The 122,271-nt window shown below is 43.9% G+C and overlaps 2 protein-coding genes and 1 non-coding gene across 6 annotated transcripts; 1 reads left to right on the top strand and 2 right to left on the bottom strand.

The window, feature by feature from the left end:
• Positions 1 to 34,829: 34,829 nt before the first annotated feature.
• Positions 34,830 to 94,187, bottom strand: SEPTIN7 (septin 7). 4 transcript variants are annotated; one of them, XM_059655846.1, is made up of 14 exons: positions 94,137 to 94,187; positions 75,537 to 75,635; positions 69,461 to 69,567; positions 58,993 to 59,093; positions 58,035 to 58,169; positions 52,675 to 52,792; positions 49,919 to 50,011; positions 48,779 to 48,875; positions 46,964 to 47,015; positions 45,191 to 45,316; positions 40,955 to 40,975; positions 37,893 to 38,028; positions 36,873 to 37,012; positions 34,830 to 35,888 (listed from the first exon to the last, which is right to left on the bottom strand). In XM_059655846.1, exons 2-14 carry the CDS (start codon positions 75,544 to 75,546, stop codon positions 35,849 to 35,851), a joined length of 1,176 nt encoding a protein of 391 aa, XP_059511829.1. In that variant the 5' UTR covers positions 75,547 to 75,635; positions 94,137 to 94,187; the 3' UTR covers positions 34,830 to 35,848. The 4 variants fall into 4 exon arrangements, with proteins under 4 accessions (XP_059511829.1, XP_059511830.1, XP_059511827.1 ...); XM_059655847.1 differs by lacking the exon at positions 94,137 to 94,187 and adding an exon at positions 94,017 to 94,034 and having other exon boundaries at positions 75,537 to 75,639; XM_059655844.1 differs by lacking the exon at positions 94,137 to 94,187 and adding an exon at positions 76,376 to 76,713 and having other exon boundaries at positions 75,537 to 75,639.
• On the bottom strand, positions 47,156 to 47,283 carry LOC132211608 (small nucleolar RNA SNORA30/SNORA37 family). The gene has a single exon (XR_009447514.1). It is a non-coding gene; the product is annotated as a small nucleolar RNA SNORA30/SNORA37 family (small nucleolar RNA).
• Positions 94,188 to 98,163: 3,976 nt separating the features above from the next.
• On the top strand, positions 98,164 to 99,671 carry LOC132211180 (ATP-dependent RNA helicase DDX39A-like). The gene has a single exon (XM_059655848.1). It carries the CDS (start codon positions 98,240 to 98,242, stop codon positions 99,521 to 99,523), a length of 1,284 nt encoding a protein of 427 aa, XP_059511831.1. The 5' UTR covers positions 98,164 to 98,239; the 3' UTR covers positions 99,524 to 99,671.
• Positions 99,672 to 122,271: the final 22,600 nt, after the last annotated feature.

Here is a 122,271-nt window from a genome sequence, read left to right as displayed (position 1 = left end):
GAGACACCTGCCAGGGGTGCAGGGGGAAATGGGGGGCTGCCTCGGGCTGAGATGCTGCGCACTGAGCTGAGGTCCAAGAAGATGGGGTGATGGTGGGTCTCTTCCTCTGTGTTTTCTCCTGGTGCCTAAGGTTGGGGGGCCACCTCCCAGCCCACACCACAGGGAGCCTCTGTCCAGGCAGAGACAGATCTGCCTGAGGCACAGTGTCCAGAACCCCTGCTTCCCCGCCCTTCCCCATGCTTTCCCAGCAGGCCTTCTGGAACGTAAGCTCTGGAGGGCAGTGATGGTCCCATTTGGGTCCCTCACCCGTTTCCAGCACCTGCTGAGAGCCTAGCACAAAAGCCACACTTCACTCAAATGACATTTGATAAATCATTAACACACACACACACACACACACACACACACACACACACACACACACATATATATATATATATACAGTGGGGCCTTGACTTATGAGTTTAATTCATTCCATGACAGAGCTCGTAACTCAAATTACTCATATGTCAAATCAAAAAGTGAACGAGTGAGACACTGATGCTGGGCTGATGCTGTGGCGTTCACTGTGACGTTCGCTGCGCCAACTAGCGGTGGGGTATCTGAAGCTGGCTCGTAACCAGAATTTTAGCTTGCAACTCAAAGCAAAAAATCAGCTGAGAGACGGCTCGTATCTCGAAAAACTCGTTAGTCGGGACACTCGTAAGTCAAGGCCCCACTGTGTGTGTGTGTGTATGTGTGTGTGTGTGTGTATATATATATATATATGATTGATTGATTTCAGATATATATATAATTGATTTCAGAGAGGAAGGGAGAGAGAGAGAGAGATAGAAACATCAATGGTGAGAGAGAATCATTGATTGGCTGACTCCTACACACTCCTACTGGGGATCAAGCCCACAACCCGGGCATGTACCCTGACCTGGAATCGAACTACAACCTCGTGGTTCATCAGTAGAAGCTCAGCCACTGAGCCACAGAGGTCAGGCATCATTAACACTTCAAAGTTAGTTCAATCACTAAGTTCTTTTTTCTTAGTTTTATTTTTTTTTTCATCACCCAAAGTCCACAGTTTACATTAGGGTTCACTCTTCTATGCATTTTGACAAATGTATAATGACATGTATCAGCCATTATCTACCTTTTCTAATAATAGACAAACATGGTAATTGACCATAACTTCACTATGCCTCCCATTGGCTAATCAGCCCAATATGAAAATTAACCGCCAACAAAGATGGCAGCTAATTTGCATACTGCAGGCAGAGCGGGACAGCGCCATCCCGCCTGCCCTGCCGCCATCCAAGCCTGCTATCTGCGACCCGGGGTGGTGGGCATCCATGTGTGACCTGACCAGGGGCAGCCAGGCGGTGCAGCAGCGATCAGGCAGCCCACCCCGCCTCCATCCAGGCATCCCGTGTGCAACCCGACCCGGGGTGGCGCCCCAACCCCCGGATCAGCCCTGCTGTGTGTGCGACTGGGGAGGCGGGGCAGGCACCGAGGGATCAGGCCTGCCATCTGCCACCCAGGGAGCAGGCCTAAGCCAGCAGGTGGTTATCTCCTGAGGGGTCCCAGACTGTGAGAGGGCACAAGTGGGGCTGAGGGACACCCCCCCCAACCCCCCTTCCCCTGCCAGTGCACAAATTTTTGTGCACTGGGCCTCTAGTCTATATATAAAAGACTAATATGCAAAGTTTCTGTGGGAGTTTGACGGGAAGACCAGAGTTCTATCACTTGCTATGATGTGCACTGACCACCAGGGGGTGGCACAGAACGAAGGGAGGCTCCTTATCACTGGCCAGGCCTAGGGACCCTACCCGTGCACGAATTTCGGGGACCGGGCCTCTAGTAGTATCATAAGAGTTTCACTGCCCGAGGGCTCCTCTGTGCTCTGACTATTCACTCCTCCCTCCCCCAACCCCCACTCCTGACAACCTCTGAGCTTTCCCTGTCTCCGTGGTTTTGTCTTTTCCAGGTCATCTAGTTGGACCCAGGCAGTATGTAGCCTTTCAAATGGCCTTCGTCCACTTAGTCAGATGCATTTAAGGGTCCTCCATGTCTTTTCATGGCTTGAGAGCTCATTTCTTTTTGGCACCGAATACTATTTCATTTTCTGGATGGACCACAGCTTATCCATGCACCTACTGAAGGACACGTGGTTGCTTCCAAGTTTGGGCGATGATGAAAAAAGCTGCCAGAAACACCTGTGTGCAGGTTTTTGTCTGGACTTAAGTTTCCAACACCTTAGAGTAAACGCCAAGGAATGTGACTGCTGGATCGTGTGGTCAGAGTGTGTTTGCCTCCGGAAGAAACTGCCAGCCTGTCTTCCAACGTGGCTGCACCATTTTGCGTTCGCACAGCAATGAGTGAGTTCCTGTTGCTCCCGTCCTCACTGGACCTGGTGCTGTCCTGGGTTTTGGCTGCTCTCATAGGTGTGAGTGGTATCTTGTTGTTTTTATTTCCAGTGTCCTAATGGCCTATGATATTGAGCATCTTCTCATATGTATATTTGCCATCTGTATATATCCTCTTCGGTGAAGTGTCTGTTCAGACCTTTGCTCATTTTGGTTGTTTTAAGAATTCTTTGTATGTTTTGGATAATAGCCCATTATCAGCAATGTGTTTTGCAACTAATTTCTCCCCATCTGTGCTTTGTCTTCTGATTCTCTTGACACTCTCCCCCACTTCGTGTGAAAACAGCAACAACAAAAAGGCCCTACTATGTGGAGAATGTTATTCAATGGAGGGTTTTGAAAATTTTTCTAGGTTTGGGTCCCAGCTCTGAGATTCCTGTTCTGTAGGTTTGAAGTGAGACTCAGAAATTTACGCCTTTATTTTTATTTTTTTGTTAATCCTCGCCCAAGTATATTTTTCCACTGACTTTTAGAGAGAAAGGAAGGGAAGGGGAGAGACAGAGAGAGAGACACACATCTTTGTGAGAGAGACACATCCACTGGTTGCCTTCTGCACGTGCCCTGACCAGGGCTGGGGATCCAGCCTGCAACCAAGGTACGTGCCCTTGACCAGAATCGAACCTGGGACCCTTCCATCCACAGGCTGATGCCAAACCTGCCAGGGCCAAAAATATATGCCTTTAAAAAGCCTCCCTAGTGATGATGATGAGCAGCTCCATCAAGAACCATGACATTAAAGATGGCATTTCAGTCACGCTCACAGGTGGGAGGTGGCCCTGCCATGACACCTTGCAGGAACTGCCATTTAGCCCTTCCGCCGCCCTGTCCCACAGCCCCATCTGAAGCCCAGGGAGACCCAGACCTCTGTCATTCACTGTGAATTGGACATCTCCGTCTGGCATCTGAAACTTGGCCTCTCCCAAGCCAAGCCCGTAATTATCCCTATCCCCACCCAGAAACCAGCTCTACCTCTGATCTTCCGACCGTGGAAGGTGGCAATTCCAATCTCCCAGCTGCTCAGGCCACAACTCTTGAAGTCAACCTTGAATTTCCCTCTCAGACACATCGAATCTGTCAGCAATGCCTGAGGGCTTGACCTTTCAAATAAATCCAGGGTCTGACTCCCCTCACCCCCTCCACTGCCATCGCCATACCAGGTCTCCCTGCTCTGCCCTTGCCCCTTCCAGTCTGCTCTCAACCCTAAGCCAGAGTCAGCCAATGACAACGAAGGTCAGATCATGTCTTCTGCTCACAACCCTCCGCTGACTCCCATCTCACGCGGAGTAAAAGCCCAAGTCCTAACCACGGCCTACAAGGTCCCATACAATCCTTGCTCCCCTACTTTACCCCACAGCTCTCATCTCACCTACCATTGCCCCCCCCCCCCAACCCCCGGGTCCTTCCAGCACACAGGCCCTTTGAAGTTGCTGGAACATGCTTCCCCAGGGCCTTTGCATTGCTGTTCACTCCTCCTGGAATGCTCTTCCACCAGAGAGCTACTGGACCACTTCCCTCACCCTGTAGATCTCCACTGGCCACCTGCCTAGAATGTCATGCCCTCACCCCGTCTGCCAGTACTGCTATCTTTCTTTTCCTCCTGAGGACTTAGCCCTGGTTTTCTGCCTGCTGACTTGCTTGTCCTTTTCTGTCTGGCTCTACTCACTAGATGCCAGAGCCACGAGGCGGGGCAGGCTGTCTGCTCTGCGTGCTGTGGAGCCGGGAGCCTAGAACAGGGCCTGGTGCACAGTGGTTCCCATCCTTGCAGCCCCGCTCTCTCAGCCTGTCACATCCTATCGTCTCCCCGACCCTGAGCCATCTTCCATTTCACCCTCTTTCATCCCCACCCCCTGCACTTGGTCTCCACTCCCAGGAGCCATTGCTGACAGCCAGGCCGCCTCCCCTCTGGCGTGTCTTCCCAGCTTCCCAAGGCTTCCTGCGAAGAGGCAGGTCTGCAGCAATCCTGAGCGACCCCCTTCACTTCCAGGAGACTGTGCAAACTCCCTGGCTTCAAACACAAGGTCCCTGTCCACAGGGCCCCTGCCTCCCTCCGCAGCCACCCCTGTGGGCCCCGCCCACCCCCCAGCACCTTCCCTCTGCAGGCTGTGTCTTCTCCCTTGCCTTTGCAGGTGCTGTTTCTTCGGCCCGGCCTGCCACGCTCCTCCCTGAATGCTGAGCCCTGCTCTCCACCCAGCAAGCCCGGATCTGGCCTTCTAAGAACCCCGGTCTATCCAAGCCCCTCCCATGGCCCCCTGACCCTCTACAGGTTACTTGTTAGTCTGTCTCCATCAAGAGCCCAGTCCTCTGTGCGCCTGGCTCCTCACACGCACGGGGCCTGGGGCTGACGAGGGGCTCTGCACACGTTTCCTGGGTAAGTACTAGGAAGTCTCCAGAAATGTGCAAACGTGGGCCAGACCTGCAGTAAAGCTTCCAATGCCGGTGGCACTTTGCCAGCCAATGAACTCACTGTTCAACAGGCCATGAATGTTCTAGAAGGCATCACTGCAAGTGTGCCTGAAAGCCGGGGCAGAGGAGAGAGCCCACTTTCAAGGATACCTGTGCAGCTAGCTCAAACTGGTCGGAGTTTCTCCCCTATTTTTACCATCCCTGTGCATGTGTCTATGCAAGTATAGGCAAATATGTGTGTGTATACATGTATGCATTTACATATAAACATGTCACATCTGCACGTCTCTGTGTGTGATTGACGATGCTGTAAATAGTCTTTGGGGCATGGCTGGCTGGCTGCTCTGACGCTTCTCACGTCGGGTTGACCTTCATGCGGGCAGGTGAAGGGATAAACCATCAGAATGAGTGGTCACTCCCAGCATCTCTAGAACGAAAGTCTGTACTCAGATGTACGGTTCTAATTTGTGGGACTTTGCTACAAAATGTCTTCCATGTTGACCTGAGTCTGCTTTCTGCTGCCATCCTAGAAGACCCCTGACCACTGTTCTCATGCACAGGTCCTGGCGTGCTGCAGACGGTCCCCGTGTCGATCACGGCGGCCCTCTGACCCTTTTCCGAGCCGTCCCCTGACGATCACTCCAACACGTAGGAGCCTGTCGTTCCTTCATTCATCTTCATCGGAGGCTCTGCTGGTCACATGACATGTCCTCACCAGGCGTCTGCTGGGTGGGGAAACGCAGGACGCCCACGTGAACACGCGTGGAGGAAACCGTGCCAGCGAGACCGTGTGCCGGGGCGAGGGGCCACCGCGGATGAAACGGACAGGAGCTCCCCTACGAGAGGTGACATATGACATCAATGGTGATGGCAGAGGAGCCAGCCACACGGGGATGGGAGGGAGGAGGCGGGGACAACGCAGTGGGAGCACCCAGCGGGACTGGGTCCTGGCCAACCCGAAGGAGGCAGCCCCCCTCACCCCGGCCCCTCCTCCTTCTCGGGAGGCCCTCCCCTCAGTCACTTGCTTGTGCAGCTGACCCCGTGTCACCCACCACTCAGCTCCTTGGACCAGGCCCAGGTGTGGCCACCCTTCCACCCGTGTATCTCTTCCCAGTGTTTGGCAAACAGGCGGAGGTCAGTAAATGCTTGTGACCTTGTCAAACAGCAATGACTCGACCGCAAAGCAGATAGTGGCGCATGGAGCCGTGATGGAGAAAGAGTTCCCGGAACCAGGCCGAGGGTGCCCTTTAATGTTTAGATAATGTGTAAACGATTCCCGGGGGTGGGGGAGGATACACAGGAACGATCAGGGAACGTTTGGGCTGTAAAACCAGGGGAGGGACAGGTGGGAGCGATTTGGAGCTTCGCTGACAATGGAGCTTTAGGTCTGTGCTGTGGATTCCGTCCGTCCCAGGGCCAAAGCCATTCCTGCCCACACCGAGGGGCTCCACGGGCTGAGCAGGGGGAGGCTCCAGGCCCGTCCATGCTGCTAAGTCCTGTGGCCAGAGCCCATCATGACGCTCCTGCTGGCAGATGAGACGGGACTGCAGTGTGACTCAGCGGTGGAGCCTGGTGTGCCCACAGCTCTGGCCTGTGTCCAGGGAGCATTCACACCCCGGCGGGCCTGTGAACACTGACCAGAGGTGGGCGTTGCCCCTGATGCCCAGGCACCAGAAAGACACTGGAAATGCAGTCCAGAAAACGCTAGAAATATGATCCAATAACTTTCTGACCCAAAACCCCACAATGTGACTCATCTAGGGAATTGTTCTGTGTCAATAGCAAACAACCGGGTGGTTTTTCTGAGGCTTGGCCTCCCAGGGTGTGAGTCAGACCTGCTATCGAAAGCCTTTGGGTAAAAGTGATAACAGGTCCCATTTGCAGGGCGTGGACTGTGGTCCGAGCGCGGGGCCAGAGCCTTATCTCCGTTCGTTCGCTCTCAGCAACCTCAGCAAGCGGTGTCCTCATTAACCTCACATTCCAGAACAGCCAAAGTGGTTCAGTGAGGGGTGCGGGCGGGGCCTGTCCTGCGGCCAGGAAGCGGTCATCTCCACAGCCAGGGCCCACTTCCCCACACCCTGGTCAATACCCGCCAAGCTGCGCCAGGCACTTTGGACGTGTCACCTTGAGGCCGTCTGGGCGGTGGTTCAGGGTGTGGACTCTGGGTTCAGGTCCTGGCTCCACCCTTTTACTAGCTGTGTGACCTTGGTCGACTTCCCTAGCCACTCTGTGCCCGGGCTTTCTCATCTGTGAGATGGAATCATGAGAGTCCCGCCCTCTTGGGGTGATTGTGCATCGACCACAGCGCCTGTCCCACGGTCACCACTCCATCAAGGTTGGTTCTCGGTTATTCCGCGTGACACCCGGAGGCCTTCCCAGCCCTCTCCAGGGCGTCCCTGGGAAGCCCGACCCATAACCAGGGCCCTATGGATAGGGTGCCAGGTGGGGCATATGTCTGTGCTAGATGCCCTGGAAGGGGGACTCCCACGCCTGAGGGGTGAATCAGGTGTGAGAAGAGGGGTGGGTAGGTGGTAGGTTTCTTATCTCAAAGTGCCTCCCAAGAAGAACGGGCCCCAAGGGATTCTGTGGCCCCTGCTGGCAGCTGCCTCTGGCGTCTCTTCTCACGCCTTTCCCAGCTCCCGCCGCACCCGCGCGGGGCCCTGATGGCTTGGGAAGAGCCAGGGGTTATTAGAGGACAGCGGGCGCAGGGGAAGGTCTGAAATATTCAGAACAATGTGGAGAAGTGCAATCGCAAGATGACAACGGGCTCTTAAGCACATGAAAGTCCAATCAATACTTCTTTTCAGAAACGATTGTCTCCTACCCCCGTTTAGCTGTGTCTTATGATCTGGGCCAGAACAGGTCTCCCGTCCGGAAACCAAGTGTCGCTGTGAATCACGCCGCCTCAAGAAGGAAAGTTTGTGCTCATGGCAACTGAGGTGCCGGGAAATAGAAACACGATCCGCTATTAAAAGTGCATTAGACCAGCAGCAGCCCTGATGGCAGCTATTAAAGGAAACCAGTCCTGCCGTTTTTAGGGCCAAACAACACATCGATGTTTCCCTTCTTTAGAGTCACGACCAACCAAAATAGAAGTGGCTTCTGTGGGGGGACACGCAGGACAGGAGTCACCACGTTCAGGGGCGGAGACCTGGGCGTGTCCCTCGGGCCTCAGGGCCGCCTGTCTCCCTGTGACGGGCAGTTCTCACGTGACCGATTCCGGCTCCACTGGTGGGGATTCCACACGTCACTTGGGCCCAGCCAGTGTGGCTCTTGACCTTTGAACCAGGAGGTCCCCGTTCGATTCCCAGTCAGGGCACATGCCCAGGGAGCAGGCTCGATCCCCCGTGTGGGGTGTGCAGGAGGCAGCCGATCAATGATTCTCTCTCATTGTTGATGTTTCTATACCTCTCTCTCCCTTCCTCTCTGAAATCAATAAAAATATATTTAAAAAATAAAAGCATCTTGGCCCCCGGAGGAGACCTGCCTAATGTTCTCTCCAAAGGTCCTCTCAACTCTCTCTCTCCTTCACGGCCCGTGGCCCCGACACCCACCAGCCTCCGCTTTCGCTGATCCACCAGGGGGGGCTGGCTGCTGACCCCCCCAGATCCCAGCAGGAAGACAGAGGCCTCAGCCCACCCAGCCCCAAACTCAGCCCCGAAAAGCTGATCCCTGCCTCTCCCGGCTCTTTCTCTTCAACCCGAAAATGGAACTGCCCAGGCAGGTAACAGTTCTTTTCAATATTTTAACCGTGAAATAAAATCGAGTCTGGAGACCAGGCGGTCTGCCTCTCTCAGTGACAGGAGAGAAGCCTGCCGCCAGGTGGGTAACACAGCCCGCCTCCCGGGCCTGTGCCCTGACCAGGAATGGAACCATGACCTCCTGGTTCATAGGTCGACGCTCAACCACTGAGCCACACTGGCCGGGCAGGAACCGGCATTTCCGACATCACTAACCCCATGTTCTCGGTGAGGAAACCAAGGTTCAGCATAATGTCCCCAAACTCTTCTTGGAGGCAGAAGACGGCACAACTTTCCTGCTCCCAAAGCCGGCTTGCCCTCCCTCCCCCACCACGTGGTCACTCACCTCAAAGGAAGAATTCTGTCCCTGCCACTTGCCTGCGTCAGAAACATGGAACAGTTTTTCTTCATGGGTCTTGGGCTAAAAGCTAAGATCTCCAGGGGCCTGGATGTGAAGGGCAGCGTTTGGTGCTGGACGCGAGGCAGCGTTTGTTGTGTTGGCGGCAGGAGGGTGGACCAGAGAGCTGACCCTCCGAGACCCCAGAGGCTCAGCACGTCTCTCCACTGTGAGATGCTCGACTGGGGGAGGGGGGGTGCAGGATTCTTAAGGGAAACGGTGATGGATGGGCGGCTGGCAGGGCGTGTGGACGGAGAACGAAGAAGAAACCCCAAGAGATCGGGGGGGGGGGGCAGCTCACACACAGCCCAGCGTTAATTCTCTCCCAGATCAAATTTTCCCAGGAGCAGAGGTGGGGGTGGGCCACCGCCTGACACCCGATCGCCCTGGGCTGAGGCTGGCGACCCCAATGAAAAGGGTCACTGAGGCCAAGGACACCTCACACCTGCCTCCTGGCCAGGCTCCCCCCGTGGGGTGGGGGGAGGAAATTTTGTCTCTTGTTCAGTGAGTTACAGCCTCATGGCTGAGGGTCTCGCGTGAACACACACACACACACACACACACACACACACACACACACACCACCAAGCACCCCCGAGGGGCCCGTCCACTGAGTTCCCGGCGGCAGCAGGGTTTTCGCAGGACGGCACAGTGTGTTAGCCCTAAATCTGTTCAAAGCACCGCACCCTGCTCTGACTCGGTATTTGTGGGGTGACAGGCAGGGATGAATACACTTGGTGGCTGCTGAGGTGGGGCTCCCTGTCTGGTGGGACCGAGACCCAAGGGCAACCTTCAGTCCAACAGAGAGAAGGCACCAGTATGGGGGAGCTAATGTGCTTGGGGGCGTCAGGGGGGTTCCCCAGAGGCCGTGAGGTGCTAAGGACAGGAATCATCACCAGGAGCCGCCACCGAAGGGCAGGAAGTATCCAGGTGGGAAAGTGGAGAGCTGGGTTTAAATGGAGATGTAACCTACAGGCCAGAATCAATGACAGAAACAGGAAGACAAGCAGCCTGGCCAGAGAGAGACAGAACCGGTCCTCAGATGACGGGCGAGGGCGTCTGCCTCCCACCCTCCCACCCCGCACACATTTCATTCCTGTGGCTTCACCGCTCCCTCCTGTAACGGCCGCACCCCCCACTCCCCACGCAGCCACCTGGCAAGCCCCGGTCTCGGATCTAATTTTACCCGAGAAATGAGGACTCAGGAGACACTGTGCCGGAGCCTCGCTTGCCAGGAGGAGGCTGGAAGGACGCAGTTTCTCGGCCCCAGAGAGACCCGCGGTGAGAGTGTTCCAGGAAGCTGTGGGGTGTCCATACCCCAGTGTGTGTGTGTGAGAGAGAGAGATATGCCCCAGTGTGTGTGCGCATGTGTGTGCATGTGTGTGCAGAGAGCTATGTGAATAGGAAGGCATGACAGGGATGCGATGACTCAGGCCTGAGGGCGGTGGAGGAGGAGGCGCACATGTTAATGTCAGAATCAGCCCTGCCCCCCGGGCAGCAGCCTGCCAGCCTTCGCCACTCCCTCCCGATGCCAGGCCGGCCCTCCGCGGGTTTCACGCTGTGTGTGTGTCCCGAGGCTTCTGCTCAGTCACCTGTTGCCAACACCCGCGCACCTGCAGCTCAGTGCAGGCCCAGCAGAACCCCATAGAGCGCCTCTGCTCTGCGAAACACACTGACTACGTGGAGACAGGCCACAGGCTGCGAGACTGTTTGCCAGAGACGTTCTGATAAGAGCCCGCCACCCAAATGTGCAAGGAACTCTCCAGGTCAGCAAGGCCAAAGCAGACCCCCAGCAAAAGACTGACCAAGGACCTGGGCAGACACCTCACCAAAGACAATAGATACGTGGCAATTTGCACACAAGAGGATGCTAAACGTAACGTGCAAATCAAAGGACCATCAGCAAAACTTGTGAAGTACGAGAGAGTTGTACACACACACACACACACACACACACACACACACACACTCACTCAACACGCTAAGTAATATCAAGAGGTTGTGGAGGAAAGGGAACCCTCATCCACTGCTGGTGGGAATGTAGACTGACACAGCCAGTATGGAAAACAGTCTGATGATTCCTCAGAAAATTAAGAATTGAGCTACCATACGACCCAGCAATCCCTCTCCGGGGACACACCTGAAAACCTCGAAAGCATGTTTGCAAAGACAGATGCACCCCTATGCTTATGGCAGCCTTATTCTGGGTGGCCAAGACATGGGGACAGTCAAGGAGCCTGTGATCGAGGGTCAGACAGGAAGAGGTGGCACATGTACACAGCGGCCTGCCACTCGCCAGAGGAAGGATGACATACTGCCATTCGCCACAGCACGATGGACCTTGAGAACGTCATGCTAAGTCAGGCAGGAAAGGCTCAGAACCACATGATTTCACCCACATGCGGGATATAACACCGAAACTCGTGGGCGCAAAAAACAGCAGTGGGTGGCTGCCAGAGGGAAGGGGGCGGGGTGGGGTGGAGAATATATATGGCGACAGAAGATGATGAGACCTTGGTGGTGGGCACACTGCCATGCACAGATCTTGGAGCATAGAAACCTTACACCTGAAGCTTATATGCTCCTATTCCCCAAGGTCACCCCACTAGATTTAACCTAGAAAAAAGGAGAGAATAAAACGGAGTGTTAAGGAAGAAATGTGAACAAGTTTTAAATGTACAACATAAAGAATGAAAATATAGATCAAACTGTGGTAAAATAAATAAATAAATAAATAAATAAATAAATAAAGTGGAAGACTGCGCCTCTGAGTCTCCAGGGAACACGGGAGGCCTGGGCCTTGCTCCCCAGGGATCCCTCCGCCCCCACCCCCCCACCCCACCACGCCAGACTCAGCTCCCCGGCCTGCAGAGGGGCTCCTGCGTTCATCAAGGCAAATGGAAGTCTCTGGATGCAGCGGACGTTACCAACAAAGGCAGCTACCCTCCGGCTTCCTGGGAACACCCAGGTTCCTCCACGGGAGGGGCCTGTGGATCTGGCGGGGAGGGGGGGGCATCCAGCCCACACCACCCCTCACCCAGCCTCCCCGGGCAGCTCCCGGGACTGAGCAGAGATGGCAGGGACCTGAGCCAGCGGTGGTGTGGGTTGGACTTCAGTGGGTGAATGTTCCTAATCCTTCCCCCTTCCCTCTCCACTCCAAGAAGTACTGCCTCCTCCAGGCTACATCCAAATGGCCAGAAAGCCTCCCCCAGGCAGCCCTTACCTGCCCGAGAACCCTCCATCGCTCCTGTGTCCTCTTCCTTCGGCTCTGCCTGCTCTAAAAACCTTCTCTTGATCACTAAGGGCCTCCAGGTGAGGCTCCAGGTGAGGCTGCACCCTCAGGCAGCCCTCCACCTTCCACGTGAGGGTGAAGACACGCCCATCAGGACGGTTCATGTATCAGGGGTTGGTAACAAAGGCCCGTGAAATCATCTGGTCGGGCCCTGCCGAGGCATTAGGGGTGCGTTAATTAAATGTTTGACCAACTATAGCTAATTTCTAAGTTGATAACTTTGCGTGGCCCACGAATGATGTTATAAACCTCCCAATGGCCCTTGGTAGAAAAAGGTTCCCCGCCCCTGACTTAACCGAACCCTTATGAGGTCTCTTTGTGGGGCCCACTTAGGTCTGGGCATGGGACAGTCAGGCAGTGACATCCACAGGGCAGGCTTGACGTCAACATACAGGAAGCAGCACAAGATCGAGGATTTCTTCCCCAAAGGGCCCCTTTCAGGTTGTACTCAGCCTGGAGGTTTTTAGCAACACAACTTGAAAGATCAGAAAGTACCTCCTAGAACAGTGATGGCAAACCTATGACACGCGTGTCAGAGGTGACACGTGAACTCATTTTTTGGGTTGATTTTTCTTTGTTAAATGGCATTTAAATATATAAAATAAATATCAAAAATATAAGTCTTTGTTTTACTCTGGTTGCAAAGATCAAAAAATTTCTATATGTGACACAGCACCAGAGTTAAGTTAGGGTTTTTCAAAATGCTGACACGCTGAGCTCAAAAGGTTCGCCATCACTGCCCTAGAGCCACAGCACAACTCCAACAGATGGAGAGGTCACGGGTAGGCATCGTGGGGCGGGGGGTGGGGGGGAGGGGGCGGGGAGGGGGCGGGAGGGAGGGGACGGGAGGTAGGGAAGGTGCCACCTCAGGGTCTGGGGCAGCTGACCTCACCGAGCCCACATCTCAGCCTCTGCCCCGCACGGCCTGTGCAGCAGCATGTAGCAACCAGGAGAGCTAGGGCTCCTGAACGCAGCGGGAAAGCCTGGCTGGGAGCCACTGGAGACAGAGAGAAAGCCCCTCTTACTGGAGGAGAAGCCCTGGCGGAAGGCTGGACCCATCCAGGGCAGACTGGAGGGCAGCGAGGAAGAGTGTGGGCGCAGAGGATCAATGCGGAAGGAGAGAAGTCACAGTCACGGGGAAGGGACTGTGACATTTCCCACAGTCCCCTCTGGCTAAGGTTTCACCATCAGCGGGCTGTGGGCTTGGGAGTAAATGCAGGAGACACACCCCGTTTGCCCTCGGTGCACTCGTGCTGAAGTTAATGATTTAATCGTTTGTTCTGTAGCAGGGGATTAGCCACCAGGATGCAATTCAATCAGGACGGCTCTGCCAATGGATTTGCCTAATTTGAACACCCACTCCTCCCCCTCTTCCTCAGGCCCTACCGGGTGTTATGTAAGACGTGACACATGCATTCCAATTCCTTTATAAAACCTGAAAATATCTGAATTTTAATTTCTGATGTAAAAATATATCTGGTCCCAGAATTTCGGGTTAGAAATTGGGGTCCTCTTCTAACTCCAGGCCTGACCTCCAGCTGGGAAGGATTAGACGTGGGGTGACTAATGGTAACCCAGTCTCTGACCTCCAGGGGGCGGGGGTGTGTGAAGATGTTTAATTCTTGAAAAAAGGTTTAATTAGAATGTAAGGGAGCACGGAGGTGGAAAAGTGAATTTTTCAAGTCAGAGAGACCTGGGTGCAAATCCAAGTTGAAAGGTCCCTGCTTCTGATGCAGCTGAGCACCAACATCTGGAAAACATCTGTGAAATGGGCGCAGGGTCCCCCTCCCCCCGGGGCAGGATGTGCAGATGTGAGTGTAAAGGAGCAGCTAAGCAGCTACCGGAGAAGCCCGAAGCCAGGGAACTCCATAAACAGGACCCGCCCTTCCTCCACACACTGACTCCCCAGCGAAAGGCCTTCCCGCAGCCCAGCCGGCCAAACTGCGGATTCTCGGGGGAGAGGGAAACCCCTGCCAAAGCCCAGCAAAGGTGTCTGGTACCTGGCACCGGGAGGTTATTGGGACGCTCACAATCATGCTTGGCACTTGCCAAGCGCCTCCCAGGGCGTCAGGCCCTGCCAGCCGGGGCCAGTGCCAGCTGCGTGCTCACCCAAGGGCAGCGAAGGCCACCGCACGGCTTGCCCCTCGCTGCTCACTCTCCTTCGCCACGGACGTTTTCAAATGTCCTCTCCCTGCCTGTACGTCCCAGGGGACTTCTGTAGGGCATGGGGCAGGGAGTGTGGGAACGAGAGACGCAGCAGTGCTGGCCGGAGTCCTGTGCGCTGAAGGGTCGCTGGTCTGATTCCCATTCAGGGCACACCTGGGTTTTGGGTTCACTCCCTGGTTGGGCACATGCAGAGGGCAGTCAGCTGATCTCTCTCTCTCTCTCTCTCTCTCTCCCTTTCACCCTCTCAGAATGTCCTCGGGCGAGGAGATTTGTGGGTGAGGTTTCCTAACAGCCACCCTCCTCCTCCCCCCTCCCCCCAGCCCAGAGACAGGGCCCAGGAGGGTGCTGGAGCAAGCAGACCCGCAGGTTATCTGCCCTGGCCAGTTTGGCTCAGTGGATAGAGCATCGGCCTGAGGACCAAAGGGTCCTGGTTGGGGCTCGCGCAGAAGGCAACCAATCGATGCATTTCTCTCTGCCTTTCCCTCTCTCTTTTACTCTCTGTAAAAATCAATGGAAAAATATCCTCAGGTGAGGATTAAAGAAAAACAATAATAATAGAATGCATGTTATCTTTTGTTCAGCCAGTTTCCCCTTATTTTACTTGAAAATGTAGGGTCTCTTCCTTGATTCATAGTTTTGTCATTAAACCAATGGCCTTCTCTAGCTTATCAACCAAAAGCACTTGTGCAAGGGCTGGCGGGAGGCGCGCGTGACGGAGCACCCAGGCCCCAAACCCCGGCTGCCTGGTGACCCGCTGGCCCTCCCACTTCCCACGGGATTTCTGAGCCCGACCTCTGGGAGAGGGCAGATTACATTAGATTTATTTCACCCCGAGGGTGTCTGCTGCCTACAAGTCTCGCCGTAATTTGGGGGCCAGGACAGACTACTCCGCTGTCTCCCCACCGACGGGACTTGCGCAGCGTGGAGTCCCTCCCAGGCGAGGCTGGCACGTGGCGGTGACGCCGGGAAATGGGGCAGCGCCCTTGACCATGAGGGAGAAGCTGCACTTTGAGCCCAGGGGCCTGGGGCGCGGACGGCACTGACCCAGCCCCGCAGCCTGAAACCCCCACCCAGACAGTTACACAAGAGAGGCTCCTGACTCACGTGGGACAGGGCGTTGGGTCGGGGTCTCTCTATAACAGCAGCCACCCGGATCTGCAGTGGCAGGGACACGGCAGGGGAGAACTCCGAAAGGGCTCCTAAGTCAGCCGGCCCAGCCCCGACGTGAGGAAAGGCTGCACTGGGCGCTGGCTTCTCCCCTCCCTCTCCTGTTCGTCTCTCTCTCTGCACACAAAAGGGATGAACGTAGGAAGGCGCATTACAGAGAGAAAACTGAGAAACGACAGCTGGAGGGCGAAGGTAGCTTTAAGGCGCCACTCAATGGAAGTAAGGTGAGAGCAGGCAGGGGTGAGCGGACCAGCTCGAAAACGTTTACAAGTCTTTTTTTTAAATGTATTTTTATTGATTTCAGAGAGGAGGGGAGAGGGAGTGAGAGACAGAAACATCAATGATGAGAGAGGATCACTGATCGGCTGCCACCTGCACCTCCCCCCTGCTGTTGGGATTCGAGCCCACAGCTCCTGGTTCATAGGTCGACGCTCAACCACTGAGCCACACCGGCCGGGCTGTTTACAAGTCTTGATTGGAGCTTCTCCATGGCCCCTGTGCCTACTCCCCACTGAGGACAGACGGGAAGGGGTGTCACCTGCCTCCCCCAGTGCCCGTCTCTGAAGCAACAGCAACGAGACACTATTGCCGATGCTGCAACACTTCGCAATTTCGTACAAAAGTCAGGCAGGGACCGCGGCAGCTGTTCCTGAGGTGGAAGCGGGGAGACTGGCTTATGAGCAGGGAGTTGACACAATTACTTGGGCCTCCACCTGGGGTTTCCTGGGTCCCTGCCGCTGCCAGGGGCCAGCTATGGTCCTTGGGGTGAAGCGCAGACTACGGACACTTCTTCCTTATGAGGGCCTGAGGCAGAAGCAAGAAGGCGTCCAGTGAGGCAGAGACCACGGCTTTCTGGCCAGTCCTGTCCTCCAGGGCCAAGTTCACTGCTGGGCGTGGGTCTGGATGCTTCTTTGTGGGGAAGGGGAGGAAATCGCCCCTCAAGCTCCTGGTACCCCATCTCATGGCCTCGTCCGACAAAACTGGACCACAGACCAGGCAGCCTGGGAGGCTGAGGACCCAGCGTCACACGGCTCATCAGGGAGGTGGCTTCTCCCGGGAAGGGCTCTTCCCGAGAAGGACCGCTGGGTCAGCAGGCAACTGTTTCGGCCACAAAATAATGGCCCCTGCCACATGCCCTGCTCTCAGGGGGCAGCATTTCCCTGGGAGGCCTCTCGGCTCTCCATCGCTCATGGTCCTTATCCCACTCAGAGGGCTGGCCCACTCCACACGCCAGCGGGAGCGAGGGCTGGAGTGGTGGGTTCACGTCCAATGCTCGTTCTCCCGGACACACCTGCTGCGAGGGAGAGACGCCCCCCCCGCCCCCCCTCCCGCCCCCCAGGACAGGACTGCCTACCCGTGCGGACGGCCCTTTGCTGGCAGGAAGCCTATGCAAGACAAAAGTTCATATATATATATATATATATATATATATATATATATATATATATTATTATTATTATTATTATTTTCCCCAGAGGAAGGGAGAGAGAGATAGAAACATCAATGACGAGAGAGAATCACTGATCGGCTGCCTCCTGCACACCCCACACTGGGGATGGAGCCCACAACCCAGCCATGTGCCCCGACTGGGCATCGAACCGTGACCTCCTGGTTCATAGGTCGACACTCAGCCACTGAGCCCTGTTGGCGGGGCAGCAGAGGCGACTCAGACCTCCAAGATGACCCACAGCATTCGCCACATTGTGACAGGGCCCATAACCTATTTTGCTGAAGAAAAAAGTAAAATAAAACAAGTGTAATCTCCAGCAGCCCTCCCTTCTGACACGATTTTCTTGTCCATGAACACACAGGCCGCCAGGATTGATCCTGGTGAGAGGTGCCCGCCCGCCAGGCCCGGGGCGCCAGGTCGCAGCCCTGCTGGGTTTCCTGGAGGCCCGTCTCGCACCCTCCGCACCCTCCGTGTGGCTCTCTGTCCTGTTGCCTGGAGGCCAGCACAGCCTTCCGGGCCATTCAGGACCGGCCTGATGAGAAATCAGCCCTCGCTCCCCTGCTGGGGCCTTCAGAGGCTCCTGTTTGTTTTCAGAAATTGCTGCCTGATAGCTTTTTCACGGACAATGGGGAGCAATTTGGCATCGTACGTAATCCTGGATTACTGACTCGGTTAATATTTCATGATGTCGATGAGTCATTTGCATTTATAAAAACATGGGTCATGAAAAATTAAAGCTTTAATTGCTTCAGGTTTCTTTGTTTTTCTTTCTCTTTTTTTTTAATGGTTGAGAATTTGTCTCTTAGCCGAGCCGTTTTCCAAGTCTTGGGCCCAGAGTTCCTCAGACGAACCAGGGAGTTAGTTTGGAAGCAGAACTTGAGGACTGACTGATGGGCCACAGGACGAGGAGGCGGGGCTCGGGGAGGAAGGAATGGCCTGACGTATTGCTATTCTTCTTCAGCCTTTCACCAGGAAACAAAGGTCGAATCCATAATTGCAGAATTTCAGGCCGAGGACAGCCCAACACGAGAGATTGTGACGAGCGGCACTCGGGAGGCCGGGCCGGGCCCTGGTCTCCGTGAAAATGCCCCTGGGCTCCTCTGCATTAACTAGGCCCCTCAGGTACGTGTAGGCCCCGGGACGCACACAGCAGACGTGGCCACTGCCCGGGGCCGTGCAGGGCTCCCCCGGAGTCCTCCCCTCCAGGCCGGTGCTTGTCCTGCCCGGGGTTCTCTCGGAAGATGGGGAAATGCCCCCGGAACCTGCGCAGGTTCCCTCGGAGGCGTATTTACTGTGTCTCTGTGGTACGAACGGCACGGCAACCCTAGCATCTGCCGAAACAGAGCGCAAACAGGCCGCCTGCTCTCCGCGAGTCCGCTCGGACCTGTGTCCTGTGGCTCCAGAGCAAAGCCTTCTGCATGAGGGACCGGGCAGCGGGTTACACAGGAGGGTCAGCGCCTCGTCCTCAAGGGCTTTAGCAGCTACAGACCAAGAAGGGACAGCACTGGGCTCCCACCGCTTTTCAGTTCCCAGGGAACGAATAGATGCAGACAATGTCAATCGTGGGGGAGAGAGAGAGAGAGAGAGAGAGAGAGAGAGAGAGAGAGAGAGAGAGAGAGAAAAGAAGGAGGAGGAGGGGGAGTGGGAGGAAGAGAAAACCAGACATGTGTCTCCTGACGAAAGAACACACCACCACCTACAGTCTTGCCAAGAGCATTGGGAGTGAGACTGATGAAACCTCTGACTTCAGCTGCCAACTTTCAGGAAATCGGAGCACAGAGCAATGAGTGTGCAATCAGCCAAAGCCAGGCTGGGGAAGCACCGGCTCAGCAGCCCTCTGTCTTAGAGGGACGGAGGGGAACCTGTGAATCTAATGAGACGGAGAAGACGTAACAGGGTGGGGAGGCAGGAGAGGGTGAAGCGGGATGCTGGTGCTGGAAGAAGACGCCGTGGGTGGTGAACACCATGGAGAGTACAGAGGATGTGCTGCAGAGCCGTACACCTGAGACCTATGTCATTTTATTAACCAATGTCACCGCGACAAATTTAATTTAAATAAAAGACAGAACACACGTTTTCAGAAGGCAAGCTGAGACTGTAGAGACTAGGAATGTGAGCAGGTGGTAGGATTATGAAGCACAAGGAAGGGACAGCCCTACAAGCCAGGAGAGTGTCTTCGTTTAGGCCAGGAGCCTTTCTTCCGCCCAGGGCCATGGGGGTGTCTGTGACACCATTCGGGGCCGTACATGATCAACTTACAAGCCAGCTGCTAAAGTTGGTCAAACATTTAATTAACTCACCCCTAATGCCTTGGCAGGGCCAGACCAAATGATTTCACAGGCCTTACCCGGCCCCCCGGCCAGACGTCCCCCACCCCTGCTCTAGGGGAAGGGGAGGAGCTGAGAGGACGTGGAGGGGCTTCTGAGGTGGCGTGAAAGTCAACCCCATGAGGTGAGCAGTGATGAAGGGACGGTCACCTGTAACTTGTGGAGCTATACATTCATTTGATGTGGTTTCTATAGGTCTTTTGTCCTATACTTTTTAAGGGGGGCGGAGGAGAAAGCACTATATAGCTTCCCATTCACGGCAACGACGGTCACAGGCATTTGGGGGTCCTGAATGGTACCTGGCGTCTTCTAAGAGCCTGTTGCTGCCCCCAGGATGCCTGTCCCAGGGGATGGGCACTACAGAGCAGAGACCCAAGTAGGTGGGTTACAGAGGACATGGCCTTCGAGGTCCTGCCTCCACGGACGGTGCTGCCTGGCAGCCGGGTGGGGAGCGAAGGGGGGGAAGGCAGGTCCTGAGAAGCCAACACTTGTTCTGGGCACTCTCTGTCCTCCCCATGCCCAGATCCCAGGAGCTGTTTGCTAACGGGGTACGTGACAAAAGGTCATGGCTAGAAAGGACCTCAGAACCCCCTGCGCCCACCCACACCGGGCTCTCTGGGCTCATGTAGAAGGCAGACCTGGAGGGGCTGAGCTCAACTTCACACAAGCTCCCTGCGCCAGGCTGACACCTCCTGCAGTTGCCACCCGGGTCTAATCCAGCCCCTCCTGTATCCTCGGGGAGAGTAGCCCCTCCGGGGGAGTAGCTGGAGAAATTGTTGTGCAGCAAATTGGTACAGACAGGACTAGAACCCCATTCTCCTCCTCCTGCTCCTCCACCCGCCCCAGCCCATTCCCCTGTCCCCCCCCCCCCCCACGGGTGGAAGGCCCAGCAGGTTCCATTGTGAGTGAAGCAGACCTCATCCAGCCTTTCTGGTGCTTCCCACCAACAGAGGACATTGGAGCTGAGCTGTGTGGAGCTGAGAGGTGGGTGGGGAGTCTCCCAGGCAGAGGGGAAAGCTCCAGGTTCAGAGGGAGTTCTGCTCCGAGGAGGAGCCAGCGATGCCCAAGGCAGCTGGAGGTCAGCTGGCCCGAGATGAGACGGGAGGGACAAGGAGGTGGCACCTCCGAGCGCCCCTGGACCCAGCCTGTCCCTCTGCACCTCAGACTGGGCTGTGCATCGTAATCCTCCTGGGGACTTACAACTGCCCCTGCCCCTGCCCGGCCCAGGAGTCAGCAGGCCTGGGGGAAAGCCCAGGAATCTGTATTTTTAAAAAGTGTCTCCATTTACTCTGATGGGCAACACGGTTTGGGAATTGTGGCCTAGGAGATCTGGGGAAAATGAAAACAGCGAAGGGTAAGCGATGTGCAAGCTCTGAATCCCCTCGCAGGCCCTCAGCGAGCTCACCGGTCCCGCGGGAGGAGAGACACCAGCTTCATGGGGTTGGGTTGGGGGCGGGGGTGGGGGGTGTGTGTGGCATCACATAATATCCGCGAAGAAGCGGTTTGGGCCCTGGGACCTCGGGACCTGCTCGGTGCTTAGGGACTGTAATTAGATCCAGGCCTCTGGTTTATAGGAGGGCTATTTTTATTTTGTTTGTTTGTTTGTTTCTCTTTTTTGGGGGGAGGGGCTGCTATTTTTAGAAAGAAGGGTTATTTTTATCACTCTGCAAAACAGTCGAGGGTTTTTGGGAAACGCTGCATTGCACTCCTCTCAAACCCAGAATAATTCCTGTCCCTCCAACCACCTCCCGCCCCCACTGAGAGCAGGGGATTGAGGGCCAGGGCTGTTTTAAATCTCTGCCCACCCCCAGCGACGCTGTATTCCCAGCTGGCCTTACGGGTGAGTCATCTTTTCCCTAAAAATAGACAGCGGACACAGGCTCCGTCCAGATTGGATTTCACCTCTTGTTTGTAAGGTTGGCGGCCTGGCAACCAGTGCTGAGGCTAAACTATCTGCTTGCAAATCTTAAATGGTGAAAGGAAGGCCTCGGGGTACGAATTCTTGGCGTTGGAGCAGTTATGTGGCAAAATCTCCAGATCCGAAAAGTTGGGCAAGAGATTTATTTGCACCACAACTATTCTTGCAAAATCAGCAACGACTCTTGGGCTATTTCAGCGGGAAGGCAGCCCCAGGACCAGGCAGCACAGCGAGTGAAGAGAGGGGGAGAAGTGGGGGCCCGGTTTGCTCCTACGTGCTGCCAAAGTCGCTTTCAGGTATAACGTCCATCGCTTTTGCTCTTAAAGGAGGGAACAAAACAGAGTATACATGAACAGGGAGACAGGAGATGCTGACGGGGCGAGGGAGTGGCAGCAGAAAGGGGAAACGGGCATGTCTGTGGTTGAGGTTCGCTGGCCATTCCTTCTTTTGACCACCGCTCCGGGTTCTCCCTGACCATCGAGGCTACTCCATAGATGAGCCAGCTTCTCCATGCTGAGCCCCTCTTCCAGGCCAGCATCACCCCTAAATACAGGTCTTCCTTTATCTTCTCAACAGAGCTGACACAAGTGCTCAGCAAACGTACCTGGAGCTTTAGAAGGACGTAAAATTACAAAGCAGAACAGGAAAAGCTAACACCTGAGTATCAGATGCCACCTGGTGTTTGGCCCATCAGCCTTGTCCAGCCAGAAGGGCAACCCTACCGGCTACTTCTCTTCTTGGCACGATCCTGCCACCATACTGCATTCCTTCCACCCCAGGAGCGTGTTCCCCTCAAACACTACAGTTTCCCACGCCCAGCCTCAAGACGATGCTACTGATATTTAAATTTTTTAAAATTGATTTCAGAGTGGAAGGGAGAGGAAGAGAAAGATAGAAACTTCAATGATGAGAGAGAATCATTGATCGGCTGCCTCTTGCACGACCCACACTGGGGATCTAGCCCGTCATGTAGGCATGTGCTCTGACTGGGAATGGAACCATGGCCTCTTTGTTCATAATAGGTGCTCAACCACTGAAACACGCCGGCTGGGCAATGCCACTGATATTTAAATAAGTACAAGCTGCCCATTCTCACATGCCTGGAGTGGCGTCTTGCTTCTCTTCCTGCCCTTGGAAATCACCTGTGGGTTTCTGTTCTTTCTGCATCCACAGAACTCAGGGTAGTCACATCTGGTCTGTGAAGGCCCTCGCCTCCTTCCCTCTGCCCCAGGCCCTGGGCACAAGCAGGGCTGACTTTCTGTAGGAGGCATTGGCATTGGCCTCCAGGTTATGATTAGAGACTCAGCAGGGAGACTGCTCACCACAGAACAGCCTGCTCCAGGTGCCGGTGGAGACTGGCGTTAAACACAAGTCTCTCTTTTCAGCGGCCCATGCCCTACGTGCTGGAGGGATTTGAGGGAAATGGGAAAGGTCCAAAGAGAAGGTTAATGGTGCTCCTGGACTGTGACTTGTCCCTTCATTGCCACTCAGGTACCATTCCTTCCATGAACTGCAGAGCCAGCACAGGGATTTAAGCATGAAAAATGATTAGAAAAAAAAAAAAGTAATCAGTAAAAGAGAACATAAATGTTTGTACTAAATAAATAATCCTATATAATAAAAGGCTAATATGCAAATGGACCGAACAGCAGAACGACCAGTCGCTATGACGTGCACTGACCACCAGGAGGCAGATGCTCAACACAGGAGCTGCCCCCTGGTGGTCAGTGCGCTCCCACAGGGGGAGCATCGCTCAGCCAGAAGCCCTGAGGGCTCCCAGACTGTGAGAGGGCACAGTCCAGGCTGAGGGACCCCCACCCCCGAGTGCATGAATTTTGTGCACCGGGCCTCTAGTACTTTATAAAATATATATGCATATGCCAGGCAATATTGAATAAAAAAACAAAAAAAGAGAAAACAGCTAGGTACTGTCTGAACACTACAATGACAACTTTTTTTTGTTGTTGGTTTGTTTGTTAATCTTCAACTGAGGACAATTTTTCCATTGCTTTTGAGAAAAGTGGGGGGGTGGGGAGGGAGAAAGGAGGAGAGAGAGAGGAAGAAAGAGAAACATCAATATGAGAAAGCGACACACACACACACACACACACACACACACATCAACTGGTTGCCTCCTGCACTTGCCTGACCAGGAGTGGTGAACAAACCTGAAACCCAAATACATGCCCCTGACCAGAAATTGAACCCATAACCCTTCAGTGCATAGGCCAATGGTCTAACCATCGGGGAATACTGGCCAGTGCAAACCCCCCACCCCACTCACACACACTGTTTTACAAGAGCCTAATCTAAATTCTTCTACTCATATCAATGCCCCTATATGTGAATATCCTGTTAACGCTAATAGAACAATGCTCTATGGATTATACAGTATACAGGATTCTGAGTTCCTCCACCAACATTTTGGGTCTTGGAGCTGTGTTTCCTCATTTCTGTATTTATTTTCTCATTACCAATCAGGACTCAGGTCTGGCTGTTATCTCTAGCAGACATCTACCCACTTCCCTATCCCCCCAACACCCCTTCTTAGAACTTGCTTCTTCCAAGTCCTAGCAGCTTAAGAAAGAATGTCCCTTCCTTTTAGGGTTACAGAGGGTGACTTCAAGACCAGTGAGTTGACACATGTTCCCGAAGTTGAGATGTGATAAGCAGGCTTCATAAAAAAGTGGGCCTGAAGTGGACTCGGGGCTTCAGAATAGCGGGGTGGCCTCAGTGTGTCCCCAGCACAGAGAAGGCAAGGACAACATTTGAGTATGAGAAAATAAGATGGCACAAGCAGTGTTTTAAGAAGAATTGAGCGCAGTTGGATACCAATAATTTGGGAAGTTATAAAGAATCCTCTTGTGCAATAAACACTTCTGTTTAAGTAAACTTTTAAGTAGTTTGTTTATAAATTCATAGTTAATCAATTTGTTTGTTTTAGGCACAGTAGGTCGATATCAGCTAATTTAATTATGCAATGAGTTACTCATAGTTTGAGATTCTTCAAACTTTCCAAAAAGTTATCATTCCTTAAGAACACTGAAGACTTCCCACACATTATCATACTGAACTAATCAAGTAGAGGCGGTAATGGACATCATCCTCATTTTCAGCTGAGAACATTAATGTAGGTACAAAGTGGTCAAGTCACTCGCCGAGGCCCAGGCAACCAGAACGTAGCCACGCTGGGGCTCTGTACTGTCATGGGCTGACTCTGGTATCTGGGGTTAGGCTGTGGCTCCCTGGAAAGGCACCCATAGGGTGAACCTGCTGTTGGTGCGGCGGGAAGGCGTGGCCAATGAATGTTCAATAGGGGCTTTGAGGCCCTCAGGAGAGGAGAAAGTGAGTATGTAGACCTCACTGAATTAAACATTCCAGCCCCAGTTCAAACCCAAAGAGCCGCTTCTGTATGGCTTTGGGGTGAGACGGAAGCTTGCTTTATTATTGTTTTTTAAAATCTTTATTGTTGAAAGTCTTATGTTTCCCCTTCCACCCCCCCATTGACCTCTTCCAGCCAGCCCCACCCTGTTGTCTGTGTCCATGGGTTATGCATATTTGCATACAGGTTCTTTGGTTGATCTCTTCCACTCACCCACCCACCCACCCTCTCCTCTTCCCTCTGAGATTCATCAGTCTGTTCCATGCTTCTATGTCTCTGGATCTATTTTGTTCATTCATTTATTTTATCCATTAGATTCCACATATGAGTGAGATCATGTGATTCTTGTCTTTCTCTAACTGGCTTATTTCACTTAGCAGGATATTCTCCAGGTCCCTCCATGCTGTTGCAGATGGTAAGAGAGCCTTCTTTTTTACAGCTGCCTAGTATCCCATGGTGAAAATGTGCCACAGCGTTTTATCCACTCATCTGCTGATGGGCACTTGGGCTGTTTCCGGATCTTAGCTATGGTAAATTGCGCTGCTAGGAACATAGGGTGCACACATCCTTCCTGACTGGTGTTTCCGATTTCCTGGGATCTATGGAAGCTTGCCTTCAATGCACCTGGAAGCTGAGGCGTGGACTCAGCGCAGAGGCGGCTCTGACCTGCCCGCGGCCCTGGGAAGGTGCGCGTTCCACCTGGTGACGGTGGGTGAGACTCTCACAGGCACCGCACGGCTCCGGGTGGCTCAGCCGAGTCCACTGCTGGGCGGTGGGTGATGTGGGGCGTCAGCACCCCTGGCCCGGCCCTTGCTGCCCACGCACAGCCTGGGCCGTGGAACCAGCGCCCGCCCCCTCCCGCCCTGCCGTCCGCGGTGACCTGGGAGGGAGGCCGCCACAGCCAGCTTCTGGGCCCTGGTTCTCCGCGGAAGGAGGCCGTTCCTCCCTCCCGCAGATCCTAAGAAACGATTACCACCCGTTGCCAAGACAGCCATCCTTCCAAGAGGGTCAGACGGAGAAGCCGCTCAGTCAGCAGTGATGTCGCTTGGAACCCGGGGGCCATCTGGCACCGAGTCAGGAGGCGCAGCCAAAAGTCCACGCACACTTTCTCCTGCGCCTGCAGCTTTCCTCCCGCCGGGCCTGGGAAACTGGCCGGCGCCCTGGCCCCGCAGCCGGAGCAGCGGCGTTTGTCACGGCGCCTGGGCGAGAGAAGGGGCCCTTTGTGCGCAGCTCGCAGGCTCCCCGCCAAGCTGCCTCTCCCAGCCCGTCAGTGCTCCCTGGGGGGGGGGGGGGGCAGCCTGGCAGCTCTTCTCAGGGCTGAGAAAGCCCGCCCTGCCGCCTTGGCTGGGCCCGGGGACTAGGTCACTGGTCTTGGCCGAGGATTCACAGAGTGGAGCCAGGAGGGGTGGGAAATGTCAGACCTCTCCCCCATGGGGACTCCGGGCCTCAGGGCGGGCAGAAACCCCCACGGCCAGCCGGCTCCCTGCGGGGATGAGAAATGCTGCCCAGCGAGAGTCACACAGCTTCATGCCCGGGGTCAGGCGCCCGGAGCCAGGTCTGAGCCAAGCGGCATCCCGCCCGCCCCCGGCACCTGTTTGCTGGCGGCCCTGCCTCAGCCCCCCTCTGTCGCCGGCTCCTCAGAGCACTGATGCTCCTGACTGCCGTGCCCCCAGTAACAGATTCATTTCCAAAAGGGTGATTCAGCCCTGGCCGGTTTGGCTCAGTGGAGAGAGCATCGGCTGGGACTGAAGGGTCCCAGGTTCGATTCCGGTCAAGGACGCATACCCGGGTTGCGGGCTCGATCCCCAGTGGGGGGCGTGTGGGAGGCAGCCGATCAATGATTCTCTCTCATCATTGATGTTTCAGTCTCTCTCCCTCTCCCGCTCTGAAATCAATAATAATAATAAAAAAGATCCGCTCCCCAACTCCTCGTCCACCCCACCCAGCGGCCAGTGGCCCTGGCAGGCGAGCAGACACGGAAGGAGGAACGTGGGGTCCGGGAGAAGCGAGGCCCCGCGTGGGAGCGGCTCAGCGCCAAGTGCGGGAACCCAGGCGGCCGGCACAGCGGCAGCCGCGTGTCCGATGCTCTGTGGCCTCAGGCTCCGCAGGGACCCACCTCGTCCCTTAAGAGAGAAAGAGACGCCGTCTCTCGGAGTCTGCGAAACAGTTCATTCTTGTATTATTCTTGATTAATTTTTGTGTTATTTTCCATAGGAACAACTGTACACCTACGTTTGCCCCGCCCTGTGTGGGGTTGATTCAAGGACAAAATAGGTTATGACACGACTCCTTTCGCACGCGCCTGGTGTGGGTTAGGACTCCACAATATCCATCGAATACCCACGTACTGTGATGTGTGTGCTACATCCTATCACAAGAACGACAAATAATCTTACCAAATGCAAGCAGGGCGGTGTGCCAGGAATGAGGGATTCTCACCTCATTACAATACACGAGTTACTAAATGCCTCCTCGAGTTTTTAAAAACTCACATCAGTCAGCATCTGTGAGTGTGTTCACCGGCCCGCCGACCAGCAGCCTCGGCCACAGGGGCATTAAACACATGGGCAGAGACGCGGACCTGAGCCCACCCCCCCCCTCACTCACTCACCCCCTGTCGGGGCCCAGCCACCACGGCTCTGTGGCTCCTGCGGTTTGGGCACGGGGTCCTCTGGAAGCAGGTCCGAGGGCCCCTGGGGCAGACAGAGTATTTATAACCACCGTCGGGGGTTGTAAAGCAACCGGTTAGGATTCGTGATGGGGCCATGGAAATCCCCGTGCTTTCTGCCAACCTTCTAAGAATAGAGTAGATCAGAGACTTCCCAGAACTAAAAAAAAAAAAAGGAAGGAAGGAAGGAAGGGAGGAAGGAAGGAAGGAAGGAAGGAAGGAAGGAAGGGAGAAACTGCACATGTTCAGGCTGCTGAGCTCGCAGCAGATTCAAGCTCCACTGCGCAGAGGACGTGTCATTTCTGTTACTCGGCGATGGGACACTCTGGAGAGTGGAAAGGGCCCCGTGAATACTCAGGCCTCGCCAGGAGCTTAGTGCCTGGGCAGCCACTGAAGCCAGTGGAAGGAGCCTGATGCCGGGGCAGTGCTGCCCCCTGGTGCCCACTGGGAGTTGTGCTCCCAGCACTCGCAAGGGAAGTGGGGGTTCCAAGGCAGCACTTGTCTCCTCCCTTCTTCTAAGACCTGGGCAGGGCACAAGGTGGGGGCAGGCAGGCCTCCAGCCACATGCCATTCCCACAGCCAGGCCACCTGCCAGGCAATGCCAGCAGGTTTTCCCAGCGGCCAAAATAACCGGCGAGGGCCCGCTGTGCGGTCGCACCTCCAGGGGGAGCACCTGAATATCTGTCCAACCTCTTCCAGATGGTCCCCCATCCACCCAGAACATGGTGAGGTCACAGCACCCTCACCCCAGTGCCCACGACTACCCGTCAGCCTGATGCTCTAGGACAGCAGTTCTCTCACAGGGATCACCTAAGGCCATCGGAGAACACATATATAATTACATATTGTTTTTGTGATTAATCACTATGCTTTAATTATGTTCAATTTGTAACAATGAAAATACATCCTGCATATCAGATATTTACATTACAATTCATAACAGTAGTAAAATTACGGTTATGAAGTAGCAATGAAAATAATGTTATGGTTGGGGGTCACCACCACATGAGGAACTGTATTAAAGGGTCGCGGCATTAGGAAGGTTGAGGACCACTGCTCTAGGAGCTGGTGCCTCCCTCCCCAGCCACCAGGGGGCGATGCCCTATTGCTCTTGATCTTTGCCCCAAATGGGCACCAATAGGGTGATCCCTTCCCTGTGCTCAGACCCTAGCTTCTCCCCCACCCAGTCCTGGCCTCCTGAACATGTCCACTGGGCCCGGGCTGGCTCAGTCCCGCCCACAGGGCGCACACTCCCCTGGTGGAGCCTGCGGTGCCCTCCACGCCTGTCCCTCTCCTCCCCGGCCCAGCCTGGCCTCCCTGTGCTGTTCAGGGGCCTGGAGAGTAGTGAGGGTCTGGGGGGAGCCCCCCCACCAGGCAGGCTGGGTAGCACCAGGTCAAGATTCCGAGGGGCTGAAAACCCTTAAAGCCTAGCACCCCACCATCCATCCATCCAATTCAAAAGAAAATAAATTTTAAACTAAACAGGGGCAACAAAACCCCAGATTCCAACAAAATCCTCTTTCCCATGATATGTAACGTGAGGTCTTTTTAAAATGCAGGTTCCTGTGCCGCCACTGGTTTTAGGAAAGACCTACAGAAGCACCTGTTCGCCTCATGGGAAGAAACCCCAAGGGGCTGTGCTTGTACCAACAGGGACATGTGAACACATCAGTGTGTGTCGCAGCAGGGGGCACGGGCTGGCAAGGGCCTGCCACTCCCTCCGCGGAGCCACACCCAGCCTCTCGGTCCAGCTGCCAGAGCTCTGAGCTATGTCTGCGAGCACCCAGCTTTTTCTCCCTTATCGGGGTGTCCGTTAGCAAGATGTGCCCTAAGGGAACGCCTTGGCTTCCCCTGATTTGGCTTCAGGGGGGTTTCCTAGGAGCCCTCGACTTCCGGAGAGCGGGCACCTGTGAAAGCTTCCCGCTTTGGCCCGCCCCACTTTTGGGTGACATGAGCAGAAGTGTGAGGAGCCTGTGGGGCAGTGCTGATGGGGCTGGGGGTGGGGGCCAGAGTGCTGGAACCAGGGCCTGCAGCCTCTGAGAGAGGGACAGGAATAGGGAGAGGGAGAGGGGGCTCTCAGAGGGGCAGAGGTGGGGAGGGAGAGGTCCCTGGAGGTGAGAGAGGGGCCCTGGGAGCCGGCAGTGCCTCCCTCCTGCAGCGCTGACCTGGGCTCTAGAACAGTCGCTGTCACGCCCTGTCCTGGGGGAGCTGCGGGCCGGCCTACTAAAGCCAGACCAGCCCAGGCCCGGGTCTGAGCCCACAGGACAGCGAATGGAGGATCACGGAGAGGGTGTGACTCACCAAATGGTGCTCCAGGGAGAGCGAGGGTAGGGCCCTCCCTGGCCCTGGCTGCAGAGGGAGCTGCCTCGAGCTCCTGGTGCGTCCGCCTTCCCTCCAGCCCTGCCCTTCCAGCTGTCACGCCACTGCCCGGCCGCGGGGAGGTGGGTAGAGAGGGGAACTCAATGTTATTTTCTATTTAAAGATATTAAGGTGAAATCTATGCAACACTGAAGTTGCCATTTTAACCGTTAAGAGTACAGTTCAGTGACATTGACATTCACATTGTTGTACAGCCATCACCACCATCTCTTTAAAAAAACTGTCAACACCCCAACAGAAACTCTACCCCTTAGGCAGCAGCTGCCCGCTCCCCTCCCTCAAGGAGTAATCGTGTCTAGCCCTTCCTGTCCCTACACGTTTGCCTTCCCCGGCTTTCCCATAAGAGGGCTGTTTCCACCCACCTGGCTCTTGTGAGTGATGCTGCTATGCAGGCCACTGTGCGAACATGGACGCTCAAGGCCCTGCTTTGGCTTCTTTGGGTCATGACAGGCCCGTAGGATGGGTGGCCCAGACGTGAGTGACTGGGTCACATGGTAATTCTGTTTAACTTCGAGAGAAACCGCCCAACTGTTAATGTTTGCTGTGTTCGATTATGATGTTGTTTTAAGTCTAAGTTACGTTTGCAACATTCATAAAACTGTTCTCTAAGTAAAAATAATAGGAGGCCCTGACGTATTTCTGAAACTAAATAAAATCTAACTCCCGAGTGGGCAGATGGTGCTCACTAAGCCCCCAGGAAAGCCACCTCCCTGCCTAGGGTCGCAGTCTGCATGGGGATGCCGTCCCCTTCTCCCCCAAGGGCCACCGGCCACCCGCCAGGCAATGACGCTGGAAGGGCACCCCGTGGGAGGCAGGGATGCCCCATGGATCCGTCTCCACTGCACCCCAGGAGGTGGGAGGGGGCTGGGCAGCCGCCAGGGGGCGCAGGGGAGCCGCCTCCACCAGCCCAGGGGCCAGGCCTGGCCACCACCCTGGGCCTGTTCATCCCTGAACAGGTGGCTGCGGATTCCCAGGTGCATGCGGCAATGGCTAATGAACAGAAAAGTGATACAACCACCCGGTGTTGACTGTAGTCTGCTTGTTCCCCAAAACCAATGCGTTAAAATGGCGTCAGTGGGAGCCCCTGGGCACACAGCAGGTACCCACGGATGCTTGTGGCTGCACGTTCCTGACTTCTGTTCCCTTCCCTCCGATTTCCAAGTGAGCGCTCTCTCCCTTGATGACCAGGTATTCCTGCCAGTTTGGATCCTGCTGAAATGTTCGCATTTGGCAGGACGCGTCCACCAGGCCTCCCAGTACAAGCTGGAGAGAAAGCCCGTCTCCTCAGGATGCGATCTGTAACTGGGCCAGCCCCACCCGGGGGAGGTCAGTGTGAGGGGGCCCAGCGGCCTCGCCCCATTCCCAAGCGCCTGGCTGGGAGGGGTGGGGTCTGATTAGGCTCAAATGAGGTGGGGGTTCGAGAAAAGGCCAACCTCAGTTCCGAGAGCAGTGTACCCAGCGGCGTGCAGGCCGAAGGATTTTATTTTGGTGCCTGAGTGACAGAACTGTGTTCCTGAGGTGTTCGTTTCAACTGTTCTGAGAGTAAACCACACAGAGCCACAGATTTGTGTAATCACGTGGGGTGTGTCCCTAGGACAAATATCCACGGCTCCCCGACTACCCTCCCATCTGTATCCCTGGATTTATGCAGAGTAAGGGGGAGAGCTCCCACTCCCAGCGCAGTAAGCCAGGGCACCCAGCACTTGCCAAGTTGCTTAAATTGCTGGCTTATCCAAGACACAGGAAACTTTTCTGGGCCTGTAATCCAGTGGAGCATGTGTTTAAATATGAAAGAGACCACTGAAGTTCAAAGACAACGGGGAAATGGGGCCCCACTAGACCAGGTTAGCTCGGCCGTCCACCCTGGGCGAGCCAGCCCTTCGCCCACAGGATTCTGTGGTTTGATTGTTTCCTGGTAAATATCCAGGTGAACTGCTCCTTGCAACACACTTAGATGCCAGGAAGCTAAGCAGCCCCCACTCCCTTGGGAGAGAGAAAACAGACATTTCTGGGCAGTCTCCCCCCCCCCCCACCCCCCACCCCGTCAGTCCCCATCTTACACCACATCTTCACAGACGTCCGTTCTCATGTCAGCTGCTCCCCTTCCCCATCCCAGAGGCTTTCCGAAGGCCCGAGTGGCATTAGATTTCGGCAGGTCCACAAACACTGCATCCCAAATAGTGGTTGTGTGTGGCCAAGGGGTTCAGGCCACCCAGTGGGAGCCTGGCCCAGAACAAGGTCTCCTTTCACTTGACCCTCCTTTGCTAGTACAAGGCGGTTTGGCAGGGCCCAGCACCCCATGGGGCAAAGGCTCAGGCCAAGAATAGTCTTCATTCTTCCCAGGAAGCTTTGAAAGGCTCCTAAAGAATGCAGGAAATTGCCGGCCGGTCTCTGCTGAAAACAGCTGACACTTCACTTTGAACATCCTGTGGATTGACCCCAAATCATGGGAACCAGATTCGCTTGAAAGGCAGCAATGTTTTCATTGCAGACACTCAGATAAACCACCTCAGCATTATTTGCAAAGAATAGCGTATTTTATAACTCCCACTAGAGGCCCGGTGCACGAATTCGTGCACCAGTGGGGTCCCTCAGCCTGGCCTGCGGGATCGGGCCAAAAACCGGCTCTCCGACATCCCGATGGATCCCAGATTGCGAAAGGGCGCAGGCCAGGCCGAGGGACCCCACCAATGCACAATCGGGGCTGGGAAGGGACTGCAGGAGGGTTCCAGGGCATGTCTGGCCCGTCTTGCTCAGTCCTGATTGGCTGGACCCCAGCAGCAAACTAACCTACTTGTCGGAGCATCTGCCCCCTGGTGGCCAGTGCACATCATAGTGACTGGCCGTCTGACCCCTGGTGGCCAGTGCACATCATAGCGACTGGCCGTCTGACCCCTGGTGGCCAGTGCACATCATAGCGACTGGCCGTCTGACCCCTGGTGGCCAGTGCACATCATAGCGACTGGCCGTCTGCCTCCTGGTGGTCAGTGCATGTCATAGTGAGCGTTTGAGCGGCCTTAGCGTATCATTAGCATATTACACTTTGATTGGTTGAATGGATGACCAGACGATCAGACACTTAGCATATTAGGTTTTTATTATATAGGATTACTAGCACCATAGAAAAGCCCACTTCTCCCCAAAGCTACCTTTTTTCTATGGTGTGCCCTTTTGTTGAAACACACCTCAGTCAGTAACTCCAACCAGCATCTGTGCATACACAGGGGACTCAGCAAGTCGCAGCACCATGCAAACGTCCTGAAAACACACCATCCCCTAAAACTGGGAAAGCAATTCACCTGACCTGCGCTGGCCCCACTGTGCCACCTACACAACATTCAAAGGTAATTTCGAGCCCTGGCCAGTGTTGCTCAGTTAGTGTCGGCCCAGCACCGAAGGGTCACAGGTTCCATTCATGGTCAAGGGCATGCACCTGGACTGCAGATTTGACCCTGGGCCACAGTCAGGGCATGTGTGGAAGGTAACCAATTGATGTTTCTCTCTCTCTCCCCTTTCCATTCTCTCTCTCAAAAAATCAATGGGAAAAATATCCTTGAGAGGAGACACACACACACACACACACACACACACACACACACACACACAAGCGTGCGCGCGCGCATGGTAATTTGGAGTCCAGATACCTCTGCACGTGCAGTCAGAAGTAATCTGCACCCCAAACAGCAAGGGATATGTGGCCGTTTTATAGCTGAAGGAATGAATGTTCTGAAGGGATGTCGGAGGCCCAGTTCCCACAGAGCTGGGGTTGGAACCTGGATGACAGGTGGTCCTTAGCATGTGACAGAGGCACATGGTCCCTGGGTCACCAAGCCCGGTTCAAACAGCAGCTCCACCAGTCACCACCTGTCTCCTGGAGAAGTCACTGAACCTGCTTCCACGCTGAGAGAGGATGGCGCTGGCATCTGGTTCTACTGAGGATTAAGTGAAGAGGATGCACATAAACTAGCTCACTGCCCCCAACAGTGAGCATTCAACAGATGGGCAGTTACTATTATTCCCCAAGGAGCAGGGAAAACAACCTGAATGAAATACATTGACTTTTGTTTACTTTGCCAAGCCTTTTATTAGAGAGGATTTCAATTTACCTGAGTGGCAGGGAGGACACACAGCAGTCCACACAGGGCATCCATGGAGATTTAAGACTATTTACAAATCCACATCAACGGCTTCCCGAGTGGGATGTGCTAATTTGCTGAGCCTTGAGGGAGTGCCAAACTCTCCTCCACTCTTGCTGCCTTACCCACACCTTTCCCTTTCCTCTTCTTTCTCACCTACTATCCCGAGTTCCATATTCTTAGGTCAGTTTCTCCAAGAGGATTTTAAAGGCATGAAAGGTACAGGGAGTCAGAATGTGAAGGTCTGACAAGCTAATGGCCCAAAGGCAGAAGCCCGTGTCTCCTCAGCTCCCAAGATCACACACTGCGCTACACAGAGATAAGCCAGATCTAATTCACTGTCAGCTTCCCCTGCTGCCTGTGAACTTGACAATGAAACAATCAGACCTCATCCCACTGGGTGGCAGTAAAACCCTGCCACGTGCTGCCCTAACTGCACCGGGACTTGCGCTTACTCGGTCAACCCAATAATGAGCAAGGCAGTGGTTCATTAGCTACTTCAACTAGAGAGGATGCTTCTGACCAAGGGGACCAGCGCTGCTGTCTGCTGGCCTTTCCCCATGCTCACCTGAATGTTACAGTATCACAAACAATACAGCAGTTTTCACAAGCCTATGGCAAAAACAGCCCTTCATATGCTTGAAGAGCCTGAAGTCAATCAAAAGGCCCCGGAAAGCTGCATCGCTCCTCCACCAGATTGAAGAACACCTGAGGCATGACATGGATGGAGACCGTGGAAGTTGTCATGGTGGTAGAATAGAGATGCCTTATCACAATACAGACTTTCAAAACGGTAACCATGAGAACCTGTTTCTAGAACAGCAGTACTTCAATAAAAAGAAACGCAACACATATACATTCTAAGTGAAACAAACAGACAAAAGACGCGCTGCAATTGTGGAGCTGACAAATTCAAGTAGAAAAGTTTCTTCCCAAAATATACTCGTCTTGTACATCAACTGCAGAACAGTTCAGACCCACACTCTATTACATCACAACATTGTTTATTATGTGACTTTTTTACAATACAAACAAAAAAATACAGAAATGCAATATATGAATACAGCTAAATGCAGAATGGTGACTTTTTTTTCTTTTCAAGAGGCCATGATTCCCATTTCTAGTAAAATAAAGAGGCTGCACATGGGTAGAAAGAGGTTGGTCGTTAGCTCCACAATTTTGCCTAGAAATGATCTATAAATGCATTTTTCCCCTGCTACTTACCATAAAATGTAAAAAGGGAATTAAAGGAAAGTTTCCTTGTTGGTTCCTACCATATGAAAGATGCTATATTCTATTTTAGCAGGGCCAATATATGGAAAATACCTAAATTAAATGTTATTACAAAAATGAAGCAGTAATGAGACTCTGGCTAAAGAGGGCACTAAATGAGAATAATATATATTTAAAGAATCCAAAATAAACAAACGAACAAAAAAAGGCTGTTATAAAAAAGCTCTAGGTGCATTGTAAGCATATAGGTTTTTTTTTTTCCATGTGTATTTTTAAACAATGGAAGTGTCAAAAAATAGGGTCAACTGTGTTAGACTAAATTACATTATTGTATATGCTGCATTGGATGGAACCTTTGTATTGTAATTATTATAGAGAAGCATAGTTTGCATCATATTATGGCAATTTATCCTCAGTGAAAACCTTTCAGAGTCCTTTTATTTTGGAATATCCTGTAAACAGTCAAACCACCAGAACATGATTGTACAATAGTAAAATGTTTTCTTGCATTAAATTGAAGACATCTGTTTAATAAAAAAAGAAAATGTAGGAAAGGTACTTAGAGCTGTTAGTTTCTAAGTACACAACACCCTAGACAATTCAAGGCATCTGAATCTCCATCAAGAACAAAAAAATAATAATAATTTTTGTCATGCTGTTAAATCCATCATTAAGAATAAAACTGGTGCAAATTGGTCAAACGGATCCAACAAACACTGATGTCCAAGCTGGCATATTGGCAACTAATACGTAACTGGTGGTCAATGGAGGGTTTAAAAGATCTTCCCTTTCTTCTTGTTCTTTTCCAAGGTTCTAAATGATTAAAGAAAATAATCAACATGATTGACTACATTATAAACAACAAATGGTAACAATAACTAGCCCAACTACAACTGTGTTGGATTTTCAAACACTACTTTTTCATTTGAAAAATTAATAGAGTAAACAAGGAGGACAATGCTAGTCCATAATAGTATTTTCTTAGGCAATCAAATATTTGACAAATAAATACAGTAAACATATGATAAAAACCAATTTTCAATATATGAGAACAATTCTCAAAATAGTGCAAATTTTAAAAAATCAACCAATATCTAATAGGGTATCCTTTTCTCCTATAGCCATTTGTATTCTAAAATGCATTTGCTTTCACAAATATATTTTCCTCCTCCTTGGAGAAAAAGTTAATTGAACAAATGTCTCATCTTAAAAACATTTAGCAGTGAGGGTAAATTGTAGAATCATTACAACACTTCAACTTATTCAGTTTTAAATGGGACTAATGAGGCGGGAAGAAAAAGCCAAGGTACAAATATTACTGAATTTTTAATAAAGACTGCAAAACGTGTTAACTGCAATAGGAATTAATGCACCCAAAATTTTATCTTAAGAATTTTACCTAAATAAATAATTTCAACACAATTAAAACATCCCTCTGACTGCATAAAAGATCTTTAGATCAGTGTTTTCTATGCTTACTAAAAACTGAACACAACCATTAGTCCAATAATTGGAGCGAGAAGGTAAGAAACTCATTATGGTGAGTCAACTGGGCAGAATGTCATGAACCTACTAATTTAGTTATGATGACTGTTAAATCATGCAAAATGTTTGTAGTGAAAAAAATTGTCATTATATTAGATTATATTCATCTATATAAAAATATTTGTCCATTAAAATAATTGTGCTTAGGATGCATAAGGGGTGATGTCTTTTAAAATGCTATCCTAATTTTTTTTAATAAATAGGAAAATAATTCTTTAAAACATTACTAGACATTTCTTGGGAGTTAGTTACCTTGAAGAGTTCTGTTGTTCTAAAATACGCTGCTGGGCTTCCCAGTTGGCTTTCTCATCTTCAAACTGACGGCGTTTTTCCTCTAATTCTTTGTGCTGTGCTTCCAAATTCTTTTTCATTTGCTCATGGCGCCGTTGGAGCTAAATCACAGCACGACATATAAAAGTGGTTAAGAACTCAGGAGCAAAAGTGTGTTTCATCCATCCTAATGTTAAGAGTGTGAGCACTGAGTTCTTGTGCTATAAATACAGAGCACCATCTGGAAAGCACTAGGATTCCTCTTCCTATAGGACTTGTGACCTCCCCAAACAGAGGCCCATGAGAATAATCTTGAGAAATGGGGGAAAGTGCTACAAACTTATGGTGTGTAGCACACTTTCTAACAGCAGACACATCCTATCTCATTTTTCATTACTCACAAACATGTAGGAAGCTCATGAGGGAAGACGCCAATGTTCCCTCCCACTGCATAGATAAGCAACAGACTACAAGTTTAAGTCCTATGCCATGGTCATTATCCAGAAAGTGGCAGAAAACCAGGATTTGAACCTGTCTCCTAATTCAAGGTTCAGAAAGCTGACATTAGTGGGGAAAAAGCAGGGAGATATGGCTTACATACAGTATTAGGGGAAATTTGGCCCAGATCTCTTTACAGGTAGGCCCTTTAATACTAAGAAAGGTTTCATCCTTCAAAAGAGTAAGTTAAATTTCTCAAAACTCTGACAATTACTTTTCTTATTCTAAATATATGGAATGGCTTATAATTTCATTTCTCATAACTTACTCATTATAACTACTCTATTATGTCTTTCTACCAAATATACTATGTCCACTTACATAATGAAGTATATATTTTATAGAAACATAGTGCTTGCTTTTATTTCTCCATTTTATTACATTAGAGTATTATATTCAATTTGGAAAAACATTTATAAAAGTTCTATTATCTTTGAATTTTATGAACAATATTATTCTGAAAAGGAAGTGTGTCATAAGAAGTGGAACTATTAGTTTGATTACCTCAGCTTCAGAGTCCTTCAGTTTCTGAACTTTTTCTTTGACCTTCATCTCAAACACCTGCTCCATCTCCATCTCCATCTTCTTCATCTTAGCTACATGCTCCCTTCTTTCTTCTTCCATTTGTGCTAGAGGGCTCCTGTTATGAACATGAAGAATAATCATTACACATCCAGAAATAAAAAGTTAACACAAAACTGAGTGATCAAAACAAATGAGATACTGTATGGCATTACGAAAATCTCTGCTTTCTGTTTCTTGAAAATAAGTTTCAAATGATTTTTCAATTATTCTGACACCATGTAAATAACATTGAACACAGATCTGAAGTTCCATAAATGCATTAAAAATTCTTTATAAATTTTAATATTTATAATCTAGAACTTCCACAAAATTTCTTACCTAAACTTAAATCTCTAGTAAGTAATTATTATGAAAATAGATCTAAAAAACAAAGGCAACTGTTAGTAGGATGTTTCTCTAAACCTAGTGCATATCTAACCTAAAGACAACCTATTAAATAAAGTGTAGAAGGAAAATGAAAAGGAAACATTTCAAAATACATTCACAGAATGGGAAACTAGAAGAAAATTATTTCATTTTGTACTTTCTTTAAACAAGATTAAAACATGAAAAAAGGAACTGAGTTAATAATATATGTAGAATACTTTTAGTTCTACAAATCTCCAAGTATTACAATCTCTAAGATAACTACTGACATCATAATTATACTGTTAACAATAATTCAAACTTATTTTGGTAACTGAAATGATGTGCTGGAAATGACCACCAGTCAATACTACACCACTCTTCATTTAGACATGCAGAGCATTTTTAGTCCACTTTGGTAACTTTGATGCTCTTGAAAATTTATTCCACCTAACACAAATATTTCATTTCTTAATTTTTCAAGATTGATAACAATAGTGATAAAAACAAATACACACACAGAGAGAATCCGAAGCAAATAATTATCTTAATAATTATTTTAGTATGTCAGAAAATAGACACAAGCATAAACAAACGTAGTTTAGTATTCCACTGACATTCAAGTTCACACGCTTAAAATCTCTGCACAATTTTGTTCAAAATTCTTATGTTGAAAAATAACACAAATGAGTTTAATGTAAAGACTAGGATATTTATAGAATCGAAAGAATGCCGAAGTATCGGTAACCTACTACAGCCCCAGCGAGGAGAGCAAAGTGAGCTCTGTGGCTTTGAGGAGCTCTGACCACTATTCAAAAACACTGGGACAACTGAAGAGGCAGGCTCTTCTCTCTATTGCTAAAACATGTTGACTTGGCCTCCACAAAAACAGGCTCTGACCATTGAATTTTACATTTTAAATTGGTGAGTTTTATTTCAAAAAGTGATTTAAAAATTAAATCATGGCTGAAAAAGAGAATCAGGTCTTAAATATCACCCATAACTCTAAGAGTAGTTACTAATCCTGACCTGACACTATGAACATGCTGATTCTCTCCTTAGGAGGCTGCCTATTTCTGACCCTTACAGCACTCTTCTCTATCAAGGAGGACAAGAGAGCTAAACAGAAAATACTGAAAAAGAGCAACAGGACGGAATATAGGTGACTGCTTTTTCTTAGCAAAACAGGAAGGACAAAAATGTGATATACAGCTGTGATCAAGATGAGCTGTTTTTGCAGTTAGTGTCAATTAGAATAAAATGTTATTTGACGAAAGGAGATTTCTTCACTAAAAGAAAACTTACAAATCTGCAGTATAATTTAACAATTAAGCAATGAAACCGAAGTCCTGAAAATGAAACTAAGCCAAACATTAACTTAGAATAAGAACCTGCATTCAGCCGAAACCGGTTTGGCTCAGTGGACAGAGCGTTGGCCTGCGGACTGAAGGGTCCCGGGTTCGATTCCGGTCAAGGGCATGTACCTTGGTTGCGGGCACATCCCCAGTGGGAGATGTGCACGAGGCAGCTGATCGATGTTTCTCTCTCATCGATGTTTCTAACTCTCTATCTCTCTCCCTTCCTCTCTGTAAAAAAATCAATAAAATATATTAAAAAAAAAAAAAAAAAAGAACCTGCATTCAAAAAGTGAGGTCAACAAATAATAAAATTTTAAGTGTAAATGCCATTATTATTTCACTAGAGGCTGATGAGGTCCTTTTTAATAATATGTTTCTTATGTTATGGCATCACATCTCTCGGGCACAGAGCAAATGAATACCCTCAATGACATGGCGGCCTTAGCCGGTCTGGCTCAGTGGATAGAGCATTGGCCCACGGACTGAAGGGTCTCGGATTCGATTCCAGGCAAGGGCACATACCTGGGCTGTAGACTTAATCCTCTCAGCTGGGTGCTTGGGAGAGGCAAACAACTGATGTATCTCTCTGTCTCTACCCCTCCCTTCCACTCTCTCTAAAAATCAATGGAAAAATATCCTCAGGTGAGGACTAACAACAAATTACATGCCAAATGTGTGTTGCACACGCACACGGGGGCATTTTTCTGGTAAGAGGGTCCAAAGCTGCTGTCAGATTTTCAAAAAGGGTGTATATCAATAACCTCACTTCTTCCACCTCCTAAAATCTTTTAGTCTAGAAAAGAAACAATCAAATAACTATTTTTGAAGTGACAGTCTTAATAACTGAATATGTTTAAGCAACTTAGATTATATAATATTGCTGTGATTTGAAAACAAATATTCAAGACTGTAAATATATTTAAAAATTTAAAATTCAGATAGAATTGTGATTTTAAAGTTAAATATATATATATATTCCTACTTATAAAAACCTATCTATAGAATGCTCTTTTTAATTTTATCCCTGGGAGGAAATAGGCAATTCATATAAATTTAAAGAATTCATAGCATAATTTGTATGTAAAAAGACTATCAGTTTACCAAGAGTAAACACTTATATAGATTCTTATTTAATTAACTCTGGGAGAAAATATAACACTTTTATAGCAGAGAAATATGCTATAATGTTTTGAAATTTGCTTTTAAGGTAAAAATTTATATATTAAAAATCCCTACATACTAGACCTGCTGTCTTTGGAAAAACAAATAGCCACTTACATGCCTTCATATGTGTCATATCTAAAAGAACAAAAAATACAGAAACTTAGCATATGTAAAGTGAACCACACCAGAAAGCAGTGATTAAAGGCAAATTCATAGATTTTATAATTAAATAAAGTATGTGCCCAAAAATAAAAGTTTATGGCAAAATTTGTTAATGTGATTTTATTTCTTTTCCAAAATTCTGTTAGTACTTACTATCCCAAATTATAAATATAAATACACTGTGCAATTATCTTCTTATAGCCTGCTCAAATTTCTAAACCTATTTAAATATGCGTACTTTCAAAAGAAATTTGTATTATTTCACATTTGAGATATTTTAAATATTTCACCTTGCAAAAATATGACTCCTGACCAAAATAATTTGATCTTCCAGTATTATATTTACAAAATGGTCACATATATTTAAAAATGGAATTTTTAACACCTCTCACTAGTCAAAATGATCTTTCAAATCTCTTTAATTTTTAAATAAATTGCCACCCTACTTCTGGTCATCTTTACTAAAGTGGTATTTAGAAGTAATACGAAATTATGCTTACTATGTAGAAAACACGGGAAAAAGGATTACTTGTCATAACATTTTTTTCAAATAAAACCTTTTTTATTAGATGGCTAGAAAAAACACACACATTACATTACCTGCCTACTTCTTAATGGGAAACTCTTTTTCACACTCAGATATATTAAAAATTACAAACAAACTTGTCAGAGAAATTTAAAAGAACTCAACCAAAGAAATAAAAAGGCTTGAAGATTTTTTTTTTTAAAGAAAGGCTATGACATAACTTGAATATCACACTAAATCCCCAAAGATATAACTTGGCTTTTTCTAGAGTTCTCTTTAAGGGGCTCTAACTCCTAAAAGCCACCAGATGACTCATCCTTTCACATGTCCAATAAGAGAGTCACAGCAGGAAGCAGCCAAATGATGTTTTGCTCTCACATCGATGTTTCCCTCTCTCTAAAAATCAATTAAAAATCTTAAAAAAACAAAAACACTGTGTAAGTATAAGGTGTACAACATGATATCTAAATTTTGTTTTTAAGTCTGTCCAAAATATAATTGGTCTAGGTACTTTGTGGAAGAGCCACGCTGAAGGGGCCAAAGAGCCACATGTGGCTTGCGAGCTGTGGTTTGCTGGGCCGCAGTTTGCCGACCACTGGCTTGGACCATTAACATAACAGAAAAAGACATTTCAGACATACAAGCCAAATATTTTTATTTTTAATCCAGGTTCCATAAATTCTACAGTCCTCCCAAAACTGTCTCAGAAAATTAAATATAAGATGAATCAATTTAATTTACTACCTAATATCTAACTTTTAAAAAATTAGCTTATTGACTTAAGTCAACTTGAATGTTTTATAAACTGCTAACATTTTCAAGCCAATGGATAAAACTTCCAAGTGACTTCTGTAAGATTCAGTACGTGTTATTCAATAAAGCAGTAAAAACCTAAGTTAACATAGCAGATCAATATCTATTCTAATGTCAGCCATTCTCCAGTTGGAAGAAATACATTTCCAATAGAATTCTACTTTTAATGTTTTCACCTGGGGTATAATTTAACTCAAGTAATCCACACCGGAATCCTGTATATGCAGAAGAATTTTTAACAACACTGTTGTAAGTTTTACTATTTTTCTCTGAATTACACCTTACCTGCAACTAACAAAAAAATATCCCAGTACTACTTTAAAAGCCTTGTATTTGAAATATGGAAACAAACAATTCCTTATTTTTAGGACATGAACAAATGTTTAAAAGAAGAAAATTAAACATTAAGCGCATACATTTAATGAAAAATACGTAGATAGCACATTTCCCTTTAACATATAAAATTATAAGCGGATTTACCTATGTTTTTCTTTAAACAGTTATAAAACATTTAAGCTAGTGAAATGCATTTAAAAGAAATTAGGAGCCCAGCAGGAGTGGCTCAGTGGTTGAGTGTCAACCTATGAACCAGGAGGTCATGGTTCAATTACATGTCAGGCACAGGCCTGAGTTGTGGGCTCGATCCCCACTGTGGGGCATGCAGGAGGTAGCTGATCAATGTTTCTCTCTCATCACTGATGTCTCTCTCTCTCTCTCTCTCTCTCTCTCTCTCTCTCTCTCTCTCTCTCTCTTCTTCTTCTGATTCTCTGAAATCAATAAAAATGTATTAAAAAATAAAATAAAATAGGATTGGATCACTTCATAAGTTACATGATTGTCAAAATTATTATGCTGTATACCTGAAACTAATATAAAATAATGTTGATTGTGAACTGTAATTGAAAAATTCAATAAAACAAAAATATAAATAATTGAATGGCCTTTTAAAGGATATATTAAAATAAAATAAAATGGATAGGATTTTATTAACATTTACTAACAATAATGATTAACAATCCTTACATTTTTTGTGATAAAGTTGATAATTTTGCTAAAATAAATAAAAGTCTTGCCTTTTCTCATGTGTTGAACCTTACCTCAAATATTTTAAGTATTTAAAAATTGTATTTTAAATATTTAAAAATTGTTAAAAATATTAACCAAATCAATTTTTCCTAGAAGTCAATGTTTTGCAAAGCATGAATTACTAATCACCTATATCAGAATCACTCAGGGTGCTTATTTTAAAAACTAATAATAGACAAACATGGTAATTGACCATACCTTCGCTACACCTCCCATCAGCTAACCAGCGAGATATGCAAATTAACTGCCAACCAAAATGGAGGTTAATTTGTATACGTAGGCACGAAGCAGCAGAGCGAAGACTGAAGGCGGCTCTGGCCGGCCAGAGCAGCGAAGGCTTGAGGATGGCTCTGATCCGAGCAGCGAAGGCGGGAAGGCCTGGGTCCCGGGTGCCGGAGGAAAACCGGTGCCGGCAGCCAGGGGAAGGGAAGGCCTATTGCACGAATCTTTTCGTGCAACAGGCCTCTAGTTAAAAATATAAACTCAGGCCCATCCCCCATCTACCGAAACAGAATCACTTGCTAAATGATTGAACCCAGAAATTTACCTTTTTAAAAATCACACTCACAAGATCCTTGAAACCAGAAAACCAAGAAATTGATCACTAAAGTTTCTCAAAGAAGCATGCTAATAACATAAGAAATTCAAAGTTAAATAAGAAATTAGGGACTATGACCCAAATAGCATTAAGAAAATATGGAAGAAAATAAACACAGGTTTTAAAAGAGAACTGCTTTGTGTGCTTTCTTCTGGAATGTAAAGGCCATGTGGAGACATAACTAAAAAAGAAAAAAGGAACATTTTCTTTTTGTTCCATTATGAGGGATGCTGGACACTATAAAACACAGTAATGGCTACTGTGAAAACTTGCCTTTCTCATTATTTATACAGATGGTCCTTCAGATTACCCTTGAATGGTAGATAACACCTGGCTACAAATGTACATACTACAGTTAACATAGTCTTTATAATACTTAGGATCTTCAGTAATTCCAAGTTTAAGGAAAAAAAAGGGCACAGACATTGTTACCAAGAACTACCCAGGTTAACTCACCATGTCTTCACACACCTCTTTCCCCATCCCATCACAAAACCATGCAGCCTGATATCTGCACTAAGTAGGTGAAGCTACACACTGGGTAGTCACTCACACCGCTCCAAGAAATCCAAACCCAGCCAATTTACTCCGTGTAAATACACAACAGGAACAGAGAAAGCAGAGAAGGTAACCACGACCAGAGTCATCTAAGTATTCTTTTAGTTTGGTTCTGTCCCTTGTTTCTACATAATCTGTTAGTGAAAACTCTGCTATCAAAAAGTCTTATTTAAAGAAGACATAATAAAAGGTAGAAGCTCTATGGGAAGTCTTTTTAAAGAGACAATTAGATGCTTATCTTACAAGCATTATGGGTTAAGAGATCTTAATAGTAACTTTTCTCTTTCCTTTTAAAAAAAAAGGAAGTATTTTCTAAAGGAGCTGTTTAATTTCTAATTGTGGATCTATTAACTGTGTGGTACACAGATTATAAAAATGGCAAATGACCAAGAGAATGAAAGGTTCTTTCTCTTAAAAACAAGGTAACAACACTTCCTTCAACAATTGAATAATAAAATATAAAACTGCCAAAACAAAGTTTAACATAAAATTCTGCTGTTGTGCATAAGTAACATCCCAGTTTTCTATTGAGTAGCCAGGAGATACTTGATGAAAATAAAACAATATAATTATATACGACATAATACCTTTTCTGATGTATACTTACTTAGTAAGCTGCCCTTTATTCTTGTTATTATCAACTCCATTATAAGTCACAGCTGCCAATTTTCTGCTTCGGTAGTTCTCATAGTGTACATTATTAGTGACGTCTTTCAAGTCCTGCATATGTGTTCTGTCATAAGTAAGGAACAGATCAAGAGTTTGCTTTTATTAAAAAGCAGAGCAAGATACATGCACTAACTTGACACCAATGGAAATTTAGGTTCCAAATGAGAATTTAAGAGCCATAAATCCCCTCAAAGCACTTACTAAAGATGACATTTCCACATAAGAGTATTTACTTTTACACTACAGTAAGTCCTCCCTTAACATCATTGGTAGGTTCTGCAACTTTCCAGGCTAAACGATATAAACAAGAGTTAAGTTCCTATGGCTTCTCAACATCATAACAAAACAGCATTGAACAAAATGACATTATTCAAGGATCTGCTGTATGTATTTTACTAGAGAAGGGAAAGTAGATTAGCTTCTACGGATGCTCATAAAACCTGAAAGAATTCCTTTTCTTTTAGCAGTATTAACATGAATTTTTACTAAGGTAATAAACTCACAGGGACACTTTAGATCACATATCAAGATGAATTTAAAGTAGGGAATTTAAATTTGTTTATTTCAAACTGCCCGACGAATGTGGTATCTTGGCTAAATGAATGTTTGCTTGTAGCATTTCCATAATATGTAAAATCAATACATGTAAAATAAACTGCACAATACATCACACAATGTCATCATTCCTTAATGATTCGAAATGCTGAAGACACCCTGAGCTGCTGCATGATTTCCTTCCACAAATGCAGTTTCTTGGATGTGTGTGGTGTGGAGGTCTCTGTATCATTCGATCCTCCCTTCCTCACCACTCCACCACTTTACCAAAACTCCCTTCTGGGAGACAGACAAAGGTGTACTCCGTTTTTATTCTTCCCAATATCCATGAAACATTTACTATCACTCCCCCCTTTGTGATTAGAATGTGATGTTAAATTACTGATTTAATTCCTACTGACATTCCTATGCAATTCTCTGAGAGTTTACTGGCCCTGGCTCTAAGTCTGGTTTTCCATGTCTCCTTTCTCTTTATACTCTGCTCTTTGATGACTTTATCCTCTCTCTGGCCACCATAGTTACACCTAAAGCTCTATCCCTCTCCACTTCAGTAAAGCCAGGCAGCTTATTCCAAGCAAAGCCAGTGGTTGAGAATAAATAGCTCATGCTAACTTGTCACTGATTTTCCAAACTTAGAGTTCCATTGCTGTGGGAGCTCTCTTCTCAGCCTTTGAATCAAGGCACTCTATCTCATTACAGTCTCTCCTTGGCTGTCACTCAATTTTTGACACCAGTGTATCTTATAGGTGACACCACATAACCTCTTCAACTATAAGCTCCCTTTTACAAGAAACATGCCTTCAAAACCTAGCCTTCCCTTCCACTTTTCCCAAGCTTTTCGCATTAAAAAAAAAAAAAAGCAAAAGTTTTTTTTTCAACTTTCCATACCTCTTTCAGTGTTAAAACCTCAACTGAAAATACAATGATAGACTTTTTTCCTATACATTCCTAGCCACACAGCTTATTTTGTATTTTTGTGAATGACTTTAAAATCCTGGTGAAATAATCCAAGTTGTCTCCATGCACTACTTACTTTAGTGCTAGAATGAGACACCAGTTTAAACTAGCTACATTTATGGAAGGCAAAACAAATCTGTCCAAGTCTAACTTTATTTAGGGAAAGAAAAAGCCTGTTTTCATCATTACTTACACTTACCTTATCAACATATTTCTTAGAATTGTGAAATCACAATGTTCACCATTTTCAACTATAAAAGAAATAGACCACATGTATTATTTCCATTAACTGCAAGCTTTTCAAAGAAAATCTCACAGAAAAGTGGGGGTAACAACAATAAAAGAATATGCAAAATAGCTTAGATAAATTTTTCACTAAGGATTTGTTTTTCTCTGTGCCATTGAGTGACAGCTACCACTGGCACAGTCCCAGGAAAAAGATGCACTCAAGGGTTTTCTTTCAGCACCAGCTACCAAATCCTGGCCCCACTGCCTGGGCAGGACCTGTGAAAGTGCTATCCTTCAGGGTTAACACGGTAACACAATACTTAACCTAAGGGCATGCCTGGCAAGCACAGTGTAATGCTGCTTTACTGTGGTTTAATCTTCAGTGATCAAATATATACATCTAACAAAATGAGCTCTTCAGAGCAACTTTTGCAAAGTTGAAAGGGAGATCATATCTTTTCCTTTACGGGTAGAGAATACGTTTACTCCATGATAAAATGCATTTTAAAAGTTTAGTGGTGGGAGAGTAAAAGAGGAATGTCTTTAGAAACCCCCTTATAACTTACAGGGACATATTTAGTGGGGAGAAACCACTAAAACTAGAGATATTAAGTAAATTCTTCATCGCAGATTTCAAGGGTTGTACAAGCTCTAAAGCCTCTGCTTAGCAACTGCAGGTCATCTGGGTGAAGGGCTGGGAACGAGTATAGTTCATTGGTGGGGGAAGCCACTGATAAGGACAGTAACTTGGAACAATACCCTAAAAATTACAGAATTTTTCATAGTAGTAACAAGTAGATAAAATAATCATGACTCGCCCTAACCGGTTTGGCTCAGTGGATAGAGCGTCGGCCTGCGGACTGAAAGGTCCCAGGTTCGATTCCAGTCAAGGGCATGTACCTTGGTTGTGGGCACATCCCCAGTAGGGGGTGTGCAGGAGGCAGCTGATCGATGTTTCTCTCTCATCGATGTTTTTAACTCTCTATCCCTCTCTCTTCCTCTCTGTAAAAAAATCAATAAAATATATATTTAAAAAAATAATAATCATGACTCAATCTTTGTTCCAAGTTACTGTAACACAGAAGACTTAAATCTTTCTATTAGGTTAAACTAGTAATAATAAATACAAACTTAGGGAAACGCATCTTTTTGCCAGTGGACTTCTGAGAGTTGATACTATAGCTAAGATTTTATTGATGTTTAAAACTCTTTACAAAATGAGTAGAGGATCTCTTGGTAACGATCCCTGCTGAAGATAAGATGCCTAAAGAGGGAGCTTCTGTCTGAGGAAAGGAGACTGTGAATGCTCTCACTGGGCTTATGAAAGTTGTTCTCACTCATTTTTGAAGATCCTAGACCCAACTGAGACTCAGATAAAAGTGAGAGAGGCCTTTTCCCCAAAACTGTTTTCAATTTCAGAAAGGGTATTAAATTCCTCAGAGGCAACGTTTGGATCCCAGGTAAAGAACCCTGCACTGTTCTCATGTGTTCAAACAACAAAACAGAATAGACCTAATGATGGGGCAGAGGTGGGAGGGTGGCGCACTGACAAGTGACTTCTGAGTATGTGTTAGGGTTTAACACACATCTGCCTGACTTAGGAGGACACAAGATCTGAGAAACTGGAATGTTTGAGAAAATGAGACTAAATAAAACAATTCACAACTAACTCTGACAATCTAAAATATATCAATACAGTGATCATATTATACTACTTACTATAAATACAAATTTTTATCACTTTTTTGAGCTCTTACAGAAAGTCATTCACTAAAGAAAACCTTACCTTCAGCAACACCCCAAGGATACTGCCTTCCTCTGACCCTTTTGCCATTAACTTCAATGATAGTATTACTACCTACCACAGCAAGAGGTAAACGGTCCTATAAAACAAAGTATTCTTGTTCAAATACATCTCTGTAGTCCTCACAGGTCAAGAATAAAAGTTATATTACTCAAGAACAGACTGGTAAAAAAATTACCTTGATAGTTTCTATATTCACTTTCATAGGGCATTTAATTACTATTTAGTAAACTGCCATATCATGGTATTCTTAGCAATGTAAACAATGAATAACATATTTTCTCTAAAAATTTTAGAATACTAAAGCAGGTACTGATAAAATTATTTGTAAAAAAATCATTCCAAAAAGAAGCTGTCCCATATTGAAAAACTAAAAAGGGTAAAAAAAATATATTGGCAAATTGAGGGGAAAAATGAGGCTTGTGACTAGCCCGCCTACCTGATCACAAAGCGACCCTAACAGCCCTGGAAGCAGGAAACATTACACTCGCTAGACTATACATCTGGAAGTCCAAATCTGGGGCCCACATCTGTATTCATCCAGACCAGATCAGAATAGTCTTTCAAATTTCTTGTAGCTCCCAGAGTATATAAGAATATATAAAATATATGGCTATTTTTATAAAAACTCAGAAATTCTTTATTGGTAAAGTATTTCATTATTCCAAGATAATTATGTGCTTACATAATGCCATTTATAAAAACCTTTTTAGGTCCAGGGTACTTAGGAAACCACTATAAATTAAAAATACAAAAAATTATGTTGGTATAGATTTTTGGTTAGTTTTTATAAAAGAACAAAAGCGAACATATTTTGTCTGGCTGTTAAAACAAAGATTGAGCATAGCAGTGTTTAAAAACAAATCCTCTCACTTCTCATTACCTGGTTTTGAGGAGGGAAATCTTATGAAACCAGTTAATTGAAAACCACATGAAGATTGGAATTATATTATTCATCCCTCTATTCCACACAATGCCTTATTACATATAATAGTCACCAAACAGAGTTAATTGCAAAGTTGAAGTCAACAATGAATAATCTCCCAACTGATATTGTTGAGGATATTATAGTGTTTTTTAAGGCCCCAAAACATTTTAATATATGTATGGGAATGAACCTACCTTTATCTTTTTAACAAGCTTATTTTCTTCTTCATCATCTGTCTCTGGAAATTCATATATTTTAATTTTATGTTCTTGGATTTCTTTCATTATCTAAAATGGAAGAGGAAATTAGCAAAAGAGCACCACACATAATGAGTACATTAACTTTATTTTTATTATACTCATCTTAAATTCCTATGAGCCCTCAGCTTTAGGTCCTTGATTGTTTTTCAATAATGTAAAAACTGTCATCTAAAAACAAAGTACTATGCTGGTCTTTACCACTGCTGAAATGCAATTACTTCAGAAGTGTTAAAGTAATGTGGTTATAATTCCAAAAGAGTCTAAACATGAGGTGAGATTCCAGAAAGGGCTTTCTCTAGTTGATTGCTACTATATTGGCTGTAGGTCATTTATTTACAACTAGAGGCCCACTGCATGAAATTCGTGCATGGGTAGGGGCCCTAGGCCTGGCTGGCGATCAAGGCCTATCTGTGGGGAGACCAGTGTGGTGATTGGGGGAGCCCCCACTGGCACCCACCTTGGCTGGCCTGGGGCCTGTGGGCTGGGGCAGCTCCTGCATGAGCATCTGCCCCCTGGTGGTCAGTGCATGTCACAGCAACCAGTCATTCCACCAGTCATTCTGCTGTTCGGCCGATTTGCATATTAGGCTTTTATTATATAGGATGACTGAGATTCTTTCTCTAGATAAAGCTCTCTCCAACTGTTTTATTCAGCTGAATCAACAATGCTTAAACTCACCTAAAATTTTTAGAAGACTTTGGCTAAGGTAAGTAAAACTAAATACAGTACTGGCTTCAGTAGAAAAAATTCTACACCATCAGAACATATCCTTGCATGTAAATGTGCATAAACACAAACCAAGGAAGAACAGATACAAGATTGGGCAAGCACAAGGAGAAAATATGCTCTGGAAATAATGAAGCGAAGGTATTAATGAGGAGAATGCAAAAAAGAGAAAGATAACTTAATAACATCAGAAATAACCCACTTCAAATTAAATTATCTTGTCCAAAATTATTCTAAATTCTAAACAAAATATAGATATCCAAATATTGTTCAACTACTGGCCCTATTCGAATTCACAACAAACCACTAACATACCTAGAACTAGCTAGCTCCCTACCTGTACTGGTATTTCAGTGCTATTCTCACTGCCAAGGGTCCCCAGCAGCAGTAAAAGGATCCTAAACAAAATGTGTTAGATGGTTACTATACTAAGAGGAAATAAAATTGCCACTGGGAAAAAAACAACACACACACAAAAACAGAACCACACGTTTTACAATTGAGGTTATGTATCTACATGGAAAAAAACATGAACTAAATAATAATGTGTCAAATGCATGACTAGAAGAAAAAAAGAAACACTAAAAGCTGGCTCTAAGAGCAGAGGTTGTGTATTTAAAGGACCTGAATAAACATCTTCAAAATACCGAAGCTAAAGCCCCACCTTAATCTACTGAACCAATTGGTAGAGATACAAGCCAATAACTCATTTTGAAAAAGTTCTCCAGATGAGCTTGATAGGCACACTGGGTTAAGAACTATTATTTTTAAGCATATGAAAAAAAAAATTGTACAACCACTACAATGCAACTGATTTGGAAGAAGAGATCATTGCTTGCTCATCTTTTTTAAGTTCTTAGTACTACTGTTCCAAATCAAGATACATTAAAATCAAGACAGAGGGGAAGAAATGTATATGATTAGTATTTGAACTTAGAAATAGCACATTCCAAATCAAGATACATTAAAATCAAGACAAAGGGAAGAAATGCATATGATTAGTATTTTAATTTAGAAATAGCACATTATAAAGTAAAAATGAGAGTGATAGAAATGCCAAATATAGTAAAAATGTATTGAAACAGTCTCAAAATCTAAATAGCTTTAACAAGCAAAATTCAGCAGGTTTTTGTTTTGTAACAGGTTTAAGATATCCTCAAATTTATATTGAAAAAGGTGAAAAAATAAGGTTTCTCGTTACAAAGAGAACTATAAGGAAAATAAGATATAATTAACTCTAAGATCTATTTTAAAATATTATACAAAACAGCTGCAATTTAAAAGACAGAACATTGGCCTAAAATTTAAAAATAGCTACTGGAATAGATGAGTAATTCCAGAAATTGACTCTACATTTCATAAAATATATGTACAAACCAGAAATTGACCCTACATTTCATAAAACATACGTACAAACCAAATACAATGAGGAAAAAATAAACTCCTGACTTAAAAAGTGTTCAACTTTTATAGAAAATTAAAAATTAAAGAAATTATCAGGTACCACTGTATTCCAAAAATTTTTTTCTGAGTAAAATGACAAACAGTGCTATCAAGGCACTGAAATAAATACACCCATTACAGAAGAAATTTGACTGTTTTATTGGGAAAGCACCATGACAAAATGAGGGGGAAAACATAATCATATTCTTTCAAAAAGTAATGTTCTTGGAAATTCATGAAAATAATTCTAAAGTGTGTGGGGATGCTATTGAAAGCTATACAGAAACGTCTAAAATAGCCTTAAGCGACAAAGGATAAAGGCACCACGATAACAGAGAAGAGCTTTCAGGAGAAAACTAAGGCAGAGGATTATTTTCAAGAGTTACTTGTAATACAGCACAAACAACCATATGGAAAAGTAGCAAGAGAAATACACTGTAACACATTAGACTGAAAATGTGAAAAACTACGAATTACATGAATGGTATGAAAAAGCCAGGAGTTAAGCGCATTCAGCCTACCTGTTTTTTAAACTGTTGGCACTCCTCTGGTGTGAGTGTGTCTGCTTTGGCAATAAGTGGGATGATGTTCACTTTTTCATGCAAACGCTTCATAAACTCAATATCCAATGGTTTAAGTCTGAAATACACAATATTTAATATAACTGAATTTTAAGTTTGGAAAAGCAGATTCTTCACACCCCAAATGCTAATTTAAATACATTGGAACTACTTTACTTAGTTGACAGACATACTCTCTAAAGAAGTGCTGGGATACTAGTGGTTATAATAGCAATTATCTACCACTGAACAAAGAAAAAGAAGCAACAATAGCTGAAACAAAAAATTAACGCTGGGGTGAGGTTGGGGGTGGGGAGAGGGCAATGAAAATACATTGCTGGAACAACTCATAATTACTCCAGGAAAAAAGGAAATCCAGGGACTACCCATATAAGACAGGCCCTTATTCATGTATCAGACTGCCTAGAACTTCAGCCTGCAATGAGCAGGGGATTGACAACTCTCTACATAAAATTTAGTGTCATATTCTTTCACTTAATGCATACTAAGGTAGCACATATGAATGGACAAAACTTCGTTCCATTTCCAAAAATAGTTAAGCTGAGAAACTATTCAAAAACACATTTTATACATCAGAAACATACATTTTGAACTCCCATTCCTGTGACAAACAATGAATGGCCCAAAGCCACTACACATCATTTGAATTATATCAAAAAATTTTTGCTTAAAAAAATCTTATTTCCCATGCAATTTTAAGAAGTATATTTCCCCCTGGGAAACAGAAGAAATGTGATTTCATGAGAATTACAAAATCTTGGAGAGAGCCCAAAAGACCTAAAACTGGTTCTCAACCTTCTGGCCCTTTAAATACAGTTCCTCATGTTGTGACCCAACCATGAAATTATTTTCATTGCTACTTCATAACTGTAATGTTGCTACTGTTATGAATCATAATGTAAATATCTGATATGCAGGATGGTCTTAGGCGACCCCCGTGAAAGGGTTGTTCAACCGCCAAAGGGGTCGCGACCCACAGGTTGAGAACCGCTGACCTAAAATAATAAAACTCAATACAAACTGACTAATTTCTATTGATTCAACCTCAGATTAAGATTTTACTCTGTCCGTCTCCAGGGAAAAAAAAAACCAACACATAAAAACCCTTACAAGTTAAACTGGAATGATTAAAAATGTGTAAATTCAGGGAGCAGCTAACAAGAAATCATAAAAGGCCATAGAGTGTGTGTTGTATTTCTGACATTACTTTTTTAAAGAATTGATTTTGGAGAGGGAGGGAGAGGGAGAGACAGAAACATAAATGATGAGAGAGAATCATTGATCGGCTGCCTCCTGCACGCCCCACATTGGGGATCCAGCCCATAACCCAGGCATGCGCCCTGACCAGGAAATGAACTGTGACCTGGTTCATAAGGTTGATGCTCAACCACTGAGCCACATTGGCTAGGCAATGTTACTTTTTTGAGCCTTTTGAGATAATTTTTGTGCTTTCTTCATAGTAGACAAATATTTGAAACTAGGGGCCCGGTGCACGAAATTCGTGCATTGGGTGTGTGTGGGGGAGTGTCCCTAAGCCCAGCCTGCCCCCTCTCACATACTGGGAGCCCTCAGGCGTTGACCCCCATCACCCTCCAATCGCAGGATCGGCCCCTTGCCCAGCCTGACGCCTGGGCCAGAGGCGTCAGGCCTGGGCAGGGGACCCTCATTTCCCCCCATCACTGGTTCTGCCCCCAGCCCAGGCCTGATGCCTCTGGCCCAGGCGTCAGGCCTGGGCAGGGGACCCCCAGACCCCTCCGATTGCTGGCTCTGCCCCTTGCCCAGGCCTGACGCCTCCGCCAGAGGTGTCAGGCTTGGACAGGGGACCCCCATCTCCCCCCGATCACTGGCTCTGGCCCCAGCCCAGGCCTGATGCCTCGGCCAGAGGAGTTGACCCTCATCACCCTCCGATCACCAATCACCGGATCGGCCCCTTGACCAGGCCTGAGGCCTCCAGCAGAGGTGTCAGGCCTGGGCAGGGGACCCCCAGCTCCCCGCGGTTGCAGGCTCCACCCCTGCCCAGGCCTAATGCCTCTGGCCTAGGCGTCCGGCCCGGGCAGCGGGGACCCGCAGCTGCAGCGGCCCCGCGATCGTGGGCTTCGCTTTAGGCCCAGGCAAGGGACCCCTAGCTCCCAGGACTGCCAGCTTCGACCGTGCCCAGCTCCCATCGCTGGCTCCACCCCTACTTCCTGCTATCACTGGCCAGGGCGGCAAAGGCGCCCGATTCTCCGATCATTCTCCGCCTTTGCTCTGCCCCCCAGCTCTTAGCTCCCCCCTGGGTTTCCGATCACTGTCAGTGGCAGGGGGCTTCTTCCTGCTTTCCCTTTCGCCTCCCTGCATTGTGCCTGCATATGCAAATTAACCGCCATCTTGTTGGCAGTTAACTGCCAATCTTAGTTGGCAGTTAATTTGCATATAGCCCTGATTAGCCAATGAAAAGGGTATCGCCATACGCCAATTACCATTTTTCTCTTTTATTAATGTAGATAAAAGAAATATTTGTACCACTACAATCTGACTGCAAAAAATGGTAAACTACATAATTAAGGCTTTATGTAGTAATAAAGCGAAACCAAAACAGTGATAATGGGCAAAGGTGGAGAAAGAAGCAGGAAACAGAAGAGAAAGGTACTCTTATGAAGGAACTGGTGTACACTACTGCAACTTGGGTGTTGGACTATCTAGTCTGATAGTATATAAGAGTCTAGATCCTTTTCGTGGAGAGATGGTGGGGTTCCTAAGATCAAGTGACTGAGTTATGCTGAGTCATTTACCCAGATTAAAAGCAATTACCTACCATTGAATCTTTTACCCAGAAAAAGATTAAAGAGTAATTATAAAAATCTGCAGTTACCAATTACACATATATCTACTCAAAATGGCAGATGAAATAAAAACAACAAAAAAGAGAGTGCAGGCTGGCAAAGAGAACAATCACACCAGCCCTAGCCAGTTTGGCTCAGTAGTTAGAGCATTCGCCTGTGGGTCAAACAGAGGGTTCGGGGTTCAATTTCGGTCAAGGGCATGTACCTTGGTTGCATGCTCCTCCCCAGCCCAGGCCCTGGTCAGGGCTCGTGCAGGAGGCAACCAATCGATGTGCTTCTCTCACATCGATGTTTCTCTCTGTCTTTCCCTCTCTCTTCCACTCTCCCTAAAAATCAATGGAAAAAACATATCCTTGGGTGAGGATTAACCAAGGATTAATCAGAACAACAACAAAAAAAAACCACACACACACAAATAAACAATCAAACCAGATGAATGTCTAGATACTTAGTTCTTAACTCCGTATAAGTAGAAGTTTAGTACTGATGCCATGATACTTAAACAATGTGGCTGTGATGGCTCAGGTGAAATAAGCCAAATAGATTTTGTGACCAAAGAAATGGTACGTGAGGACTTTGGTACTTCTGTCTTTCTGTAACCTTCTCTTTCAGATCTATTTTAAATAACATCTTTGGAGTTTCTTAGAATATAATCTAAGCTAATTGCTATGGTTGTTTCTCCTTATTGGGTGGTTCAATTAGTGGCACAGTAGTAAAAAAGAAAGCAAAATTAGCCACATTGAAATATCTAATCTAATAAAAGAGAAACATGGTAATTGGTGTACGACCGCTACCCTTCCCATTGGCTAATCAGGGAGATACGCAAATTAACTGTCAGCCAAGATGGCGGCCGGCAGCCTGGCAGCTTGAAACTAACATGAGGCTTGCTTGCTTCAGTGACGGAGGATTCCAACGTTCCCTGCCTGCCTTGCCGGGATCTGAGCCTGCAGTTTGAAACATTTTAACAAATATAGAAGCTAAAAAAAACCCCAGAAACCAGCTTTCAGTGAGCTGGGATCTCAGAGCTGGAGTCAGAGCTGGAGTTATACATTGTTTCGATTACCTACTTTCAGCAGCGGAGGCTTAAGAGCTGGAGCCTCAGAGCTAAAGCTGGTCCAGAATTAAAAAGAAGAAAGAAAAAAAGGAGCGGTTGGGAGCTTCCGTCACCCGCCAGCCTGAAAACAGCCCTCAGCCCCTCACCCAGACTGGCCAGGCACCCCAGTGGGGACCCCCACCCTGAAGGGTGTGTGACCAGCTGCAAACAGCCCTCAGCCCCTCACCCAGGCTGGCCAGGCACCCCAGTGGGGACCCCAACCCTGAAGGGTGTGTGACCAGCTGCAAACAGCCCTCAGCCCCTCACCCAGGCTGGCCAGGCACCCCAGTGGGGACCCCCACCCTGATCCAGAACACACTTCAGGGCAAACCAGCCAGCCCCACCCATGCACCAGGCCTCTATCCTATATAGTAAAAGGGTAATATGCCTCCCAGCACTGGGATCAGCAGAACCGAGAGGCCTGCCGGCACCGGGATCAGCATGACAGGGGGCAGCGCCCAAACCCCCTGATCGCCCTGTGGCTCTGTGTGTCAGGGGGTGGGGCCACAACCTCCCTATCCGCCCTGCTCTGTTCCTGACTAGGGAAGGCGCCCCAACCTCCTGATCAGCCCTGCTCTGTGCCTGATACCGGGGAGCTCTCCAACCTCTGATCGCCCTGCGGCTCTGTGTGTGACAGGGTGCGGCGCCCCAACCCCCGCCCCCCCGCCACGGCCCTGCTCTGTGCGATGGGGTAGAGCCATAACCTCCCCATCGGCCCTGCCCTGAGTGTGAGAGTGGTGGCATCCCAACCCCTGGATTGGCCCTGCTCTGTGCGTGACGGGGTGGCACCGCAACCTCCCCATAGACCCTGCCTTGAGTGTGACAGGGGGCGGTGCCCCAACCCCCCAATCGGCCCTACCCTGAGCGTGACTGGGGGTGGCATCACAACCTCCTGATCCGCCCTGCTCTGTGCATGACAGGGGGCAGCGCCCCAACTCCCCAATGGGCCCTGCTCTGAGCCCGACCAGGGGCTGCACCTAGGGATTGGGCCTGCCCTCTGCCACCGGGGAGCAGGCCTAAGCCAGCAGGGCATTATCTCCCGAGGGGTCCCAGACTGCAAGAGGGCACAGGCCAGGCTGAGGGGCCCCCCCTTCCCCCTGAGTGCACAAATTTTTGTGCACCGGGCCTCTAGTATAACTATGATTAAAACACTGTTCCTCTCTATGAAAGCAAGTTAAAAAAAGTATGTATGAGAAACTACAAAGTAAAAATCATTGCTAGCTTATTTAGGACTGAAAAAAAATTGTATAAGCCATTTTTACATGGAATTTGAGACTTTACAACCGGTATAGTGAAATGTACACATACAAAAAATACTAAAATGTGAACCAAAAATTGAGTAATAAACAACAACAAAAGGTTATCAGAAGCATCAAGGTACTGACCCATGTCCTGAAGGAGCAATGAAGTATAAACAACACTGCACCCTGCTATCAGGCATCTGACGTCTGTTCACTCGAGATTCTGCATTTAGGTAGTCCTCAAATTTACTATCAATGTAGTCAATAACAGGCTGCCAGCTACAGAATGAAGATAAAATAATTAAGTGGCAATTCTACATTTAAATATACCAATGATGACTATTAAAGGGCAATAATCTATATTTTTAAATAGGCAAAACCAGTCTAACCAGTATGTCTCAAACTGTTCTACATATAACTGATTTAAATAAAAACAGTGTATAAATTATGTTGACTAAATCTTGATTATTTCTAAATTTTCTGAATAAAAGAATATTTAAGTCAAAACATAACTAAATTATTACCATATTTGTATCGATAAGTATATCAATGCTAAGGCAATTTACAGTATGAAAAATTATATCCAAAGAAATCTGTACATTTATATACAATACAGAAACCTCATGATAAATTTATTTGCGTATTTTTAAAGTTGAGAGAAATTTACTTCAAAAACAAAACAAAAGATGGAACTAAAAAAAATTAAAACCTCCAACTAAAGTGTCATGGATGTTTTCTTCATTTATGATATATGGAAAACTGAAGATCTAAAGTCAGGTTTAAATTAGAATGTGATGAAAAATAATGTATACAAATATATAAAATTATAGTAGAAAATGAAAAGTTTTAAATTTCTTACCAGAATTCTTGTATACATGTTTTAAATTTGTCTTCAAAATAATTCTAGGATAAATATTATATCCATTTTATAGAAAAGAAAGTCAGCTCAAAGAAATTAAGCAACATTAAGTGGCAAGTTGGTGTATGAACAGTTTAGTGGCCTTTGCTAAGATGGGAAATTTTAAAATGTTAAGGAGAAAGAGTTTAAAAATACCCCGAACCCCAAACATAATGGAAAGCAGTGATGACAAACGCTTCTTACCAATTACTATTATCCACTGCATCTCCAAATCCTGGGGTGTCAACTATTGTGAGCAGCAACTGAACCCCACCTTCTTTGATTAAAACTTTGGATTGTTCCACCTGTAAGAGTAATTGGTGCAGATATTAATACCACAACATTACACCTGTGGTTTCCTACAAGGTAAGCTGTAGGAAGATTAGCATTAATCAAAACTAATCAAGAAGCTTTTTGCAAACTAAATCTACCCACCCCCACATTTTCATTATCGTGGACATAAAAAGTCATGGTTACTTGAAAGAAAAGTACAATGTAAATACTGGGTTTATGACTAATAGTTGGTATAAAGAAGGAACTGATAAATGGTAATAATCACTAAAGCCATATAATACTTATATGACCTCAATGTACATCCATTAATACAAATACTGTGTTCGAATGATTCAATAATTAAGAGATCAACTGTGATTAGGCAAACAAGTACATTTAATCTAACACAATAAATGTTCTCCATCTACTTTGGTCCAAACCAATTACCGTTCTTGAGTAAACTTATTACCATTCCCAAATCTTTCTCAGCATGTAATTATTTACACTTGTGTTTATGTTATGGCTAAGATCCAGTTTGCTTTTCTAAAGGGATATTGCATATTTAGGCCAAAGCAATCAACAAAAGTTCCAGCAGTTAAAAAATATATATTCTGGTAAAGTAAAACCCTACTAACTCTAATTGAAATATTCCATTCTCTGTAGAATTTGTAAAAACCTATTGAAAAGAGTATTGGATTTAAACAATCAGAACATATAAATCATTCACTCTGGGCATATGCTGCTGCTAGATAAAGTGAAGAAAAGAATACTAATTCCCCCACTCATTGTACATTTACATCTAGTGCTTATTAAAACTAGAGACTCTAGGTATGCCTAAAGGCTAACATAAGAGGCAAGAATTATATTAAAACTTTGAGTGTTAAGTGCCATTATACAATCCAGATTATGTGCCACCAGACTTAGGGGAAAATGTAATCATGAACAGGTGAAAAGCAACTGCAACTATTTATGTGATTAACAGAGTTTGGAAAGGAAAACTGACTAATTTCTGGTAAAAGAAATTTGGTGCTCCTTTACAGAACCGATAATGTCTTTCCATTCTCCTTAGGCATTTCTTACAGATGCTAGCTGATGCATGAAGGGACTGAGGAGATGAAACTGAGATTACTGAGCAAGAAAGTCTAGAGCAGCACTACCCAAGAAAACTTTTTGAGATAATTGCAATGTTCTATATATTGGCACTGTCCACTACAGTGGCTGCTTGCCCAAGTGGCTACTTAGACCGTACAATGTGTAACTGAGAAACAGAATGTTTAATTTCATTCAATTTGAATTATTTTAAATAGCCACATGTGGCTTAGTGACTATGGAATTGGACAATGCAGGTCTACAGAAATCAAAAGTTATTTTGTTAAAAAGAGTATTATCAAAAAAGAATTCTGTTAAAACTGAAAACAGTTCCTAAATTTGGACATGCAAGTCCATGGAGGAGCTTCTACTATTTTAGACAAGAGGCAAAGGTCTTATCTTTCAGACCAATGGTCTTCAGACAGCTCTGATCCTGATGTAAACTCTCACATCCCAAATATATTTTCAATTCAATTATATATAATTGGCAATCTGAACATTAAATATTAATAAGAATTTTTCTATAGAAAAAAGTAAACATCAAAATATAAGGGTCTTAGCCCAGCCAGTGTGGCTCAGTGGTTGAGCATTGACCTATGAATCAGAAGGTCACCACAGTTAAGATTCCTGGTCAGGACCCATGCCATGATTGTGCGCTCAAACCCCAGTAGGGGGTGTGCAGGAGGCAGTCAATCAATGATTCTCTCTCGTTATTTTTGTTTTTCTCTCTCCCCCCCTCTTCCTCTCTAAAATCAATAAAAATATATCATTCATAAATATATATACATATATTCATTCTAATATTTTTTGGTCATCTCCAGTATCCATTTGGGAGAACACTGTTTCAGGCCACACAGCCTCCACCTCCTTCATAAAAACAGGTCATTCATTAATGGAAACTGTTATTGAAGCAGAAATATCCATAGTACTATGTATTAGAAACTGATGCAAAAATACAATTGTTCTATATGAATCATCTTCCAATTTTACTTCAAACCATTTGATTGCCTTATTACTAAACCTTCAGTAATAAATTGTACATTATTCACACATCCTAATAGAATAAATTTTAAGGTCTTTGTCTCCTTGTCTTTATTTTAAAAAATCAGCACAACAACTTGTTTATTGACATAAGAAAAATAAAGATCTGTATTTTACATACTTTAAAGAATGTTTATAAAGCTTCTTTTCTCCTTTGGCCTATGAAATTCTGTGTATCCATACATGGTCAAATACAGAGTCGACAGCAACATATGGAAGAAATCCAGAAAACATCACTGTAAACGAGTGCCCTTCACAGCATCCAACTGTATCCTATCATCTGATTCTGCAAGTATCCCCATGGGATCCATGGAAAACAAATCAGTGCAAGTCCAGGAATTTCAAACTTTTCTTAACAAATGTATTCCAAATGGCCACTTTCCCATGCACTTTACTTAAGCAGGTCACATCAGCATTTTTTATGGCATCACTCAAGAGTTCTCTAAGATTAAACGCATAATTTAATACTGAAGGAATGAATCAGGGGCATTTTCAACTCTGTTTCTCTCTGGAAAATAAAACTAAAGCCCTTATATTGTTTATGTATAATTAATTTATTGAGGCCTCTTTTGGATTCTTAGATTCCAGAAATCCAAGGCACTGTTTTCTAATATTGTTGTTTTTCAATCTGAAGAAAAAGTCAAACCTTCCATGTTTATATGCTTCATTTCTTTCATTTTCAAAAGACTGTTAAATACACTAAACTTTTCTAACCTAATGTTTAAGAATGATTTGCTATGGTAAATAAAGTGTTACTTAATTAACTGGATTAAATTTTAAGGAAAGGGTTAGAATTTTCTCTTTTTTTAAAAATGTATTTCATTTATGTATTTATTTATTTCGTTAATCCTCACCCAAGGATATTTTTCCATTGATTTTTAGGGAGAGTGGAAGAGAGAGGGAAAGACAGAAACATCGTTGTAAGAGAAACAAACTGATTGGTTGCCTCCTGCACAAGCCCCAAACAGGGCCCAGGCCAGGGAGGAGTGTGCAACCAAGGTACGTGCCCTCAATTGGAATTGAACCTGGGACCGTTTGGTCTGCAGACCGACGCTCTATCCACTAAGCCAAACTGGCTAGAGTGAAATTGCGGTTTATTAAAATTTCACTCCCTATTTAGCTACATTACAGGATTTTTCTTTCCTCCTCCTCCTTTTTGGGACAGTTGAAAGTGTTTCAGAAAGCCATCAGGTCAGGGAAATTGCAGAGTTTGCCTTTTGAAATTCAGGATTGTATGTTTCTTACGGTCTAATATGTCTGGGCTGGGATATAATTCTCTGAGCACTCTCTGCTGAGAGAATTTATGAGCTTCCAAAAGCAGATCATCTGAGAGATTACTGGGCTTGGTGAAGAGCCAGTCAACTGCAAAAGAAAATTACATTCTATTCTCTAACTATGCTGAATGACTTGGCATATGTCATGTTCTTACCCGGGTAAGGGGGAGGAGGGCGGGGGAAGTTTGGATGATCTACAACTTGTGTCAGTATACCAAGGAATACCTCCATGCTATAGTCAGGAAAGAGGACTTCTCTGGGATTCTAAGTCTGGATCAATCCAATTCTCAGAGGCTGTGGGTCTTACTTGTGGGAAAATGGAGGAGACTTAACAGTGGTACACAGGCCTTTTTCTTAAAAATCTTACTAGAGATACTAAAAAATATTCACAATAAAAGATGGCACTTTTTAAAAAAAAGTTTATTGATTGATTTTGAGAGGTGGGAGGGAGAGGGGAAGAAAAGTAGGGAGGGAAAGAAACATTGACTTGTTGTTCTGCTTATTTATGCACCATTGGTTGATTCTTGTACATGCCCTGAACAGGGATCAAACCCAGAACCTTGGCATATAGAGATGATGCTCTAACTAACTGAGCCACCTACCCAGGGCAAAAGAGGGTACTTTTGAAGCGTTATCTTAAAGAAAGGTCAAGTGAGTTTAGAATGGATTATTGGAGATGGGCCAATGCAAAAAGAATTCTAACAAAATAAATTGAGAACTTCTCCTAATGTCTTTAACAGATGCTAGCCTGAGAGAAGTTATCTGTAACTTCTGAAATGTATGGGACTATTATCTAGGTAAGGAACTCCTTCAGATCAAGGAAAGAAAGAATAGTCATATTAAGATGGTCAAAGCACTTTAATGATATCTGAACACTTAATGAGTATAAAAGACATGTTCAATCCTGCAAGAAATAAAATGTAAAAAGTGAAACAATGAAATACATTTACACACACACACACACACACACACAATGTTCACAAGAAAAATGAGTGCCTATGTCCACCAAAAGATATGTGTAAGAATATTCATATTAGTCAAAAACTAAAAATCCAAATGCTCATCTACAATAGAAAGAATATATTCCCACATGATTATAATCCTATCTAATAAAGAGGGAATATGCTAATTGATTTCCCTGCCCTCAAAAATGGTGGTGCCACAGCCAATAAGGGAATATGCTAATTGACTGCCATGCCCTCAAAGATGGCGGCACCCACAGCTACAAGATGGCAGTACCCAGTCCCCTCAGCCCCGCCAGGGTGGCAGGTGCCTGCCTCCGGAGACCCCCAGTCCCCTCAGCCACCCAGGGCTGGCTCTAGGCGCAGGCAAACCTCAGATGGCAGCTGCCTAGTCGCCCAGGGCCAGCCCAAGGCACAGGCAAGCCTCGGATGGCAGCCCCGCAGCCACCTAGGGCCGCCTGAGGCTCAGGTAATCAGGGCTGGCCGAGGCTTGGCAGCAGCAGAGGTGTGATGGGGCGTCGCCTCCCGGCCCTGAGGGCTCCCGGACTGTGAGAGGGGGCAGGCCAGACTGAGGGACCGCGCCCTCCAGTACATGAATTTTCATGCAGCGGGCCTCTAGTAGTCCTATAATGCAGCAGTTCTCAACCTGTGGGTCGCAACCCCTTTGGGGGTCGAATGACCCTTTCACAGGGGTCGCCTAAGACCATTGGAAAACACATATATAATTACATACTGTTTTTGTAATCACTATGATTTAATTATGTTCAATTTGCAACAATGAAATTGGGGGTCACCACAACATGAGGAACTGTATTAAAAGGTCGTGGCATTAGGAAGGTTGAGAACCATTGCTATAAGGGAATATTATATAGCAATGAAAAAACGGCTATGCAACATGAATAAATACCACAGACATAATCTCCAGTGAAAAAAATCAGACACAAAGAGTATATTTAAATGAACAAGAACATCTATAGAGAGAAAAGTAAAAAAGTTGCTATTTAGAGTTCGGTTGTAATACTGAGTGAGAACAGCACAAGGAAGCCTTTTGGGGTGCTAGAAATGTATATATTAATCAGAGTGGTAGTTACCTGGATATAAAAATACACACAAAAATTCATCAAGCTCTATGCTTAAATTTGTGCCCTTTAGTATATAAGGTACACAATAATTAAAAATTAAATTTTTAAAAATGTTGCTTGAGATAAGATGAAAATAATAAAACTAATAAAGATCCTCAAATTTAAAACTATTTCATTTAATCTATAACAAGGATTTACAGGACATCACAGACCAAAAAACAAAAATTAACAAAACTTCAAATATCCTCAAGTTAAAAAATATCCCAATTAAACTTACTCCTATAAATTTCTTAAGTCATTTGTTCAATCACTCAATAAATACTGGATGCTAACATATGACAGACACAGTCTAGGAACTGAGCTTATAACAGTGAAAAAAATGAAGTCCCGACCCTCACAGAGCTAACACATTTGGAGCTGGGGGCAGAGACTAGGAGAATTTTTTAGTATTACAGGCAGAATAAGCCAAAAGTGAAAATAAGTGTAGGAAATAGGTTGAAGGGGGGCTACTGCAATAATCCAGAAAAAGAGAAGATGGAACTGTGGATATGAGTGGTACTAGGGAAGTGGAAAAAGGTGGAAGGGTTCTGGATATGCTGTGGTGGACTGCATGTGGAAGTAGAATGAAGAAAGGAATTAAGGATGGCTCCAAGATTTTTGGTCTGAGCAACTGGGAAGGTAGAGTTGCATGTAGTGAGATGGAAGAATCTGCAGGAAGAGCAGCTGGTTTAGGGTCAACAGTACCGTATGGCTATAGATGTTTTTAATAAAGCTGTTGATTTGTTTGGCAAATTTATTTTTGGCATAAGGAATATTAGAGGAAGGTTTTGTGGAACTGACTTAGTATAAATTTTACCCTGCCCCCAACCCCCACCATAGCTACTTTTTAATCTTTTGGTGCTACTTTTTCCTTTCTGAAAGGTGTTAAAAAAAAAAATGATAAAAGCATGCTTACTGTATAAAATTAAGAAGAGATAATAAAAGGAAAAAATATTCAGTCTCACAATGTGGGAATCACTGATGACAATTGTATATGAATCCTATTTAATATACTTTTTTGCACTATGTGAACCATTACAGAATAAGCACTGTTATAACTACATTACAAACAATCTCTCATTGTTTGAACAAATACTTCATTGCAGAGTATGTAAAACTAGATTTCTGTGTGTTGAATTCCTGAGATTGCATGGGATGATATTCTCACCTGTTTAGACACTAGTAAAAATCACTGCACAGGGAACCAAGAGAGCTAGAGATATTTTTTAAAAACATGGTAAGGCACAAAACTTTCGTGAGTTAACTGGCTTCCATCATCCACCCAGCAGTTTATTGGAATTTCAAGTCCAGTACTTAAGTGAAAGTCAATACCCTCCCGAGTCCATCTTGCAAATTCAAACCTAATAAGCAACAGCAAACACCATGTGTGTACAATGACAAAACCCCACTTCAAGTATCCCTACTAGCTAGCACAGCACCAGAGAGCAGCCTCATGGCCCAGAGAGGCATTTTCATGTTACTTAAACTACTTTCACATATTACAAAACTATGAGGAAGAAATAACTTCACTGATCAAATCATTTAGTCTTCATTTTAAATTGCCTAATTGGGAAAATATCTCCCTATGTCATATTTTTAAAGGAAAAGGTAAAATAAGCCAAAAGAAAACTGATAATTTATTGGACCAAACATTATTTAAAAAGGGGTAGATGTAAAGAAAAGCTAATCCATTTATTAAGAATAAGTTAATTAAACTAGCTCTTTATTATCTACAATAGAGAGATAGCATAGGCTGACAGAATACAGACTAAACCAGACTGCTTCTATTTGTAGCCTAGTTCTGTCACTCTACATGATCTCAGGCATATCAGCACCTCTGTGTCTCAATGTCCACATTTGTGAAATGGAGATCATAATACCACCTACTTCATAAAGTCCTTATAAGAATTAAGTTAATGTATCTAAAGTACTTGGTACACTACTTGTAAGATGCTAATGACTCATTATGTGAGTTTAAGTACTAATGCAGGCCTGGCATTTTGTTAGGTGCTAAAATTACTAAGAGGATTTAGAAAACCTCACTAGCACTAATCACCTTGGTAGGTACAAGAAATTAAGATTTAAGAGATATTTTTTTAAAATATATTTTTATTGATTTCAGAGAGGAAGGGAGAGGGAGAGAGAGACAGAAACATCAATGATGAGAATCATTGTTTGACTGCTTCCTGCACTCCCCCAACTGGGTATCGAGCCCACAACCCAGCCATGTGCCCCTGACCAGAATTGAACCCACAGGCAGATACTCTATCCACTGAACCAAGCCAGCTAGGGCTAACAGATATTTTATACTAAACTAGTGGCCCGGTGCCCAGATTTATGCATGGGTGGGGTCCCTCAGCCTGGCGTGTGCCCTCTGGCAATCCAGGACCCCTCAGGGGATGTCGGATAGCAGGTTTTGGCTGGATACCCACAGGCCCGATCCAGACAGGAGGGAGCCCGATCCTGTGCGCTGAGCATCTGTCCCCTGGTGGTCAGTGCGCATCATAGCAACCAGTCGTTCAGTCCCTTCGGCTTTTATATATATATTGACTAGGGGCCTGGTGCACGAAATTCGTGCACTGGGTGTGTGTGTGCCCCCTCTCACATACTGGGAGCCCTCAGGCGTTGACCCCAGCCCAGGCCTGACGCCTCTGACAGAGGCATCAGGCCTGGACTGGGGGCAGAACCAGTGATGGGGGGAAATGAGGGTCCCCTGCTGGGCGGGAGAGCGGGTTGGGGGCGAGTCGCCCTGCCGGCCCGTGTGATCGGTCCCGGGCGACCACCGGCACTCACGCCCCCAACCCGCTCTCCCGGGTTGAGGGCATGAGTGCAGGCAGATGCCGCAGCCGCCCCGCCGGCTCGCGTCCCGGTTTGCCGGCCGGATCGGGTCCCGGGCGACCGCTGGCACTCACGCCCCCAACCACTCTCGCAGGTTGGCGGCGTGAGTGCGGGCGTGAGTGCGGGCGGACGCTGCAGCCACCCCGCCGGCCCCGCGTGATCGGGTCCCGGGTGACCGCCGCAGCCGCCCCACCAGCTCGCGTCCGGGTTTGCCAGCCAGATCGGGTCCCGGGCAACCACTGGCACTCACACCCCCAACCCACTCTCTGATGGCGCTGTACCATCCTGCCTGCAATATGCAAACTAGCCGCCATCTTTTTTGGTGGTTAACTGCCATCTTAGTTGGCAGTTAATTTGCATATCTCACTGATTAGCCAATGAAAAAGGTATCGGTCGTACGCCAATTACCATTTTTCTCTTTTATTAGTATAGGATATGCCCAAACCTAGGAATCTACACTGGGGTTCCTTTAACATTTCTATGTACTTCATTTACTGATCCTGAATTTAAATACCTACATTAAGAAAGTTAAAAGTTTAACTTTTTGCTTAGGGTTAAAATATCCAATACTGATTACAATAAGCAAGGTAATATCAAGTTTTTAGAACACACTTTTGCAGGTAATTTGAAATCTCAAACTCTATGAGGGATAAAAAAAGATTCCCAGCAGCAAATCTTTAAAAAGAAGAAATAAAACATTTATGTCACAGAATTATGTCTTAGGGATCCAATTTCTACACTGCATCTTGCAGTTTGATATACATGTTCCTGTCCCAAATTTCCAGACTGTCCTTCCATCTTGTGCTCTGAAATAATTTCTGCCAATTCTCCAAATCCAGCTCCTGCACCACTAATGAGTAAAGTCTGCTCCATGCCCCTCCTCTCTGCTTACGGGCTGCATCACTCCACCAACAACTTTTTCAATCAATAGTTTAGAGCAGCAGTCACCAACCGGTGGTCCGTGGACCACTGGTGTCCATGAGATCCGAAAGGTTGTCGACCGCTAGTTTAGAGCACTGCTGCTGAACAATAATGTAATGTAAACTCCAAAAGTAACTTTGAATTTTTCAGTAGCCACTTTAAAAAGTAATAGATTAATGTATTTTATTTAACCCAATATAACCAAAATATTATCATTGCAAAATGCAATCAATACAAGAAAAACTATTAGACATTTTACACTCTCTTTTACATACTAAGTCTCCAAAATAGGAGGTGTGTTTTATACTTGCATAACATCTCAAGTTGGACTACCCATATTTTAAGAACTCAACAGCCACATGTGGCAAATGCTATTGTACTGGACAGTGTAGACAGATCTAGAGTCTATATATGAAATATGGCCTATGGGCCAGTACCACTGCCATCACCTAGGGTTTTGTTAGAAATGCAGAATCTCAGTCCACCTCAGACCTAACAGAACAGAAATTAAATTTTACCAAGTGATCTGAATAGACAAGCCAATTTGAAAAGTACTAAATTAGACCACACATAGCTTGGAAGCCTTAATGAATTGCTACTGCCATTCAACTACTATGTGGTATTATGTTACCAATGAACACAGAACACTGTATTTAAATAACAATGGCTTTTCAGAGTCATGTTTTCTCTACATCACTGTCCAAGAGAACTTTCTGCAATGGTAACATATATATTCACTGCCCAAATAGTAGCCATTGGCCACATATGGCTAGTGAATACTTGAGATGTGACTATTGCAACTGAGAAGTTAAATTTTTAATTTTATTTACTTTAACTCATTCAAACTTAAATAGCCACATAAGGCAAGTAGCTACCTTACTATTCAGCACAACTCTAGGAGTATTAGTTACTCCTATAATTATCACAGTGTAATTTCTATTAGGGTCTTCAGGACAAATTTGGGTTTTAGTCAAGATAATCCCTCTAATTGGCTGCACTTCTTTCTCTCTTAGCAACATGTTTACCACTTTACATTAGCTGAGGCCAACTCTGAAAGCTACCTCTAGGGAAGCATAAGAAAAGTTATAGTACGTGATTTTGTGTGTTAACATTATTCCAGCTTGTCATCAATTAACAAAACTAATACGCATACCTGTACAGTCTTTTTTATTCTATGGGAAGGACCTGGATACTCTGGAGAATACAGATCTGTGAGGAATAATGAGTTGATTAACGTTGACTTTCCCAATCCAGATTCACCTAAAAGAAACAGGGAGGAGGGGGAATTTGTTAAACTCTGCCATGTTATCGACTGTAATATTCAACCAATGCTATAATCAAACTTGCTATATCCAAGTACTTCTTGGTGGGACAAAAATGTGACATTAGAAAATATACTATAAAGACTCCCTATTAGAGTAAATTCTTTGTCCTCATTTTCTTATCAAATTAGACCCATGTTTCCAAGGAATCTTTTTAGTTTTATAATTTTACAAAGTAATGTTCCTGATACCACAGCCTCCATTTAGAAAAAAAATGTTTTTATTGATTTCAGAGAGAGGAAGGGAGAAGGAGAGAGGGATAGAAATATCAATGATGAGAGAGAATCAATATGGGCTAACTCCTGAACGCCCCCTACTGGGGATCGAGCCTGAGACCCAAAAGCCATGCATATTTTATCCCAGTTCTCTGAATGGGAATCAAACCATAACCTCTAGTTCAGGGGTGGGCAAACTTTTTGACTCGAGGGCCACAATGGGTTCTTAAACTGGACCGGAGGGCCGGAACAAAAGCATGGATGGAGTGTTTGTGTAAACTAATATAAATTCAAAGTAAACATCAGTACATAAAAGGGTACGGTCTTTTTTTTTTTTAGTTTTATTCATTTCAAACGGGCCGGATCCGGCCCGCAGGCCGTAGTTTGCCCAAGGCTGCTCTAGTTCATAGGACGCTATCATCACTGAGCCACACCAGCTGGGCAATAGCCTTCATTTTTAACAATAATGTATTCCTAGAGGTCAAAGTTAGGCATAAACAAAACACTGGATTGTATATGGCTGCTTTAGTGAAATAAAACATAAAAGTAAAAAATGCAATAATTAATGAATGACCAAAGCAAGAAATCATACAGCTAGGAAAAGAATCTCCCTACACCCCCCCCCCCCATACATGTACCCATATACACACTGGCTGGGAGAAACCTGTAATATACCATTTAATTTAAACATCGTACAAAGATGATTGCACAAGGCGCTACAAGAGCACATAGTGAAAGACCAACAGGCCTCTCAGATACTGCTAAACCAAGTAGTTAAAAAATGGAAATAACCTGAATAATATGCTTAATTATTAAAAATAAACCTGAATAATATGCTTGATTAAAAATAAATGAAAAAATTCTACCCAAGTAACATTTTTCAGATACCTACTGAATACTTAATATATTGTGGCATCTTTGAGTTTTAGCCCATGAAAGCCATGCATATTTCATCACTGTTCAGAAATATTATACTTCAAGCCTAAGAATAAAACATTCATAAGATGTTTGTTCACGAAGTTTTGAAGTCCCGCCAATAATTATTTATAATAGTTACACCAACATTTAAAGATGGTCAGTTTCAACAATAAAGATTAAAATAATAATAATAAAAGAAAAAAAAATAAAGATGGTTAGTGGAAAGGAACCTAAGCAACCAGATAAATCAAGAGGCGGTATCACAAAAAGTGAGAAGGAATTGCAAAGAAAAGTGGTCAATAATACCAAATAAGAGATTTTTTAAAAAAGTGGCCAAGGGACAATGAGAAGGCCTTTTACTGACCTTTAATAAAAGCAATTTTTTATTAAGAAGTCAAATGGTGAGAGTTAACAGGTGGGAAATTTAAAAATACAGATTTATTCAGTTAAATAAAGAAAAGATATCACCCAGGAGGTAGATAAAAATAAGTTATCCAGGAGGGTGGTATTCTGTTTTGCCTTTTTTTTTTTTTAATTTAATGTTTTTAATATATTTCATAGATTTTTTTAAAAATATATTTTATTGATTTTTTACAGAGAGGAAGGGAGAGGGATAGAGAGAGTCAGAAACATCGATGAGAGAGAAACATCGATCAGCTGCCTCCTGCACACTCCCTACTGGGGATGTGCCTACAACCAAGGTACATGCCCATGACCGGAAATGAACCTGGGACCTTTGAGTCCGCAAGCTGATGCTCTATCCACTGAGCCAAACCGGTTAGGGCTATTTTGCTTTTTGATATGCTTATCTCTGAAGATTTAATCTAACAGCCTAGGTTACATTAGATACTGCTTATTTCCAAGGTATTCTATATATCCTGGAATTTGCAACATACAGATGATGTACAGGCTAATTATAAAATGAAAGCTAAACAGGTTCCCTATGACCTGGTTCTGCAATTATGTAAACAAGGTTTACTTATTCTAATTACAGTAATTGACCACCAGCACGAAGAGCTAAGTAGTAATTCTGCTATGTAGCTAGTAGCAAACATTCCAACCAACCACTCAATAATTACCTCATTCACTGAGTTCAAAAGTTTTCACTTGCTACGCATCAAAAGTTGAGAGGTCTTGAGGATATTTATGATTTATGATATTTCTTGGTATACTAAAATACAAGTACTCTTTTTTATAGCCCAATTCAAGAAGATAACTACTTTTTAAAAAATCCTATTACCAGAAAAATCTAAATGTCTATGTAGAAAATTTTGTTTATGATTATTTTTAAAATGGATTATCACAACCTTGTCTTTAAAATGCACTGTCCTTAGTGAGTATATGTCTGGGGTGGGGCAGGGGCTGGATGGAAGGGGGCAAAGTGGGGGGAAATGAGGGACATCTGTAATAATGTCAAGAATAAAAATAAATAAATGTATTTTTTCCTTTTGGCTAGGGTATGCCATCTTTTGGAGTTTGTAAATCAAGTTTCTGTAAGTTCTGCTAAACTGAAAAAAAAAGCTGAAGTCAACAGATACTGTTTAACAGCTCTTCACACCACGTTCCTCTAAATTCTTCATGTTGTTGCCTAAAATTCTAACTGATCATTCAATAAACATCCCCTCATAAAAATCAAGTATTCTTGGAAATACTGTTAAATCTTTCATACTGGGGTGAGGGATATTACATTTTTTCTCTAATTTCTTTCTAGTAGTGGCCAGCATTCACTATGGAAGTTTTAGTTTGAAAGAAAATAGGATTAGTTTTGAAAAATATGAACCAGACAAAGTAAAGATTTTGTGGAAATAAAGTGGAGGGTTCTATAAAACTAGAGGGCAGCTTAAGGCCAATGATCACACTAGAGAGTAAGAAAAAGGCGAGCTATCAGGAGAAAAAAAAACACACCACAGAGTATAACAAAAAAACCCAAAACATTTTACTTGGATAGAAGAGGGGAAGAAGGGAGTTGATCTATTCTTGAGCAGGGAGCACATTCTACAAACTGATGTTAAGGAGTGCCTTTTAATGCTGAAGGGTTGACTTTGATCTTATGCACTAGATGACTCATAGATTCTTTCAAGTCCTATATATCTCATATACCCAAATTTATACACCAAGGACAAATAGTAGGTTGCATGAAGCAAGCACACTGGTGATTGTGTGAGCCTGTATTTCTTTAAAAAAAACAAAAAACTTGAGTATGCATAGTTATAACATTCACAATAAATAGTTAATGGTGTAAATCCTATATAATAAAGAGTGAATATGCAAATTGACCATCACTCCACCACAAAGACAGTGGCGCCCACTGTGGAGGCAGGGTTTCCGTAACACAAGATGGCTGCACTCACAGTGGAGGCTGAGTTCCGTAATGAGTCTTAACGAGCAATCAGCAGGGACCTAAGGCTCCCCACCTTGCCCTTGGGAATTGACAGGGAACCTCAGGCCGTGCCCCCTGCCGGGTGGGGCTTGACAAGGGTGAGACCGGCCAGGTCTGGATCTAGCCCAATGGGGGAGGGGAAGGAGGGTGGTAGGGTCTGGGTCTCGCGCGATTTTGAGGCGTACATGGGTGGGCAGGGACTTGACTCTGGGTCCTGTGGTGCGCCCCAGTCTCTGACAGGAGAAAGATTTTCACATATATTTTACTAATTTTCTTTAATCTCTGACACTTCTATTATAGAGAAAGGGCAAATAGCAATATTAAAATATTTCCTCTAATCAATCCCCTTTTAATGTGCACGAATTTCATGCACTGGGCCACTAGTATGCTTAATAAAAAGCTAGACAGATTTCATACTTTGCTGAATTAGAGACCTAAATGTTTTATCAATGAAAATATAAAAGCTGTAGTTCACAAAAGGATACATTCAGAGATTACATATTTCCTCTGAAAATCAAGATGATATGACAGTGTGGCTCTGGCCACACAGTGAATGTTGCAGATTCAATCCCCTTTTGGGGTGCATACAGGAGACAACCGAGTGCGTGCGTGCGTGCGTGCGTGCATGTCCCTCCCTCAAATCAATGAAAACATATCCTCAGGTAAGAGTTAACATTTAAAAAATATATATTTATCTAGAAAAATCTCACAGGCATTTAAAACTCAATCTGGCCTGCATATGCCAATATTATTCTACTAAGTATATGTTCAAGAAATTATTCTTTAGTCCAACTGGTGTGGCTCAGTGGCTGAGTGTTGACCCATGCACCAAGAGGTCAGTGGTTAGATTCCTGGTCAGGGCACATGCCACAGGTTGCAGGCTCGATCCCCAGCAGGGTATGTGCAGGAGGTAGCCAATCAATTTGATGTTTCCTCTCATCAGTATTTCTATATCTCTCTCCCTTCCTCTCTTAAAAAAAAAAAAATCAATAAAAACCTATTTTTTAAAAAAGAAGTTATTTTTTTATACTAAAATTTTAATATCAAAACCTTTTTGAAAATCATTGTAATTATCCTAATGGACCCTGGAAGTTTTCTTACAAATTAAAAAAAATGATCTTGTATTTGTCTACAGTTTGACATTTAAGATCACTAAAATTACATATGTAAATGTACTATTTCTTCACATATAATGATCATGTTACCAACTTATGGAAGAAAAGGCATGTTCTATAGAAGTTTTATGCATATAGCTAGACCCACTTCTACTCCATAACAGCAATTTGGAAGCTAGGCATACTATATTTCTACTATACCTGTGACAGGCAAGTTAACTAAAGTATTATGGTCAATTGATAAAAATATTTTTCCCTTCAATGAAGGAGTATTTTATAAATAATTTAATCTAATTCAATACCATGGGTTGACTGTATTAGCAAAAATTAATGCACACAACATAAAGGCCCAGTATCAACTCAATTTTCTTTGTCAAGGACAGTCAATCCATTATCCTGCTTTTAACCTTCTTACAAAGTATAGACAAATACAATAAAGTTGCATCATACTTAGGATCTGTTCTAAAGTCAGCCTAAATGTCGGGGGGATAAAATGGATACATATGTAATACCCTTTGTAATACTTTAAGCAATAAAAAAATAAATAAAAAAAATAAATAAATAAAGTCAGCCTAAATGAGATGAAAATATTATAGTCATTTAAGATTAAGACTGTCATTTAAGTCTACTCAGCTTACATATGGTAATGTGTTCCTTTATAGACAATGATGATGTTACCAACCTACTGTCAAAGTAACCCTTGACAATCTTAAAATTGACTACATGCAGGGTAAGGTATTCAAAGAATAAAGCACAGAAAAATGAGACTGAATTAAAGAATAAGGAGATTCATATTTCACTCACTCCAGAACTTATACTCAATGAATTCCTGGGGTAATAATTTGCATGATTATGATCCTTCCTACCCTAACCTTCCTTTTCAAATTGAGAGCACATATGTTTAAGTTAAATGCTCATGTGCTATGATGCTACTTAGCAATATAAGCCACAGAAAAAAAATTATCATGGAGAAATAGGTAATCACCAGATGCTATTTCATCTTGTAGCATTACTAAGTGAAGAGAACTTCTCCAGTGTTCTATTCCACCTCCACCCCACTGCTTGTGAACTTTTAGTTTTGGAAACTATAAGGAGACAAGGAAACATATAAATCCTATTATACCAAGCTCAATTTTAAAATGTAGTCACATAATAAGAGAAAATATAACACTGGGTCCCTGTAGTTTTTTGGAATATTGTTTTCTTAAATTCATTCAGAGTTGATTAATAGTTTAATATTTAGATCAAAATTCAATTTTAGGGAGAAATCATATCTTACCCACAACCATAAGTGTGAATTCAAACCCTCTCTTCACTGATTTCCTGTATACTTGATTTGGTAGATTTGCAAATCCCACATAGCCTTCAAGGTTCTTCTGTTGCTGAGAAAAGAAAAAAGGGCCAAGTTATTCATTTATCAACAAACTCTTTTGTCACACATTTCAAATTCCCTTCACTAACCTATTTTTGAAAATGATACAAACTATTATTCATGGCAAATAAAACAGGCTTCTAATGGTATCAATAAAAGTATTGCTTAACTGCAGCAATGGACAAAATGAATTAAGCATGAGTTAAATGACAATATAGTGGCCAATTATAAAAATCCAAGGAAATAAAATAAAAATTTCAAAAAACCTGCCTCCAAGGAAAGATTTCACTTTATAGTGAGTTATTCACAATAAGATTCTGACCAATCAACTTAAAAAGAAACAACAAAGGATTATTCACAATATAAAATCCCTTAAAATTATATTAAGAACTCTTCTAATTATCCCATTTGTTCATACTAATTACCACATGTATGAGTTTAAAAAAAAAAAAGTTGAGTTTAAAGCAATTTCTCCACAAATTTTTGAAGGCTCTCATGACCAGTGTTAATCAATAAACAGTATCTTTCATGCTATTATACCAAATCCAATTATGTCACTTCAAGTTTTCACATGATCCTGCTGCCTTCATTATCAGGGAAATCAGATTTATCCTGGTTTTAAATTATAATTCAGTTTTATAATTTTTATGTTTTTTTGATGGCCTCAATATAATAGTTGCATGAGTAATTCAAAGAAACTTACTTCTAAATTGGTGTAGTGAATAAGTCTGATTTTTTTAACTTACCCATTGGTGAGAAAAACTGTCCATAGTTCAGGCCATCTGAGTAGAGTCTTATTAGTTAATTTTACTTAAGAGGTAGGTCTTATTCATCATTAAAATATAATTGCAAAATATTCCGAAGAGGTACTCATTTCTTTTAAAAGTTTTTGTAACATTTAAATTCTCATTTAAAAAACCTCATATGAGATTAAAGCATTAATCTAACACATTTGGATTTAACAACAGTCTGCACTCTTCACTAGTATCACATATGTAGTTAAATATTCCAACCATAACCTTTTACCCTTTTTTCATTCACATAAACTAATTTTTAAGCCAAATGTTGAAACAAAAAAAGCCAATTAAGTTGAAAACCTAATTTTAAATATAATTAGGATAATGATCAGAATATATTATTTTAAAATAAAATATCTGAGAGCCTACATGTGTAGAGCTACAACTATGTATTAAATTAAGGCTTCCTTGGCTTATATTTCATCCAACTGTAAGTTAAATTTAAGTTAATTTAGACTGAAAAAAGTCTGTATAAATTATCAAGTATACTCACAGCTACTTTGTAAAGAACACATTTCCATCATCCAGTGTTCCAGATTCCAACAGAACAGATCCACAGAGGAACAGTAAATGAAGAATTCCAAGAATTGTACATGACACATTTAGTCCAAACAGGAGAGGAAATCCATTGGAACATAGCAAAAGATAGGGAAAAAAATAAAAGTTACTTAAATGTAATTCAACAAATCACAGGTAAATTACAAATAAATTAAAGGCAGACTTTTCTCTACACATGTCAATAAGACTTTTTTTTTTTTGAGGGATACAAGGCCCAGTGAGTTGAGTTCATTTTCAGCAGCTCTCTTGATGAAATACAGAACAAAAAACCTCCTACCTTTTATATACCCTGCACCTGAAGTGTTATGAGAAATGGTGGGAAAGCTGTCAAGCATACAGTTTCTGGAAGCTATATAGGAACCAAGTTTAAATACCAGTAAGAAAAAAATGTCAATTTTGCTTTGTCAGTCACTGGATTAAGACAGCCCAGATCAGATAAAGACAAAGTGTTTTAGGTAAAATATTTACACAGTACTGTGTTTCGGGTTTTATTAATTACCTAAACTAAAATTCAGAATTGGAAGAAATGCAGGCTCATGGATGGATACATGAAAGGGAAGGAAGCTAAAGATGGAAAGCAAATACAAATGGAAAAATGAAGTAAATGTGAGCTGTGAAAACTGAAAGACAACTAATGAAGCACAAAGAAAACAGACTGCCCTTGGACAAAATGTCTGTGAAAAGTGTACATTTTTATTCTATACTGACATGAATCTGTGAGTTATATTACAACCTGAAACAATGATAATAATGCTAACCCTTCACATGTCATCTTCACAGCAAGGCCCACCCTGACCACCTTATCTAAAATTACACTCCCACTCATCACCTCAGAACTTCGCTGTTTTATGATTTTATCTTTAGCCCTTACCACCATCTAACATACATTGTGCTCATCTTGTTTATTGCCATCTCTGCCCCAACCCACCTCCAACTAGACTGTAAGCTCCATCAAGGTAGAGGTTAATGAATTATATAAATTGTGGCATCAAAAATTTAAAAAAGGGCCATCTGGGAGAGTTGAAGAAGTTTCAGAGAAAATATTATAGTTTGCATATTCAAGAAACCCACCAGACAAAAAAAACATAACAAAACCGCCTCAGAGTCTGCCCCCTGTGTCTTATTCCTTGCTTTATCCTCATCTCCTAGAAGTCTTTGGCATATGGTATAATTTGAGGACTAAAGTAAGAAAAGAGAAGTATTCTAGGCAAAGTGGCAGGCCCTAAAAGCGGGGATGAACTTTTACTTCCAGGAACAAAAAGAAGGTACATGAACTGTAATGATGTGAAGTAGTGGACCAGGGGATAAGTGATAGAAAATGAGGTCAGGGAGGCAGTCAGGGGCCAGGTCATGTGGGATCAGACAAAAGAAATGCGGATGCTATTTTAGGTATGATGGGAAGCCACTGGAGGGTTTCACACAGGAGAGTGACCTGACCTGATTTGTGTTTTAAAGATAGCTCTCACTGCTTAGAGAAAGAGTGAAAATAAGGAAACTAGTAAGGAGCCTACTGCAATAGTCCAAGAAAGAAAGGGTACACTAACTTTAGATGGTGTAGATTAAGGTGTAGATTAAGATCAGAAGGATTCAGAATGTTTTGAAGGTAGAACTGTCAGGACATTGCTAATGGACTGGAGTTGACTGGTGAAGGAAAAATAGACCAAAGAAAACTCCTAGGCTTTGAGCTTGAACAACTCCATGGCTAGTGATATCTCTTAGGGAAAGAGGCAACAAAGAGAAGGAAAAGGCTGGAAAGGTGGGAGCCAAAGTTGCCAAAATAGAAAACATCTTTGAACATGCTAAGTTTGAGGTGTCCATTATATATTCAAGGAGAGATGTCCAGCAAGCAATAGAAGAATCTAGAAATTCTAGGGTTAGTTGGTGCTGTAAACATATATTTGGGAATCATAAGCATATAGATAGTATTATGGAAGGATTGAAAAGAGCACTTGTTTTAGAAACTGCTAAATATACTTTTCAGTAACAACAAAATTGATCACAGGGTGTTGTAATAAACTGGAAACCCAACAAAACCAGAATTTGAGGAAAATTGAGATAGATTCCTAGTAGGATCTACTTAAAAATCTTCAACTACTCCCATCTTTACATCTCCAGAACCCTGGAAATTAACAAAAGGCTTGCAGCAATCCAAAGAGTGCTTATTCAATAAAAAGGACTGAATCTCAGCAAAAACAGCAGCTCCTTTTGCATTTTAACTTGTCCATTCTCATCTCCCCTCCCCAGCACCACAGTAGCCTTGAAAACCAACAACATGCAATAATGGCAAAAATCAGCAGCTGTTCACAACTGGAGGAGGCAAAACATGCTCCTTCAAAGCTTCATTCCCAAAGAACTATCATTATTTGACATGTCTGGTGGTTCCCTGAAAGATCCCACAAGATAACAAAACCACTAAGATAATCAGAGACTTCAATGACAACACACATCAAAGAAAACAGACTTTACAGAATTAGTTCCCCAAAAGTTGATAAACAAACAACAAAAAGCAACAATAAACCCTATGGAATGGGAGACAGGAAGATTCTGACCCCAGTTGCCATACTATATTACTTAAAAGTTCAGCATTCAAGAAAAAATTATGAGAAATGCAACAAGACAAAACCAAAAACCCTCTCCATGAATGCACGGCCCATATAGAGGGGGGAAAAGCCATCAATGAAAACTACCCCCAAAAAGCCCAGACATTAGGTAAACTTAAAGGTGTTAAAAAAAGAAAAAAAAAAAGAAAAACTAATGGAAAGCATGAGAACAATGTTTGCCAATACAGAACATCAATAAAGAGAGAGAAATTATTAAAAAGAACCAAACAAAAATTCTCAAGTTGAAAAGAACTATAAGTGAAATGAAGCTTCAGAACTTGACAGATGTAAATCTTACCTTTCAGTGTACTTAGATTAAATGTAACAGGATTAAACATTCCAACCAAAAGGCAAAGACTGGCTGAATGGAGTTTTAAAAACCATGACTCAACTGTATGGTGCCCACAAGAAACACTTTTAGAATCAGACACAATGAGCTTGAAAGAAAAAGTTTAGGAAAAGTAACAAAAAGAGAGTTAAAGTGGCTACAATACTGACTTTAAGACAAAGATTGTTACCATAGACAAAAAATGTTTTATGTTGATTAAAAAGAGTATTTATCAAGAAGGTATAACGGTTATAAACAAATATGCCCCTAACAACAGAGCCCAAAAATACACAAAGCAAAGACTAACAACATGGAAGGTAGAAATAAGACAATTCAACAAGAACTGGACTTCAATATCTCATTTTCAAAAAGGGATAAAGCAACTACACAGAAGATAAGAAAACAAGACCTGTACGCTACCTTTCACTTATAGTTTTTCTGTCTCCTTTCTTACAGTTTTCTTATTTATGTAAAAATCTAGGGAGAAACTAAAAACTAAATCAGAAACTAATGAGATTGATTGTCCATATGGATAGGTGGAACAGTGATAGAAAGGGGGAACCAGAATAGAGTAAAAAGAGATGTAAGGTCTGAGGGACATTTGTGGATATACTGTTTTTATAGAGTTGACTATTAATACCACAGTAATGTTTCACACATTCCAATAAAAAGTAACCTAAGCCAGCCAGGATATGAGAACACAAAATGAACCAGAAAAGAAATAACAAATGAAGCTAACTGTACTTCAAATCAGTAACATTATCACACTTAGAGTGGGGAAGAAAAAAACATAACTTTGAAACAGTACTTTGTATAAGACTAAAGACAAAAAAGTATATACAAATACTATACCCTAGTACAGTGATGGGGAACTTATGACACGTGTGTCACCTCTGACACGCGAACTCATTTTTTTGGTTGATTTTTCTTTGTTAAATGGCATTTAAATATATAAAATAAATATCAAAAATATAAGTCTTTGTTTTACTATGGTGGCAAATATCAAAAAATTTCTGCATGTGACACAGTACCAGAGTTAAGTTAGGGTTTTTCAAAATGCTGACACACCAAGCTCAAAAGGTTCGCCATCACTGCCCTAGTAAGTAAATAATAACACCAATTCTGAAACTACATTTATGTGTATACCAGAATTGAATAAATATGTAAATTGTGATGGACGCCAGGTTTTTTTCACTGTTGGAGAAAGGAGTTACAAATAAGGTAAAGAAAAAGACTAGATTGAACCTTGTGTTAGTGGACTGAAATTGGTGTATTAGTATGAATTAATGACTTTACATTAATAAACATATACATATATAGTGTTTAGACACACTTAGATACATCGAAATTAATATAGGTGTGAATATATAATTATGTAGTTTCCTAGATCTGCTAAAGACACCTAGAAGCAATGACACCCCAAGAGCAATGACCACTTCTAGTGCTCAGACCTTGCATTCTAAATACTATTCTCAAATAAAAGGAACTTAGACTCCTTGGAGAAATGACTGATCCCAGGGCTTAGGAAAGGAAAACACAAGATGAATCAGAAAGTAAAGAAGTACCCCCCCCAAAACTGAAGGAGCATGTTGAAAGAAAGAATAGGAGCCAACTGAAATAGCTCTCAATGGTCAAATCCAGGACAATTTGATAAAATTTATATTCGTTTCCCTATACCAGTATTAACAAGTAACTGAATGAGTGAATGAATGAATGAATAAATACATAAGACAGAACAGCTCTTCCTTACAAAAGAATCCAATTTTTTTTAAGATATATTTTATTGATTTTTTTACAGAGAGGAAGGGAGAGGGATAGAGAGTTAGAAACATCGATGAGAGAGAAACATCGATCAGCTGCTTCTTGCACACCCACTCCTGGGGATGTTCCCACAACCAAGGCGCATGCCCTTGACCGGAATTGAACCCGGGACCCTTCAGTCCACAGGCCGACGCTCTAGCCACTGAGCCAAACCGGTTAGGGCCCAATTTTTTAAATGTAGCATAACAGAAACAGAATTTATATTTTTCCCTTAAGACATATTTTTAGAAGGAAAATTATTCATGAGAAATATAAACAATATAATGCCTTTTTGATAGAAATTGTTTTTAGATGGTGGTTAATTTGCATACGTAGGCACGAAGCAGCGGAACAAAGACTGAAGGTGGCTCTGGCCGGCCGAAGCAGCGAATACTGAAGACGGCTCTGGCCTGAATGAAGGCCTGGGTCCCAGGTGCCGGAGGAAAACCGGTGCCGGCAGCCAGGGGAAGGGAAGGCCTATTGCACGAATCTTTTCATGCAACAGGCTTCTAGTATATATATACTACAGGCCCGATGCATGAAATTCATGCAAGAGTAGGCCTTCCTTTCCCCGGCTGTCAGCACCGGCTTCCCTCTGGCCCTCGGGACTCAGGCTTCCCTCGCAGCCCTGACTTATCTGGAAGGTCATCCAGAAGGATGTCTGGTCTAATTCGCGTATTATGCTTTTATTATTATAGATTTATTGATTTCAGAGAGGAAGGGAGAAACATCAATGATAAGAGAGAATCATTGGATTGGCTGCCGCCTGCACCACCCCCCCCCTACTGGAGATAGAGCCAACAACCCAGGCATGTGCCCTGACTGGAAATCGAACCTGTGACCTCCTGGTTCATAGGTCGATGCTCAACCACTGAGCCACACCAGCTGGGCCACTTACTGCTTTTAAGAGAAGTTTACAAAAAAAAAAAAAAAAAACTGGAAAGAAAATATATTCAAATTTTAACACTGGTTGTATTTTGCTAAGTGGATTTGGGGTAATTCAGTTTTATAATATTTTCTGTTTTCCAGGTTATTATTACGGAATCTGAAGCATTTCTAGTAAAAAAAAAAATCAGAGAAAGAAAATGAAGTCATGTTCACCACAGTATGTTGTTGTTTTTTAATAGACAAATCAGGTGTTCTTTATTTTCCATTTCTGACAAGTTCATCAGACCAGAGGTCACCAACCTTTCGGATATCACAGACCACAAGTGGTCCGCAAACCACAGGTGGCAACCGCTGCATTGGACTGCAAAGGAAAAAAGAGTAATTCTGACAAGATCTCAAGAAAAATTGTAGAAGGTAATTCTGACAAGCAAGGTACAGAAAGACTGAAAAATTATAAAATAAGATTGATCAATAGCTGGTTAGTTGTATGCCAAATTCAACAGAATTATACACCACCAGGATCCATCTTACTTAAATCCAGATAACATCATTCAATACTTTTGATAAAAAACATGAAAGATAGGCCTGTCAAACTGGCAGATGATAAAAACTGAGAAAGGGCCCTAACCGGTTTGGTTCAGTGGATAGAGCGTCGGCCTTCGGACTGAAGGGTCCCAGGTTCGATTCTGGTCAAGGGCATGTACCTTGGTTGTGGGCACATCCCCAGTAGGGAGTGTGCAGGAGGCAGCTGATCAATGTTTCTCTCTCATTGATGTTTCTAACTATCTCTCTCCCATCCTCTCTGTAAAAAATCAATAAAATATATTAAAAAAAAAGAAAGTCTTAAAAAAAAACTGAGAAAGGTAACAAAAACTTTATATGACACACTCAGAATCCAAATTAAGTTTTAACATAGAAATATGTGGATCTAAACCATTACCTTTTTCCCCAACCCAAACCAGAATTTGAAAGACAAACTTTCAGTTAAGATCAGACTACAAAAGAAGGTGAAAGCACATTTTCAGCCATTCAATCAACAAGTTGCTCTAGTTACCACAACAACAAAAAGTGAAGAAGTTAAACCAATAGCAGCATGAAAGGAAAAAGCAGGAACATCTTAGCTAAAGCTATGCTCCATAAATCAATAGCTACCCTAAAAGGTAATTTAACTCTAGATCTCATTAACAGACTTATAGCAAGTAGAACGAGACAAAAGATAGATGTATTCTGATCTGTAATTTTAAGATCACAAGATATGCACTTCTTGGTTTCAGCAGGGATATGTACAAAACAAAGTTCACAGGGAAGTAACGATGGTTAGAAGCATATAACCCACTGCCACAAATATTGTTAAAGGTAATGGAAAGACCAAATCTCTACAAAAGACTCAGAGAGGGATTTTTAAAAACTATCCTATATAATAAAAGGCTAATATGCAAATTGACCAAACAGCAGAACAACCAGTCGCTATGACATGCACTGACCACCAGGGGGCAGACACTCAACGTAGAAGCTGCCCCCTGGTGGTCAGTGCGCTCCCACAGGGGGAGCACCGCTCAGCCAGAAGCCAGGCTCACGGCTGGTGAGCGCAGCTGTGATGGAGGAGCCTCTCTCGACTCTGCAGCAGTACTACCGAGTGACGGCAGCAGGCGCAGCGGGCCAGGATGAGTGCAAGTGGCATGGCGCCTGGCCCCAGTTCTGGCTCCTCCCTTGCCGCCTGCTGCTTGGCACACTGCTACATCCCTCAGGGGATGTCCGGCTTCCGGTTTTGGTGCGATCCCCGCAGGCCAGGTGGACGAATCCAGTAGTATATTTTAATAAGAAATATGAATACCAGTATCTGCTCTAACTCAGAGCTATGCTCTGGTGAGTAAATTACATAACCTTTCTGAGCCTTAGATTGGGATAATGTCTTTATGAGGTTATTGTAAGATATACATATATTTTCACACATATACATATGTATGTATACTAGTATACATAAATGAAATATTTACCACTTCACAAAGAGTGAAGTACAATGTGCAATTATTAAGGTCTCTATTCTTTGCAGATAAGTGATTCCCAATCCTGGTTGTAATCAAAAGTAACTGAGGAGCTTTATAAAAAAGTTACCTGGGCCTCAGCCTAGAAACAGAGTAAAATCTTTTCCTGGTTCATAGGTTGACACTCAACCACTGAGCCACGCAGGCTGGGTGACAAGTAGAATCTTGCTGATAGGGCCGAGAAAACAGTATTTTTAATAAGAATCTTTAGAAGCCTATACTATAAACAGAAAAATATTTAAAGTTCTATAATTGGCCAATTATATTAGTAGTATTTGGGGTACAATAATCTTATAAAGACTTATTAAATGAAGTGGGAAGAGACTGGAAGCAATGAGACCAATGAGGAAACTACTCAATAGGAAAGACAGTCCTTTGTTCATCTTGGTTAGATTCTAATTTGTTAAATGGAATGCACTAATGAGTAGCTAGATATAGAACACTCACCCTTCAAATCATCTAACACAGATTCAAATAAAAGTTTCCATCAAGCATAAAATTCCTCTTATTCCCTTATTCCAGGCCAGTTTATTCCATATAACACTGATTTCATACAACATGGCATATTTGCAAGTTTATGGTATTACTTCTTCATTTCCTCCATGTTGATCAAAATACTTAACTTTCATAAAGATAGGGGTTGCAATTTTTAAGCAAGTCTAAACTAGCTCCAAAATTTAAAAAAAAAAAAAAAAAAGGCCCTCGCTGGGGTGATCAGTGGTTAGAGCGTCCACCTATGGATTAAAGAGTCTCAGATTCAATTCAAGGTCAAGGATGGGGGCACATGTGGAAGGCAACCAATCGATGTGTCTCTTTCACATTGATGTCTCTCTCTCTCTCTCTCTCTCTCTCTCTCTACCCCTTCTCCCTCCCTTCCACTTTCTAGAAATCAATGGAAAAAGTATCCTCCAATGAGGATTAAAAAAGAAAACAAAGAAACAATATCTATATAATTATCTTTCTAACAGCACAGCACCATGGTCAAACACAAACTTAACTACTTTTGGTGAGTCTGCTTGCCAGCTAAGTCATTCTAGTTTTATCTTTATGGCTCACAGCTGAATGAACCCTCCTCTCAAAATGTAACTCCTAGTTGTTCTGTATGAGACCAACTTTTATATTCTATTATAAAATCCAAAACAGAACTGTGTATATTTCTATCTAGGATCACTAGTTCCATCCTTTCTGCCAAGTTCTCAAGTTTCCAAACTTAAGCTAGAGATATGTTAACTACTAGATTCACCCTTTCCAGCAACGAGAAAACTAAAAGACAAGTTCCTGGCTGTGTAGCTCAGTTGGTTAGAGCATCATCCCTGATATGCCAAGGTTGCAGGTTCAATTCCTGGTCAGGGCACATACAAGAACCAACCAATGAATTCATAAATAAGTGGAACAATATGCATAATCCATGGTCACAGACAATAGGGTGCTAAAGGCCTAGATGGGGTGAGGAGGGTTGGAAGGGCTCAACGGGGGAGGGGACATATGTAATACTTTCAACATTAAATAATTATTTTTAAAAAGATGATAAGAAAATAAGTGGAACAACCTATTTCTCTCTCACGATAAATCAATAAATAGCCTATATAATAAAAGTACAATATGCCAGTCAACTGCTCGACCAGTCGCTATAATGTGCACTGACCACCAGGGGGCAGATGCTCCAACTGGTAGGTTAGCTTGCTGCTGGGGTCTGGCTGATCAGGACTGGGTGAGAGGGCTGGACACGCCCTGGAGCCTTCCCACGGTCCCTCTCTGGCCGGCTGGCCCCCATCGGCCCTGATTGAGACTGGGCAAGATGGCCCGATCACCAGCCAGGCCAAGGGACCCCACCCATGAATTCATGCATGAATTTGTGCACTGGGCCTCTAGTAAAAAATAGAAGACTACAATTTGTCCTCTAAGCATGTATGTACTAGCATGGTCTTTGCAAATTATACAATGAGTACATATTTTGGTTTTCTATTTGCACATTATTTTATACTCCATAAAATATTAATCACTTCTACTTTATTTCATTTTCACCCAGCATATCAACTATACAGAATACAACTGGAAAACAGAAATGGATATCTAACTCACTGCTTAACAAGTAGCAGACCTTCAATACAGAAATGAACCAGGAAATAAAAGCTGAGCAAGTAAAACACAAAGATTTGTAACAGCAAACTGTATAGTTACAAACTCCAGGGACAGAAGAAGATAAATATATCCACAGAACAGAAAAAAGTGAAAAGCAATGTACATATAGTTTAAAAAAGCAAAAATGACTATCATATTGCATTATTTAATAGTTCTATACTATATAAGTCACAGCATAAAACAAAATATTCCTGATATTGATTTTAGGAAGTTCAGTATATTCTACTGAAAATATGGAACTAATCAGTTTATACATAACAAATCTCTCTCCTGTAATATAAGAAACAGAAATTAAAACAAGTTTAATGTACTAAACTAGGAAAATAACTAGGGAGAGCAGAAGAGGTTTGCTTGAAGATACTCTTTAAAATAATTCTTAAAATTCTAAAATATTGAAACTACAAATAAAAAATGGCTAGGCAAATTAGGGTATCAACATTGGAACACCATGTATATATTTAATACATATGTTTAATTCATATAAGTTAATACACCAAAAACCACATTAAATATTAAGTGAATAATATCTTGGTTTTGTATAAAATGTAAGAGTTTACAGAGTACTTTTACAAATACCACATAATATGTAATTCATGTCAGAGGTTATCAATCCTGATGGCTCATCATAATTAACTAAAATACTGATATATGCACACTTTTTGAACCCCCACCTCATACCTGTGAATTAATGAGCCTCCAAGCATTAAGCATTAGAAGTGTTTCCAATGCCTGACCAAGGTTAAGAACCACTAACCACTAATATACCTCTAATTACAGCCATGAAAAAATTTTAAGTAATTAAAAAAGAACACAAATTAACTTTTAGCGACTGAAATAACTTAATGGTTTTTATTCCTTCTGGTTAATTTGTTTAAATTAATCATAAAAGGAACTAAATATATATATACATATATATGAAACTTTTTAAAATTAAAAATAGTTTAAAATGTTGGTGGTTGGCAGTATATTAGTTACTGAAAAGTGTTTCCCTGTTTAGAACACCTCACATCCCAGAATGCTAACAAATGAAGTGGTACCCTGGTCATTTAAATAACAGTATAAACAGAAAGCACTAGAATAAAAGTACTATAAAGAGTTTGCCTCCTCTTAACAAATAATGATTTCACTGAAAGTATTTACAGATTCTCTAAAACTGTACCAAAATATTCCTCAAAAAGAAAGAACTTGAATTACAATCTGAATGAACAATTTGAATACATAAGGATACAAAATGTCATTGTGTAAAGAAACACCTGCATGACCCTTAAACAGCTGCTGCTGTGAAATATACCAGCAGAAATTTTAAGTAAACATTTTAGTATTACTCAAGAAAGTGGTGACTTCTGATCTAACTTTGAAGAATGCATGAGTTTCACACAAATCACTGTATTCCAATTTCCTTCAATTCTGCTCACCAAAGCACAAATATTAACCAAAAAAAAAAAAAAATGTACTGACCAAACTACCAGTATAGCTTTTGTTCAATATGTCAGATTCAATTACTAAACATAAAAATTCAAAGCACAAATGAATAAATTTATAATAATCTTAAAATGTTTATTTTCCATCCAAGATTTCTCCTAATCCTGAGACTACCAGACATGCCTACTTAGCTATCTCCCTAGCCTCGCAATTTCATGTGTGTTTTTGTTGTTGTTAGTTTTTGTTCATCTTCATTGGAGGATATTTTTTTCCTTTGATTTTTAGAGAGAATGGGAGGGAGGGAGTTGGGGAGAGAGAAATATTGATGGAGAGAGACAAATCGATACAGTAGCCTCCCACACGCGCCAAATATGCGAATATGCAGGTACACGCCCTTGACCAGAAATCGAACCCATGCATGGGCCAACACTCTAACCACTGAGCACACTGGCCAGGGATCAATTTCATGTTTTAAATCACCTATCTCAAGAATTGATACTCTTTTATTTTTTTAAGTAAATCTCCCATCCACACCCTTCCTCAGCTGGCCAGTTTCATCCAGAAAGCTCCAACATTTCTGGGTTCATTATCTACCACCTACATCTCCTCACACACGACATATCTCACAACATCCCTATACCCCATGTCCTTTGCTAACACCCTACTGATGTCCTTCATCACTTTTTAGTTCTAGGACAGCTGCGTTAACCTTCCTTATTTCATTGGCCACACCTTGTACTCTATCTTCCCTACTGGAATTATCATCATGTTGCTCATCGTTACCCCTCGTCTTTTAAAATCCTTTAATAAAGATTTTTTTAAAATCCTCAACATACCACACAAGATCTCATAACCTACACCACTATGATTTCACAGCTTAGAATAAGTGTGAAAATTTTCCTCTACCTAATAACTTATACCCAACTTTAAGATTCATCTTTTCCATTTTGGAAAAGGTATCCTTCTCCTACTACTCCCACTATATACATACCTTTAAATCATATCACAAATGATTTAGTAAGTAAATATTAAAGTGAACAAAACAGTCCTTGAGAGTTTAAGAAACTTACAATGGAGACAGAAAAGTAGCTAATTGCCAAATAGTCTAATACCCTTTTTAAAGCTAAGATCTGAGTGCTTGTTATAAGCCAGGCTAAGAACTTGCCATGTATTATCTCATTTAATTTTCCAATAACTTTGGAGTCCTACTTTTTTTAAAATATATTTTGATTTTTTACAGAGAAGAAGGGTAAGGGATAGAGAGTTAGAAACATCGATGAGAGAGAAACATTGATCAGCTGCCTCCTGCACACTCCCTACATGTGCCCGCAACCAAGGTACATGCCCTTGACTGGAATCGAACCTGGGACCCTTCAGTCCGCAGGCCGATGCTCTATCCACTGAGCCAAACCAGTCAGGGCCCTACTTTTTTTTTTTACAAAGAAGGAAACAAGAAAAAATTCTGTTATCTTTCCAAGGTTCAGTTAAGTTTTAGGGATGTGAATCCAGGCCTAACTCCAAAATCTAAGCTCTTAATCAATCACCAGGCCTTCTATTTCTGACACAGCATTTAACTCACTTTCCCCGGTGCCTGACACACAGCAGGCACAAGATACAAATTTGTTAAATGAGTGAATGTGAGTGTTGAGATCCTAAGCTAGTTACAATATCATCAACACTACTACTTTAATTATAGTATCTTGTGTCAAAGAGTTCAAAAACTCTGCGAAATAATAATAAAAGAGTTATCTGGGAGTTTGACCAGGGGGTAGGGCCGGCCGGGGGAAGGGAGGGAGTACCAGGCTAGCAGCCAGCAGCAGCTAGGGACCCTACCAGTGCACGAATTTCATGCATTGGGCCTCTAGTTGAGAATAAGTATCTATCAGAAGGGGACATGTTAAACAAATCACAGCCTATCCGTATATAGTTACGTACAACTTAACAATGGGGTATGTTCTGAGAAATGAGGTAAGCAATTCTGCCGTGCACTTATACAAATCTAAATGATATATAGCCTACTACACACCTAGGCTATATGGTTTAGCCCATCTCCTAGGTAATACACCTGTACAGCATGTTACCGTACTGAATACTGTAGGTGATTTTAACACAATAGTATTTGTGTATCTAAACATAGGAAAGTAAGTAAAAATACGATGTTAAAAGAGTAAAAATGGTACACCTATATAGGGCACTTATGTAAGAGGCCCTGACTGACCGACCCTCCTGTGTGAGGTTCATCAATTATACTTTGGAAAATACTGACCTAGTACTATAATGTTGTATGTTCAATAATTACTGACCATGTTTCACAAAGGTCCACTAATTAAGTGATGAATGTACAGACACACAAAAGCTACCTAGGTGATTCTGATTCCCAAGTTTGAAAAATACTAAGTATTAAGTGGCTGGAGTTCTAGGAAGAAGAATTATGGACTAGATCCGTGTTCGGCAAACCGCGGCTCACGAGCCACATGCGGCTCTTCGGCCCCTTGAGTGTGGCTCTTCCACAAAATACCACGTGGGGGCGCGCACGTACAGTGCGATTGAAACTTCGTGGCCCATTCGCAGAAGTCGGTATTTTGTGGAAGAGTCGGTATTTTGTGGAACAGCCACACTCAAGAGGCCAAAGAGCCAAATGTGTCTCGCGAGCCGCAGTTTGCCGAGCCGCAGTTTGCCGACCATTGGCAAACTGTGTCTAGTCTAGTCACTAGATGGTTAAGAAAGACCTCTCTTCTCCACTTCCTACAATGCTGCAGTGGCTACCACCCAACTCCATCTGGCTTTGAGATGAGCTCCTCTCAAGCAGTAGCCTCAGCTCTCTCTATCCACACACAAACGAATCTGGGTAAGAAAAAGCCACATGGACTTAATATCATTTAAAGCTTTCCTCCTCACACCAAGACTTCCAACCCCTTGCACATACTGCACATCCAACTATATATCCCCCAGAGTGTTTTTACAAATTTTTACCATAATTCTTAATAAAAAAAGAAATATCACAAACAATACTTATATAACAGAATTTAATTCTCCCGAAATTTATACTAATGTACTGCTATTTTCTATTTCTTTCTTACCTTTTTGTTGTTAATCCTCACCCGAGGATATTTTTCCCACTGATTTTTAGAAAGAGTGGAAGAGCGGGAAAGACAGAAAGAAATATCAATGTGAGATCAACACATCGATTGGTTGCCTCCTGCAAGAGCCCCAACCAGGGCCGGGGAGGAGCCTGCAACCCAGGTACATGCCCTTGACTGTAATCAAACCTGGGACCCTTTGGGTGACGCTCTATCCAGAGCCAAACCCGATAGGGCTCTCTCCTACTTTTTAAAAAGCATTAGGAGAAATCCACAAAATTGATTTCAAGACCAACTAATAGGTCTCAACTTGCAGTCTGCAAAACACTGTTGTAGAGACCAACAGTCTACATTTAGCAGTATGCTCTCATCGGACAGGCCTAACCTATAGTCATGCTACCTTAAAATTCTACTCTGCAAAACACATTTTTTTCTACATCACTTTCATTGTGTAATTAATCTCAAATCATTTACAATTCAAATTTAGTACAGTGAACATATCAAAAGTTTTGTCTTAAAATTTAGTAAAATGCATAAATGTTAAAATAAAATGTTTCAATCTCTAATCAAAATTGAACATGGCTTATTAGCTCAAAATGTGAAACGTGGTTCTCCACTGTAATTCAGTAGGTAACAATACTCTATTGGCAAAACCCAGAGTAGAGCATAGCCATTGTGAATATGTGTACCATCGAATTATAAGAAGTCTGAAACCAAGAGCTCTACCACGGTCTTCACTGACTGGTCCTGTCATCTGACCACCCCCATGCATGAGACCTTGGAAACCACAGATCTAACTCTTCCTCCTCCCCAAGCTGTTTTTTTTTGTTTGTGTTTTTTTTGGGGGGGGGGGGTGAGTGAGGGGAGTCACCTATGTTGTAGTCAACCCTCTACAATTGCTTTAAGATCTGTCAGGATCCAACCTTATCTCAAACTAGCTCAGAAGTTCTGGCATGGACTTATTTAAGATTATTTCTATGGGAAAATCCATAAATCTAAACAACCAATTTTATAACAAACTTCTGAAACATAATCTATTGATAACACTACCTTTCATGTAGTTACACTATTGAATACCTTATCTGCAAGAGAAAACCAGAAACCAAAAACTCTTAACTAAATAACAAATATATATGTGTGTGTGTGTGTATATATATATATGTATATGTGTGTGTGTGTATATATATCCTTTCTGTAAATTAAAATCTACTTGACAAACACAAAATGAAGTTCTAGAATCAGTTATGAACTTCAGTTCTGTAAACCTAACCGCACAGGTGACATTTTTAATAACTTTACTGAAAGAACCTGGCTTCTCAATAAAAAGGAGGGAAAAGAGAGAGAACCAGGCTCCATCGTGTTGTCCCCACAGACTGACGCGAAGTGACCAGACAGCCCACCCCTGCCGCGTCCACGCTCACTTCCCGCTGCCCGCGCCCTCCTCCAGCCCCACCCGACAGCTGGGTGGGTGAGGGACCGTTTCCTGCCGCCTCCTTCGCCCCGTCCCGGCTATTTGGAGGCACAAGGGATCCAGGCAGCAGCAACCAGCTTTGGAGCCGTTTATATCCGAAGGCACCGGCCTTCCGTCTAGCGGGCTTCCATAAATTTCATGTCAACGCTATCTGTGCATTTAACGCCTAAAACGTTTCCTCCCCAACTTGCTCATAAGCTGGGGGTTGGGGTGGGGGACGGAGGTGCGGACCACATGCGTCACCTGCGTGTCTGTCAATGTGTAAAACAAGTAACATGTTCTGAATCCAGACTGCCCGTTCATTTAGATTTTCAGGGGCACTCGGCACCCTTCCCCTTTTACCAAAATAGACCAAAAGAAACCTTAGGGCTGAACTCTGACAATGAACTCGCAACGACGTTATGGCGGTCACGGAGCAGGCACCTGGGTGCCACGGTTCCTGCCTCGCGCGGGGAAAACCCCGGTGGGAAACAGGGTGCTCCCACCCCGTCCCGCAGCGAGGGGCGCGCGTCCGGACACTCGCCGCCGGCTGCCCACCGCCCGGCCCGCCAGGGAGCGCGGCAGTGGAAAATGTGAATGAAACGGCCTCGCTCTCTCCGACGCGCGGGGGGAGCGGAGGAAACGAAAGGGCTCGGTACAGAGTCACCGAGAACACTGCACACTTTCAGAAATGAGGGGTCCCTCCCCTCCCCGCGACCCTTCCCACCCGCTTCCACTCCTCGGGAGGGCGCCCTTCCCCGACGTTCTTTCCCTTTTTTTCTTACAAATTAAGCCCAAAGCGGGCTCCTTAGTCCCGGTCCTCAAGCCTCGCCCGCCATCCCCCGGCCTTCGGGCCGCGCCGGGGGGAAGGAAGCCCGAGCGGCGGCAGGGGCAGCGCTGCAGCCGCCTCCCCGCGGCCGCAGCCCAGCGCATCCTTCCTCCTCCCGCCCGCGCCCGCCGGGCCGGCCCACACCCCCCACCTCCGCGCCGGGCCGGGCCGCTCCCGCGAGGGGAGCTCCCGCGGGGCTGCGGCCGGCCGCCCGGGGAAGCCGGGCCGCGGAAGCCGGCGGGCCGGGCACAGACGACCCCCGCGGGCTGCTCCGGCCGCGGCGCCGGAGGCCGCGGCTCCCGTCTCCCCGCTCCCGGGCCCGCCCGCCGCGGCACAGGAAACGCCGCCGCCTCGGCTCCCCTCGCCTTCAATTCAAACTGTCACCGCCGCCGCCTCCCCTCCCCCCGGGCCCGCCGCCGCCGCGCCCCGGGCCCGCCGTGGCCCCCACCCCACCTCCTCTCGCCACCGCCCCCGCCTGGCCTCAGGGCGTTCCCCCGGCCGGGTCCGCGGCCGCAGCGGCCCCCCGCGCCCGGAGCCGCCGACCCGCGCCGGGCGGCCCGGAGCTGAGACTCACCCATGGTGCTGCTGTTGACGCTCCTCTCCTCAGCAGCAGCGGATCTCGCACTGACCGACATCCCCTCCCCCTCCGCGACCAGCCGGGGAGCGGCGCAGCCCGCGATTCTCCAAGGCCGCCTACGCCAGTTCCGCGGCGCAGCCGCCCGGCGTCGCTGCCCGGCTTGCGCAGCTCGCAGCACCCGGACTCCTCCTCCGGCTCGCGCACGCCTCCCGCCCCCGCCCCCTCCGAGAGGCTTCCGGGCCGCGCGGCGGCCGCTGAGATCTCGCGAGATTTCCCCTTCCCGGCCTCGCCTCCCTGCTCCATGGTGAGCATGACTTCATTGGCGTCCGCGCTCGTTTGCCGCTCGGGGGCGGCCGCCATGTTTAAGTTGGCGGGGTTGGGCACCGCCGGGGCCACGTGCAGGCAGGCGTCAGCAGGCTTCTTCAACACTGCCTCTAAGGTTAAACCCTCCCGTTCGTCGGTGAAGAGCCTGAGGAAGGTGTGAGGGGAAGGCCGGTGGGGCGCGAGGGTGGGGTTGCCCTCACTAAACATGGCCGCCGCGAGGGCCGCCCCGCGCGATCTGACGTCAGAGCTTGGGAGGCGGGCGCCGCCCGGTTGGCCTCGGCGCCTCCTTACGGATTTGGCGTAAGGCGGAGAGGCGCCACCGGGGGAGGCCCGGCTGGGGAGCGGCGCTCGGGGCGGGGGCCTGGTCCGCGCCCGGGCTTCCAGCTACTGACCTGGCGGCGTGGCGAGTGGAGGGGAGAGACAGTTGGAGGCAAGCGTCCGTGCCCCGTCCACCCCGCCGCCTCAGCCTCCTGCGCGGGGTCGCAAGTGAGATTAGGCCCTGGACGCCCCCCGCCCCCCGGGCGCTGTCACTTTGGGGGCCTGGCACAGCCCAGGGGTCGGCTGCGCGGCTGCCCCCGCGGACCCTCCGCGTTAGGCCCGCCCTGGGCCCGGGTCCGGCCGCCGGGGGCGCGCACTCGAGTTGAGAGAATGAATGGGCGCACGTGAGGCCACGGGGTGACCGTGAACGAGGCATCCAGGGCTGACAGTGTGTGGCCCTTGGAGCCGCCTCCAAACGCTTTCCAGGGAGAGCGTCACTCATCCATCGGCTTCTGGGCCCTTCTGGAAGACGAATGAATGGCCTGTATAATTCATGCACATGGGTTATCTTTCCTATTAAGCTGCATGTTAGGACTTACATAGGAATAAATAAATATAAACTTATACTATATATATATATAAATATTCATGAACCGGCATAAGGATGTTCATAGCAGCATTGCTTATATTAGTGAGACAATTTAAATGTCCATTGTGGGAGAGTAGATGTATAAGTTACGTTTGTTGGACAAATGGACATACATGGAATACTAAATGTACACTAATGAGCCAAAGATGCTAGTGTTCATTTAAACAGAATCCATTAACATAATATTGAGAGGGGAGGGAAGGAATCAGGTTGCAAAAAGACATATATGGTATACAAAAGTTTAAGAACCGGAAATCACATAAGGAAGTGATGGGACACCAAATTCAGAATAGTGATTTACTCATGGAGAGGAAGGGAAGGGAATGTAATAGGGAGGGCTCCCTAGCATCTGTAATGCTTTATTTTGTCCCAAAAATAATCTGCAGAAAATGTGGCAAAAGCTTAGAGCCAGGTGGAGGATACATGGGGTGTTAAATTGTAATTATTTTCTATACTGCTCTGTATACTTGAAATGTTTCCGATTTCTTTTTTCTAATAAAGGACATTTTATCTAAGGAAACAGCTTGGTTTGCATCTTGGTATATTTCCAAAGTCCTCATTTGCTCCCTCGTTTCTTCTCAGCAGAAAGAACCCTTCAGAGAGGAATGCCAGCAACCTCCTGTCTCCATCTTCATCAGCCTGCCTGCCCCCATGCCCACCCTGCCCAACATTGCAGGGCATCAGGTATCTACCTTGTCCAAGGCACGGATTTCTGCATGTTCTCTGTATTTGATCTGCTCATGTCTGTCCTCTGGATTCTGTTGCCTCCTGTCCACCCAAGAGCTTCATTCAATGGATTATTTATTCAATGCGTCTCGGTTCTGCCCCTGCCACTCCACTGAGATTCTAAATAAAGTCCCTAATAACCTGTTTGTTCAATCCAGTGGACCCTCTTTCTTATTTCACTTGACCTCTTGGCAGCATTTGATACTGGTGATCAAGGCCTGCTGCGTTGACAGCCCCTTGATTTGTGAAACCACACTTTGCTAGTTTTCCTCTGGCTTCTTTATAGCACGGTATTTTAACTTCCAGGATGCCCATCTTCTGCCTGTCCCTTACATGCCCATGTACCTCAGAGTTGTGTCCTAGTCAGTTTATTCCTATCTCACCTTTTATACTCTCCTTTGATGATCACATTCACTGCCATGGATTCGGTGATTATGCTAATGACTCCTAAATAAAAATTTCTAGTTCTCTTTTCTTACTACAAATCTGCATACCTGACTGCCTTCAAGATATACATCCCCAAGTTCCAATGTATCTCAAAACAATGTATCCCAAATTAAATCCTCATTTTACTTGTTTCTTTGTTCTCAATCTCTAAATGGTATCATCATCAACCCAGTGGCCTCAGCCAGAAATACTCAGCCCCTCCCTCTCACCATTGACAGCCATGGGAAAGTCCCGTCAATGTCTCCTTCTCAGAGATGTCTAAACTCTTCATTTCTCTCCATCTCCACTACTCCTGTTCTAGCTAGGCCAATATCTCCGGCCTCACCTCTCTACAGTGGCCTTTCTGTCCAGTTTTATCCCAACTCATTCTTCACATTGTACCCAGAGAGACCTTCCTAAACTTTATGTATGTACTTAAAGTCTTCAGACTTTCTCTCAGGAAATTTACATGATCCATATTCTTATTTCTGGCCAACCTGCCATGCCTTGCTCTCTATAAAAACTCTAGCAAGCCTTGTTACCACCCCCCCCCCACCCCCCGCCTTCACTCTTTTTTTACACTAGCATTCCTTACCTGGCTTTCTCCTTTAAGTCTCAGCTCAGCCATCATTTTCTCTTAGAGCCTTCCTTGATCTCCCAAGATGCCGGAAGCCGGTCCATCCTTGCTGCTTGACACAGTCGCTGCAGGGAAGAAACATCTGCACAGCATATGTTTCAAGGGACCTGGCATATGTGGCATACTGTTCTTAATATGTTTGCTCCCGCCGAAACCGGTTTGGCTCAGTGGATAGAGCGTCAGCCTGCAGATTGAAAGGTCCCAGGTTCGATTCCGGTCAAGGTCATGTACCTGGTTGCGGACACATCCCCAGTAGGAGATGTGCAGGAGGCAGCTGATAGATGTTTCTCTCTCATCGATGTTTCTAACTCCCTATCTCTCTCCCTTCCTCTCTGTAAAATATCAATAAAATATATTTTAAAAAATGTTTGCTCCCCCTCTTAGCGCTATGTGTTTTAAACAAGACCACCTCCCCAAGAAAGGTTGTTTCCCCAGGTGAGGATTTTTTCCCTGAAGTTAGGGATTAACAGGACTAAGGAAGAGAATAAATCAGTGAAACCCCCTAGTGTTACAGAAATACCATGTACTACTTATGAAGAACTTGGACTAAGACTATTGGCAATAAATTTGGGACTTGTTGGGCCCACATCCCCAGGGGTCTGCCCACCAGGGAAAGCACCAAAGCCTATACCCCTGGAGACCCACCAACACAGGGCAGTCTCAGGGAAGGGAGGACATAACCTTTACTGGGTAGGATAATCTCCTTCAGTCACTTCTTTGTAGCTTATCAGTAGAGCAGTGACCTTGGAATAGCCCTTATAATGGAACAGAGATTAACCTAGACAGGATTAAACTCAACAGAACTAGATTAACAAACGCCCTAACCTTTGGAATACAATGGATAGGATTAAACTCAACAGAACTAGATTAACAAACGCCCTAACCTTTGGAATACAATGGATAGGATTAAAATCAACTGGTATAAATACAGATGTAACAGGACAATAAAGAGAGAATCTGGTGCTCAGTCCAACGCAGGAGGCAGGAAGTGCTCTAGCTCGTGTCAGGGCACGGGATGGGCATCGTGGTGGGTCGACTCTTGGAGCGCGCGGAGGTGAACGGGGAACTAGTATTATGGCGGAACAGGATGTGGAAAACGAGCTTCTGGATTATGAGGAAGATGAAGAGCCCCAGGCTCCTACAGAGAGCACCCCAGTACCCCCCAAGAAAGATGTCAAGGGGTCCTACGTTTCCATCCACAGCTCTGGCTTCCGGGACTTTCTGCTGAAGCCTGAGCTCCTGAGGGCCATAGTGGACTGTGGCTTTGAGCATCCATCTGAGGTTCAGCACGAGTGTATTCCCCAAGCCATCCTGGGCATGGATGTCCTGTGCCAGGCCAAGTCTGGAATGGGCAAGACTGCAGTCTTCGTGCTGGCCACCCTACAGCAGATCGAGCCCGTCAATGGACAGGTGACCGTCCTAGTCATGTGCCACACTCAGGAGCTGGCCTTTCAGATCAGCAAGGAGTATGAGCGCTTCTCCAAGTACATGCCCAGTGTCAAGGTGTCCGTGTTCTTCGGGGGTCTTTCCATCAAGAAGGACGAAGAGGTGCTGAAGAAGGACTATCCCCACGTCGTGGTGGGGACTCCAGGCCGCATCTTGGCACTCGTGCGGAACAGGAGCCTCAACCTGAGAAACGTGAAGCACTTCGTGCTGGATGAGTGTGACAAGATGCTGGAGCAGCTGGACCTGCGGCGGGATGTACAGGAGATCTTTCGCCTGACGCCACACGAGAAGCAGTGCATGATGTTCAGTGCCACCCTGAGTAAGGAGATCCGGCTCGTCTGCAGGAAGTTCATGCAAGATCCCTTGGAGGTGTTTGTAGATGACGAGACCAAGCTCACGCTGCATGGGCTGCAGCAGTACTATGTCAAGCTCAAAGACAGCGAAAAGAACCGTAAACTCTTCGACCTCCTGGACGTGCTAGAGTTTAACCAGGTGGTGATCTTTGTGAAGTCGGTGCAGCGCTGCATGGCCCTGGCCCAGCTGCTCGTGGAACAGAACTTCCCAGCCATCGCCATCCACAGGGCCATGGCCCAGGAGGAGCGCCTATCACGCTATCAGCAGTTCAAGGACTTTCAGCGGCGGATCCTGGTGGCCACCAATCTGTTTGGCCGAGGGATGGACATTGAGCGAGTCAACATCGTCTTCAATTATGACATGCCTGAGGACTCGGACACCTATCTCCACCGGGTGGCCCGTGCCGGTCGCTTTGGCACCAAAGGCCTGGCTATCACTTTTGTATCTAATGAGAATGATGCCAAAATCCTCAATGATGTTCAGGATAGGTTTGAAGTCAATGTGGCAGAGCTTCCTGAAGAAATTGACATCTCCACATACATTGAGCAGAGCCAGTAACCACACACCTGATATCCCGGAGCCACCCCGCTTCCCACTTGCTGCTTCAAGTCCTCTTTCTAGGCGACAGTGGGGCTTTCTTTTTCTGTTCAAACACTAGATTTGTGTAAGAATAAATTTTTATTATGAAAAAAAAAAAGAGAGAGAACCTGGCTGGAGAACCTGGCTATGATGATCAACTGAATGCTGCCTCCGTGTCCTTCATTCTTTGCCGACTTCGTCCACACCTATGGGAACCCCTGGGCCTGTTGGGGATGGACCCCAACACCAAGATTGGGCAAGATACCCTCTTACCACCCCACTCCCATAGTATCGTATTTACTGCTACGGTAGCACAGTTTTTTGCATACTTGTCTCTTTCATGGAAGTCTAAGCTACTTAAGAGCAGGCACTCTTATCTTGTTCAGCTGTGGGTCCCCAGTACCTAGCACAGGGTCTGGTATTCATTATTTCATTCAGCAAATATTTCTTGAGTCATAACTGGGTACTAGGCACCAGCACAGTGGATAATGTGTGGAATGGGAAACCCTTGAAGGAGGTCTCTGAGAAGCAAGGGGATCTGTGAAGTCAAAATTAATTTCAACACAAAGACTATTTTTAAATTTTTTTGATTCTCATTCTCTCATGAGCATATAGTAGAGTTTTCCAGAGACTACATGAAGTGTGATAAGTGCAACAGATTGAATGCAGAAACATATAAATAATTTCAGCTAATTTTAAGCCAAACATTAAAGGGATTTGCAAAAATGTAAAACAGTACCACTCTTCAAACTAATTTCTTTTTGTTTTGCAAGATATGGTTAATTTTCATAAAAAATGTGTTATTTATGTTGATGTATAATGGCTTTGTTATTTTTAATAAATAATATTTTTAAACTTCCTCAGTTTTAATTTCTAATAAGTATCAATATATATACTCCACATGTACAAAAATTCTTTGGGGTCCTCAATAATTTGTAAGAATGTAAAAGGCTCCCGAGCCCAGATGTTTGAGAATTGCTGCACTAACACATCTTGTATATATGTCCAATGTAGATGTGGCAAATAATTAATGGATGTCAGTTTGCCAAGATGCTGGCACGTGGGTGCTTAATGTTTCTTAATCAAAACTTCCCCAGAATATCTGAATAGCAAAAATACCCTTACTATCTGAATATGTATAAGTGAAAATATTTTGTAAATGAATATGCTTTGTCAACTATGGCATGTCATACAAATACTATTGTTTTCGTAATTTTTTGTGACAAATTTGGACTAACGTTCTAGCTTTGATAGTAGAACCAGAATTACCTATTATAATCTATTAGAAGCCCAGCACACAAAATCTCACGACCCCACCCACCCATGTGCACCTCACTGTGCTCGAAGCCCCGCCCACCCGAGCAGGTCTTTGGTTGTTATGGCATTAGGGCCAGTGGCTTTTTATAATATAGATAGTTGACTTGAAGATGAGAATTTTTATAGCCAGCCATGTCACATCAATCTAATCCATATAACAATTTTATGAAATAGATATTACTCTCAATTTTTTTTAAATGAGCAAACCAATATTCAGAGAAGTGAAGTGAAAGGCCTCCAAATTTGTAAGAACCTGAGACAAGATTCAGAGACCTCATGCTTTTCCAATACATAAGACCTCAGGTGAAGAGATTCATTTCTCTGTTGTCCTGAATCCTGTCCTCATTTGCTAGACATTTGGTCTGGTGAAAGGGTAAGATGGTTTTACAGTTTTCAAGTACTTGTACCTTTAGTGCAAGCAGAAGGACATGTGGATGGTTTTGAGTCTATATGGAGGTTTTCTTTGAGGACCAACTCACAACTGACAATATAAATGAGATGGCACTTCTCATAGAACAAGTCTGTCCTGTTTTCTACAATGACAGAGCTTAGCAGACAAAGTCAGGTTGGGGGGTAGGGGTGGAGCTTGAGATTTCAGAGGTTTATTTTAGGAAGTGGGTTAGACAATCTGCAGTATTTCCCTGTTAACACTAATACCCAAATATCCAAAAAGCCCTCGAGTACTTTCTGTTCCTCCTCTGAAGACAAGTAGGGGAGGACTGAGAAATAATGTTGAAAATAAGGAGCCATTGACTAACTAAATTTTTTTCTTGTGAAATTAAAAATATATAATTAACTCAAAAGCCGAAACTAGTTTCATATGAATGAATATTGGAGTATATTTTGTTCACATCAAATTTAGAATATGAAACCTCAAGAGAAGTATTTTACCATCCACAAAATCTCTTTTAAAATACAAATACATGGAATCAAGCAGTATATGGTTTAAGTATTTTTGTACTTAACTTTTAAGTATTTGGAAAGGAATAGTGTATTCCAATATTAAGTTCACAATTGAACAGTATAGTTATTAGAAAAAGTTCTGTTGAGGTCAAAGAATGTAAAATATTTGACAGTGTTAATGTTCTGCAAATAAAAGGAAATAGATATCAACGTGCCTTTTTATAGCTTAATCTATAAGTACAGGAAGTCGAGTGACATTTGCAAGGTTATAAAACTAATGAACAAAAATTAGAAAAAAATAAAGCCTACTTCCTCTTCCTTTGTAAAGATCAAACTTCACCCCACAGAGAAAGAGAAGCCAAAAGACATAGTAGTGATAACAAACAAAAGACAAGAAAACTAGAGAACCAGGCAACTTGAAGACCAGAGATTTAACCAAACAGCAAAATAGCTGTTTAAATAACAAATAACTCCCATTCTTAATTCTTTACCTTAGAAGGAGGGATTTTTTTCTTTTTCCCACCAGCCAAGAAGAGAGTGGGGGAGAAAGCAGAGCAGAAATAGGATGTTTGGACCCTGACTGTCCAGAGAGGCCTGATTTATCTCAACTTATCACTGGAGGCTCAAGGAATGTTCAAATTCCAGGGCTGCCCTGGAGACTTAGTTCTTATGCAGATGAAAGCCCCACTTCCCTCTGAGGACCCCATGTTCCTGGTAATAGACTGGCAGCCCGGTGGCCTCTGGGACTGAAGGCAGAGAGGAAACCATTTACCTTGAGGTTTTCTTGCCAATCAGCACCTTGTTGTAGAGCTGTCCAATCTGATTACACAGTAAAAATACCACTGAGCACAATACCGGAGAAAAATCCAAAGTACATAAAAAGAAAATCTATTATAAGTGTAAAAGGCCACTGTTGCCAACTCCCTTTGGCATTTTCTACCACTGAATCATAAACTGACTGAAATAGGAAATGGGGACACATGATTCTATGGGAAACCAGCTGCCTTCAGCAACCAGAGTTCATATATTGACTTTGGCAATGACTGAATGCCTCCTGCTGTATGAGAGGCTAGTGAAAGTGAATTGAACTGAACTTAAGGACTTTTATGTCAATGACATGCCCAAGGTTAGAGCAAGGCTATCATTTTAGCGCGCAGTTGGAGCCTACCGGCTCCAAATCACTCTTCCTAGCAGACCTCTGAGTAAGCGACTGTTTCCTGAAAGCGCACCTCAGAGAACCTCACATCCAGGAAAACAGGAAGTTCAGAGAGGAAGCAAATGCCTATGCCACATAAATGTGCTTTAGGTGAAGCAATTGCACTGGGTCACCAAGGAGACTGGCTAGTAATAGTGAAAAAAGTATGTTATTACTGCCTTCCTTTGTGCGGCTCCTAGCAACTTAGAGACTCTTTCTTACACATTTCTCTAGTCATTTGACATCAATTGGATCCTATTTTAGTTACATAGTTAAGCATCTGATAAAAAAGAAAAGAGCAAATAATGGTGATGTTAATTGTTACCCACGACGTGCCCATTTCATGGAAGGAATCGTGATTGAGATTTATTTATGGTTTTTAGTTGATTTTTTCCCTCCTTTGTTTTGCTTCCAGAAATTTGGTAGTAAATTATAACAGCTTGCCAGTCAACCACTATAAACAGATAAATAGATTTTATGAGACCAATATAATAGCCATCTTTATCATCCCAAATGGTAGGAATACAGCATTAAAAACTAATGTTGAGCTATAGATATTTCCCCCTGGAGTTCTTATTCCAAAAGGCTACATTTGTGCCCTACTAGAATATAATATTTTAAGATTTGGAAGAGACTTTATAACTCTAAATCAGCTACCTACCAAATTCAAAATCTTTCTCAAATATAATTTTTTATGTGACATACAAGGCCACAATGCCAACTATTAAACCTATAAATGTTAAATTTGAATTTAAATGAAGCAGATGTATTGTAGATGATGTTATATTACTTTAGAGCCCTCTAGTTCCCATATGGCATGGGTGTAACTCTGCTTTTTACAACTTATGACACACAAGTGAGCAAACTGTCCCAAAATCCTTATTTCTCATAAAAGTGTTTATTTAATTGTTTCTTATTTCAGAATATGTTTTTGGTTTGAGTTAAATGTCAGTGACATTTAGATGCTGTCAGTGAGCACTAGACAATTAAAATGTTTTCTCTTGTAAAATGTAGCTGCTTTTGCAAATTTCTGCGCAAATATGATCATGAATTACCTTTGCTATGATACTGCAGACCTTGAAGGAGAACTAAATCTTAGCTATCTTCTCATCTTGTTCAAACCTGGCATAATGCCTTGTAGTAGGCACCCAAATAATTTTTGGAAATAATTTTGATACTTTTAGGGTTCATCCGTAGCTTAGAAAACTAGAGTAGAAAAATCAACACCAAAAAAGGGCAAAAGAAAAAAAGTGGAACTTGAGTATTGCAAGGAAGAGATTATTATTATATTATCTTCATATTTGCTCCTTCATTTATTCCCAACTTCCATTACACGCACATACATCTGAACACATTGAGGAAAAAAGTCAGGAAAAAAACCTATACAGTTTCCCCCCACATTTCAAAAGACAGAGATTTCTTTGTTTCTTTAGCATCACCTTGAGACTTTTGTGTTTGTTTGTGGAATGGGAGGGAAGTTGGCATCACCTTGTTAGTCGCATGAATGGCTCAGCTGATAGTATCATTGGAAAGGCTGGGGGAAGAGAGCAGGTCTGCCTTACTTCTCCTTCAGCCCAGCTGCTGCTCACTCTTCTCCCTCCCTCTTGATCAGTTCTAGGTAACAGGCAGGCCTGACTCTTAGCTTCCCAAAGTATACTAACCTGTTGGAGAAAAGTAGGCAGAAGCTTTCCCAGATCCATGGTGCTTAAGCGACCAGAGTGGACTCTGGAAAGAAAACAAAGAGAAGGAAGAAATGCCCAAAGTAAAACCCTCTTTTCAATCACCGGCTGATACTCTCCCCCTTCCTTTCCTTCTGTCACTAACACACAGCCATCTCCGGCAAAGCAATCTTCTACTTTATAAGTAAAAGGAATTGCTGACGTGAGAAAGAAGTATTAGGAGACCTTGAGACCAGTTATTCCAGCTACTGTGGCTGTGTGATTCTGGTGAGTCACTCTTCTTCAGGAAATTGAAAGAATGTCAAGTATGAGGATGGCCGTGGAGCAGAATGAAGATTGTCATTCTGCCTCATTTCAAGTTCCTTCTACATCTTTCTCACAGAAGCACAGATGTCACATGCAGTAAAGGCCAAGGGACACAGGTGCCCAGAGAGAGAGAGGCTGTGGTAAAACAAAGCTTCAAGAAGTGCATTAACCCCGGCTAGCCACTAGGTTCATCTAGGGTGATCTTAATCTAAAGATTTATCTAATGAATTTAAAATAATCTACAAAAGTGAGTTATTAACCCCCCTCAATCAGTGCAAGAAATGTGAGAGAACTGATGTGGGAAGATTTTCTTCTGATCATTTCATAGTTTATATAATGAAAATAGAGGCTATGTCAGTGGATAAGTACCTTAATAGCTTCTTCCTGTTATCTAAATGCTGCACCGGAATGAAATACATAAAAAACAGATTGTTCACAAACATCCAAAGATTCTTGAGATTCCCGGTGTTCACAGTAAACACCCCTTATTAAATAAACTGCAATGAGCCAGGAGGGTAATGATGATAAAGGGACAGAAAGAGCATGGGGTCAAGTAAGTAGGGAGCAAATGACTAGAGCACCACATGGACCTCAGCTCAACGCAGAAGGGCCACCAAGGCTTTTTGAGAATAACCTCTCTGTATTAGTTTGCTAGGGCTTCCATAACAAAATGCCACACCCTGGGTGGTGTACACAGATTTATTTTCTCATGATTCTGAGGCTCCAAGTCTAAGGTCAGGGTGTCAGCAGGTTTGGTTTCCTTCGCCTCTGCTGGGATTTGGTTGGACAGGAGGCCCCTCCTCAGGGACTGGGGAAGAAACAGGGAAAATTGGGGAGGCTGGGGGCACAAAGAAAATGCTGGCAATCTCACTGCTTCCCAGGACATGCTGCTGGGAATAATGAACACCCTGAGGGTCAGGAATCGTTGGGTGTTTTTGCTCACTAGTGAGTAGAGGTGCCTGGTGCCTCATGTGACCCTTCAACAGTGGTCTTCCTAGCTCACCCCTGGGTGAGCCTGACAAGCTTGTGCCCAGTCCCTGTGGCACCGGGAGGGGCAGAGGAGTACAAGTCTGCAGTCAGAATAGAGTTTGGTTCCACTGCAGCTCATCCACTTACTGGCTGTCTGACCTTGGGCAACCCACCCTATGTCCCAGGGCTGTCATGAGGATGAAACGAGATTATGTAAGTGAAGAGCTTTGCACAGTGCCTGCTACACAAAAGGGACCCAGTAGCATGCAAGCAACCCTTTCTAGGTCCTTGCTGAGAACTCCGCCAGGACCAGAGCCCAGCTTGAACCATAGCCCAGTCAGCTCTGAGTCCTGACCGTTTGCCCAAATCCTGCTGAATCCTTTCTCTTGGGCCGTTTTCATATCCTTTCCGCCATCAGGATGCAGCTTCAAATACACATCCTGCCTGCCTTCCACCCACCAACTGCTTTCCAAGGATGGCCGTGCCAGCTTCAGTCAGACCAGAGTCAGCTCTGGTCCCCCTTAGCCTCGGTGATTTAGACCAATGGTTCTCAACTCTTCCTGGGACCACGCCGGACCCAAACCGCCCTGTGTATGGATCCTGAGCATCTGCACGTTTTAAAAGCTCCCCCTTCCCCCCCAAAAAAAATAAATAAATAAATAAAAATAAAAGCTCTCCCTCCCCCACTGCAAGGGCCCCTTACTAGTCTTCACTCTTTTTTTAAAAAAACATGTATTTTAAAAAATTGTTTTCAGAGATGAAGGGAGAGAGAGAGGGAAAGATAGAAACATCAATGATAAGAGAGAATCATTAATTGACTGTCTCCTAGAGCTCTCAACCTGGGCATATACTCTGGGAATTGAACCATGACCTCCCGGTTCATAGGTCCACACTCAACCACTGAGCCACCCCGGCCAGGCTGTCTTCACTCCCTCTTGCTTTCATGCAGAGGTTCCCTGCGTGCTGTGTAATCAAGACCCAAGCATCTACTTTGCAGATAGTGAATGCTTAACAAATGCTTACTGAGCAAGCGAAGTGTTAGGTGTTATTTATTTATTTATTTATTTATGCCTTACAAAGCTATTTAGCTATGAGATTTTAAAATAACGGCACATACTTGTTCAATAAAGGTTGGTTTATGAATGATTAAAACCTGTTTTGGAGTGGATTCTTTGGGGCAGGGAAGAGGGAATGACAATCATTTGGGAAAATGCCTGTGGGTACAGAAATTCCACAGAAATAAATGAAATGACAGCACATGGAAGCGTTTTATGTAGCATGAAGGAATATGTGGGACAATAATGATGTGATACCATCCACATATTAGTGTCAGTACATTCTGATTTTTCTGGAGAAAAGGGACCTCGGGTAAGCACTGTCTCAAAGATTACTGTGTAAGTCACCAGGAAAGAGAAAAGCAAAGAAAGGCTCTCATTAATCCCACCTATCCAAACACAACAAAGAGACAGCTCCTTGTTTTTTTCTTTTTTCTTGTTGTTATGGAAAATTTCTAACATATACAAAGTAGAGAGGATAGCATAGTGAAGCCTCATATCCACTGCGCAGCTTCAACAATAATCAACATTTTGCCTATATTGGACCAACCCATGTGATGCAAAATAGGGTTTCTGAGTTTGCTTTTAAAATCTTTGAAAAGAACGTGTAAATAAATGCTTTAGGACTAGGTCAACATTCTCTGGGAGGGTTTAGGGATGGCATGTCCTCCAGGGCCCATTTACATATATTTTTCAACATCTGACTAACAATCCCTCTTTGAGTAGGGTGATTACCACATCCCAAACCCTGCGCAGTCTCCTGTTGAGTGTATATAATAGAGTCACTGTACTTGTCCTTGGAAAAACAGCTTATTTATGTTTAGAACTTCAGAAAATTGTGACTGTGTCTCCATCTGGGGTACAAAGGACCAGTGAGTCCAGTGTGCTGTGGTCCCTGCACTCAATGGCTCCAGATGTGCCAGCCCCAAGACTGTTATATCAATGCAGAGGGTGATGGGGTGAGAGAGGCTGCAGGTCTGGATCCATTGACTGTGGAAAGAGTATAAACTTTCACTCTGTGGGTGAAAGTTTATACTCTAAGGCAAAACATTAGGCAGTGATGAGTCATTTCACATTGAATCCAAGCAGGGTCTTGGGAATCACTGTTATTGGTCCAACCATTTAAGAACATGGTGACATTACTGGGTTTAGCTTTCCTATCATTTCTTTTCTTCCAAGTAACCAGTTTTATTTTCTACTTTTACAACAAGGTCACCAGGTACTAAGTTGTACCCTCTGACAGTGGGAAGATAGTAATATTAATTAAACTATTCTTTGAGAGGAATCTACCAGATCATGCTTATTGAATACAGTTTCACATTAAGCACATGGCTCAATATATATTTGTTGAATGAACAAGGTTGAGTGTCTGCCTTCCAAGTATATTTCTAGCTACTCATATGTTTTAATACTATATTAGTGTGGGCCTTTGTCATGTGAAAAAAAATCTCATCTAGAACTAGTGTATTCTTTGGGACTCAAAATCCATGTTGATAACCTTTTCAACTCTTTGGCCTTCTTTCCAATTCTCACTTCCTTACCTTGTCTCTGTGACTCCATCTCATTCCACCTCAGGTCCTCTGAGTGTAGCCACAACTTAGTTTTCACTATCAAACTAGAAAAGTTTTCTCTGACCACGACCCACCAGTCTCTCTCTCCTGTTACCTCACTCCTGACCCACTCTTCACCTTTGTGGACACAGACTCTGTGCTCTTTATCCATAACTTCTGTTCCTGGCCTCTCGGGACATCTCAGGCACCTCACAGAGCTCAGGAACAGTTCTTCCCACTGCACTCACAACTGCATCCCAATGACCCTCATCTCCCGAGCTCCTGTCCCGTCTGTCCTGCCAATCCCCAGCCCTGGTTAAGGCAACCACCTGTTTCTTCTGCTCCCTATTCTAGGCGGCTGAGCACTTCAGGACAAAGTAGCTTAACCAGGTGGGTTAGATGCTCTAAAATGTATTCCAATTTTTCTGGGGATTCAACAAAGCCAGAAATTCCTTTTCTCACCCCTCATCAACTCACTCTTAAAATACACATAGCTGCCATTCCATCTTTAGCATCCCCATTAAAGTTCCATACCTACCTCCCCCCTCTTTTGCTACCAACTTCACCAGAAGCTGGAATACTATAAAAATTTCATTTGTCAAGAATTATCACCCATTCCCTTTCTCTTTCCTCTAGTTTCTTTTTTTTTTTTCAGTTTCCCACTGAACTTTATTAGAATTATAAAAATGCATTCTCACAGAGAGCGTTTTGGGTTCCAATACATATTTATTGCTCCACTGTCCATCCAAACTTGTATTTCCAGAATCATTGATCCATATGTCATTCCTATTGTTGAAGGAACAAGCCGGCATGAGAGTGGCCCAGGGAAGGAGGACTCCCTGAAGTCCATGCAGCTCAGCCCATCTCCCCAGGTGTTGGGAGGGTGTGCTGGTCTCCTGAGTCACCTAAAATTGCTGTATGCTCATACCACCTATGCCAGCTACTTAGATCTTTTTTTTTTTAATTAAATCTTTATTGTTCAGATTATTACATTTGTTCCTCTTTTTTTTTTTTCCCCCCATAACTCCCCTCCTCCCAGTTCCCGCCCCACCCTCCACCCTCACTCCCCACCCACTGTCCTCATCCATAGGTGCACGATTTTTGTCCAGTCTCTTCCCACATCTCCCACACCCCTTTCCCCCCCAAGAATAGTCAGTCCATTCCCTTTCTATGTCCCTGATTCTATTATAATCAACAGTTCATTCTGTTCATCAGATTATTTATTCACTTGATTCTTAGATTCACTTGTTGATAGATGCATATTTGTTGTTCATAATTTGTATCTTTACCTTTTTCTTCCTCTTCCTCTTCTTAAAGGATACCTTTCAGCATTTCATATAATCCTGGTTTGGTGGTGATGAACTCCTTTAGCTTTTCCTTATCTGTGAAGCTCTTTATCTGACCTTCAATTCTGAATGATAGCTTTGCTGGATAAAGTAATCTTGGTTGTAGGTTCTTGGTATTCATCACTTTGAATATTTCTTGCCACTCCCTTCTGGCCTGCAAAGTTTCTGTTGAGAAATCAGCTGACAGTCGTATGGGTATTCCCTTGTAGGTAACTGAGTTTCTTTCTCTTGCTGCTTTTAAGATTCTCTCTTTATCTTTTGCTCTTGGCATTTTAATTATGATGTGTCTTGGTGTGGTCCTCTTTGGATTCCTTTTGTTTGGGGTTCTCCGCGCTTCTTGGACCTGTAAGTCCATTTCTTTCACCAGGTGGGGGAAGTTTTCTGTCATTATTTCTTCAAATAGGTTTTCAATATCTTGCTCTCTCTCATCTTCTGGCACCCCTATAATTCTGATGTTGGTACGCTTGAAGCTGTCCCAGAGGCTCCTTACACTATCCTCGCATTTTTGGATTCTTTTTTCATTTTGCTTTTCCGGTTGGATGTTTTTTGCTTCCTCGCATTTCAAATCATTGACTTGATTCTTGCGCTCCTCTGGTCTGCTGTCGGGCGTCTGTATAATATTCGTTATTTCAGTCCGTGTATGCTTAATTTCTAGTTGGTTCCCCAATATAAGATCGAGGGTCTTATTAGTTTTCGTGTAGATCTCATTAAGTTTATCGGCAGCTTCTAAACAGTTCTTGAGAGACCTTAAAAGTGTGGTTCTGAACTCTATATCTTCCTTTGACAATTTTGTCCTGTTTCTTTGTCTCCGCATTTTGTTATGCTTCCTTGGTGCACCCCCTAGTGGTCTTTGTTCGAAGTCTTATAGTTAAATCTTGATTGTTGTAGCTAATTCCAGGGAGGGTTTGACCTCTAGGCCAAGTGGCTATGAGAATCAGCTGTGTCAGCAGTGAGAGAACTTCTGTCCTCTAGGGAGGTGCTAATCTAGCCTTTGCCTGAGGCTATCCAGCAAATGGTTCTGCGCTGGGCTTGGGCGGGGCGGGTCGCACAGGATCAACAGGGTGGGCCGGAGAGAGCAATTATGGTGGCTCTCAGTCCTGTCCCCAGGGGCTCTGCCTCTCTGAGTCCCAGCACCCGCTGCAAAGCTCGGAGAGAAAGCTGCACTCGCTCTGACCTAAGCCAGACAGTCCCGCTTCTCCCGTTTGAGTCTGGGTCCCTAAAGACTCGCCTGGATCTGGTGCTCAGAGTCTGCGACTCCCTCCCGATTGAAAACAACAACCGCGCCCTCCGCCGCCAGCCCGCTCCGCGCACTCCGCACCTCAGAATTTGACTTCAGCACTGCGCCTCCTCTGAGTGTCCGTGTACGTTTCTCTTTCCTCCTAGTTGTAGGACTTCCACTCAGCCAGCGCCCCTGTGGTTCTGGGTGATGTCCCTTCCGTTTTTTGGTTTCACTTTTGAAGTAGTTGTTCAAAGCAGCAAACTCCGGCGTTAACCTATGCCGCCATCTTGGTTCTCTCTAGATCTTAACAGATCTCTTTCCTCTAGTTTCTAAAGAATTTTCCTGACTTCCTTCTGAAGCCAGTGTTCCCACCTATCTTTTCCCTCTTCCCTCCCCAGGTCCTTGACTTTGCTCCCCCTCCATTTGTCCCCTTCGTCTACTTCCCTTCCATGTTCTCGGACTGCTTCCCTTTTTGTCCTTCCCTTGAGACCTACAAACCTTTTCCTTCCTGTTTTAATTCTCTACCTTGATTCTAATTTCTGTTCGTGGTATTTCTGTCTCCTTCCTGTTCATCCACAATTTTATCCACTTTTTTCTTCTCCCTCTCAATCCTCAGCACCATTATTCTACAGAAAGTGCTAATGCCAAAAACCAACCTTTTCCTAGATCTTCTGCTCAAATTCTGTTTTCAGTAGAATTTGAAAGCATTCCCCACCATCTTCTTGCTGGAGCTCTGACCTCCCCTGGAGCCCTTGTTACATCCTACTGGCTCTCCTGCCCCATGGATGGCTTTTGTTGAGTTTCTGCCCTGAATCCCTACATGCTACCCCCTTAAAACAAGCCCTTTAAATATAAACTTTCTGAAGATTCGGTGTTCAGTTCTGTCTTAACTCTTGACCATCCTTTGGTAATCTCCTATCTTACAGCTTGAGCTACCTAGCTGTTCCCTTGCAGTGGTTCTCAACCTTCTGGCCCTTTAAATACAGTTCCTCATGTTGTGACCCAACCATAAAATTATTTCCGTTGCTACTTCATAACTGTAATGTTGCTACTGTTATGAATCGTAATGTAAATATCTGATATGCAGGATGATCTTAGGCGACCCCTGTGAAAGGGTCGTTCGACTGTCAAAGGGGTCGCGACCCCCAGGTTGGGAACCGCTGCTTTAGAGAATGGCTCACAGCTCTACCTTTACCCTCATCTGTCTTTCCCTAGTCAAACCTGTTCCTAACCGTATGCTGAGCCTCCCACACTGATGTGTTGCAGACACCTTACACTCTGATCTAAATTAAACTCATCGCTTTCCACTGCTGTGTTTTTGATCTTGGCTAATCAATCCAATGAAGTCTCCTTTCATCATTATCTTTCAAATCATCTCCTGTTCACTACCCTTCTTCAAATAATTGGCTAATATAACAAATAATAACATGTTAAGAGGAAGGCACAGTGCAAGTGAAAAAATATAAGCAAACACCACAGGAGCTTCTGATTTTAATTAAAAGAAAATGTATGTGAAATGCTTATTATTTGATACAGACTAAGCTCTCAGTAAATGTTACCTAATATACAGCAAGTAAAGGGGCTGGAAAAAACAATGTGCTTTTTTCTATGTAGCCTACATAATTTTGTGTGATAGCTGATACTAACTTTGAACTGCATTCAGTTTCAAGTCGGTTGGATATGTATTTTTATGATAATTTCAAGAGCAAATAACAAAGAGTAAAGCATGTGAGGAGCAGCATGATATAATTAACCACGTGCACTATTGATGAGGACTTGGCTTCCCTCTGTACCACTTGATATTCAGCGAAATAAATAGTGGTGATAATTGTCAGATTCCTAACAAAGACATCTGCTAAACCAAACAACTCAGGCAAAGCTGTTTGCTACTGACAGCTTGCTTCAAATGTGAATGTTACCATTAAGAAAAAATAGAGTTTTTATATTTATCACATTACTTAATCTGTTGTGTTGGCAGTGTTTCATCTGGGGACCCAAAGACCTGATAATTAAATTCAACGTTTAAACTTCTACATTTGCTTAAGGGACCATTAGAAGATCTTTCCCTTTTTTGTTGTTGTTTTAGTGTAAATGCAATATATCTACACAATAAAAATGAAATCCAACAATGAAGAATGGTAGCAACTGAAGAGTAAAAGTCTCATCCATTCTCCCTACTGCCATTCCTCCGCTCTAGAGATTATCTTTTGAGTCATTTGCTATGTAAAAATCACATGATAAAATAATAAAAATCAACCAATGCCACCTTATTTTATATATGGCCTTGAATTTCAGAAAACTCCAATGGAGCATAAAGACTAAGACAGATCATTACATGTTTAGATTTTTCTCTACTTGTCAATCTCATCATTGAAAAGGTCTCCATTTCAAAGTGTTATTTCAAAGGACCAGAAGAATGGAAAGGCTTACTCTCTTTTTCCTCATCTGATGATCAATCACTAAGAAGTAGCTGAAACAGAAAGGTCCCTCATCCTGGCCTGGAAATTGTTGAGGATCCTACTCTTGCCTTCCTTTGGCCCAGCCCCACCCACGGAGATAACATGCCCACTCAGAGCCTGTGTGCCCTCTACCAGACCATATTTGGGGTGACCTGGATAGAAGAATGAAATTTCTAGCTCACGTGGTCCAAGCAACTTCCATGGCTTCTTCCCACCTCTTTCCTCACAAGGATGGGGAGGCCATGGGCAGGGGGACAGGTCTTCTCCTCCTCCTCCTCCTCCTCCTCCTCCTCCTCCTCCTCCTCCTCCTCCTCCTCTTCCTTGCTATTTTCTGGTATGGATGGAACTCTGAAGACTCTGAGAAATCTAAATTCAGCCTTAAGCTTTTAGGTTGTTATGAAGATGTCAAGGGAGGAGGATTTATTTAACAATTTTTTAGCTTGACTTACAGCTTTAAAGTATTGAATTCATTATATTCTTTTGACAGGGGCTGCCTTTAATGTTAGGAGGTGGGCCTGATTTGAAGATAATATCATTGTGAAGCTCACATAGTTAAAAGCCTTATCATTTGAATTGTGCTTCTAACAGTTCTTTGAAATAAAGGCAAAATAAATCTAACTCTTCAAATCATTAGGGTTTGGTTTTATTTTAAATGAATAACTTTCAATTTCAAATTATTCGGCCCCTCTTTATATCTACCGTTGAAATATTCAGTGAAGGGATATCCTACTAGAGGTAGAACATAAAATGACTTTGTTAATCTTTTTAGAAAATAACATTCATAGTTTGCACTTCATTTCAAATAGTTATTTATGGACCTCTCATTTTTTCTTCTATCCACTAATTATCTTTCTTTCAATCAATAATAAGAGTTTTTCAAAACAGAAAATTTTATTTAGACCTACCCTCATTTTACTGAAAAAGTAACCGGCAATACTATGGAAGGGTCACATGATTTTTTTTTTTTTTTAATCGCTGTCGGGATTGCTCTTCTGCCTTTATTTTATTGTTTTTAGACATTTTTGAGTGCTGTGGTTTGGACGGCGCTTTTTGTCTCATTGCTGGGTTTTAAGGTGTGTTTTTTTCCTTCTTCATCCTTCTATGACCACTATGGAATTCTTATTTGAATCATGTTTGGATTGAAGCCGCCTCTGTATTACTTACCAGGTAAGTGAGCTGAGCACCTCCCCGAGTCTCTCGGCACCGGCAGGTTACATGATTTTTTTAAGCCAAGCCATTTAGGAGTTTTGGTTCATAAAAGTTTGGCAGGCTGAAATTGGTTGGATTTTCACTTTGTAGTTATTTTTTAAATGAATCCATAGAGATGTAAGGGATGGAAAGATTCATCATTTGAGGAAGGGAGTTGTTTTTCCACAATAATCACATTTATCCAGGGATCCATTTCATTGCTTATTCATAGAGGGTTCTATAGGCAGCGTTTGTGTGTTTTTTCCTCCTCATGCTGTTCTCCATCACCCTGCTATTCCCACTCTAGCCCTGACATATTACCACGGTTGTTAGGTACTTGTGTGTGCCTGCAGGTTTCTCTAGGCAAATACAAGGCCTTGTATAACTGCTTTTTTAAAAAATATATTTTATTGATTTTAGAGAGGATGGGTGAGGGAGAGAGAGATAGAAACATCAACGATGAGAGAGAATCATTGATTGGCTGCCTCCTGCATGCCCCCTACTGGGGATCAAGCCTGCAACCCAGGCATGTGCCCTTGGCGGGAATCGAACCTGGGACCTCTCAGTCCACAGGCTGACGCTCCATCCATTGAGCCAAACCAGCTAGGGCATGACTGCTTTTTTCACTTAACAGCCTTGCAGATCTTTCCTTATCAGTTCAGAGAGCTTTCCATTCTTTCTTGAAGAGTGCATGGAATTTATTCCATTATATGACTATTCTATAATTTATTTTTATTAATAACTTTGATTTCTTAAGAACTTTATATTTACAAAAAATTGTGAAGACAGTATAGAGAATTTCCCTTTTTTATTAATATTTTATTTTAGTATGGTACACATTACAATTATTGAACCAATATTGACACATTATTATTAATTAAAGTTGATACTTTGTTTGGATTGCTTTAGTTTTACTATTATTATTAACTAAAGTTTATACTTTGTTCTAATTGCTGTAGTTTTACCATTTTCTGTTCCAGGAGCTCATATTACATTAGTCATCATGTCTCCATAGGCTCCTCTCGGCTGTGACAGTTTCTTAGACTTTCTTTGGTTTTGTTGGCCTTGACAGTTTTAAGGAGTAACTGGTCATGTATTTTGTAAAATGTCCCTCAGGTGAGTTTTATTTTTATACAAATGTATTTTCCACAAAGAAGTCTTTGGATAAATGATAGATTTTTTTCTAATCATTCACTATTACCAACAATGCTTCCTCAGTAGCAGCACACCTCACAGGTTGCCTCTGCAATGTTGCGTCAGCCACTTCGTATATCTCAGGTAGAGGAGATAAACTCCCAAGGTGGCATGGCAGGTTAAACGGAAATGCTTTTGTAATTCTGACACTATTGTCAAACTGTCTTCCATAAGGACTGTGCTGGTTTATACTGTATGTACAAGAGTGCCCATTTCTTGACAGCTTTGCCAACAGACTTCCAGAGTTTTGCCTGTCTGATGGGGAAAGTTGGTATCTCAGCATGTTTTTTTTAACGTTTATTATAAATGAGGATGGAGTATTTTTATACATATTATTGCTTATTGTCAATAGATTTTCTTCCATTATATTTGCTAAGCATCTTTTTCTCGTGAATATAAAAGCTATTGATTTCTGTATAATAATTTCATAAGTTAGATATTTTAGCTGCAGAATGCTTGTCATGCACCCCATGTTCAATCTTGTACTCATATTAAACATATGAAAATTCTAAGACACAAAATTTTAATTTAAAAATAAAACTTTAATTTAAAAAATTAAAAGATAAGGTTGAACATAGATGAAGGTGAAAGAATGTTTTGCTCCATAGAATTTGGCTGCTATTGGAATTAGTTTTTCTGTCAGTGCTAGGTTGCTGACACGTAGTCGTCAGATGATCACATTATATCATCGAGCAGTAGAGGCATGTTACATTTCAGGTGAATAATAATACAATTCACGGCATAAAGATCAATAGCATATACTCTAGAGTCAGATTGACTGGACTCAAATTCTAGCTTAACCACTCACTAGCTGTGTGACATTAGGCAAGTTAATTAATGTCTCTGAGTTCTTGGCACCTACTAAGTATAAAAATGTACCACTACTTTACAGTGCTCTTTAAATCTTACCAAGGACTTTCAGTTATATTAGTTCACTTTGATCACCAACAGCACTTGGTATATGACTGCTTCACACTTCATTGTCCCTAATGTGGACTATGAGATTAGGGGATGTGATGCTGTCCTGTACCCATTGCTGGGCCATGTTGTTCTATCATACTACCTCTAAACACTAATCTGGAAATGTATAAACCATTAGTTCTTTCCTTAACCATTTGTAGGCCATAAGCGTCTATAGACACAAGTGGCAGACCTTTTGTAATTAAATTCAAAATATCGTGGCAGTTAACTGGTTAAATATAAGGGTAATCTTGGGGACACTTTGTCACATTTCTATTTATCATAAGTAGAATTATGAATAATGATTGATATTGTAGAGTGTTCTCAAACATATGATTCTTAATGAATTCAACTTTGGCCTTCTTTATTGTTTGGGTAGTTTGTGTGTTTTTTTTCAACTTTGGCCTTTTATAGACAATGGCTATTCTTTGGTCAGGAATGCCCTCTTGATTAGCACGGATGTCCCACAGGAGCGACTGTGGCCTGGGAGGCTGCCCTGAGATAACACAGGCTTGGGATGCAGAGCCCACTTAATTCATCTTCCTCTTGAAGGCATTTCAAATTTTAACTTTCCCCATAAAGGTATTTTTTTCCGCATTTGAATCTATGCTATGCATTTCTCGACTTCATCACTTAATTAAACAGCAATTCAAAAAACCTTCCAAGGTTGATAAGTTTGATCTTTGGGTTAAAGATAAACATATATGCTTTTCCTCTCTCTGGCTGGGCCTTGCTCTTCAGCTAAGACACAGAGCATATGTCTTACATTAGAGAATCTTATCAGGCTCAGAAGATGCACTCCCATTTCCTGCTCATACCACGCTTACGTGCTTCAGAGCTAAATTATAATCATAGCCACTGTGCTATTTTTAAAGTGCAGTCACAGTTGGAGTTCCTGGCTTCCTTCTAAAACCATGACCATACTGCCACTCTCCTCACAGTGTTTCTATGCTGAAATAAGAAACATTTTAGTGCTAACATCCAATAACCCTTGCTACCTTGCGGAGAAGTTTATTTGATAAATAAGATGTACAAGAAGTCTCTTTGAAAACTGAATAACGTGCTTCCATGTCTAAGTTGCATTCACTTGTCTAACTGAGAGATGGGGTGGGGGTGGGTAGTTAATCTGACAAGCTAATAGAAACAAGCAAACCTTGTTTTATAAGGAAGCAATAACCTTGATGTATCCTTTAAGCCAGGTGAAGCCGAGGTTTGCCATTTATCTGGAAAAAAGGGAGCTTGCAAAGTTGAGTCTGCTTACTTATTGTCGTGGGAGTTGGTGTTGGCTGGTTTTTGTTTGCTTGCTTGAAATATCTGGCTTGCTGATTAGTGTTTAAATAAGCTAGATAATGCTGTGCCGTGTAGGTTCAGCCGTGACCTGTTGCTGGTTTTCACATGTGAGAGTCTGGGCATAAATCATGCTCAGAAGAGTCCTCCTCCTGGTTTCATAATTCAGCTGAGAGACAGAGTGCTCAAAGGGGAGAGGAGGGAGATTGAAGTCAGACCCAGAACAGAGACCTGCATTTTCGTTATTAATATTTCCATTTGACAGAAATTTTTATCGCTTAGAATATAAATGGGCCCAGATAAAAGGAGAGGTCAGCCGGCCACAGAGTAAATCCTCTCAGCTCAGCCTGGAGGAGAGTCACTGAGGTTGTTCTTCATGTGTTTCGCTCTGACGTCCCTCCTCAGAGCCCTAATTTTGGCATCAGAAGTTGGATCATTTGGGTTCAAACATCTGTTGTTTCTGGATGGCTTTAAAATTCCATCGTGAGCTCAAAAATGCTCAAATTGCAAGGCATGTCCTTCTGAGAAGTATCTTTTGGTGTGTGTCTGCCCTGTTCTCTCACGGATCTTCCACGAACACTTCATCTGGGCCTCCAATTTCTGCTCTTTTTCTACGTGGGATAGTAACGTAAAGTGTTTGTTTCTTGCACTTGGATCTCACGGAATGCCTTTCCCTGCTAAGTTTATTCTTTATGTGTTTGGAATGCACTGGAATGTATGCTAATACTTTTCAAAGTCATCACTTGCTGCTTTTCCCTTTCCTGCTTGCCGTTGCCTGACTGCGCCATACCAATTTCTGTTAGAACATTACAAGTCCTAGCAAGATTTTTTTTTTTTTGGAGAAAGATAAATGCAATCAAATAACCCTTAAAGGGCAAATGTAGTACAACTCCTTTTTCTGAGAAAGCCTTATAGCTTTTTCCCATTCCGTGAAGCACCCCAACTAAGAGGTATGATTACAGGCAGAAGCTGAGTTAGCACAATAAATATCCTCATGTTGGAAAAACGTATTTGATGAACAGATATTGAAGAGGGTCAAGTTCTTGTGACTTTCCCACCAAGCCACTGAACTCCCTAGCTCTGCATTCTTCCCAAACTATTGAATACATCTTAAAGTCAAAATGCAGAGTAGCATTTCAGTGGGGGAGACCACACCATTGCTGATTTGATTGGGATTCAGAGTCACTTAAAAACAGCTGGAGATAGGACAACCCTTCAAGAGTGAGTCTTGGCGCCCTGGCTGGTTGTTCAGTGGTTAGAGCGTTGGCCCACCGACCCAACAGCGGAGGGTTCCATTCCTGGTCAGGACATGTATCTTGGCTGTAGGCTTCGCCCTGGCCCCCATCAGGGTGCGAATGGGAGGCAACCAATCGATGTGTCTCTCTCACTTTGATGTTTCTCTCCCCCCCCATCTGTCTTCCGCTCCATCCTCTCTAAAAAAATCAATGGAAAAAATATTCTTGGGTGAGGATTAAAAAAAAAGAGTGAATCTTGGCATTGATCTCCCACACGAAGTCAGATATCTAAAGAAAACAGTTTGAGAGATTTTTTTTTCTTTTGTACACAAACTTCATGTTTTCTCTCTCAGCTCTCTAATCGTCATAAATTATTATAGGCTGTACTATCCTAAGAATGACAGTTTATTAAATAAGTGATTTATAGCAAAACTAAATAAACCCAGGGAAGGTCTCGGCCTTGGAGGGCCCTCTGGTCTTAGCGGCTAATTCTTGACTTCTCAGTATCCGTGCCATTCCCATGGTAGCGGCCGCTCCTTCAGGGTCAGGGGTGACTGCCACGCGGGCCAGTAATCTTGGCTTGGCCCCTCTGACTGCTTTATCTCTAGATGCACATAACACGCTTTAAACCCACTCGGCCACTGACTTCTTGGACTTCCCCCCCTCGGTCTCAGCTCTGCTTTTCACAGAAGTAACTGTGATAGCTGGAAGGCTGCCCATCAGAGTGTGCAGTATGGTTTCCACTTTCCTCCAAGCTCTTTAAAAAAACATCGCACACACATTAAAGGGTTGCTCTTCTTAAGAAATTTACTGTTGGAGCTGAGAGGGTCATATCAGGTTTGCATCCTGCCTGCTTTTGTTATGTGTGAAAATACTGGCTACTGGATCCCGAGTACCTTGCTGGGCTGTTTCATCTTTGTCTTTGGCAGGAATGGCCAGGCGCTTGTCACCAGGAGCAGAAGGGTTGAGAGCTTACGCCCCGACATGAGGCCACCTGTATTGGAGAGCTGGCTCTGCCATGTCCTAGCAAGTGACAGGTGGCCCTTGTTTAGCCCTGAAAGCTTTGGTTAAATAAGATAATGTGTGTAAACCTCTTGGCATGTGTTTTGTGCAGAGTCCTTGCTCAAAATGCTAGCCAGGGGGAGTTGCATGGATCTGTGCGTGGAACCGAAGGGAGGAGGGCAGCTGCTCCTTGGAGAATCTGACCTTTACAGCTTCTGGAGCAGAAAGACTGTTTCTACAGAAGAGCCCAAGCAAACCTCTGACATAAATTATTTACACTGATAGCACATGTTTATGCAAATGAGCCAACAAAATCTACAGGGCAGCTGTTTCTTAACACTGCCCCTAAAATTAATAATTGCTGTTTCAAATCCAAGTGACCACATGCACGGACAGCCCCAGCTCAGGTGGAGCCTGTGGTCAGTGGCTGCACAGTGGCCTCAGGCAGCGGCCGGTGGCCAGGATATCAGACACCTGCTTGGCCTTTGAATCTGGGGCTGGCAAATCTGTCTGGCAAGGAAACTTTTCTAAACCATGAACCCTTGAAGAACGTGGAGAAAGCTATGCCCAGATAAACATGTGTGGTAAGAGGCAGACGATGGGGAAGAGAGAAGAGGGACAGAGACTTTGGTAAAGACTCAGAGAAAAGAGAAGGAAGAGATGAGCCACGAAGCCAGAGTGGGAGCAAAAACCAGAGAGGCAATAAAATACCGGGCTCTGGATTCAGACAGACTTGATTTTAAGTCCTTGCTTTCAAGCTGTGTGATATGGGCAAGTTCCTTAACTTTCCTACGGCTCAGTGTCCTTCTCTCTAAAGAGGCACCACAAGAACACCCACTTTAGGAGGCTGCCGTGAGGCTCAACTGAGAGCGTGCATTGGAAAGCATGGGGCCCAGGGGGCATCTGTTTTCTAACTTTCTCACCTCATGGCACATTGAAGACTCTTCCTCATGTATGGCATTTATGTTTATTTATTTAATTAGGTGTTAGTTTTATTAGCAAGAGGCATCCCTGGAACCAAATGCACATGGTCCTGTCAATCTGGACAGATTCTTATTGCTGTTTTCGCAGGAACAATTGCAGATAAGTGATGCTGGGCAGCTTGTATCTCTTCTAAGGGGCTGGCTGTACCATTTAAAAATTATATTGATTAAATGGTTCAAACACCAGAACAGGAGTCACAAGGCATTCATGTATTCATTCGTTTATTCTGAGGTCAGAAAGAAATTCGATTTTTAGCATCTGGTGATGTTAGTCTAGTAAAGATTTCTGAATACAAGGTACAGCCAACAGAAAGTGGGGTCTTCATTTATCCTATTTGCTAGCTAATACCCAGATGAAATGGGAGAGGGAGAAAGAATGTGGGGAGAGGGCTGCCATCAGCAAGAACTCGGTCACTTCTCACATCCTCCTTCCCCTCTGCTGTGCGATCACCCACGCCTCTGCTGGGATTTGAAGCATGGCCTATTATTTATAGATTGGAATCAGGGTAGAGGGATGAGGCACCAGGTCTACTTTCAGCCTCAGTCTCTAATAATGCTCAAACTCTAAGTAGAGGTTGTGTCCCATTTGCTTCCTTCCCATCACTTCATAGTACGCATGAGGGTCACAGACCTGTTCTCTCTGGCTCCGTCTTCCTCTGGGGCAGATAAAGCTGAGATTGCACCATCACAAGCAATTCAACCAATCGTTATGTATAAACCGCAGCCCTTTTACAATAAACAGGGAAGCTCACAGCCTACATTAGTCCCAACTTATCTGCGGCATCAGGGCCACAGAGCCCCTCTCTCCTTGGAAGTAAATCTCTGCTCTGGTGGTAAGCAGATGCCCTCCTTCGGGAAAGTATTTCACAAAGATGGAGTG

Source organism: Myotis daubentonii, chromosome 10, assembly GCF_963259705.1.
Source record: "Myotis daubentonii chromosome 10, mMyoDau2.1, whole genome shotgun sequence".
Lineage (NCBI taxonomy): Eukaryota > Metazoa > Chordata > Mammalia > Chiroptera > Vespertilionidae > Myotis > Myotis daubentonii.
The sequence above is the reverse complement of the archived record's forward strand: the minus strand, read 5'-3'. Positions and strand labels throughout refer to the sequence as shown.

What these genes read in the sequence shown, in the direction of transcription:
- LOC132211180 (XM_059655848.1), top strand. Translation starts at nt 98,240, where the DNA reads ATGGCGGAACAGGATGTGGAAAACGAGCTTCTGGATTATGAGGAAGAT.
- SEPTIN7 (XM_059655844.1), bottom strand. Translation starts at nt 76,399, where the DNA reads ATGGACAGTTTTTCTCACCAATGG. An exon ending in ATTCACACTTATGGTTGTGG is followed by an intron (nt 69,568 to 75,536) that starts GTAAGATATGAT and finishes TGTTTCTTTTAG; the next exon opens with GTGAATCTGGATTGGGAAAG. An exon ending in GCCAACAGTTTAAAAAACAG is followed by an intron (nt 50,012 to 52,674) that starts GTAGGCTGAATG and finishes CTTCCATTTTAG; the next exon opens with ATAATGAAAGAAATCCAAGA.